The 144,179-nt window shown below is 39.8% G+C and overlaps 2 protein-coding genes and 1 long non-coding RNA gene across 7 annotated transcripts in view; 2 read left to right on the top strand and 1 right to left on the bottom strand.

Annotated features, from left to right (window-relative positions):
• Window positions 1-25,613: 25,613 nt before the first annotated feature.
• On the bottom strand, window positions 25,614-79,465 carry CA8 (carbonic anhydrase 8). The gene is made up of 9 exons (XM_042869385.1): window positions 79,332-79,465; window positions 78,909-79,100; window positions 74,954-75,078; window positions 52,668-52,763; window positions 49,858-49,920; window positions 48,452-48,500; window positions 45,466-45,578; window positions 40,264-40,436; window positions 25,614-26,090 (listed from the first exon to the last, which is right to left on the bottom strand). The coding sequence occupies exons 1-8, from the start codon at window positions 79,408-79,410 to the stop codon at window positions 40,302-40,304; spliced, it is 852 nt and encodes a 283-aa protein (XP_042725319.1). The 5' UTR covers window positions 79,411-79,465; the 3' UTR covers window positions 25,614-26,090; window positions 40,264-40,301.
• A 10,077-nt stretch (window positions 79,466-89,542) lies between these two features.
• LOC122179338 lies at window positions 89,543-115,113 on the top strand. 5 transcript variants are annotated; one of them, XR_006178655.1, is made up of 5 exons: window positions 89,543-89,658; window positions 107,379-107,444; window positions 107,569-107,640; window positions 108,199-108,324; window positions 114,399-115,113. It is a non-coding gene; the product is annotated as an uncharacterized LOC122179338 (long non-coding RNA). The 5 variants fall into 5 exon arrangements; XR_006178654.1 differs by adding an exon at window positions 97,073-97,445 and having other exon boundaries at window positions 107,379-108,324; XR_006178652.1 differs by having other exon boundaries at window positions 107,379-107,640.
• A 28,358-nt stretch (window positions 115,114-143,471) lies between these two features.
• Window positions 143,472-144,179, top strand: part of RAB2A (RAB2A, member RAS oncogene family) — a 38,488-nt gene continuing 37,780 nt past the window's right edge. The window contains exon 1 of the mRNA XM_042869332.1: window positions 143,472-143,585. Within this exon, the coding sequence (XP_042725266.1) occupies window positions 143,540-143,585 (46 nt within the window). The 5' untranslated portion in view covers window positions 143,472-143,539. The remainder of the gene's footprint in view (window positions 143,586-144,179) is intronic.

A 144,179-nucleotide genomic window follows, 5' to 3' on the forward strand; every position in this document is an offset into this window, starting at 1 on the left:
AGATAGATAAATAGATAAATAAATAAATAAATGCGTAGATAAATAAATAAATAAATGGGAATCTGTTCTGTTTATCACATAGCCATTTACATTCTGGCTTTGGTTTTTCAAGAAGATGAAAAGACTGTTTCCATTAGCACTAAAACAAAAGAGAGGCTTTCACCCTAGAAATGTCAGGCACCATTACTTTCTATAGAGTCTGAACGCGCTGCATCTGCTGATGTCAGACATGGACAATATGTCTATCCATAGCAGAGCAATGAGGCCTGTGGAAGACATTTGTAACAAGCAAGGCAAAATTGTTGTCATAGATGGCAAACATCAACATTGGTAAGAAAACTACCAAATTTCCATTCTGTAAGGTGATTCACATGACTAAAATAATCTATTTGAGCTGAGTTCTTTATTTTGGGGGAAAGAAAAGTAAATGTTTTGTATGGCGGTGATGTGATTTCCAAAGTTTGGAACACACTTTCAGATGCAACAGATGAACAGAACATTGATAAGTGATTAACAACTTCAAGCAACACTTCAAAAGGCTAGTGTTGGCTAGATTTTGTTGTATACTCCAAAATCCATCTTTACAGACAGATATTGCACTTAAGAAATGGGTTAAAACTAAGTCTTATTTGAAAGTGTTGAATAAATAAAATACTGGAATTACTAGCACATGAACTCAACTATGAAAATTTTACAGTACAAGTGCTGTTCTGAACATAATGGCTCCTATTCTATGTTGGACCATAAAACCAGAGGCAGATGGTGGTGGTACGGCAGTAGAGGCTGAACCTTCCTGCCAATATTCCATTGCATGTTGCTTTTGTGTGACAGATAGCAGCAGAGGGGCAGTCTGACAAAATGGCATCTGACATGGAAGAGTGTTTGAAGCAATGGGGTGTCACTGAATTCCTCAATGTGGAAAATATCACACCCACTGATATTTTGTGGACGTGTATGGAACGTCTATGGAGAGCGAACAGTGGATGTGAGCACAGCGAGGCAGTGGGGTGGTGCAACAACACTACCATAGCAGCTGTGAAACAGTGGGTAACTTCTGTTGTTGCATATTTTTACAAATGCAGCATGCAGGATCTTGTTCATCGATAGCAAAACTGCGTACCTAATGGTGATGACTATGTGTTGTGCGGCTGAGAATTTGATATATTAAATAGTGCTACTGTGCTTTTGTATTTGTTGTGGTTTCCATGGAAATAAATAGCAGATATTAGTTTCAGAGTGACTCGTGTACATAAAAATTTTTATTCACATAACATTTTCCCTACTTGGCTAGAGGCATTTAAGTAGCTAAGGTTTTGCAAAAACATTCTATATGCGTTGTCAGCATGTATGCAAATAAGTATCTCTGTATGCATCCTTTTATTCTTTTCATCTGGTCTGGATGCTTAAACGGAGCTACTACATATTTCACGTCTTCAGTGAAACCGTATTATTCTCAGTAATCAGGTGCTTCTAGATGCATGAGTATTTATAGATTCTGTAAAGTAAGACAATTTGTTCTAATCAGGTAAAAAATTATGTGGTGCAGTAACATATATTTTCAGGTCTACCCTGCTTCTTAATCACAGTTTTTTAAACCCCGTCTATACCAACAAAATAGCATTTTTAAAATTTTGCTTGAAAACATTAAAAATTCTGCAGATGCACATGGGAAGACTGCAATTTTTCACAGCTATTAATTATTATTATAAATTCATTTTTCAGCAAGCTTAACTGGCAGCAATTTTAGGTATATACCCATATCTGTTGCAAGTACATTTGACAACTGTAATTGCCATTATGCCCATGAGTCATAACAGAAAAGGATTTTTTCCAAAGCTATGAAATTCATTCTCTTCAACTGAATTACAGATACTTCATTTAAATATAGTCTTTGCTTGGAAAATTCTTGTAACACAGCTTCAACCACCCACTCAACAGATATTATTAGTTTTCAGCTTAAAATAAACATGAAGTGGAATTCAGAAATTAGCAAAATGAAAGGGTAATGCTGAAAGACAAGATGTCAACAAGAGTTCAAATAAAAACCCAACTTCATCTTATTTGCAGTCATTCAAGATAGTTTGATATGGGACAGAAGGCCACAGCCCTGCTGATTAGATTCTCGAGACGAAGAATTAAAGTGTTAATATTGAGGGTAGAAAGGACTCCCTCAATTGTGTTGGGAACATTACTCAGTTATCACATAAGATACTAACATGTTGCTTTACAATCTATTGAGAGAATCAGAATATGTAAATATTAGTCCTACAACCTATACAGTAAAAGTTGAATTTACTTCACAAGGCCTTGATTTCACTCACTGCGTTTAAAATCGCCAGTAAAAGCACTTCAGGACCTTGGGTAAACATTGCTTAGAGTTATGGAGTTTCTCAGTAGGCATATTTAAAAAAAATAAACTGTCACAAATTCAGAAGTGTAGTCTATGTTGAATGTATTATGGTAATTGAACTGTCATTATGCTGTTGCCAGTGTGCATCTGTGTCTAATTGAAAATACATTTCAGTGCAGTTTTAGCCATAAACAGAATGAGATAAACTTCTCTTGGTGGATTGGGGACGGGTTCTGTAACTTTTGGTGCCTTCTTTTTCTTTTTGTTCTTTCTTTTCTTTTTGGTGTGAACCGTAACCTGGAGCATCAGAAATAAGTAGAAGAATCAAATGAATAAAATTAAACATACATTTATGAATTTCAAGAAAATTCCAGTCTAGCTGAATCTTAAATTGATTTTCCTGTCACTAATGCTAGCATTGATCGGAGCAGGAAAAATTTATTAACAATTTTCCATTGTAGATCATTTTAAAAAGAGTTATGTACTTTAGGCCTGAATACCACATGCAATAATTCATAGCAGAGCAATCCATATGCTACACATCTCTCTTAATCTGTCAAGAGAAAATGTTAAACCAGGAGCAGATGAGAAGAATAGATTTATTGTGACAACATATTTTGGATTCCTTCTTTACTTTTCTCACCTAAAAATATCTGCATGTTTGATATTATCTTTTGGTAAATACTTATTCATGACTTTATGTCCTTCCTAGCAAGAATTCATTTTCTGACACCAAACTTCTCAGCTGAGGCTGTCCAGATCACCAGTTCAATATTCATTACAGGTCATCCTTTAAGTAATGCAATATTTATTGCTGGCTATGAAGAAATAGCAATTAATTGAGTGGATGGTAAATATAAACATAATTCTGCAGAGGAATAGATCAGAAGGTATTGTGCATATGGCTTTAAATGTTTGCTATGAATTAGTTAAAGAAAGCTGACACACAACAGCAAGCATTTTTTTTTGCTCACTCATACAGGCAAACTTACTTACCTTCTAAATCTGAAAGCAATCTTAAATACTTTTTAATCCAAATAAAATCGTGAATATTAATGAGCTTGCATCAACAGCTTTACCTACAGTCAGAAAAGCACACACAGGTAGGTATCACCACCTAACTTGGGGCCAAGCCAGAACATGGCATAGGTCACTCACAGTTCACATGCCATTGTCTCCAACTTTGCTGACTTAGTAGAACTTAGGACACAGCCTGGGATCATACTCTTCCAGGAGCTCACAAACAGTCCTGGTTTCCCCACGTAGGAACAATGAATATCAGAGCACCAGTCACCACAACGCTTGTCCAGTGGGGACAAAATTCTTCTCTTCTGTAGCCTACTTCTGGTTATAATAAAAAATAAATAAATAAATACTATTATTTTATTAACTGACATCCTCCTTTTCTCATGTAAAGTTCATTCTGCTAAAGCTGACGTGAAATGAAGACAAACATTGAGATTCGTATACAAATCATACAAAGTTCTACTGAGTCAAAAATATGTAGAGATATTGGAATACTGCTGCATTTCTATCCCATCATCTATTTCCTTGATTTTTTTTTTCAGACAGATAAACGTTATTTTCTAACTCTTATCACTAAAGGCATATTTAAAATAAATTTTTATTGGAGAGCATTTTTTGGATAAAATTATGACAACTGAATACTATATTCCATACTTAAGCATTAAGAAAATTCTAAAACTAAGACCATCGCTAGAGGTGTTCAAGGCCAGATTGGATGGGGCCCTGGGCAGCCTGCTCTAGTATTAAATGTGGATGTTGGTGGCACTGCATGTTGCAGGGGGGTTGGAGATTCATGATCTTTGAGGTCCCTTCCAACTTTGGCCATTCTGTGATTCTGTGATTCTAAGACCAGTACTTTTGTAGAGGCCTTAATGTATGTGAATTACAATTTACCACTGAAGTACATAATACTAGATTTTAAAAGATTCTTTTTAACATGTATGTTGAACATCTACTTTATAATCAAAACATCTATTTTTTATCCAAGCGAATTAACAAATTTCCAGTGATTCTGGCATAGAGGACAGCCACATTTTTATAAATAATATAACTTCATTATTTCCACAGATGCTGCAGAATCAAGAGTCTTTCATAAGAATTTTAGAACTTATACTACTTTTTCCATTCATTTTTGTGACATGTACTTGTAAGTACTATAATAGTAGTGAGTAGTAGTAAAAAGTGCAAGAAGAACTTGCAGGTCCTGCTGGATGAAAAGCTGGACATGAATCCAAAAGGCCAACAATATCCTGGGTTCCATCAGAAGACATGCAGCCAGCAGCAACAGGGAGGTGATTGTCCTCTCTTTACTTTGCCCTCGTGAGGCCCCAAATGGACAACTGTGTCCAGGTCTGGGGCCCCTAATACAGGAACGATGTGGAACTGTTGGAGTGGGTCCAGAGGAGGACCACTAAGATGTTCAAAGGGCTGGAGCACCTCCCTTAGGAAGAACCACTGAGGGAGATGGACTTGTTTAGTTTGGAGAAGATAAGGCTCTGCGGTGACCTCATTGCAGCATTCCAGTACTTCAGGGGAGCTTCAAAGCAGGATGGAGACTGACTTTTACACAGGTAGAGAGTGATAGGACAAGGGGGGATGGCTTTTAACTAAAGGAGGGGAGATTTAAGTTAGATGTTAGGTGGAAATTCTTTACTCAGTGTTGTGAGGCAGTGGCACAGACTGCCCAGAGAAGCTATGGACGCCTCATCCCTGGAATTGTTCAATGTCAGGTTGCATTGGTCCTGGGCAGCCTGATCCACTGGGTGGTAGCTCTGCTGATGGCAGAGGGGTTAAAACTAGATGATCTATAAGGCCTCTTCCAACTTAAGCCATTCTATGATTCCATGATTTCCTAACATAGCCTATTCCAAAATATGGGACCTATGCCATTTATAGCAAAGTTGAAATATAGCACTTCTCTGGATAAAAGCCTTATAGACTCATTGCTGCTCTAGCTCAGCTACAGGATACATACTCCAACAAGGCTGCAAAACAAGCAGAATCACTGAATAGCTCAGGAAGCAGTCATGAGCATTGCTGCAGGACCCTCCAGCTAAACAGGGACAATGTGGTAAGAAGGGGCATGGTTTAATGGTCAGTATTGGCGGTAGGTGCATGGTTGGACTAGATCATTTTAGAGGTTTTTCTCCAACCTTCATGATTCTATAACTGTGAATGCCTTTTACTTACTACATTACTGCACAGAAATCTTAACCAGTGTTAAACCACACCATAAAAAAAAACAAAAAGCAAAAAAAAAAAAAACAAAAAAAAAACACACAATTACAGACTGTCTAATCCAGTGCAGAAGAATGCTGAAAACTTAAGAATGCATGAAACTGATACTTAAAGAGTAGATGAACAGGACATATGGCTAATTTTTATTTAATTTCTTGATTCAATATGCAGCAGCTGTAAAGAAAGATGACAGGTTGCCGTCATGTTCTGAAAAGTGTTAGGTGCTTACAAAATACTCATTAGACCTCTTAGAAGCCTTTTTTTTTTTTTTTTTTTTACACTCTAGAGAAATAAGTAGATGAATTGAGAGAAAGAGGATACTAAAAACACAGCTCAGTTTCTTCTGCCTAAGTAGAATGGCTTCAGAGGAGAATGTGGCATTAGGGAAGTATTCATCCCACTATACATTACTGCATAATAAAGCCTGATGCACTACTTCAAAGAACTAGGGGGCTACTATTTAAGTGAAAATTAAGCTCATAATATATAAACTTATTGTGTAACTGTATAGGCCTGATGAATAACCAAATCATCTGCTGTGACACCATTAACATTTATTACTACTGTTAAGTAATCAAGATAAAATTAGGAATATATTTTGTTATCTATTCATCTAAAGGATAGTTGTTAATTAATTCTACTTGGAAGTGGTTTGCTTTAGTTTCTTGGGTCATAATTTAAACCAATCTTTTTTATGAAAGAAACTTTCCTGCCAAATAATCAAGAAAACACAAAAGTACCTCCTTATTTTCTTATTCACATTTACTGTAATATATGTAAGATAATAAATAGGTGAATAAATAGTCTTGTTATATAGCTCGGTATGTAACAAATAAGTGACTGTGAAAGAATGACACACTGTTCAGAAATAATCTTGGTGGAAGAAACAAATCTGAAATCTTCTGTAAGGACTGTACAAATGACAAAGAGAAGCTTCAGTAATTAAAGAAAAAACACCTCTTATATTCAGGTTGGATCTGGTTTTCCTTCTGAGGAGGTGAACAAACGTCCACTGCTTTCAGAGTCCAAGGGAAGGTATTTCCTCTAATGAAGTAGCGGAACTTCTTCTCTCACATGTGTACAAGCAGGCATCCATGTTTTAGTAAATTAAAGATTTGAGAAGGCTTGGTTATTTGTGATCTCATAAAAGTCTCTCAGCATCCTGACAACCCAGTTTGAGGGTGCATCCAAACTGCAGACAGTGGTGTTCATGCTGGTATGCCAGACTCATAAATAACTATGAGGCTCTTAACCATAGTGTAGTGCAGCAGGCCCAAAATACCAGGCTAATATTACTGGTTTCTACTTTTTTACTTTATACGTGACTTGATGGGTAGCAAGACATCAAAGTCAGACTGGTGGAGACAGTCCACACAGCAACTCTAAGATGTGTTGGGTGGCCTGTGCTCCTGTCCTGTAGGAGCATCTGCTAAGGCTGACTCCCTCAGGAGGTCACAGATGCAGGGATCGGTAGGTTGGTGCCTAAAATGAAAAGGCAACAGACTGTCACTAGAAGAAAAACAGATTTACAGATCTAACACATTACTGGTCTTTCTTTTAGTTTTGCATTTTCACTAACAAACAGGTTTGCTTTGTATTTGCCTTCTCCTGGTGACATCCCAAAAAGGATGTCACACATTTATGTTTGCGTTCTGAAATGATTGCCTAAAAAGATGATCACCACTTGTTTGGAAGAATTAGCTGAACAGATCTACATCAGCTCACAGAATCTGGGTCTGCAACAGCAGACAAATGACAGCAGGGTTGACAAACATTTACTAGGAAAGTTTAGGTACAGGTGGTTCTGTGGAGAAACTGATGAACTCTGGCCAATATTTTCAACAGTTTTCTCAGATTCTGAGAAATCTAGTAAAAACATCCATTTGTTGGTCTTTAGAAGGGCAGTATGCAGTGAAAAAATTATCTCTGGTGAATGGTATTCCCACTAAAAATCTGATCTATAACTCCCGAGCTCTTCTTAGTGAAAACTTTTATATAATTTTAGCTACATTTTATTTTAAAAATGCAGTTCACTCACAGTTAAGTAGCTTACATTCTAGGTTTGTAAATAGCTCGTCTAGTATATGGGAGATAGATGCTGGCAGCAAGCACCCACTTTCAATATTTTGATTAGTTCTGCTTGGCTTGTATCATCAGTTGATTGAATGTAAGATTGTGCACATTAAATAGAGTAATGTCTGTATGGTGACTTGGCAATTATTAAGCCACTAGATTGTACCTCAAACTCCATCTTCTCCAGATAAATAAAAAAAATCCATCACTATCCACCCAAAGTGAGAGAATTATTAAGACATACATATAATTCATAGAAAGACATAATCATACACTTTTAATACGCTTCAGGCTGAAGTTGCAAATGCATACCCTGCTGTAGAAAGAATTCCACATAGACAACTTATGTTGGTGGTCAGGTGGTGTTATTGTTCAAAAGCGCTCAAAGCCTGCTGGATCTGTAGGCATTCTTAATCCCTAAGAATCAGACCCCACTTAACCTAGTATCAGCAGAAGAAAGGAGAGGATGAATTCCTCAAGCTTCCCTGCAAAGCTAACCAGTAATCTGTAAATGTAGGGGTTCTTTTCACAAGTAGTGATCAGACTAGTTCCTCAAACTTCTGTAGGGACTGAAGGTCTTGTAATATGTCACAGCAAACACAACACAACTTTCAGTATTCCCTTCAGATAAAATAGTGTTTAAAAAAAAATAAAAATGGAGTGGAAATGTAATATTTTTTGACAAGTCTTAGCCCACTTCTGGTGTACCTTTACAACTCTCCTGAATTCACTTGCACATAAGCCCTGAGCTTGAAGCCTGTAGACATGCCAGTCCTTGGAAACCAGAGGCAGCGGGACAGGACACTGTGACACTTGAAGCACCTGTTTTGTACTCAAGCTGCAGTGCTCATCTCTGCACTCCCTGCTTACTAAGAGGAGAAGGATATCTTTCCAGAAACAAGATATTAATTCAAGTGTCTGAGGAGACAGTCACCTTAAATCTGATGAACAAGTTAGATAGTGCGTTTGATCCTATCTCTGTCTTGCTTTCTTTCATGTTTGCTTGCATTCTTGGGCCATAATTAAAACATTAGCTGAGTTAACCTAGGCATCACAGAGCAAATGATCCAAATGCAGAAAATGTCTTCCATAAGTTGTGTCAATTGTTCGTCAAAAGAACAGAATTTGGAAAGAGCTGTTCTCTATGTAAGTCTGAATGTATCTGGTCCATCTCCCGTCTGCCTACTTAGGGCATTAGTATTTTGTAACAACTAAGAAAGAATTTGAATTTATGGAACCAATTTAGTTAGAATTTGGTGATAGAAGCGTTTAAAACTTCCTTTTTCCCTCCTTTTGAAAAAATTCAATCAAAATTCAAAAGAGCACAACAGAAAAGTCTGTCTTCAATTTCTTAACAAACTGTTAAAACGCCTTTCTTCAAAAAATCTTTGAACAGCTACAGCAGGTACTGCTGTCCAGTAACTTTGTGTCGGCGGGCCCCCAGGCTGTGCCCAGACTTGTTGAAGACAGCAGGCACAGAATCACAGAATCACAGAATTGTAGGGGTTGGAAGGGACCTCCTGAGATCATCGAGTCCAACCCCCCTGCCAAAGCAGGTTCCCTACAGCAGGTCGCACAGGTAGGCATCCAGGCAGGTCTTGAACATCTCCAGAGAAGGAGACTCCACCACCTCCCTGGGCAGCCTGTTCCAGTGCTCCGTCACCTCACTGTAAAGAAGTTCTTGCGCATGTTTGTGCGGAACTTCCTATGCTCCAGTTTCTGGCCATTTCCCCTTGTCCTGTCTCCACTCACCACTGAAAAGAGTCCGGCCTCGCCATTCTGCCCCCCACACCTTAGATATTTATAGACCTGGATCAGGTCCCCTCTCAGTCTCCTTTTCTCAAGGCTGAACAGACCCAGTTCACTCAGCCTTTCCTCATAGGGGAGATGCTCCAGGCCCTTCACCATCTTTGTGGCCCTCCGCTGGACTCTTTCCAAGAGATCCCTGTCTTTTTTGTACTGGGGAGCCCAGAACTGGACGCAGTACTCCAAATGAGGTCTTACCAGGGCAGAGTAGAGGGGGAGGATCACCTCCTTTGACCTGCTGGCCACGCTCTTTTTAATGCACCCCAGTAAGCCATTGGCCTTTTTGGCCACAAGGGCACACTGCTGGCTCATGGCCAACCTGTCATCCACCAGGACACCCAGGTCCCTTTCCGCAGAGCTCCCCTCCAGCAGGTCATCCCCCAACCTGTACTGGTGCATGGAATTATTCCTCCCCAGATGCAAGACTCTACACTTGCTTTTGTTAAACCTCATCCGGTTTTTTTCTGCCCAGCTCTCCAGCCTATCCAGGTCTTGCTGAATGGCAGCACAGCCTTCAGGCGTGTCAGCCAATCCTCCCAACTTCGTATCATCGGCAAACTTGCTGAGGGTGGCCATTATCCCCTCATCAAGGTCATTGATGAAGATGTTGAACAAGACCGGACCCAGCACAGACCCCTGAGGAACACCGCTAGTTACAGGCCTCCAACCGGACTCTGCACCACCAACAACGACCCTCTGTGCTCAGGCAGTACTCCCGCTTTGCAATTCTCCTTGTGTTCATTTGCCTGCTGATGGGGGCTGGGGCTCACGTGTTCAAGAAATGCAATTGCTTCAGAAAAAAAAAAAAAAAAAATAGTGCATTCTTCCAGTTTGTCACTATTGTTTTAAAACATCAGAATATGGCAGCAACATGAAACAAGAAATATGATACTGTTTGTCAGAGTTCACTTGAACGCTTTTCTGGAAATATGGCAGGAACTTGTTACTCAGTGGAGTTGGAAATATTTAATTTCAAAAAAAAGTAGAAGTTTGGGGCTCCTGTGGAGTCCTACAGCCTGAAGGTAATTTATACGCAATGTCTTTGCTTTCACGTATGCCACTGGCAAGATTCCCATTGATTTCAAGTCAAACAAGATTGGCACAATTTTAAAAGAGTATTATTAGGTTTAACATTTCAAACTCACAAACACAAGGAGTAGACTTAACATTATCGTGATTGAGCATTTTATTTTCAAATATATTTGACAGTGTATTCAAATGAAGAAATGTGACTTGTCTTTTAAATTTTCATATGGCTGGGTTGAGCAAAATGGAAGCTGCTTTCAATTAAATAATGCAATGAAAAAAAATGGGACAGATTTGAATTTGGCAGGAGAAAATGCTGTATTTATTTCATTGTAATCCATTCATTGGTTTATGATTTCAGAGTCCTCAAGCAAATAGCATAAATCCACATGATGTCCTTGCATATTCTAGCAGATTTCTCATTTGGGTCATAGAGTTAGCAGAAAGATGTGTTAAAACACATGTAACTGGACAGCTACGTGTCAGCTTCCCTTTCTGAGAAGTCTCAGAAGTGCTGGTGATTACAGTGAGGTTTTGAATGAAGTTGCACAGAAGGAATTGGTTCCAGATATGTCCACTGCAAAAGAGAATAGCATATGAAGTACAACTGGAATCTCCCATAGCAAGCCAATCAAAAATTCCTTGGGGGTTCTGACATCATAGCTGCAAATGAAATAAGGTCTCCAGGGAATATGTGTAAACACTTGTGAGAAAGGGCTGCCATGATGAAAAGCTGTTTTGACCAGCTCTGTCTGCCACTCTTTACCTGAGGGATGGACTTTCTTAGGCATCGCACTATTTCACTCTGCAGGAATTTATCTACCCATTATTTGTACAAGTGACGATAGCTCACTGTGGATAGCATGCTAATGAAAGGGCAAAAGAGATGTGCCCCAAGTGACCCTGAGTACATTAACTGGATTCTTCTTTGGGTGCAGGTTCAGGGAGTAGGACAGAGGAGGGGCCTGCAGGCTACCCCAGCTCTGCTTACTGCTGCACTGGTGGTTGTGGTGCACTGGATGCAGGACCCTCTGAGTTATGGGTCTGTTAGGAGCTCCAGCAGCCATGGACAGATACGTAAAGATGAATATGAGAAGACAAAAGTAGGATAGATAGATACTTTTTGCCATTAGGAAGAAGTAACAAAAATACTCATTTTATAATCGTCTGCTCAATAATTACATTTTCTGCAACATGCAACTTCCTACCACTTGCAGACTGAGTACAAAGTGACAGAATTAGGCCACTAGTGATATTGCCAATAACTGGAAAGATGTATGATTGTTTTAAACTCAACCCTAATATGCTGCCAGTTGAAAGAACCTGACTGTCTTTACAATAATGAAGATGAATCTTTTCATCCTTTACTTTTTACTACAGCAATTCTAGATGCTATGAGCAATGTAATTGGGTAAAAATTATTCTGCTAACATTTATACTGACATGCCCATTCAAATGTACGATAACTGCAATTTCCTATATATCCAGAATAACTCTTCTCTGCAGACTTCAACATAGACTAGCAACTATTTCATCAGTCCATCTAATTTCATGTTTGTTTATCATAATGCAGAGAGAACACGTACTGTGTAAACAAGTTGTTTCAGAAATTTAATAACTCCTTCTAGATGAGACTTTGTGACTAAACAAACACTAAGACATAAACATGAGCTAACTAGTCACAGTCAATTCTAGGAAGGAATCACAACCACATAATTCAGTTTATGCACAGAAGATAAAATGCCTGTTAAAAGTTGTTTTCATTTCAGCAGGCTATGACAAATAATTCATTTGAAAATAAATGTTTAAAGGCTTGATCCTGTTCCATTTGAGAGGGTGGTTTGCCACTGAGCCAGACACTGGATGGTCAGAGTCAGACCATTAATGAAATCTGAAAATAGAACTAGTGCAGCATACCTAAATGTTTCTAAATATTTCGCTATATTGTGCACTTTCAGAATGCACATGCATTTGGAATATTCTTGTGGCTTCCTAGAAATATTTAGTGCCTGTAATATGGAGGAAAAGAAAAGCTGAGAGGAAATCTGCCAGGGGTTGGGGTTTTTTTCAGTTAAAAATGTATACTTTCTTGTTGATAAAGGATGTAACCATTAAGTAGGCTTTGACATTTCTTGCTGAGAAGATTACAGACTTTTCTCTAAAACACCAATTTTAAAAGCTGTCTAGTTATCTACAGTTGATGCTCTTACCATTCCTTTTTACAGCAACCATTTTTCAAATGGCTTCTGAGTCAGTCCCTCAGCCTGGTAACCATTGTCTCTTGAACACTTTTTATACTGCCCTGTTCCTAAATTGCTGACTATCCCAGATCTAGAAGATGAATTACTGCAATGAAAAATATTCAGCCATCAAAATGGCTGCTGTCCTTGCAAGAGACTGCATTAAATACTGGAAGTGGCCTAGCATAGATATTTCTAGTATTAGTGATACACTGAAAAAATCAGAAATATATTTACCATTTAATATGTTAATGAGTCAAGAGCCAGTGGGTAAGTATATCAGAAGAAAACAGCACATAACTTCCTTGTCTCCCTCTGTGCATTTTTTTTTTTTTTTTTTGGCCTGAATTGCTGTTTACACTGTAATTTCTTGTGTCTGTACAGAAGTTACGCTACCGCTGCTGGTACATTCGGCTGTCGGATCTGTTTATATGTTGATCCAGCAAAACATGTGCTTGGTACATCCTCTGCTGGCAAAATTTGGAAACATCAGTTTGGTTTGTGGAGAATTGATTCTCCAGTTTCTGCTTCGGTGTACTGGATTTGCCTCTCTGTTTTGTAGGCACATCTGGCTTTGTGAAGGGGGTTCCCAGGAACCGGCCAGGGGAGACAGGGGATGCACAGCCACCAGGCTGCCAGGCAGGAGATATCAGCCCATGGCTATTTGCTATTTGGCCTCAGAACAGCTGATGGCACTGTCATACCACAGCTCCGAGCCTGCATGTTACCAGGCTGTCTGACCGTCTCAAATCAAGGAGCATAACTCTTTAAAGTTTTTATGGAAAAGAAGACAAGCTGTGTAGTCTTTCTTCTCATTACCCCCAGTCCCCTGGGGAAATCTGCAGCTGTGCTCAGTGAAGAGCTGTCATTCATGGAGGCCCTGTAGGCAAAACGCCACTCTAAAGTGGGAGTTAATGTGGACAAGAAAACATTCCTGGCTCTCTGCATTTAATGTAAACAGGGCAACGTAAGGATTACTGAAGCAGCTTCCCACTAGGATGCACAAGCCAAGTTTAGTAGAAGGGGCCAGCTGGCCATTCGGAAGCAGCAAGGCAAGGTCCCCTCACCCGTCTCCATTTTTCTGGGCAAACCATCTGAGGAATTAGAGAACAGTTAGCAGCACTGGCAGCAGGGCTGGGATCTGGGGAAGGGCAGTGTCCATTACAGATTAATTATGTGAATGAAGAATGAAGAAAGAGCTATGAAATTAGTGTGAAATGATATTAATTTAGGATTGGCTAGTGCACAATTGTCTGAGGAGCATGTTGAAATTGTCCCTTTTCTGATCAGGAGGTTTTCTATTCTATCCAAAATGAAGTTTCCTTCTTTTTTTTTTTCTTTTTTTTTTTTTTTTTTTTTTTCCTTTTTCATTCTCTAACTTTGGGAGATAGACAGGTAATGTGCAAAATGTTCCACTGTATTACTTTTCACTCTAATAGCACAGGGAGATTAGTTACTGCTTAATCAGATGCTGTCTTCCCAAGGCATATTGATGAGGTCTGTGAAATTAAGCCATGCAGATCTCTCTGTCTCAGAGAGATGACTGTGCTGGAGGTGAGCCATGATGGTTATTCTTCAGAGTGAGCCATGTGATGGAGATAGAAAGACAGGGAAAAAAGACCATCAAATCAGCAGGAGATTGGCTGAATCAACAGAGATGCCTGATATTAGGAACTGGGACTGTCCTAGTGCCCAGGGCTCACCTGTTTGTGGTTGGGCAGCTGAACATGAAAGGTCCTGCCCTGCTACCCCAGAGAGCCACAAGTTAATAAATACATGGCAAGGGAAGACATGCACCAGGAGCAGATGCTCCAAATCATGCTTAAAGATGTTCCCACTGGACTTCACCCAAGCAGGGCCCATCACAGGAAGACTGAATCATTATTTTGGCTACTCTTTTACAGCCTCCCTCTGCAATCCAGGAAGGAACAAGCACTTTCATAAGGTCCTTCCATCTCAAAATCTGAGTGTCATGTATTCAAACATGAAACTTCAGATGTACAAAGGCCTGTCAGTGCCACTGGGGTGATTCAGCCTTTCTCTCTCAAAGCAGAAGTGATCTGACTGCAAGTGTCATTGGACCCATCCATTTTCAGCTGTACCTGCAATTCTTCTTTGAAAGAACTGAGTACAATGCTAGGCAGAATTGATACCATTTTACAGTAACTTACTGAGAACAATCAATAAGTAGTGCATGAAATCCCAGTATTTAATTAGTGTTTGAACATTTAAGTGTGTAGAGAAATATTCAGTCGAAATGCATTATTGGGAATGGCAGTGCATGCAACATACTACCATGAGTACTGGAATGTCTTACAACAGCTCTGGCAAGAGGAAAATGCATGCAAGAATAACACAAACATGATAAGCAGACAATGAATAGTTTCCAGGTCATCTGTTATTCACAGGTGGTTTATCTGAAACGTGATGTACAAGATGGGTCCTGAGCAGAGCCAGACTAAAGAGTGACTCGATCGCTTTCTGAGAAAAGTGTTGTGCTTTGGTCAAATCCAACATACATACCATAAGATCAAGGGTTTTTAAAGTGATTTGACAAGGATAAACATTTTCTCAAGAAACACAAAAACACATGCCTTTCATACATCATTAATCCCCTATCTGATCACTTTGTTAAAAGTTTTCAAAAATAAAAAGATCTCTGTCATTCCTGGCACGCTCATAAAAAGATGCTTTTTTCCCAGTCTAAAGTGGTCAGCAACTTTTTTGACTTTTCATTTAACATCAATCTGATCAAACCTGATTACTCTGACAGGAAAGATTCTGGGTTGTTTTTTTTTTTTGTATATTTTTTTAATTATTGTTACTATTATTATTTATTTGTTTCCTGTTTTCCTCCTTATCTTGCCACTCAATTGTCTCTCTAGTATATCTAGTTTGCAAGTGTACAAATGAGAAGGGATAATTTTTTCTCATAAAATTCAGAGTTCAGCATTGCTTGTGCTTCTCCCCTGATGAGACCTGAGGAATTTTTCCTTAGGTTGCTCAGTTTTGCAATATCTGATGATAGCGGCACTCTCCTAGGTTGCATCTCATAGAATCGCACAATTATTTTAGTTGGAAAAGATCTTCAAGTCCAACCACCAACCTTGTGCATGAGATCCATTACTAAACCATGTATATTAGTGCCACATCCATAGGTCTCTTCAGTAACTCCAGGTATGGGGAATTCATCACTTCTCTGGGCAGCGCATTCCAATGCTGAACATCCTCTCCAAGTAGAAATTCTTCCCAATTTGCAAGCTCAATTTCCCCTGGCACAACTTGTGATTATCCCCTCATGCAGCTTGAGATCTCCACATTGTCCTTGGCTGAGACCTGAGCACTGGATATGCTGAGACTGTTAACCCTCTATAAGTGTGGCCTCCCTTTGACAGCCAAACACAGATCACATTTGAGAGGCAACAGGCAATTACCCAGTTATCCAGCATGGAAAACACTAGCCCCAGATGCCTCTTCTCCATGGCTGATGCCTTACCCCAAGCTATAGACAACCAGCCAGATGTGGGATGCCTGCCTCTCATTGATAAGACCAGGGTTTGCCTAAGCTCCTCTTTGTATTCTGCTGGTAGCTGTTTGGCTGCTGGCATAAGGGATTCAGAGCCAAGCCAAGCAGCCTGCTTGCTCCCTGCCCTACGTTGGCAGAAGGCTAAATATCCTCCAGAAGGAGGGGGCTTGGGAAGCACTGAGACTCAGGATGAAGAGTGCTGTGTCTAAGCTAAGAGGTGTTCCAAGGCACAAAGTGAAAGAGTGACACTGAGTGCAAATCCTAGACTCTACATTCACCAAACAACATCGTTTTGCTAGATGCTTTTATTTTATATCAGAGAACTTGCCATTAAAGAATAATGGGAGGTTGTTGAACACAGCGTGGATTAATGAAGGAAATTCTACTGACCAGCTTTTGCGGGGATCAGGTGAAATCCAAGGATACTTTGGAAAGGATACAAGGAAAACCCAAAGGATACTTTCTTGTCTTAATATTAGGAAGTTTATTACTTCGCTGACAATAAGGCTAGAGATATACAAGATGGCAAGCCCGTTTTAAGACACTTATTATAAGATCAAAAACCCCGCGGCCAGATGACACAAAACACTAAAACAACTTCAGTCTGTCAGTTCAAATTTGTTCCAAATATTTTGAATTTTTAGTACAACTTCAATCTGTCTTGACAGATCAGTTTTTAGCTCATCCTGCCCGTTCTGACTTTATGCCGAATACACTTCATCTGTTTACCCATAGTTGGGATAAAACCTGACATGTATCCATACCTTGTATTCTTGCTAATTCATCTGAAATGTGCCCATGCCTCACTTGGGTGAGATTTGTACCACGAATTGATCCAGAGGAAGAGAGGTATTATGCTATGGAAACAGCCTGCATGTGTCTTGTTGATAGAAATGACATCTGACAGAAAGAATTGAGGAAGAAAGCAAAAGGAATAGAAGCTGTAAAAAAGAGCCAATGAGGTAAAAAAAAATAAAAAGATCTGAATTATGAAGATGAAAAAAAAAAAAAAAAAAAAACAAGTGAAAAAGGTGTATAGAGCCATGCATAAAACTGCATGCAATGCCAATGTGGCTATGCATAGTATCAAAACACTGAGAACACAAACTAAACACAACTCACGTCTAGGCAGGAAGTCACTACACATTTCTGGACTAGACAGAATACTGCATAATGAGTGAAGTTCTGTGCTCTGTGCTATGAAGGTTAAAAGCCAGAGTGAACCTCTGTGCTTTAAAGTTGGTTAATTGTAAACAATTGCAAGTCACTTTGGTAAAGCAGTCTGGATTGCACATATGGAGTTCAATATACTTTTACTGTAGCTCTGTACATCTGGAAACAAACAAACAGGAGATGTGTATTAATAAAATTGGATGACTCTATCTGGAAGAGGAGAAGAAAATCTCATCAAAACCTAATGAAAGACGATTTAAGAGACTAAGGGGAATAAAATACCACGCAATCACATTAAATTAGTTACTGAAAAACTCTTGAGAGCAGATTTAGACCTGACAGATTTCTAACTCCTTGCCTTTTTTTCTAAATGATATCCTCTTACAGGTATTCTGACTGCTTCATTTTTGGATGACAGCAGCTCTGCCTCAGGAAGTAGATGTCCATCACAGCTTAAATGCCATCTGGAATCCTTTGGTGCAAAAGAGACTATGCCATGATTTTGTCCTATTCTCTTCTTTTGGCTGCTCAGGAAATGGAGAGAAACTTCCAGCCTGGCCACCAGCATACCACATGTTCAATGAGAAAATGAAGCAAGTGCTGGGGAGAGCAGTGATGAGTAGAGGCAGTGTAGGTGGGATAGTTAGTTCAAGGAGTATGCCAAAAATTGAAGGTATCTGGGTTCTTCCTGCTCAGAAATGCGTGAGAAATCAGCATTGTTCATAAATAAATAAATGTCCGTAAAAGCAAACTAATGAAGGCATAATAGATATCTTTCTACAGAAAAAGATTATCAAAGTAAATAATAGGTTGCCCTTACCTAACTGGATAATTAGTTAGAGGAGGTGTGTATTCAGGATCACAAAGTCTCAGATGTTTATGCACAGTAACGTAACCACACATTATCACTCCCTTCATTTATAACTGCCAAATATAACTTTCTCAAAGAGCACTCCTCCTTTTTTATCTCTCATTGAGAAATAAAAATAAATACTTAAAAAACAAAGGTAGAAAGCGGGTTGCTTTGTTGTTAGGTACCAGCATGGAACAGTTCTGGTGAAACATCTTTAGATATGGGCAGCTTGATTTATTTCTAATAGATGATAGGTATGACTACAAAAGTTGTATTTCTTGTGTACCTTTGAGAGGAAGGAGATTCATTTGGCATTATCTGCAGTCAGATTTTGAATGCTTCTATTACCAAAATAAAAATCCTAAGCCGTAGAATTGCCTCTCCTAAGAAAATTGATTGTGCTCATGAAAGGAACATATACGAAGGTAAAAGAAGAATGTCTATTAAACATCCTGAACCTGCAAGTGCATACACATTTACAAATTCACCTGCATTCAGTGAGTAATCTTTCCAGCTGTTTGTTCATAAATGTAAGCGTCAATTCTTTTTCCTGCTTTGAACAGAAGAGGGAGATACATTTCCTCTCATTACCTACAACTAATGCAAGAAATCACCACAGAGTCTGACCTTCGAAGGTTTGTCATCAGTAACTAAAGTTTTATATTTGATGAGATTTTTCACAGTTTAATGGTTCACATTTTAATCACAGAACAAAAAGGGAGAAGGAAGAGCAAAGGGTTGCATCTTACCCTGCCCCAGAGTGCCACAGCATATTCTTGTGACCACAAGATCAGGCATACAGTTGGCTTTCCTCTCAAGGCAACTCATCTGCCCCCAAATAATTTCAGGATTTCTGTGAATTAAGAAGCAGTGTTGCAGAGCATGAACTCCATAGTTTAGCATTCATGTATATGACAACAGAACTGATGCAGCTCTAATTTGAAAAGAAGCAACAAGCAACCTATCAGTTGTACCTCTACTTAAAAACAGAAAAACATCATCATTGCTCTGTACATAGGCCACAAAGACAGAATTTGACACTTGGTTAAGGACAGTGGAAGAATGTTTCTGCACCTGGTAAATACAAGACCCTGAAAGGGTTTTCCTTCTCTGCATTTATCAAGTGAAAACTGTGTGAAATGAGCTTTGGAGCGCCTGCAAGCCTTTTAGTGATTAAAAGCACAGTCAATTGCAATGCAACACTAAGCACAATTATGGTAATCAACTCTAAAATGCAACTGAATCCTTAATATTAGAGTCAATTTTGTTCATGAGAAACTGGATTTAGGTACTGCTACTTGATTAATTAACCAAGAGCTGTGAGGAAGCAAGGAAAGTCTGAACACAAGACAGGGCTCAAATCTTAGGAAACTGTAAATACTATCACATCAAGTAGAACATGTAGAGCAGTTGTGCTCTGCAACCACCCACTACTAAATGCATTCAAAAAGAAACCCCAGCAGCAGGGGAAGGCATCCAGGAGCAGCAAGAGGAGCTTGTATCTTGGAACAAGGAAAAGAAATGCCATACAGGTGTCCAGAGTCCTTGGAGAAGGAGGCAGAGCTCAAATGCAGGGAGTACAGGACACTGCAAATGATCCATTACTTTCACACTGTACCACTGCAAAGGCTCTGAAAGCTTGTTGGTTTTTTTCTCCACATGATTCTTGGCACTTGGGAAGGGCAGCAGATCATTGTGCCCTGAGGAAATGCTGGGAGAAAGGGCATCCCCATTCACATCACTACCACAGCCAGACTTACACTGTCTGTGCTGTAAGCTGCTGCTGCTGGTGCAGATGAGCAACTCGCTTCACTGGAATCTGTTCCAACTCAGGTGTCACAGTTTTATTTGATTTCCAGAGTTTATATGTGAATTTTATTTTAGAAGATGCAATTTGAAAATGGCTCAATCTAGTGTTTCCTTTCCATTTTTAATAGAAACCATACTCAGTTTTCATATATATGATTTTTCTTGCAGAGTATCTCTTCTCCCTCCTTGAACAAGGGGCATAGTTCAGAAAAAAACAGATGCCAGATTATGATACAAAGTGAGACATCCACAGACACTGCGTTTCCTTTGTCCGCTGGGAACCAAACCTGCCTCAAGCTCTATAGCATGCAGACATCTAGTGGCTGGATGATATAGTGCAATTAAACATCTTTACGGGACACCTGTAAAAATTCTGTCCAGTCACATCAACATCTGAATGCCAGACAGCAAGGATTCTGCTGCAAACAGATTCTTTGGCTCTGCAAGTCCATTTGCCATTCGGAATAGCCCTAGTATGGACGTTTTAGGATGCTCTGGCCTCATGTTTTCTAGGATATTGTTTTGAATTGTGTGGAGCTTGGGTGGACAAAATGTACAATGCCAAGAAATCAGGAAGGTTCAAAACGCTGCGGCAGATCTGCTAAATGGCAGCCTGTAATTTCACACTGAGACTCGTGCACTTGATAATCATTACTGGCTTTGCTGCCAAGAGCACACAGCTCTCAGGGTTTTTTGTGTTTGTTTTTGATTTTCCTCTTGAGTAAACATCTCCTTATCTCTGTGAATTACTGCATGTTTCTAAGCTATGAATAAATCTTTCCGCTACCTTTCGTTTGCATTTTTTCTTTTTGCTCAGCCACACATAAGATTATACATGTAAAGAGATCAAACATTTTTCTAATTGTGACTCAAGATAATGAAATTTCACTTCCAGCTGACCTATAGAGCAGAAATCTGGTATCTTCACAACATGAGGTTAAACATATATTTTCCAGAATTACTTTATACCTGCTATTTACAGTTCGACTGACACAGTGTATCATATGCAGTTCTGTGTTTCTCTGCCTTATCAGAGCTTTCATCTGCTTCATGCTCACCACTGTCAGATGTTTACATGAGAGGCACTTCAGAAAACACTGTTTATAGTGCATGTTTATATTAAAGCCTAAGGGATGCAAGAAGTTTATGTCTATGTAAGATCAAGATGTTTTTCATCTCCATCTCAGACATAACCATCATCTTAAACAATGCTTATATTCTTGAATCGCCAGCTTTCACGAGTGCTCTACTTTTCAAAATAGTGGAGTCTGTGTTTATTTCTTTATTGTTTTCCTGGGGGAACAAAACGTAAACCACAGGGAATGTGGTGAAGAGGTGACATGTGGGATAAGGGTTGCTCTGTGCCATCATTTTCCTGGTGCTGGTAGGAGAGGGACATGAGAACAGCAGACTCTGGGAACAATGCACGCTGCATGTGACTTGTAATCACTGATTTGACAGTTGGTTGTCACCTAAAATGAGCCACTTTCACCCCAAATGGGCAAGTTTCACCTGGAATGAGCCAGATTCAATGAGCTTTAGTGGAGATTGGAATAGAGAAGGAACATTTCCAACCACAACTCTGCTAGATAAAAGTACATTAAAGGAAATTTCTTTATGCTGTCTTTGCTCTCTGCTACCTTTACACTTTATCTTTGTTTTTCATGGCTTAAGTAACTCATTGTATACTTTATAGGGCAAATTCTTTCAATGTTTACCTAATATTTCCTTTCCTCAGATCCCATCTCCTGTTGTTTGCCTGATACCTGGGGAGGTGCAGGGTCTCTTTGAATCAAAATGAGGTCAGGCACTGGATAAGACAAGCAGAAATGAAAAGCTGAGACTGCCTCTGTACACAGCATGATAAGAGCACCAGCAAGAAGGATTTGAAGATACTGGATGGAAGAGCCACAGAAATGACCCAGCACTGAAAAACAAACCTTGCAGTTGAAATCATTACTTCATCGGGAGAAGGCTGAAGAAGTAACCTGACCAGTGAGTCAATGCTGGCTAGATAACTTCACAGATGAAATCACACATGTGTTACAGGGCCTTATGAAGAGTCTCTCTCTCTCTCTCTAAAGTAGCTGACTGCTCTACTTCTTATGCCTGGCATTGTATGGGTAACAGCTCTGTGATCAGAGGAATGTCCCTCAGGTGGGTGATACAGGATTGAAGGCATTTGAAAAATGAGTGAAAAAGTCATTAATACACCTGAAGCATTCAAACAAAGAGAGTAAGCCCCAGGAAAAGATTAATGATTATGTCTTCTTGAACATCACCCAGTGTGAAGGTCCTGTGACTAAATAAAAAATAATGGGGACAAGAGAAGTAAGCAGCACTTGGACATCAGGAAAAGGGGAAAATATCCACTCATACAAACACCAACTGAATATGTACAGTGGTGGTGAACTGATGTTAGGCACATACTCTTCACAGTGGTACTTCTTAGCTTTAATTAGAAACTCTTAACATTCATTTTCGAACAGTTTTTCTATGTCTAGTATTCTGAAGATATGAATAAACACAGAGATGTGTGCTAACATACATAGCTACACAGACAGTTACGGTTTCAAAAATAAATGTGCACCTGAACACTTCCAACACATTCTACAAGGCCCAATCTCAAGGAGATGTGGTGAATCGTTCTCCAGCTGCCTGGCATTTCAGCAGGCAGCGCTGCTGTACGAAGGATGAACAAAGCACACAGACCTGATCTGATTAAGCAGGAGCCCATGGCCACCCCCCACAGTTCAAAGTGCTCTGAACACTTTGAAGAGCTTTAGATCTCCAAATGTTCCTTCAGAGCTTCAGAAAACTACAGAGGAATCCAAAGAGCCTATCAATTGCAGTGCGAAGGTCAACTACAGGGAACGTACTGTCCCACCTCACCTGTCTTCTCCCAAAACCTGTGTTTCTTATTCTCTGTATTATCCTAACATTTACCTGAAGGCTGCAAAGCCAGCTTTTGCCTATGAGGCACTTAGCTTCTTCTAAGTATGATATCATAACTTTCTGGATCAAGTGTGTAACTCCTACCTGTGAATTTCTTCTAGCCTCCACGCCTCCTGGAAACCTCTAATTCACATATCTAATAAGTCTTTAAAATTATACGGTGCACCACTGACACTAATAATTACCTTTAAAAACACTTCCAGTGCGGATAGCAAGCTAATTAGGACAATTTTAGTGGCTGTAGACTTGAAAAGGACATTATTAATTGAGGGCCTTACATTACTCTTAGAACACCTTTATCAATTTTTATGATTTCTTAAAAATGTTAATACAAGGCAGGCATATGGAACTCTAATTGAAGAGTAAGAGAGTCTTGCCACACTTCATAAAGCCTCTCATGGGTGCAGTGTAACCAAAGGAATACACAGAGAGCCCTTTCTGCAAATTCCTCCCTGTGGATTCCTACTGAAACCAGAAAGACTAATTTAATTTTTCCCAACACACCACAAATGTGGGTTGACCGCTCTGTAATTAGGAGTGCCTTTTGCAAATGAATTTGTTATAATTAGATCTGGTTCTAAAGCCAAAATACAGTTGTAAGTATTTTTACCTGCATTTTTTTTTCATTTCTTTTTAAGCCAAGCCTTAAAAATAAATAAATAAATAAATAAATAAATAAATAAATTTCACAAATGTTGAGACAAGTTTACAAGCCTCAGTTCCTCAGTAGTAGGATTTATACGACTCAAGTTTCAAAGTCCACAGCAATGCAGGAAAGAACAGCAAACACAGGAAGGGAGCACAGGAAAAGGAAGTAATGGACTTCAGATTTTCAGTGGAGACATTACATCATTTGTTTTGCAATGTATCTGTATTTCACAGCCAGAATAATATCAGCCAGCTCCAAGATAAGGAACATATTTATTCAGAGAATAAACTATTTCAGATTTCATCATTACGTCAATATTTGCCATATTAACATTAGAGTTCCTTTCAGTTAATACCCAATAGTTAATAATACATCACGTGCAAAGGGAAAAGATCTTCTGAATGAGTTAAGTACACATTCCAAGAAGCACCAGGTTCATAGTCTGGTTAACTCCAGTTTTGGAGGACTTTCCTTACTTGGTGCAAGGAGATAGGAAGATGCCCTCAACTGGCAGGTATTTTTCCTTTTTTATTTTTTTTTTTAGAGATTTCAGAGCAGAACCTGACAACTACAGATTATCACACAATATCTGCAGACAACCTGGCCAAGCCTTTGCAGACTGGATACTACGTATAGCAATCTTTATGCAGAGACTCCACCCTGCCCTACGGCAAAGTATGGAGGATACCAGGCTCTGGAGTTGGGTTATTGTTGCAATTGCCTGAGGAGTTGTAGAATCATTGAATATTCCAAATTGAAAGGGGCACATAAGGACCACTGAGTCCCTGCAGATGGAAGAGGGGCAGCATCCACTGAGGCTGTTACTTTGATGTAAATGCTGGGCTGTTGCAGATAGGAAAATTCTTATACACAACTCTTAAGAAATATGAGTTTTCATAGGCTCAAGGAGCAATTTATTAACGACAACTCCACTAATCCTCATGAACAGATGACTTCATGATGGACTTACATGCTCTTATTGCAACACCAAGGTCAGCTGCGTGTATCTCCACACATTCCTGCAGTACACATAGTTACGACCACATGAACCAGTGAGCAGCATCCACTCCCTCTCACCATGTTCATACGCAGTGTGTGGGTTTCTCCTATTGTTTCTCCTGTCCCTAATACACACATATATGACTCTGAGAATTTGCTACTCATTATTCAGCAGCAGCCCCCCAGAGATGGAGTAAGCATGCCTTGTGACACTACATTTACCACTGCATGGTGATGACTTTGTGATTGATGATTCACCCATCTGCTCCCAGGGAGTAACCTTTGCTTTGTGAACCTCTGTTTGCATCTCCATTGTGCACTGCCTGAAGCTTGCCATCTGTGTCTCTGCATTCTTGCACTCACACAGGTCTCACCATAAACGTGCTAGCAAAATGGACCGTACCGAAAGCCATGGAGACCAAAGCTATTCACACCATGTGACATTGTTTTTCAGTGCTATGTGTTTAGAAGGAACTGTAAGCTAAGAGCTTGTCTTGCAGGCTTGGTCTACTTCTCTCTCTTTTGCTCTGTCAGAGCTGTGTCATGTGTGGCCCAGAATGGCAGTTCCCATGCTGTGCAGCAGCTCAGGACCTGCAGAGAAGGGCCTCAGACCACCATCCTCAGCCATGTGCAGAAACAAATGGAACTGTCATAATTCACAGGAGAACAAAGGCTGATAATTTTCTGCCTAAAATGATAATTTCTTTGTAAAATTCCATGACTCTGTCTGCTGTTATATCAATTAATTTTCCTTATTCCAAAGTTGTTTTTTATTCAAATAAGGTTCCTAATAATGCAAATGTCATTCAGCTTTTTTCTGGTAGGCCATGTTAAGTGCTTGTCAGAGAAGTGTTCATTTCTGCCCAAAAAAGAATTCTGAATTTGTATAATACTTTGTGAACAACCAATGGTTTTATTAGCTTTACAGAACACACCTCCCCCCTACAGAAAAGATGGTTACTGACAGCAAAAGAGATGCTACAAAATAGAATTAAATGTAACATTCAAAACAATGAGTATTTCTCTATATATTAACATTTATACCAAGCTTAAAATTAGTATTATTTGGATCACAGACCACTATTGAATGCTACTGCAAAAAAGGAAATTACATAAGCAATGATTATTACCATTTAAAAATAGCTAACAGTGTAAATTGGAAGATTTAATGCTTTCTTCTTTTAATGTACAGCCCCATTTCCAGAATTTCACTGAACTGTGTGGACAGAACAACTGTCACAGCTGTCTATCAGAGTTGAATTAGATGAAGACAAACAATACAGGCTTTGTGGTTCAACTGAAGCAGCAGCCTCAAAAGTTTCCATTTCTCATCCAAGGGCACTGTGGGAGCATTGTCTTCTCCCTCTCTGAAAAGAGAATGGAACAATTATGTTACTGAAATTCCTCCACAGTGGGTCTGAAAGAATGTTTAGGTCCAGCCAAGGAGACAGGAGAAACTAAAAGTAGGGGTTCCATGGACAGCAGGTGGGGGCAGTTTCCGGGTATATACCTCATGGACATAATGGTCCTGATTCTTCTCCTGTAGGGTAAAGCCAGCACTGGAAGATTTAATAGCAATGGAGGAAATGGCAATATAAAATGCCAAGTGCAGGAGTAAACTTGAAACAAAGCTTTATTGGCTTTCTGAATCTATCAGGTAATTGATTTTAATGTGGAGAGCATAGTTTTAAATAGAAAGTAAAATATACTATTACACAGAAGGTTTTTTTTTCACCATTTACCATCCTAGTGGCCCTACCAAGAAAAGTGCTGAGTACACAGCCTTCATGGGTGTCAGATGGGCTCAGATTTAAAGCAATGGCCCATTTTGTTCCTCCTGATAGCAGCAATATTCATATTCATCAGCAGTAGAGATAAATTAATATTTGGCTTCATGCAAACACATACTTATGTGCTACAGCACAACCTTAAGAAATCAGCTGCTGAGTTGCCTCACTTCAGAAGTGGTAGGTATGAGAATGACAAATCATTTCATCCTGTTGTACTAGCAATCTCATCTTTCCTGAAGTTATTTTAGCACTCAGAATGTATACACAAGGAATCCATAAGTGCTTGGGTGCAATAGATTACCTGGAGCTACAACAACTACTTGCAGGAATAGTCAGCACATTTCTAGAGAGTTTCTACTCTTTTCCTTCAAGACAACAGGAGTGTAAAGGCTGTCAGTCACCTACAACAATGTCAAGGAGTAGGTGTCTGCATGCAGGACAAACTGTGCAATGATTTCTGTATTCTCTCCACATAGACAACACACCCCCCCAAAGCCATGAGATTTGGCAGCAGGATCATTTGATGATCAACATGAAGAATTTTTAGCCACTTCTAGTGGCTACATTCTAAGGGAAACTGTAGGTCCTTCACAGAGCAGCTGATTTTAGCCATAGTTACACTTTATGCAATAGCACAGAGGATTGTCAGTTCTACCTGGGGCTTAGCACAAAGGTGCAACATTAAAAATAAATAAATAAAATAAAATAAAATAAAATAAAATAAAATAAAATAAAATAAAATAAAAAAGCAACCACATAATGACAGCAAGTTATTCTCAGACTCTGACATGTTTTTCAGTAAGCTACTGATAAGATGGTGCAGGGACCAACCCCTGCCTGAAAAGGAAGGTTTCTCTTGTAGACAAAAGATACTTGATCAGATGAACAATCTGAGTAAGCTCAGAAGCTCAAAGAGCTCAGAAGAAACCAAAACTCTGCATTCTTAAGGTTCTACATAGGCAAACTAATGCTTTGACAAAGTGACACTTTCTTAATCTCCATTAGTGCTAAACTAATTAACAAAGCAGTTTTATACACTGCAGTAAGTAGTATCTCCTTTCTTGGAGAATCCCTAGTGTGATATAAGGGTGATTGAGTATCTAATTACTCCATAATTGAATGCACACTTTGTACATTTTTCACTAGTTTAAGCTTAATGCTTTTGGTCCAAAAATCAAAGTCAGTGAAATTAAGTTGAACTGCAATTTCGGCAGCTATTGTATTACTGGATTACTTTTGGAAAGGAGCCTAATTACAAGCCAATCTGAAGATTTCAGTTGTGCTTGTTACAAAAATACCTAATGTATAATCTAACAAAAGACTAATTATATATACTGGTGGTGGTGTTATTCATGTTTACCCTTCATCACATTTAAGACTAATTTTTCTACCATGCTAAATTAATAGCACTGTTCCACGATACATATAATCAAGTAACACACTATTATCTACTATGCAGACATCAAGGTACCTGCTTCTCTTACTCTTTTGAAGTGTTTATAGAAAGGTGTGAGGGTTGCTCTGAAAGTAACGCCTCCTATTTTAAGATGTTAGCCCACAACATCAGGGGTAGTGCTGGTGTTATGATGGTAGAGGTTTAATCTCCCTGCCAATATTCCATTACATTTTATTACTCTGTGTCAGACAGTAGAAGAGTAGTCTGACAAAATGGCGTCTGATATGGAAGAGTTCAGGAAGCAGAGAAAAGTCACTGAAATCCTCCATGTAGAGAGAAAAATGGTTACCCATTGACATTCATCAGCAGACATTTGCTGAACATTTATGGAGACCAAACAGCAGATGTGAGCACAGTGATGTGGTGGGTGGTGCATTTCAGCAGTGACAGCAGCAACGAGTAAGACAAGCCACATTCCAGATGGCCATACGCAGCCGTCCCACTACAAATGAAGAGTGTCTCAATCAACTCATCCACATAAATTAGCAGATTATGACCAGGGAACTGTACACATTCAAATATCGGCTTCACTGCATTAGAAACAGGACAGCAATGTTGCTAAGTTTGTGCCAGGTGCATCCCATGAATGCACCATCCAGGAATAGAAAGAACATTGTTCGCAATTTCATCAGGACCTAGTGAATACAAGCTTGAAGGTGACAGTTTCCAGGATGGCATCATTACCGCTGACGCAGGGTGGTGTTACTACTCCAAGCCAGAGTCAAAACAGCAGTCCATGGAGTGGCAATGTGTGAATTCCTCACCGAAGAAAAAATTCAAGACACAACCCTAATCAGGTAAAGCGATGTGCACTTTTGGAATAGGAAAGGGGTGATGCTTCTGGATTTCCTGAAACCCGGACAAACCATCAACTCTGACCACTACAACATGATGATAACTGAGCTGAAGGCTCAAACTTCCAGAGCTGGGCCAGAGAAGAGGGCAACTTTTCTCTTGCAACATGATAATGCCAACCCCCACACCAGTCTGAAGACTGTGGAACACATCATCAACTCTGCCTTAAGTGTCCTACTCCGTGCACTGCATAGTCCTGTTTGGCACCTTCTGACTTTCATCTGTTCAGGCCAGTGAAAGATGCACTGCATGGGCAATATTTTCCCACAATTATGTCATCATAGCAGCTGTTAAACACTGTGTCACCTCCGCTTATTGACATTTTTACAAGAGCAACACGAAGGCTCTCGTTCATCATTGGTGAAAATGCACAGATAATGATGGTGACTGTGCTGAAAAATAGTTTTTATAACTAGCAATGTGCTCTATTAAATAGTGTTAGTGTGCTTCCTGCATATGTTGCAGCTTCCATGGAAATAAAAAGGAGGCATTATGTTTGGAGCAACCTATGTAATACTCAAAATTGCACAAATGTGCTCGTATATTATAACCAGAAAACTGCCTAGATTATTTACTTGTTTATAGAATGTATTTCTGCCTTTTAAATCTCCTTTGCTTGGATTGAGTACTACATATAAACAGAGCTCCAATGCTTCTGATGGAATCCTCTAACGCATAAACTGTTGGAAAACCTGAGGTCTATCATCAGAATACTCATGATTTAAAGCAAAGAAACATTAACAAGGTAAAAAAAAATCCACAAATCATCCTGAGAATGTAAATATAAATATATGCATGATTCTAAGAATACTTACTTCTAATTTTTGCATTTGTCAATTTTACATACTTAGATTCCTCACAGAGAATGTATTCTCTTGAAGAAAACTGGAATAAATGCAAGACAGCAACTATCTCAAAAACAGGGAGCAGAGGAGGAGCAAAGATCAGGGCCAAGCATAGCATACTTCTAAGAACTGAAGGTCTCAAGGCTCCCATAGTAAGACAACGTATTTTAGGAAAGAGAAAAGATAGAAGAAAACTTCAGCAAAAAAGATTACTTTTCAGTCTTCTGGAAGTGTAGGAAAAGTGCATATAAATGAAATACAAAGAAATGAAATAGGATGGGCATGATAATATGCCTTTTCATCTGATAGGGAGAAATAAGATACCACACTGGAGCAGCCTTAGGCCAAAATCATTATATGAGATCAAAAACTTTCTTCTGCTACTTAAAAGTAGACGATGTACTTTCTGGAGAGCTTTTCATCCTCCTTTATCTTACCATTTTGCTTTCCACTATTGTCTTACACAATATCTCCATGGTGTTTGCTTTTTTCTTAGAAGCATCTTGTCTTCTCCTTCTTAAAAACAGCTAAATTAAAAAGTTCATTAAGAGTTAAAAAAACTTCAATAGACATGAGTAGCACTTTGAACACTGACTACACATTACCATTATTCTACACCTTCCTAAAATCTGAAAGTATTATCAGGCATGGATTCAGAGCATCTCAGAAAAGAAATCGCACTACCTTATAAACTCTTATGTCTCTTCCAACAATTTGTAATTCTTTCCATGAAGTTCAAATTTACTGAGTGTACTTCTAGTTTTGTATCAATATCAAGCTAACAAAAGTACCTTTGCTTCTCTTGAGCTCAGAGGATGGATAAAAATGCTTTAAAAATTAGAGAAAGTTCTGCTTTGTAGCCCTGCTCTGCCACAAGATCTGGAGTTAGTGATAAAATACAGCTAATAACAATCACTTCTGGTACACATTTATCGCTCTCTGAGTGAGAATTATCAATTACAAAAATATTTTCAGTAACCCAAGCAACTTGTTCAGGTTTTGTATTTATTCCAAAATATTGTTGTCTGTTAAGCGTGAGTTTGTATGCAAGTGTTCACTGCAATGTTTTCATCCATATAGGATTAGAATTACAAATTCCAGTAAGAATAAGGATCCGTAAATACCTGCATTGTCAGTTTCAATAAATAAAAATATTCCCATTAAAACTGCCTTTGTGATTTCATTAAGGCAAAACAAAGTGTACTCCCACTTCACAACGTTGTACTACATTGTAGAAGAAAGCATATATGTTGTAGGCTTTCTTCTTTATGTCTGTAGTCATACACATGTACTTGTATGTCCTAATATCCTCAACATTTGAGAGCTGTTACATAATCTAGAATCTCCACACTTTAAAAATGAGGTACAGTTTAAGTAGAAATGATTCATGCTTTTCACCACTTTGCCTCAATACAATCTCCAACATTTTTTCTGTAAGTGAATACAACATGGCAGAGTTTCTCTGTGTGTGTACTTTCAGAGCCAAGCTTTTGTGCTCAAATTGGCAATAATTATTCTGTGAAAAAGTTTTTTTTATGACAGGAGCTCCTGGCTACATTATCAGTTTTCCAAACAGTAGTGAATAAACCATACGAGTTATGGGAAGCAGCTGGAAACTATACTATCAGAATGTTTTTCATAAAAAAGCTGATAACAGAGCATTGTGGATAGCAAAGAATGTGTGGTGTTGATAGAGAACTGCATTCCAAAAATTTTGGGAGCCTCTGTCAGTGTGGAGTATCTTATCTGAAGCATATAGCAGAGGTAGCCTACAGCTAGCCTACCCTATGACTCTGTTTAGATTTGAAAAGGAAGCACAATATCTTGTTTCTTTTTGTGTGTATTAACAGATTTCTACTCTTTTCCATTCCTCCACTAATAATTCTGTATTTCAAAAAAGAGCTCTGAAAGTAACTTAACAAGGACCATTCCAATATGGTACTTGCTCTGGAAATAGGCACATCTCAACATTATTTTATTCCTCGTTTATGGCTTAGTCACTCCCTTTAGTGATGCTCTGGGCTGGAAATGACATATATTTCTACTACAACAATGATCATTGCCATGATGGACTGCTTGTTGCTTCTGAATTGTTTCTCTTGTGTCAAAGGCATGCCACACAGGCAACAAAAACATTATGCTGCTTATGAATTAGAATTCCTAGCAATGGGAAAACAAGTTAGGCTGACATTACAGCTTTCACCTGCAGTGTCAATGTACACCCCATTTCCCTCTATTACAGCGAAGCAGTGGGAAGCCACCTGAAAAAGAAGGTGGCTTTCAGCCACTCCCGAGGCTCTTCATCTCCTGAATGTTCCAAAGTTTTTGGCTTCCAGTAGCTCTCTGATTAAGAAGCCAAAGGTGGTTGGCCCTCGGTCCTGCAGTTATTCACTCCAATGTAAATACATTCTCAAGTACTCTGAAGTGGCAGCAATTTGCTGGACATGTTACCTAAGAACAATAGTTGGTATTGTTGATAGCCATGACTGTGTGTGCTGTGTAACTTTCAAAGACCGAAACTCAACAATTACACCAGTCCTTTCAAGCACCAAATTTAAACTCACGGAGACAAACAAAGACAAATGAAAAATCACTTGCTGAAAGGCAGCATAAATATTTACATATCATCACATCTAGGAAATCAGTATTTGTATTTCTAAAGAACTTGTGTTGATAATTTCTAGACGTTTTGTTTTTGTTTTCTTCTAAATCAGGAAAAAGAAAAGAATGGTCATAAGAGCATAATGATGCATGGCTGCTGAAAGCTCACTCCAGCTCTGGATCAATGCAACAGGAAAGCATAAAACTCCTAAGTGTTGGAACTTCCTCACAGCAACTTGTTCATTAACTTCAGGAACTGCAAAAGCTAATGGTAAGAGAGTGAAGACATACTGATTGGTAATGAGAACCTCCCTTCAAATGTGAAGTTCACTGACATCTGCTTAGGCAAAGAAATATGAACATCAAGCCTCTCACAACTCCATTCTTCAAAGACAAGGCACAGCTCCACAGCTCAATCTCTATTTGAATGCTCATTCACACTGTGTATTCTACTGCCATGATACAGTGTACAATGCTACCATGGGGGGAATGTACCACTACCTTTTTAATAATAGCTCATTCCAAACTGGCCACCCTGATCCCTTGTTCAGCGTTGTGGAAGGGAGGAGTTCATACCATTCACTCATAGAATCCACTGGATGAAGTCACCACACTGTCCTCCCTCCTTAGTCTACACTGTGAACATAATGGTGTGCCAATTTCTGCTTGTCTGCTCGTACCTCACAATATTATACAGTCTCCACAGTATCAGGCATACAGTCTCTGTCCCACCCCAAATAAATCCTTCCTGTACTCCAGACCTATCACAATTTTGGTATTTTAATGACATTTATTTATTTTTTCTTCTAATTTTGAATGTACTACTAGGGAAACAGCAATTATATTAAGAATAGCTTTTCATCCAAAGTCACTTCCACAACCATCGTTTACAAGATGTTGAATAAACTGGCAGCTACTGTCAGTCTGTGGCCTACTACAGGTATATGTGTATGCATGGATGTGTACATGTACACTTGTGTACATAAAATCAGATGCTTTTTCAGGAGTTTCTAAATCAGACGTGCAAAAAAAAAATGTTCAGGAGAACAAAGTAATGTAGATAGGTAGCTGGAATACAATCTTTAATTTATGGATAGAAAATAAAATGAGCTGTGTCTGGGATATGTCAACTCAAGATAGCCAATCTGTCTAAATCTCCAATTTACTTGGAGATTAAATTACTTTGTTTACTGGTTATGCTCTGTTGATAATAAAGTTTATCACTTTCAAGAGAAAATATTATTTCCATATTGTTTTAGCAGATTACTTTTTAGAATGAGATCTTACTACATTCTGTTCAAAGAATCTTCTTGATTTCAATGACTTTGGTACTGGGCACTAATCTGACCTTCTCTTAGTAAATGAGAGCAAAACCAGCTAATTATAATGTGTATGCAATCATGCTTACATAGCCTGGTTTGCAAAGAAGTGATATAGATGAATGGCACAATGAATTCAGTATCACAGTCAACTCAAGCTGATGTTCAGCTATTTGAAAACAGACATGTTGCTCATTCACAGATTAAGCTGTTCTGCTGATGCAATGGAAGCTATTGAATCCATTACATATAAAGCAACAAGGATTATAGAAAGAGTAACAAAACTATTGGAAATCACAAATAATACTTCAATGAAAAAATACATTACAGAAAAGGTATTTATATAATACCCCAAAATACAATAAATTTTGAAAATACTGACAATTCACATATTTTAAACGGTGCATCAGAATCCAAGTTACCTTTAATAAAATGGTAGATTTAGGGTTTTCTTTATTTGATTTCTAGGAGTGGTTGCATTTGTTGTCCCCATTTTTAAGCTTTTGGGTATAATAGTAAGAATGGCAAACCTTTTTCCAACATCACATAATATTATCAAGAAATAGCCTGACACCCATATCAAGGACTACGAGTGAAGTAAAATCTAGTGGTTATACTGAGAGGTCATAGCACTATCCTTTCTCTTTTTTCTTTCAGAAAAGGATCTGCGGGTTCTGCTAGACAGCAAGTTGAACATGAGCCAACAATGCACCCATGCAGCAAAGAAGGGCAACAGCCTCTTGGGATGCACTAGGAAGTACATTTCCGGCAAGTCAAGAGAAGTGATACTTCATGTTTACTCTGCCCTGGTGAGAAATCTGGAGTGCTGGGTCCAGTTCTAGGTGCCCTTAGTTCAAGAGAAATATGGACACACTGGTGACAGTCCAGCAAAAGGCCACAGAGACGATTATGGGATTCCTGTCATAAAAGAGGGTAAGAGGGCTGGTAGTGTTTAGACTCAGGAATAAATATCTCAAGACAGATTTTATCAAGGCAGATCTTATCTTTAGCTTAAGAGATAAAAGTACAAAAGATGGCATCAGGCTCTTCAGTGTTATCCAGTGAATGCATGAGACAATGGACACAAATTTAAACGCAGAAAATTTCATTTAAGCACAGAAAAAATCTTTTTTAGTCAAATAAAAGAACAGGTTTCCCAAAAATGTTGTGAGATTTCTGTCTATAGAAATATTCAAAACCCAACTGGACATGGCCCTGAGCAGTACACTGTAGTTGACACTTTGAGCAGTGGATCAGACTAGTATATCTTCAGAGGCCCTTCCAACCACAACCATTCTGTGTTTCTATACTGTTCTTCAGCCTAAAATTAAAATCAGTTTTTTTCACTTTCCATGCCTGAAAGCAAATCTGCACCAAGCTTTCCCACCAAATTTCTCACCCACCTGACTGGCTTTGTCATTAGTGGATGTGATTAAAATAGGTTATAAACAAGAAAAAAAAAAGTCTTCCTTTTTTTTTTTTTCTCTATGGGAACAGAAATGAATTTTTCAACAACTGAAGTAAAAAAAAGGATGTAAAGCCTATTTTGTAAAGAATGTATTTCAAAAATATCCACAAAACAGATCCCACAGATTCATTAACCCCAGACATTTTCAGTAGAAAAGTAGAGTCAAAAGAGGCAAACTGAACAGCAACAAACTAATTCTAATGTCAACCATGTTAAAAAAAAAAAGTAGTGGAGCTATAAAGTTCAACCTGCAGTGTCCTGCTTCTTAATACCCCCGTTTAAGCCCAAATTTTCCTCCAGAACTAGAGGCAGTTGTTTTGAAATCTGGTCTCTCTTATGATAAAGGAACACTAAACAAACAAACAAACAAAAAAAAAACCTCTTTACCTGAGATTACATGCTGTGATATATGCTTGTGTCATCTCTGCCTTCAATTCAACAAGCTACCACAAATTGCACAAATATCAACACATGCTATTTGATCATAAGCCACAAAATTTTCAATTCTTTCAAGTTTTCAATCTAGACTGAAGATTTATGAGCATGGCATGCATAAAGCCTGCACTCTGATTTAGTCAAAACTAATTAGATCTTTTACACAGCCTTTCTGTACTCTTGTGTATACAGCACCTGTACGGAAACATTTGTCCCTCTCCTTGACGGAGTGAGGAGGTCACAGAAAACAAATGTTTCTCAGGATTCTTCAAGAGGCTGCACCACAGTGATTTGGAATAAAAGAGAAAATACTGAAATCTCTTCAGACAGGTGTTCCAGCAGCCTTGGCAGAGGGGTAACATGTCAGAAAAGAAGTCCACCAGTATGTTTAGTTTTGCTATAACTAAGACATACCACAGCTTTCAAATAAAAGGTAATCTCCTCTTCAAAAATGAGAATCACTCCCTCTTGGATTATCATGAACATCCCACACTGCCAACTATTACTTCCCTATTTGCTACTGGATCTTCATAGGAATATTCAGTCCATGTTAGAAGCTTCAGCTGAAGGATCATTACTCATCCCTAGGAAGGAGGGAGTGTATCTTCTCTGAGAATGTCTGAGGTCCACATGGGGACCTACTGTTCCTCAACACCTTCCCCCTGGAGAGAACAGCATGAGGAAAGTACTAAAAAATAGGTAAAATTATTTCATTTTCTCCCTCTTTCTAGTGGAAGAGAGGTGATAAAGGCCACACTATTTCCTTTTAGACTTCACTTTTCCAGCTTCCACCTTCCTGGAGGCAAAATCAATAGCAGGGATGTATTGCCAGCCTTTAATTAGTTTGCTACTGTTTTCGACTGATGTACCCAAGACTAAAAGGAAGCCCTGGCCAAATTAATTTCTGATTCAACCATTCAATCAGGTGTAGAGAGCCAAGTGGCCATTTATGCTGGGTACACAATGACCAGATTCACAGTTCCTTCTCAGTGCTCAAAAGCCTATAGTTAGCAAAGCCCAACAGCAAATACTACTACCTCACATTAACAATTCCATCATTCGGGAATTAAAACTTCAGATTATTTTGTGAAGCTTAGCCAAGATAAAACTTGTTGTTTAAAACAATCTTTTATAAGTATCAACAAATGTAATAAAATTTCAAACGTGAAAGGAAAAGGGAAATTTTTCACATTTCAGTTCCAACACTGTAAAGGGAAACTATTTCATGCTTAAAATTCAAAGACAGCGTGTCACGTAATTTCACTGTTACAGACTTGAATTACCTGCACTGGCCTGAGGGCATTATTCATTCTCTGAGAAAAATTGTACTTTAATATTGCTATGATTTTCCGAAATAATTTTAATGCAAAAGCCTGCATGAATCTGAATCATCAATTTCAAGATTAAAGTGATGACATTCTCTGACTGTAGAGAACCATTTAATTGAGAATTGAGCTTAGGGATATGCCCAAAATCAAATATGTGAATGAGAAAACAGTATTAATAAAAGGACTAGTATTTTGCTTTCTTTGCTTAACTTCTGGTTTGCTGATACTAAATATTATATTGAATGCTTATGCTGTATCAGAAGATCGTGAAATTGTTGGCCACTGTCGCAGACCATTTAATGATTTGTCACATGCGGGAGGAAAGATAATCTTCCCACTAAGCATTAATGGATCCGATTTTGGAAGTACTGAATTATTAATCTCTTTAAGGGGTTATCTGATGCCTGATCATTTGTTAACTTTATATGAAGCTGGGTGCTGGAACCAGAGCACAGTCTGAGGAGACTTAACTCCACAATAGAGCCTGAAGTGAAGCAGGAACTTCCATCATTGACCAAGGTAGGGCATGAATTTACTGTACAAATAACTGTCTGTACCCTAAGGCTTTTTTAGGTGTGTTGATAGTAAAAGAAGAACTAGGGAGAATGTGAGTCCATTACTGAATGAGGTGAGTGTCCTGGTAACAAGGGATGCTATGACAGTGGAGATACTGAACATCTTCTTTGCTTCACTTTTTACTATTAAGATTGCTTAAGAATTCCAGACCCTGGAAGTAAGAGAGAAAGGCTTGGGAACTGAAGTCTTCTCTGTGGTTGAAGAGAAGATGGTCAGAAGCACCTAGCCAAAATCAACACACACAAATCCATGCACCCCAATGACGTTCACCCATGCGTGCTGACAGATTGCTGAACCACTATCATCTTTGAAAGGTTTTGGCAAATGGGAGAGGTGCTTGAAAACTGGAGGATAGCCAATGTCACTGAAATCTTCAAAAAGGGCAGAAAGGAGGACACAAGAAACTACAGGCCCGTCAGCCTCACCTCTGCCCCTGGAAAACTGATGGAACAACTTGTTCTGGATGTCCAAGCAAATGGAAGAGAAGGTTACCAGTAGCCAACATGGAGACATCATGATCGACCAACCTGGTGTTGTCACTGGTGGGGTAGACAAGTGGAGAGCAGTAGATGTTGTGTGCGTTGACTCAGGCAAGTTGTTTGATGCTCTCTCCTACAGCATCCTTGTAATGAACATTAAGAAAGTGTGAGATAGATAAGCGGACAGTGAGGTGAACTGATGACTGGCTGGCTGAGAGACTCATAGAGTTGTGGTCAATGGTGCAGAGTTGTAGGCAGTGTCTCCCAGGGGCTGGTTTGCCAATGATAAAAAGCTGGGAGGAGTGACTGACATACCAGAAGGCTATGCTGCCATTCAGCAAGACCTGGGCAGACTAGCAAATTAGGCAGAGAGGAACCTGATGAGGTTCAGCAAGATCAAGCGTAGTCTTGCGCTTGGGAAAGAACAGCCTTGTGCATCAGTACAGGTTAGGGGCTGATGTGCAGGAGATGAATTCTATGGAGATTGACCTGGGTGTCCTGGTGAACAAAAGGTTGACCATGAACCAATAGTGTGCCCTTGTGGCCAAGAAGGCCAATGGTATCTTGGGGTGTATTAAAAAGAGTGTAGCTAGCAGGTCGAGGGACCTCTACTCTGCCCTGGTGAGGCCACATCTGAAATACTGTGTCCAGTTCTGGGCTTCTCAGTTCATAAAAGACAGTTATATCCTAGAAAGAATGCAGCAGAGAGCGACAAAGATGATAAAGGGGCCAGGAGCATCTCCTGTACAAGGAAAGTCTGAGAGAGGTGGGACTCTTCAGTCTGGAGAAGAGAAGACTGAGAGGGGATCTCATAACTGTCTACAAACATCTCAACCGCAGGAGTCAAGTTGATGCGGGCAGAGTCTTGGTGGAGAGCAGAACCTGGAACACAGGAAGTTCCACACTAATACAGGGAGGAGTGATTGTCAGAGTGATGGAGCATTGCAGCAGGTTGCCCAAATAGTTTGTGGAGTCTCCTTCTACGGAGATACTCAAGACCCATATGGATGGGTCCTGTTTGGGACCTGTGTGATCTTCTGTAGGAAACTTGCTTTAGCGAAGGAGTTGGACTTGATGATCTCTGCAGGTCCCTTCCATACCTACAGGTCTGTGATTCTGTGACTGTATATTAAGAACTTTTCAGCAGCATGATTCCAGATGAAACTCTGGGTGAATTAGTTCTCTTATGAGCATACGGCAGATACCAAAAATGATGTCATTATATAATTGATTCTACCAATAAAATAGGGTGAGTACCTTATGCATTTTTTTTGTATAGCTTATTGTAGTTTTGTGCTTATATACTGTATTGTAGTTTTTTTAGTATAGTTTATTGTATTTTAATATAGTTTTTAATATGATAAAATGTAGTAGGACTTATTAAAGAAAGTGAAAGAATTCACACTTTTCTTGAACATTTCCTATATAAGCTTTCATGCTATTGGTATCAAGATGGAGCCACATTTATTACAAAATCAACCATAAATGCTGGTCTCTGACTCCCTACTTTCAAGCTAACTAGATGTCTTGATAGCAAAATTTCTTAAATTTAACTCATTATTAGAGTTCTCATTATAGTAAAACATTGATTACCTAAGTGCAATGAGCTTTAGGGGCAACTGTTGAGTACAGAGGGAATTTATGTTGTAATTGCTAGAAGCCAGGGGAGTATCACATGGGCAGTTTTACTAACTGAAGTGTGGATAATTCAGGTTCCCAGGTGCATTAGCTATTCTGCACTGAATTCAAAGGCATCCTTGTTCTCTGAGCCAATGAAGGCTAAAACCACCAAGGACAAGAAGCAGCAACTATGATGAATAAAATAATGTGAAAAATTAGCCATAAGAGAAATTAATTAATTGCATCCGCACTGGTTTTGAAAGATTCACTGTTTGGTTTAGAAGGTACAGCATTCTAAAAAAAGGAGAAGGGATTAAAAAAAAATCAAAAATTAAAAAATAAGGAATTCTTCCAGAACTAGTACCCTGTTTAAATGATAACATTAAAAAATTAACTAGTGCTTTCCACAAATACGGAAATTCATCCCAAAACTTTAGGCATAATGCACTGTTGTCCACTGCAGTATAGAAATTTCAAGCTAGAAGAAGTAACTATGACCTAACTGCCTGAACCACTGTCCACTAAAGATTTAAATTCATAAAATCATATACTCTATTCCAGCCACTAAAGAATCTAATTATTAGCATGTCAGAAAGGCAAATCAACTTTGTTACCATAGGATAAAATAGAACAGTACAGTGTTAAAGTTTACAGTTGTGGCAACATATCGTAACATTATGCTGTAATTAACTCAGTTTTCTCCTTTGGCAAAATTTCCCCTATGAAAATTATTTCAAGATTTTGATTCTTCTCCTAAGTTTTACTTACATTAATAAAGATTTACTTTTGTTGTTTTTCCTCTTCTGCTACTGAAATGCAGCCCTGATGACTCTGTCGCTAAGTGGCTGAGTTGGTCTGAAGTTATCTCCTAGAATTCCATCACAGCCCTCTAGAAGTTCTGCACCCTTAACATGGGTCCTCAGTCTACGAAATTCCTCTATCTGAAAGGCAAAAAAGCAGACATGAAGACAAAGTAATTCTGCATTATGAGACTAATGATCGAAACCAGCATTCCCTGCCACTTGTGCACCACCGAAACTTGGAGTTTTCAGACACCATTTCTAACTTTTAAAAATAGTTGTCAGCACTAACAGAACAGAGAAAAATAAGAACTTTCATATATGTGGTTTGGAAAACATACCCTTTGCATTTTCATAATTTCTTTTGGGATCTTTAACCTTCTCACTCATTGTAGATTACATCCCACAAAATCAATCTCACAATTGTGACATGACAGTAATGATTCTGGTCATCTTCTAAGAAGTGTAGGAATAACTCAGTTAACTGGAAATTGTTTTCTTATTCTTCCAGTGATTTATTACCCAAAATAATGAAGCAACCCAAAATGTTGCTTCATTTAAATCAAAATTATTTGCTAAAGCAGCAGAATATTGAAAAGGCTTTAAGCTTTAGGGAAAGTCTTGACATTTTATACCAAAAATACTTTTTTACAATAAAAATGAGATATTACTTCAAAAGTTCTGCAGATATAAGTGCTTACTTTTTAAAATAAAATCAAAAATCAATACAAAACATTTCAGATCTTCCAAAACAATGTATTTTGGGGGTACAGACTCTTCAGAGTTTTCACTCTAATCTGATGTAGGAAGACTCAGAGCTTCCATCTCCTTCTTTTGTACCAGCATCAAGTTCTACGTGCTAAAAGGCAATGAAAACCAATGCATCTATCAACAACATTATACCTTACTGTTCAACAGCATAGTTACAGTTGCTTGGTTGGTTTTTTTTTTTGGTTGTTTTTGCTTTGGCATATTGTCAAGCTGGATACATCAAACCCACCTGATGGCTGATTTCTTTAGGCTGAGGCTCCATATCTGTACAGTCTCTATTATGCCTCACTATCTAGCTCAGCTATAACTTGAAAATGACACAGAACTTGAAAATTTTACACAGAAAGTAAAATGGAGCCTGAAGTTTAATCTTTTTATTATATAAGACATTATGAAGAATGAATTTCTTCATGAAAAACACTCTATGAAGGATTAAAGGGAGAAGGCAAGTGTGATTCCAGAATTAAAGGAAGTTAGGTACTGAACAGCGGGTAATGACATTTTTGTTCTTATACTGCCCACAGAGAATACTTTCTTACGCAACTTGGAAGACAACTGCCTTCATTGTTTTGTTCCACTCTATTGCAGAAGTGACAGAGACTTATTTAGTTGATTTAGAGGCTAGCTTTGCTCTGTTGCTTTTTCCTGAAAAAACTGTGCTTAGATATCAACTGTTCTGCTTCTGGCAGCTGAGATACAAGTCGATAGCTTAGACTGTAAAATGAAAAGAAGAAGGAACTATAAAGTTCTTTCAAAGTGCTTTTAGAGGCAGATCTCAATTTTGGAAGATTTTTTTATTGTTTATTAAAAGCAAACTGAAAACAAACTCACTGCAGGCTACCGAACTGAAAATGTCCTCAGGAGTCAAGTGCTGATAAATCACTGAATGACTTTTGTAAAGGTAGTGTCTGTCACCATCACTAAACTGAATCAACCCTGAAAAGTCTGAAATAATTGTTGTTTTGGATGGTGCATTTTACAGGAATTTGGCTTTTGTTTGATCTTTCAAAAATAAGAGACTTTAAAGACACATGAAGGGAAGAGCAGATGGCAACGCCAGCATTTGTGAGTTATCTACTACAACTGTGAATGCTCTGCCCCAATTCCTATGGTGAAATCTATTTGCTCACAAAGTATCTTCCAATTTCTCCAGTCAGTAAAGTAGGACTGATCTGACCCCAATGTCTGTTCTTACATCTTCAGAGAAGTCAGGAATTGCAGCCTCACTCTAGATGGATAATTGTTTCTAAGCCCACCATAGTGACTGGTGACCCCTTCATATTAGGGTTGAGATCCCAGTGACAGAGGCCTTCTTACATACATGGTAGTCTACTTCATTCTCAAGAAGTGGTGCTGTCAGAAAAGAACACTTAGATGTGCTGATGCTACTTTTCAGATTTAATTTCCAAGCAAAAAGGCAATATTTGTGGCTTGCTCATAATGCTTCATGTAATATGGAATAACTCACTATACCCTCTTCATCTTCTTATCCCAACCCCCTATATTTCACTGCTATAAAGTACACTCTGAAGAGAAAATACTTTAGAGACATACAGATGAACTTCCTTGGGTATTCACACACCTTCAACAGAAACAGAAGGCTTTCTCACACCCAGTAGACCATAGTCCTGCTCATACTGAAACTTGGGGTCAAAGTGAAAGGGTAATTCCACAATTTTAACATTCCTACTTCTGCTGAGTAAAAACAAAGTTAGATTACATTTTGTAGGTTTTGCAAGAATGTTTTTGCCAATCCCCTGTATTCAGATCCTGAATTTTGTTTTACTCTGTTTTACTTACCCTTCTGTTTGAAAATTTCACATTCCTTCAATACACCTTTCCAGAATAAAATAGCATTTCACAGACTGTTTTATTTCAAAGGCTGTACAAATTTTGCACTACTCCCACTCCATTTCCACATACTAGCTACTGTTTCCATCCTGTAAGAGGACTTGACTTCGAATGAAGTAGATGAAAGGACTAAAGACCTAGCCATTCAATACAAAACCAGTTAACTCTGACAATGACAGCAGAACAACAGCTCATCATTGCATCACTGTGTTAAATCCCTACTCTGCCTGGCTTAGATAATCTAAGGTTCTAGGCTTTGGTGTAACACAAAGCACATAATTCACTATGTCCTATTTAAAAAATATATACAGTGGAGAGAAGCATAAGCAAGTTTTTTTTTTTTTTCAATTTTCCGCCTGTTTTTTCAGGCCTAATAGGAGAGATTTTTCTATTTTCTTTAATTGTATTTCAGTAGTGTATACGCATGAGCAAGGAGTCTTATAAAAGTAGTCAACACAGTTAATCCTGTGCTGCATATTGTAATGTAAGACAAATGAAGATGATAAAAAACACAGAAGGAAGGCAAGAATGCGCAAAAAGAACACTGCAGGATGCAGCTTTTCACACAAGGCTTGATCTCTTTCCAACAGAGTTCAGCAATGAAACTTCTCCAAGAACTGTATTTGCAAAATATTATTCTCCAGTTGTCTGCACACATTTTATTCAAATCTCACAAAACTACTTACCAAAAACTACTCTCTGATGGAAGTGCAGATGCATAGCATAAGAATATCACTTGTACTAAAGAAACAGCAATGAACTCTAGAAATTCATACTCTGATGCGGCAGTCCTGATTTGTTATTTTGCAGTTCATGGCATGAATCTTATCCAATCTCTCTCTGTTCCAGAGCCACCTCTCAGCTGCACACTATGTCGGTGGCAGTGTGAAGTCCTCCAAGCCCCTCCATGACTTGTAAGTTCTTCACCACTGCAAAGCTCTGGACTGAATTTATACCAATCAGTGTACTTCAGCAATACAAATGCATTTATTCCTCAAATAAAGCTGGGTACGGTCCAAAATTCTAATCTTTTCCCTAAAAACTATGTATCTATGTGAAGATATCTATTTAAGAAATATTCAAGATGTGCTCAATAATTAATGCAAAAAAGCAATAACAAATAATGGGTTTTAATAACAATGGCACAATATTTCTCTTCTGGGGATCTATCCCCTTCACATCATATTCACCGTTTTGTCTTGCAGTAAATGAGCACATACAATTAATTAAAGTTGCATTTTTCTGCTTAATTCTTCTCTCATTCACCCTTCACACAATCTCCTAGCATACACAAATACCTTGAACTGTGCCCTCTTTTGTCCATTGACTAGATTAAAAAGGAATAGAGAAAACAAAATGTGTAACTAGCATGAAATCCAATTTTATACAACGACTTAGTCTTATGAGTATGGTTTTCACACTTCCAGTGAAGTCCTCTTATTTGTCCATATCATTTCCAGGCAATTAGCTGCTGTGTTACAAAACAAACTGCCTTTAAAGTTATTCTGAATCTAATATCACCAACAGAGTTATGTTTCCATCTACTCAGTAGTAAGCAGCCATAAAACTTACCCTTTTATAAGCAAAGAAATACCAGATTCAAGACTGATAGGATACGCTTAACTTCTAGCTAACAAAGAAATAAGCTTACTGGGAGCAATCACTTTCACCTGTGATTAGAACCAGAATTCACTTTCTGTGTGAAAATAATCAATGCTAATTCAAAATGATAAGTTGTTAAAACATTGTGCTGGGATGACTAGCAGAATTTTAGATTATTAAAATTGAAATAACATCAACTTATCATCTTTTATATTTTTTTTCCTCCCGTTTGCACATTCTCCAGAACAGGCAGTAAAAATTAATGTACTCAACTTCAAGGATTCTAAATAGTTTCACTTAGGTTATATCCACATTTCTCAGGTTGGGATTCACAGAATGAAGGAGAATAACTGTCAGGAGCTTTCACTGTTTTTACTGGGCTTATTTGCAGACAGGTTTGCAATTTCTTTCATTTGACTGTTAGATATTATAAAGAATATACTTTAAAATACATATAAAATTAAATTTAAATAGGTCATTTCCATTTGACATTTGTCACAAAATAGAACTAAAAAAAAGAGCAAGGTAAGCAATGTATAGTTCAATTCGATACAGCTAGCCTGCACTATATTAACATTTTTATTCTCCAGGATGTAGTATCTCCCTGTGCATTTTTGTTCCTTTAACATCAAAAAACAGTGGTATTTGAAAGCTTACAATTACAAAGAATTGAATTTCTTTTGCCAATTGACTTCTTTCTTTTCTTTCACTTTGACTTAAATACAGAATTATTTTAAATGCAGATGATAAACGATAACAAGGTTTTTCATCTCTGACCTTTGCGTTGCCTTCAGTGACTCAAAAGGTTAACCTTTACTTGAAAAGCCATGTACTGATCTAATGGGATCTTCATGGAGAACAGACATAATGCCCCATATATATATTTGCACACTATAACCTTTAGCTCATAACCATATTCCAAGGTCACTTCAAGCAGAACTGTTACCTGCACTTGGGACACAGTCAAAGGATAGCGAAACAAAATCCAGGTGACACCTTCGCTGCAGGGTGGAATTGTTAGGGAGCCCTCATACACCCAGTAGTCACGAAGTAGAGGATCTGAAATTAAAAGAATTTTAATGACATTAAGGAAGAGGATTGTACCTTTTAATTATGATGGCTTATGACAGCCATGAGCTTTCTCATATGATGAAGTTAGTATGCAGAAATCTAAGGTGTGAATTTATGACCTGCTAAGTACTGTTAACTACTTTCTCAAGTGAACACACATAAACACATACTTACTACATAACAGTAACTTCCTCTTGTAGATTGATTATAGAATCACAGAGTCATAGAATTACTCAGGTTGGAAAAGAGCATCGAATCCAATTGCAACCTAACCATACTACCCTAACTCTAACAACCCTCGCTGAATCATGTCTCTGCGCACCACATCCACACAGTTTTTAAACACATCCAGGGATGGTGACTCAACCACCTCCCTGGGAAGCCTATTCCAGTGCTTAACCACCCCTTCTGTAAAGTTTTTCCTGATATCCAACCTAAACTTACCCTGGTGCAACTTGAGGCCAGAGGTTATTATTTTAAAGATCAAAATGCCACTTTATAGAAATGGCAAATAGCATAAGCCCAATCCCTTAAACTAACAGAATAAATAAATAATATGCTGGGAAAAACTCTCCATATTTCCTGATTCCACATTCTCTACTGCAGTAATTGTTGTTAGACTTGCCCTCACTTGGGCCTAGTTCCACATTTCAAAAATGAACGGAGGAACGAGAGCTCTTCTTGCCACTCTGGTCAAGTAGAACCTCAAGCTTACTACTCCATGGAGCTTAAAGTTCATAGCTGGATTGAAATTTCTTATCTCCAAGACAGGCAGACAACTTTACTGTGAAAAGACATCCCATTTTGAAAGTAGGAAGGCCATGGTGATCTAGCAGTGACTAAATTCTACATCCAAACAAAACTTTTCCATTCATAATTCAGGTGCCATATTTTTCAAGATGCACTACTGTCTCCTAACTCTGGCAAAGTGAGTTGAGCTTCATAGAAAAAGAAAAACCTTAAGAAATCACTCCGTTTCTCATGAAAACATATCACACGGAGCTGTTCTTTGCTGCTCTGTGAGTGTAGGCCACACTCACAAATGACTTCCTAACCCAGCTGAAGAAATAGAATATATTACCTGATCTGAAAAGAGGGTAAAAACAAACAAACCTGGAGAGGAATTGGACACTCATGACATGGAAGACCTGAGGGAAGGTTCTGACTAACTTGACAAGGACAGGATGGGAGGCTGGAAATTGAAATAAACTTGTTTGGTTGACCTAACCTATTACTGCCATTTGGTACCAGAGAAGAGGAATATCACACAGAATAGTGTGATATTAGATAGATATCAGACAGGATGGTGTGATATCTATCTATCAGTAAAATTAAATCTTACTAGTGAAACCTGCGCTCCTCAGTGAATGGATTTTGTTTTGTTGGTCTCATTTTCCTTCTCAGTTACAGGATTTCATAGCAAGAAGTTGCACTGTCAAGCACTCAAAAATTAAGAACTGCAAGAATTAATTCAGCCCACCATGTGCATGCATTGTAGCACTGTCTCATTACATGATCACACACATCATTTACTTGCAAAGATGGATGACTCTATCTTTAAAAGCAACAGCTAACATTTGGCTTTTTAGTAACATATGCGGTCCTAGGTCTATTCAAATCCTGCTTTTTACAAGGATTGTTCTTTTTCATTTTTTTGTATTTCTAGTGCACTCATTTCTTCAGTGTCCAAGTGCTTCACATACATTAGTTCATCCTTCCAGAACCTCAGTGAGGTGAGGAAGGACAGATTACCCCCAATTTTTAAAGCTGGGGAAGTGAGGCACAGAGAGATTAAGTTGAAATGCATCTATTCATTTGAAGTGTTCAATATGAGATGCTTAGAACCTGATTTCTCAGAGTAGTTAACTTTCTATAGCACTTAATGGAGTCAGAGCACTGCTCCCATTGACTTCAGTTGCAGGTATAAGCACTCAGCACTTCTGTAAATCAGACCCCTTGATCTCAAGTCGGGCACCTAGAAAATGAGGAATACAGAGTTAGAGATCACTTATGAAAATTTTGGTTTATGTGACTTAATCAGCATCAAACCAGGAACTGTGAAGCATGGGTTCTGTGAAAATAACTTCTGGTAAAGCATGTTTTATAATACATGTTTATGAAAGGGCACAGGTAGCCTTAGTTCCTGCAATTTCTAAATGCTGAGCACTTGACCTTGCAACCTAAATAATACTCCTTTGATAAAAATTAATATAGGTTAATATATAATGGGGTTCTTTTACAAAATTGTTTAAATATCTTATTACTGTGGCATGGAATTTAATTCAGAAGCATTCCTTGAAGAAATATTTACTTCATAGAATTTTTTTTTAAAGAAGTTTTTTTTCAAGGCAAGGTAGAGTGTTTCTTATTGTTATTCTTGGCTATATGAATTTGAATTTGCCTCCCACTTACACTACCCTTTGTATCCTATACAACTGCAATTGCATTATGGCATTGTCACTGCTTCCAAAACACTAACTTGTTAAGTGGGTAACCTTCTACATTTTGAAGTGAAAGCAGGCCTCTGTTTAAATAAATCATCTCCCTATTTCATGTAACAGTAGAGAAAAGATTACACATCACTATCCATGTAGGTGAGATAATAAATCATCAAGAATGTTGCCAGCAGTGTATAGGCTGCAATATCACATTCCACTCAAGTGAGAAAGGTGTGAATTTATCCCAAGTTTAACAGGAAATTCTACCCCGCTGCTATTAGCACCGTTACGTGGAAAACTGTACTATCATTTGGTGGGAGATATTCTCAACATTGCAGTTAGACTGCTCTTTAGTTCAGGACTGTTTCAGCCTTTGCAATTACCTAGTAATCCACCCACAGAAAAATAAGTAAAGGCACCTACCTGGTAATAAAGAGTTGGGATTAAAACAGGGTATAGTTTTGGACTTTCCCTGAAAAAATGAATACAAATGAATCTCATCTCTAGCTATGATGAATGGAAAGGTAAAATACTGTGTGTTTTCTAAAATGAAACCTTCATTTCCTGTGAAATCACTACCATCATTTAATTATCACTGTGTTTGTCCTTGCAACCACACAATAGTTGTGGTTTTCTCTTTTCGATTTTTTTCTGTATTTTACTTCTACGATTATCACAGAAATTTGCTAACTTACTGCCTTTAGTAGCTGCGCTCTTCTCCAGGCCCCAGCCTTAAAATACTTTCTCTACATGAAATTCAGGACTTCCATACAAAACGAGTTTAAAAAACAAGGGACAAAATGATCATTTCCTTGACTGACAGAAAACACTTATCAAATATCTTATTAAACTTATCATTCCAATAATTTAATGCAATAAAATTTTATGTATGCAGTAGCATGTTTGATGCTGACACTCCAAAAGTCACTAGCATAAAATGCTTGTAATAACAAAGCTATTCACCATCTTACTCTACTTAGCTTTGCCTTTAATGATCAAGCTACAAAGTTCTGTGGACTAATGTTTCCACAGTTGCCTTAACAATGAGTTTGTAATATTACATATAACTACTGTTTATCATATATTATTTGCTTAAAAGATCTTAAACTCTCTTCTAGTAAGTCTCTCATTTTTCTGTACTTCACCGTCCTCTGAAGTGAATGGCTTGTCTCTCCAAGCCAAAATACAACTGCTCATTAATATAGCACAAAATACTTTAAAATCAAAGACAAACATGATTATTTCTGTTTTATAACAGACAGAGGGATGGAAATAACTTTCCCAAGGTAATAGTGTTAGCTTTCTGGAAAGTGCTCAAGGCTTCTAAATACAGCTATGCTTTTTATCTGTTCTTCAGTATCCCCACATATAATCCATACAACAAGGCAGCACTGTGTCTTTGTTGATTTCCCACTGCAAGTTAATAAGGGTATTCAATGCATCTATTTTTTTCCTCTACAAATAAAATCCACACAAGTTTGCAAATGCTATTATTAGTGCTCACTAAGCATTCTGTAACAATGCTTACATTCATACTGACTCCATACTGATAATCACTGGAAATGTGATACTTGAAATCAGTTATCAATCAGACAGATCAAATTTTTGGACATCACAAAAAGGCATTTAACTACAAAGACTATACATTAAATGAAAACACTGTAAAATACTGAGCTTCTGATGTAGGCCACTGAACTACAGCTTTCACACATGGTTTTACTATAAAGGAGTTTGAAAACATTCTTTCAGTTTCAGTGTTTCATACACACTTTTCACACACTTACTTCATCTTGTTTGTGAGGGAAGCATCTCTTCAGATGATGTCTTACCTTGTACTGGATGTCCTGGAGAATTTCAGTTACAGCCTTTAGGCCTACATGCTCTTTTCCTATCTGAAATAAAATAAGCAAAGATGAAATTCAGTCTTTCGCTGTTTTCTGAACCCATAAGGCAAGACAGAAATCAATCAGAACACTAAGTTCTGAAATTGTTTTGAGTTAAGCTACCCAACCTCGTGTTAATCAAATATACTGATACACAGCAATTCCAAACAATGAAATCTCTATACAGGCATCAGCCAAAATTAAACAGGATTTTAAAAACTTCAACATGAAGACAGAAACTGACAGAACAAAAGCCATAGTTAAATCTGGTAAGTTTTGAGTAAGCCTGTTTTGTAGCATATACTGTAAGTAAATTCAAAATCATGCAGCACTGTGACAGACAAATGCCAAGAATACAATTTGTCCTTAACAGTTTTTTGTCAGAAAAGCACATAGAAAGGAACAGAATGAACAAACATGATGGATACTTTTTGAATTTGCTCCCATGGTGCTGCTAATCTGGCTCTGAGGCTCAAGGGAATGTTTCTTCCCTGCCTCCAGAGTGCAGAATGGCAGATCCTCCCCCTCCATGCACCTCCGGCTTCTGCAGGCAAAAGCCTGGCTCTCTGCAGCACTGTCCTTGAAGACTGAATGTCTTCAAGGTGTGGAAGATGGGGTTTTCAAAATAAACCAGTTTCCACGAATGTTGTTCACTCTGTATGCTGATTTCAGTTGCTTCTGATCTACATCACCATCCAAAGACCCCACCTTTTACATTCAGAACAACACTGGCAAAACAGAAACATTCAGAACAGCTTTCTGCTCGACTTCTTTGCCAGTGCATACACATAGGAGGTGAGGAATGAAATGGGCATGAGTAAGAACAGAACAGCTGGATGAAATTTGTTCATTTATTGGGACTTGTTGGAGTACAATCAAAGAATCATTGAAGCACTGACTCATAGAATAATTTGGGTTGGAAGGAACCTTTAAGATCACCTAGTTCCAAACCCCCTGCTTTGGGCAGGGACACCTCCCTCCAGACCAGGTTACTCAAGGTCCTATCCAGCCTGGCTTTGAATGCTTCCGAGGAGAGGGCATCCACAACCTCTCTGGACTGCCCTTACAAATGATATAATCGTTATTGGAAGGAGATAATTGAACATCAATAAAATGTAACTTCTATTGCTAGAAAATTAAGAGAATTCTCTCTTTTCTCAAAAAAAAAAAAAAAAAAAAAAAAAAAGGAATTTCTATTTAAAATCTTCAAATTGATAAAAGATATTAAAATCATTTTGAACATGTCTGGAGCCCCCCAGTACAAGAAAGATGGAGAGCTGTTGGAGAGGGCCCAGAGGAGAGCCACAAAGATGATCAGGGGCATGGAGCATCTGCCCTAGGAAGACAGGCTGAGGGAGCTGGGCTTGTTCAGCCTGGAGAAAAAAAGGCTGTGGGGTGACCTCATTGCAGCCTTTCAGTACCTAAAGGGAGCCTACAAACAGGAGGGGAATCAACTCTTTGAAAGGGTTGATAACAGCAGTGCAAGGGGAAGTGGTTTTAAGTTGAGGGAGGGAAGATTTAGGTTGGATGTCAGGGGGAAGTTCTTTACAGAGAGAGTGGTGAGGTGCTGGAACAGGCTGCCCCGTCCCTAGAAGTTTTCAAGGCCAGATTGGATGGGGCTTCCTGGCAAATGAAAAAGCACTTTGGAATGATTAAAAACTCAGATTAAATGGGAGTCCAGAAATAGAAAATGTATCATTTAAGTTTTACGTTTGTTTAAGAACTTACATATAACTTTCTAACCATCTCCAAGGTTACCTCTGCTGGAATTAGAAGGTGACTTACATAAGCAATTATGACACAGCCCTCCAGGATACAGAACTGAGAGAATAAAAACTTCCTAACTTCCATTTTTAGCAGTTCTATCTCAGTGTTGGAGACTAACCAATGTACCTTTACGTTCCAACAGAGGTAAAGCTCAAAGGCATTCACAAACTTGTAATGAAAAATGACAAATTAATATCACTGTGAAAGAAAAAACATTTGATCTAAGCATGAATTCTAAACTTATTCCTACCAATCCATTTAAATAAAAAAGTTTGCCACTTCTCATGAGAATGATGAGAAACTGATAGTCGTCTTTATAGGGTGAAGCCCTTGAAAAATTTTCAACAGCAATTAGATTATGGGCCTAACTTCCCAGCTTGCACATCTTCTCCCCAGTAAGCCTCAAGTCTCTGTGTCTCTGGCTCTTCTGAGAGTCTGCAGAAGATTCATTACAACACCAGTCTGATGTCTCTGAATAATGTGATCTTATCTCACATTTCTCCCATGTGAAATAATATGCTTGCACCTGTATTTAAAAAGACGCCATTCTACTACTGGCTTTTGGGTCAATGGGTCATTAGGTTTTCTTTTCCTCTTTCCTCCTCTCTTCTGTGCATTTCCCCAATTCCTGCACAGCAGGCTCAGGCTGGAATGGAGAAGATATCAGAGAGATATCGAAGCGCCTCCACCTCCTGACAGGTCCCCTCACAGGCACGGTGAACGGATGCCCAATTACAGTCAGATGGTTTGATTACGTATCAACTCTTCTTTAACTAATGTACATTAAATATACCATTTAAGCAAGATTTACTCATTTAGCTAGCATATGCACAGACAAAAGGACAGAGAACTATCTTTTGAGTAGAATCCCACGAGTTATACAATATTTTATTTTAAGAAATTATTAAAAATGAAAGAAAATGTGAAGGAACCCATTTTCCTCACACAAATGACATTTCATGCTAACACATGCAGCACAGGAAACTTACCTGTACAAATAAAGCAATGATAGCTATGCCGTGCTTCTTCCCTACTGCTTCATCAATGCTGCTGTATAGTGTGGAGTTCCAGTGCATTAGATGAAGCTGAAACAAAGAAGTATAAATAGGTCAGTACAGAAAAGTTTTGCATTTAAAAAAAAAAAAAAAAAAAAAAACACCAGAAATTAATTTCAATTAACAAGGCCTCCACATGCTTGAGCATATACATGCATGTACATGCCTGTGTCTATGCATGTATACATAAATGCATTTCTATTAAAAACACCAGGTATTCCAAGGGAGAAAAAAAAAAAAAGCTGCAGAAGAAATTATTTATGGTCAGTTACCAAATGTCAATAACAAAGGTGTAGATTACAGTAACTCTCTTACTTTGAATGCTGAAATAAACAATGTAGCTAATCCAGACTGCCAGCGCTGCCTCTCAGTCTGCCAGGTATAACCATGATTATGGACATAGGCTGTCCAGATATGTACTTGACTGGCTGACGGCCTATCTCAATGATACTTGTCTCAAACATCATCTTACAAGACGAGTCATTCAAATCTCAGTAGTAAAAGTAGTGAAGTGATATCAGGAGAGGTTAAACAAAGAAGTTAAGCAGAGAAAATGGCTCAAGAAGCACCTTCAGGACAGGAGAGAAAGAGATGCTAAAGAGGAAAATGAGGGCCCTCAACTGCCTTCTTTGACTTATAGGATTGAATGGATACAGGTCAGGCAGGAGACACCAGATTGTAAACATGAAGTCTGTTCTAGTGAGGTGTCAGAGCTGTCTGGCATGATTTGGGAAGTGACGTTTGAGAAAAGTGCTATGAAACTGACTAACAGACAGGAAGGAAGGAAGGAAGGACAGAAGGATGTAAGCAAGGATGGAAGGAAGGGAAAGAGGGGGAGGCTGGGAGAGAGAGATACTACCATCTGCTGTGAGCTAACATGCATTGCAAGCACAAGTTTTTCCAGTACTGATGCTAAAAAGTATTCTCTGCATCTGGATTTGGTAACATTGCAGAGCTTAGGCATCCTAAGCACAGTTGCTTTTAAGTTTATTTGCCAATGACGCCTGCACACTCCAAACAGCTTTAAAAACTGTGCATTCTTAAATTTAACTCCATGTAACATCCATTCTATACAAGTGATCAGTATTTTGATTGGACATGTGTAAGAAGTTAGTGTAATTCTCTTACTTAACATCATTTCCACATTCAGGCACAGCAGTTTTTAAAACAGACAGTGTATCTTTCTATTTGGTGTTTCAGTTTTGTCCAGTAACTGCTTCTGACAGAGCAGGAATTAACTGAGGGACTGCAGGTTTCAGTTCCTCTTCCCTTATTTCACCTCTGAGGCACTACTCCAAATTATTGCAATTTTAAAAGCCTTTCTCAATATGAACTTTTAAATGAATCGCAGAATCACAGAATTGCCAGTGTTGGAAGGGACCTCAGGGATCATGAATCCCCAACCTCCCTGCCACATGCAGGGCCACCAACCTCCACATTTAATACCAGACCAGGCTGCCCAGGGCTCCATCCAGTCTGGCTTTGAACACCTCCAGGGACGGGGCATCCACAACCTCTCTGGGCAGCCTGTTCCAGCACCTCACCACTCTCTCTGCAAAGAACTTCCCCTTGACCAACCTAAATCTTCCCTCCCTCAACTTAAAACCATTTCCCCTTGCCCTGCAGTTACCTACCCTTTCAAAGAGTTGATTCCCCTCCTGTTTGTAGGCTCCCCTCAGGGGCTGAAAGACTGCAATGAGGTCACCCCACAGTCTTTTTTTCCCCAGGCTGAACAAGCGCAGCTTCCTCAACCTGCCTTCCTAGGGCAGGTGCTCCATCCCCCTGATCATCTTCATGGCTCTTCTCTGGACCCTCTCCAACTGCTCCCTGTCTTTCTTGTACTGGAGGTACTCCAGATGGGGCCTTACAAGAGCAGAGTAGAGGGGGACAATCACCTCTCTGTCCCTGCTGGCCACCCCTCTGCTAATGGAGCCCAGGATACCATTTCCTTCTGAGCTGCAAGTGCACAGTTGGTTCATGTTAAGTTTTTCATCCATCAGGACCCCCAGGTCCTTCTCTGCAGGGTTGCTCTCAAGGACCACTCCTTCCAGGCTGTATGGATGCCTGGGATTCCTCCAGCCCAAGTGCAAAACCTTGCACTTTGCTGTGCTGAATCTCATTAGGTTCACCCAAGCCCACCATTCAAATCTGTTGAGGTCCCTCTGAATGGCATCCCTTCCTTCCACCATGTCAACCGCACCACTCAGCTTGGTGTCATCAGCAAACTTGCTGAGGGTGCACTCAATTCCATCATCGATGTCATTGATAAAGATGTTAAAGAGCACCAGTCCCAGCACAGATCCCTGGAGGACGCTGCTCATTAGTGGCCTTCACCTGGACAGAGCCATTGATGACCACCCTCTGTCTGTGTCCTTTCAACCAATTTCTTATCCATTGAGTGGCCCACCTATCATATCCACATCCCTCCAATTTGGAGATAAGGATGTGGTGGGGGACCGTGACAAAGGCCTTGCTCAAGTCCAGGTAAATGACATCGGTCGCCTTTCCCTTGACCACCAATGCTGTCACTCCATCATAGAAGGCCACCAGATTGGTCAAGTGTGTCCTTCCCCTGGTGAAGCCATGCTGGCTGTCTTGGATCACACGCTCATTCCTCATGTGATCAAGCATGTCATCCAGGATGATCTGTTCCATGATCTTCCCAGGCACAGAGGTGAGACTCACCAGCCTGTAGTTTCCCAGGTCCTCCTTGCTCCCTTTCTTGTAAATGGGAGTGATGTGACCCTTCCTCCAGTCATCTGGGACCTCACCTGACAGCCACAACTTTTCAAATATGATGGAGAGCGGCTCGGCAACCACCTTGGCCGGCTCCTTCAGAACCCTGGGATGCACGCCATCCGGCCCCATAGACTTGTATACATTCAGTCTCATGAGGTGGTCTCGGACCTGCTCTGCCCTTACAGTGGTGGGGATTTACCGCCCTGGTCCCCACCTAGAGGTTTAGGGATGCAAGGCTCAGGGACGTGAGAAATATTAGAATCCTGGCCGCCAGTGAAGACCAAGGCAAAGAACTCATTCAGTACCTCAGCCTTCTCTTTGTCCATTGAAGCAAGTTCTCCTTTACATTTACCAAAGGAGGTACACTCGCTTTGGCCTGTCTCTTCTGGCCAATGTACCTGTAGAATGTCTTCCTATTATTTTTCATGTCCCTCGCCAAATTCAGTTCTGCCTACGCCTTGGCTTTCCTGATCCCACACCTGCAAGTTCGGACAGCATCCCTGTATTCTTCCCAGGTGACATGCCCTTGTTTCCAGAGCTTGTACGCACCTTTCTTTGCCCTCAGCTTGTCCAGCAGGCTCTTGCCAAGCCACGCCAGTTTCCTACCTCTTCTGCCCGCTTTCTTATTCAAAAGGATGGAGAGCTCTTGTGCTCTCAAGAAGGCATCCTTGAAGAGAAGCCAGCTCTCCTTAACATCTTTATTTTTAAAGACAGCATCCCAAAGGATCTTGGCCAACAGTCCATTGAACAGCTTAAAGTTTGCTCTTCCGAAGTTCAGGGTCCTGATGCCACTCTTTGCCAGGCCCACATCCCTTGAGATCACGAACTCAACCAGGGCATTGTCACTGCAGCCCAGGCTGCCACCAACCTTAACGCCTTTAATGATCTCCTCCGCATTGGTGAGCAGCAAGTCCAGCAACGCTTCACCTCTGGTTGGTCTGTCCAATACTTGCACCAGAAAGTTATCATCAATGGATTCCAGGAGCCTCCTGGACTTACTGCAGCTCACCGTGTGATCTTTCCAACAGATATCCAGATGGCTGAAGTCCCTGATCAGGACAAGAGCCTGTGAGCACGATGCTTCCCATGTCTGAAGCAAGAAAACCTCATCAACAGTCTCCCCTTGATCAGGTGGCCTGTAGTACGTGCCTATTACCAGCTGGCCTTTGTTAGTCCAGTCCCTAATTCTAATCCACAGGCTTTCAACCTATTGCTGACTGTTTCTCAGTTCTATCCACTCTTTGACATAGAGGGCAACTCCCCCACCCTTCCTACCTCATCTCTCCCTTCTAAAGAGGCGATACTCCTCAATGGTGGTATTCCAGTTATGGGAGTCATTCCACCATGTTTCTGTGATAGCAACAAGGTCATAACTTTCCAAGCACATCATGGTTTCCAACTCGTCCTGCTTATTTCCTAGGCTGTGTTCATTGGTATAAAGACACTTCAGCTGGGCTTTCCCTCTCACCACCTTTATAGAGGATCTAGGATCCCCTGGAACAGCAGCATCCCCAGCATCCCCCTGCCCCAGTCCCTAGTCCAAATGAATCTATCATAAATCAAATTGAATTTCAAACTATCATTGCAAATAATTCTATTTATGTCAATTAAAGGCATTTGTTGTAGTAAGAAAGGAAACTTAAAAAAAAAAAAATTGCACATGAAAACACTAATACAAATGTTCTTGACTACAGAATTTCTAGACACCCAAATACTCCTTGTTAGAACTAATTTATTTTGAATGTACTTGGTGTCATATTTTATTGTACATTAGAAGCTTTTCTATAAATTTAATTTGCCTTTGGCTTTTAAAGGAATAAAAACAAAGGACCAAACAATAAAAACCCAATCCCTCACTTCACCCAACACAGAAGAGCTGCCACTCAAGAAGATAAAGCACTGCATTTTCCGGAGAGAGCCTGGAGTGTGCAGGAGCCATCCGCCAGAGGGGGCTCATGCAGTCCCATCACCCCAACCAAGCCCTGACATTCAGGAGGGAATGTGAGCCAGCTGCGGGCAGGCGGAGCACACACAGGAAAGAAAAAGGTTGCAGTGACTGCAATCCTGATGGAAACGTCCTTGGTGCTGTGGAGAACAATGCTACATGGCAACGCTATTCATTTTGTTTGAAATGTCAAAGCAAGCTTTTCCTTTGGTGACTGGAACAATAGAGCTGAGAGCGATAGCCAAATTTAAAAAGAGCATTACTTGGACTGTGTCAACAGGCAGGTCCTGGCTAGGGCTGCCATGACATTCAGCAGCTTGCTGCGCTCCTTTGGAGGTGAAGTCTGTAATCTGATGTTTCTCCATGTTCTGACAATTGTTTGTTTCTGAAGATTTGAAAGGCAAACAGCCTCAGAGAGAAGAAAACGAACAAGTACTTCACAGTGTACCAGCAATAACCCCAGTGCATCGTCATCCTGTCTCAGACATCAGGCTTTTCAGGGCAGAGACCAGTTTCTATACTAATGATATATACTGGCTAGGTATATAGGTGTATATGTGTGTGTATATATATACACCTCTTCCCACATCTCTTTGGGGACATGAGAAAAGTTAAGTATGAGCTACCCATTATAAGGGTATCTTTAGGCCTTGCCATTTACTTGGGGAAAGAAGATTCTCTGCAGACCCTCAGAGCCTCTTTCCTCCCCACCAACTCAATGGAAGTCAAGATGGTCTACTACAAAGAGAAAATAATGCAAAGAGTTGTGCTTAAGGCTAATGTAGGCACGACTCAACAAAGTCCACATTTAGTAATCCACATTACCAAAGGTACTAAAACGTTCTTCACTTTCTGGTCTGAAGGTTTCTGTAACTTTGAGGTTCTGCTCAAGAATGCTTTAAATAAACGTTAGTCTCCTTGGAACAAGAATTTGGGTACTGGGTTTCTGTAGCTCAGTGTAGAACAAATTTCTGGTCAGTGTTAAAAATGCTTCTGCATTATTGCCTTAGAGGCAGAGATAATTACAGTAGATTAGCACTCTGTTCTTTACACAGTGGGTTGTAAACTTGTTGCCATGAACACTTGTGGAGTCACACAGTACCAGCAGGTTCATAAATGGGTTGGATGAATAATGTCCACAAACAGATAAAAGAACAGGCAGAGATATAGCCTTAGGTCCAACAACTCACAAATGACAGAGTACAACACAGGAAGTGGTAAGGCTGAGGTTCTTCTCAAACAGCATCTCTTACTGCCACAGCTACAGATGGAATACTGGATGGAACACTGGTCTCATTCCGCATGGTATTCATTTGGGTTGGACTCGACAACCTCTGGAGGTCCTTTCCAACCCCTACAATTCTGTGATTCTGTGATTATGTTCCCATGTTTTGAATCTAGATGATGTTTGAAATAGCTCTTCACAGAAAACATTCTGTTATTGGGGATATACGAGATGAAATGAGACAGGAAAACCAATGAAAATTAATAATGCCAAAATACATCCTAACAAGAAGCCATTAGGCCTCACATCTTCTGCTTTCCGATAATCCTGTGCACACACATTTAAATAGATGTTATCATTTGTTTAAATACTTGGAAGCCAAATCAAAATTATTCTTCTACAGAACAGGAAAAATGTAGCTCAGATGAAGGCTGGATAATTCAATGAACAAGGGATTCAGAAAGGGGAATATTAGTAAGAAAGTTGTAAGACCTAAGTATCCTAAGTGTCCTTTGAAAAATGTTCCTTCCAAATTGTGGTTTTTGTGTGTATTTGTATTTGTGTGACTTTCTAGAGCTCTTTTGCCTTCTGTTTATTCAATTTTTTGCAATATGGCATCAGAAAAAACATCAGATAACAGTAAAAGAAAAAATGACAGCAAAAAGACTACAAACATAGAATTTGCCAAAGAGGATAGTGCACAAACAACATGGCCTGCAACTTTTGTAAATATTAATGGGAATCAGATGTGCACAGAGGAAAGACCTTAGTGCTTTTACAAGTCTTCAAACTATCAATGTCAGTGCATACACTGACAACTTCATAGCAGCCAGGGCAACTTACTAGATCAGTGATCTGTGTTTTGGTAAAACCTTCAGTTTTACATTGATTTGACAGCTATATTGATTTGAGACATTGATTTGAGAGTGCCTGCTCAGAAGTGGTGGGTGCCAGCCTCTGATGAGAACACAATTATGCGGGTTTTTTAAATAACCAGCTCAGTGTATTGACAGTGCTCACCAGTGTGAGCTTTGTTTTGGGTACAAACAAACTAAAGCAGGAGAGATGCTGTTCAAGTTGCCAGCTAACACATTGATAATCAGTAATCAGGTTGTTTCTATACAACCAGAATGAGTGAGCTGTGCTGCTGATTGTCACAGCTGACTTGGAATGCTAGACGGTGTATTTTTACAGAAATACCAGAAGAGTGTGAGAAACTCCTTAGCATTCCAAAATACAAAATTATCTGGTGCCTTTTAATATTCCAGCTGTAAATTAAAGAACTATAGCAGTGACGTAAAATCCTTAAAGTTGGATGAACTGAAAATTCATATAAGCAAACAATAACTAAGTACTGATGGAGCTGATTTGTTTCATGAACAGCTGGAGAGATTCTCCCTCCCAGGAAAGATTAAGGAATTATTCCAGGCAGCAAAGTGTACTCCACAGAAGGATTATTTGGTATAGAACAAATTTTGAGGATTGTCTTAATTTTCACCTGGTTCTCTCTCAACCAAAAGACCTTTGATCCTAGTCCTGATGTCCCTGCCCAGGGAAAACAGATGCTGACATTAACTAGTTACCTATCTCAAATCAACACTGCTTCAAAACTGAGTAAGGAGCTGAGTTTGGGGCTTTAAATGCAATAAACAAATGAAAACCTCACACTTCAATGAGTTTCCTATCATGGAAAACACTTCTTGTATAAGCACAAAAAGGCCTTTTACACAGAGTAAGTCACTGGGATGATGAATGCTGGCAAGAATCGAAGTCACTCTATTTGACCTTGTACATTTATTAGTTCTGGAAGCCAGCTTCTATCAATAAAAAAGTATTACAAGAACATGCACATTTTTCTTCTAAGGCACTGGCTGCTCTGTGGATCTTTGCAATGAGCAAAAACAATCTTTTAAGATCTGTTGCTGGCCTTACTGTATTCTTAATTTGCACTTAAAACCATAGAATCACAGAATGATGCAGGCTGGAAGGAGCCTCTAAAGGCCAATTGATGCAAATCCTCCTTCCTCCACACAAAGTAGCAACAACTTCAAAGTCACCTACGAATTCAAAGTTGGACCAGGTTGCTCAGAGCCTTGTCAGCCCAAGTTCTGTGTATCTCCAAGGATGGAGATCCCACAACCTCTTTGGGTAGCCTCTTCTACATTTCATCTCCCTCACAGTGAAGAGCTTTTTCTCCTCCCATCTCTCTTGCTGCACGCTAATTTCCTTTGCTCTTTCACACTTCTCAAAGAGCCTGGCCCATCTTCTCTCTGATCAGGAAACCAGATGTTAATTACCCACAACCACTAAAATGATGACTTTTGATTGACTCTCAAATGGTGACTTTTTCTCAGATCATTAGTAAATGTCACCTAGTGAATAAGTTTCACCTAAGCCTACTTTCACCTGAGATTACCTGACTCTTGCAACGTCAGAAAGTCACTATCATGTCTTTCTCCAATGCATGCTGCATCAAGTATAAACGAATCTTCTGAAAAAGCTTGTTCCCCAGTCAGAACTAGGCTATTGCTTTTTAGCTATGCAACTGACAATTACAAGCTCCAGAAAAGTCTGCTTAGTCCAGTACTGTTACAGACCAAGAATGTAGACCCCCACCCTCCCCTACCCTGACAAAGCTGAATGCCCCCTGTTGGTGCCACAAAGAGCAGAGCTCAGTGCTGCCCCTCAACTCCCTGTGAGCAGCTGCAGCAACCGTGAGGCCTCCCCTCAGCTCCTCTGCTCTGGGCTAAGCAAACCCAGGGAGCTCAGCCTCTTCTCACACACCTTGCCCTTCAGACCCTTCATCATCTTTGTAGTTGTCCCCTGGATGCTCTCAAATAGTTTTTTGTCCTTCTTATATTGTGGCACACAAAACACCCTGTGCTTGAGGTGAGGCTGCACAGCACAGAGCAGAGAGGACAGCCCCTTCCCTCTCCCAGTGGCAGCACTGGGGCTGGTAAACCCTAGGGTACGGTTGGCCCTTTAGGCTGCTGGGGCACACTGCTGACTTAGATTCAACATGCTGTTAACCAGCAACCCCAGATTCTTTTTTGAAGGGCTCTTGTCTCCCAGTCCGTTTGTATATCCAGCGTTGCCCTTTGTCAAGTGCAGAGTCCGGCACTTGTTCCTGTTAGATTTTATATGGTTGATATAAAAACAACTGCTCTGCTAACTATTGTAGAACTTAACAACTGTTCTTCTGGACGTACCCAGTTCTGTTAAAGACCGGTACATTCCCACTTCATCCACAACATGTCATAAAAGCTGAGGAGGGAATGGTACAAATGGAAAACTCTAGATGCCTAACAAGAGCCAACATATAGTCTTTCTCCTGGTTTAAGAAGGTTGAAATAAAGCTGAGGACTTCAGCTAGTAATAATGGATGGCAACACAGCCTAGCCATATGGCAATGATGCATAATTTCAACAAACCAAACATTCCATCAATAATATCACGCAAGGACAAAATGTGGAAAAAAATATGCCTTACTATAATACATGTGCACAAGAATTTATGAGTTGATACTTGACTTGGCGCTGAATTGCTTCAGGAAGCAATTGACTAAGCTGTTGGCAGTGACCATAACATACAGTAATTAAGCTTCAAAGCTTCACAAGGGGACCAAACCAAGGATATGACCAGGGCACACAGGTTCAAGAAAAGCGATTAAAAAAATAGAAAGTTAGTTATTAACAGCCTGAAGGAGAGGTTTAGGAAATTAAAGTTCATGGAATTGATACAGAGGCTGTTAGAAAATGTCTTATGAGAAGCAAGAGTACATGTCCATACTTCATGACATAAGAAAGAAGCAAAAACCCATAAAGTACGAAGCCTGCACGGTTCAGTCAAGAAAAATATACTCTTTTTAAAATGCAAATGCAAGTAAAAACAAATTATTCTATTATGAACTCTGGGTAAAAGTAGTATGAAGAAGAGAAGGAGTCAGTAGCCAAGAGACTTAAGAGTGTTAATCAGTGTACTTGTTTTATGCTTGTAGACCTGAATTTTTCAAAGCTTCTGTTGTAGATAAGTGCCAAAATGCCACAGAATTTCAGTGGGAATTAAATAATCTTTAACATTTCACACATAGATTATTGTCAAAACAAAGGTACGAAGGGAACTCAGTGCCTATCTTTGAGAGCAATGCTGAGATCAATGAAAAGACAGGCTGGAAGCAGTGCCAAGAAACACAGATAACACTTAAGAGTAAAAAATCTCCCAAGTAGTGTAACGTGGGAGAAGGGAGAACACAACTTCTGCTCAACCTCTGCTTGTTATAATTTATTGAAAGTCTAAAGATCTAGACCTAGTCCATCATTTAACTGTCAGACTCTTGAGTATGTAATTAACAAGATGACATTCCTTCAACAAAGTGACCTGTAATCTAAAATCAGTCAAATTAGGTGGAAGCAGAATGGAGTAGAGTACAGAACTGTTTAGACAACTTTGCACCATAGCGTGAGATAAAAAGTGTCCCAGGCCAAAACCTAAATTCACAGCTAAAATGTTCAGAATAAACGCTCATTTGTGATATCAAGATATCATCCAGAAAAATCCTGACTGTCAGCTCTCCTCTCCAAGAACACCTTTCAAAGAGGGTTGAACTGTAATGTGGTTGTAAAGGAAATTATTTTAATTAGGTTGTATAAGGAATTGTTGCAAATATACCTTCCAAAATCTATTCTTTCCACAAAATCAGTCATGAAGTAATTGCCTAAACTGAAAGAATAGACTACAGAAGAAATTCTAGGCGATTGTGCAACATACCTTCAGGCATGTCACTGGAAAGACAAGGAATAGTGGGACTATTGAATTATCTGCTAAATCAACAGAAATGTTCTAGCAGTCTCTGTGGCAAGTTCCTTGTGCTATAGAAGTATTGACCACATTGGTAAACCATAAAAAGAATAACGAAAATATCGCAACATCTAACATTAACCAGGCTTCTGTGTTCCCTCCGAAGAATCTACCTTGCAGTAGTCTCACTTCACGTAAGAAAAAGAACTCCTGGTCCACTGAAAAAAAAACAAATTAATATCAGTAATTACAACTTTTGAGAGAATCAAAAGCCCACAGCTACAAACAGTACGCTAAAAAGAAAAGGAAGCCAAAAATAAATAAACAAACAAACAAACAAACAAATTAATAAATAATCCACCTGAGTGCTCTTCTTTTTGTTTCGGCAAAAGAAGATAAAAGGCTAATAAAAGAAAATGATTTAACCTTGTTAAGAAAAAAAAAAAAAAATAGGTCAAATCTTGCATCCTTCTTCTAACTAAAGATGGGCCAACTTGTCACAGAGAAGCTTCATTTCCAACACTAGGAAACAAGAAAGTAAGTGGCACAAGGAGACTGACACAAAGGCAAGCATCGCTGCAGTCTCTCAGCACTAACAGGGATGCAAGACACAGGCATAAAATGTATGATTAATGCAACCACAATGCCAGTGGTGGAGAAGATTTAAGGAGACCAATCACCAGAAAGCTCTGCAAACCCTACCTAGACCCTTTTCATCCTGGACTTGAACAGAAGGTCAAACCTTCACCTCAGCAGCTCACAGAGGCTACTGACACGTGACATTAGCTTGTTTGCTTCTTAAAAAAAACTACTGGTAAGGCATCAATGGGTATAGGAGAAACGGAGGACACAATAATTTGTAATTCATCTGTATTTATTTTTTCTTCCTGTCTGTAAGCACAAGCAGTGCTTATTTCTACTGGCATGCATAGCAGATAAAAGCAAAACGAGAATTAATAAAAACATACACCTTTCCAACCTCAGTAAAATTATACTGTCTAAATAAAGGAATGAAAAACGCAAAACATCCTTGACTATTTTACTGACTTTCAATATTCACAAAGAAATTCTACATAGTTCTTACAGTCAAATTCTTAAGTAGGGTTCTTCACTGAGCCAAGTTTCTGCACAGAATGTGAAGAAAGGAGCACCACAGAGCAGAATATTGTTCCCTGAATACCACATCTGGCCTCAGAAAACATGCAGAGTGTGGTTCCCTGGGTCTGCATTTACCTGTGCTAAGAGGAGTACATTCACATTCAAGTCTTTATTTTTCCTTCTCCTGAACTCTGAAAGCCAAAAAGGAAAAAACAAGGATTTCAGTGCAGAACTCTCCATCCTGCTGTTACTCCAGATTTTGGCCAGTCTTCATGGTTGTATGTGTATGTCAGCACATGCTTTTTTACCTTCATATCTGCAAAGTGTGAAGCTCTTCTAAAGGGACTGGACCTTGATGAATAGCTGATGACATTACAGGCTAGCAATGCCATCAACACAGAAAACACAAAGTGGTGGAGGTTACATGGTTAACACTGGAAGTGCTATTTATACAACTAGATATTTAATATAAGCATGTCCAGTTCCACAAAGTGTTGCCTGCAACATGCTGCCCTGGACTTAAAGCTGGATTTTTTGTATGTGGAAGGATTTCAATAAACAATTCGCAACAATAGAATCTTTAATGAAGGCAGGAAAAAAAATTAAAAATACCAAACTAAGTCTCTCCTAATTTATTAAGATTTGTTAATAACTTATTTGAATCTCATGGTTTTGTGTGTGCAAGCTAAGGGTCTCTCTAAAAAGATGAGAATCTGCAGTTGCATATTATTTTTTTAAGACATAATCTCAACTACTCTCCAGCAAGCAGTTGTTCATCCATACTATACTCCTGAAGGAAACTGAGACCATTTATTTTCTGTAATGTTGGCTGTGTTTTCATCAGAATAATAAACCTTGCAATGCATATCCAACAGTTGCCCCATGAATTGTGCTTCTGAATATTGCATAATGGCATTATACTTTTCTCCATTCCCCTAGATGCATGGACTTCCAAAATTTTATTTCACTTTAACCGTGCCTCAGTCCAGTTCATTACATGGCTTAATGCTGGCACAATGGGAAGGCAGGAATAAGCAGTGAGACTGCCCTATTGGCAACTGTGTGGCCTGCATAACAAGGCATCAGATAGCCCTATGGTTAAACTGCTGAACTGAGATTTACAACCTAAATTAGCTATTTTGGTATTGCAGTGTCTGAGAATCTTTCTAGAACTTAAGCATATAGGAATTATGAATCAGCTCTCCGTCAGTTCTGAAAAAAGTATCTGTGATAATATATCCCCTTGAACTTGTTTTCTACCAGTTCATTGGCAATACAAGAATTTGTCTCACTTGTGCAGATGGAAGCAAAGATTACATTATTTGTTCTTGTGAGGCACTCAGGCATGATAGTCAATACATGTGGAAGCCTTCAAAGCTCTTCAGCTCTTAGGTAATCTTCAAGTTTTATCCTTCACCTCTTAAGAGCCATATCTCTACCATTAATACAAATAACAAAAAAAAAAAGGGTATTTAGGTTATCATTAAAAAGCTTTTGTTTTTCTCTTTCACTCACATCCTGAGGCTAAACTACAAATTGGTCTTGACACAAGCATTCAGCATGGAAATGCAGTAAATAAGTAATCTTCTTTCCCAACTTCTTTCAGAACTGACAGGTCTTGGGCAGAAAGAGTTAGGCACAGTAGTGAGGGCAAAGTTTCAAGATGCCAGGAAACTGACATAAGATGCAAGCAATGACCATAGCAGAAATTAGAAAATTATATACAACCAAGGCAAAAACAGTCAAGGGCAGACAGCCATGAAAAAAAAACCAACAGGGAATAGACCTGCGTGCTCAAATTAGGGCTTAAATCCTCCTCAGAAGTCTCACCGTCTAATTGACTACACAAGCTCTTCCGTATATAGCACAGTGCAAACATATGTAGCCATCTTGTTAAAGTTCAGAATGGGCTTTGCAATAAGGGATGTCGTAATAGCAGCCTCTACATTCACAACTACAAGTACTGTGACCAAGACTACGACCTTTGATTGAACACTGCACCCAGCACGACAGCAAGAAAATTTGGTGCAAAATGTCTGTTACTGGCAAAATGCAAAGACTCAACTTCTGGCAGCACTAAACCAGTAAGTTGAGTTACAACAGAACAAGGAGCACAGAGAATTTATTTCCTCTCGATTCACCTCTCGCTTTCTTCTCATCATTTCATTGAATCATTGACTTAATAAGATCAGAAAAGATCTCTAAGATCATCTAGTCCAACAATCAACCCATCAGCACCATGTTCACCAAACCACATCCCTAAGCGCCATATCTACATGTATTTTAAAAGCCCCAAGGAAATTTCCTTCAGCAAACTTATTTCACCTGAGATGTTCTCCTTAGAAAAGTTATTCCTATTTCACTCAATCATTTGTAGTTTGGACCATTCATATCTCAGAAGAATACTGAAGTTCTCCATTCTGGCAGAAGTCACAAATCACAGACTAGTGCAACTGCCACCGCAAAAGTTTTCAGATGTGTGCGATCCATGAAGCCTCAAGCACATGACTAACTGGAAGAAAGATAACTCTTAAAAGAGAAAATGAATAATAAACATCAGTACTGACAATTAATGCCACTTTTCTTTGACTGGGTGTCTGGCAGCTTGTATGTTTTTCACAATGCAGTGAATAAATCACAGATTTCGTACAGATGGAGAAATAACACTACTACTGAAGATGTGTGCAGTTCTTCCACAGAGCTTAACATGGATATTTCTCAGATGCTAGTCAAGCTTAATGTATGTTTCTAGCACAACAGCCTATTCCTTCATGGTATCTGAACCATGAATCCACATCACAAAGCTCATAGATCATATTCCATAATAAATGAAAACTACACGAGTGAGCAATACAAGAGCCAATCATGTTGACAAATCACCTAGAAATAAAGTATACTTCAGAGACTGTATGTGCCTATTTAGATTAAATTATCCTTCAACCATGATAAAAACGTAATACTGAAATAACTTAGCAACTAGCAATCCTAAGAGTCTCTGTGCTGCCTCTGTGTGCTTTTACAACGATGGTAATTCTGTTTTTATCTTCTTGCCAGTTTTCATTTAGTATGCTGGGAGGGAACAAAGACCTCCCAGCCTTATACCACTACAGAAAGAAAAAAAAAACAGTAACAACGAAGAGAAGATATATGAATTAGAGGACCAATGAGTGTAAGATGTATAGAACAATACAGAAAAATACTTAAAACACCTGCACGTATGAGGCTAACATCACACGTAATACAATTCACTGACAGCTCTGAAATTAGTCCTAGAACTGATTTTCCCATGAAGTGCTGTGTAATACTAATTATTATTATTCTTCCAAAAGGCAAAATGTGTAGACATAATGCATAGAAGATTCTGTATCTCTATAAACCAGCGCAGATTTGGAAATCAAAACTGAGAATATATGCTTATATATATTGGTCTGTTTTTCCTAAGTTTTTCCACAATTCTGTTCTCAAAAATTAGATAATGTTCAATGGCCTTGTCGACTTTAATTGATCTTTCATTCATAACTTGTCAAAGATTCAGCTCCACAGCTTGCTGCAGCTTCCTGAGAAGTGGAAGTGCAGATGGAAATGCCAGTCTCTTCTCCCTGGATCCAAAGGCTTCAAACTTCTTCTCCAAAGGCGCAAACCTATGCCAGAGGAGGTTCAGATGGAACATTAGGAAATACTTTTTTACCATGAGAGTGGTCAAACACTGGAACAGGCTTCAAAGAGACATAGAGAGGTGGTTGATGTGTCCCATGCCTGTCGATATTCAAGAGGCACTTGGATAATGCCCTCAGTGATATGCTTTAACATTTGTTTAGCCCTGAAGTGGTCAAAAAGTTTGACTTGATCTTTGAAGATCCCTTCCAACTCTCTCCTCTTCACTCCTCTCCTTCCCCCTGAACAGCTTTTTTAGGTCTCAGTTGTGTATATTACAACTTCTAACAAAGGCACTGCAGGATTGCAGCTATTTTTTTTATTTACTTAAACAATTAAACATTTAAATAATTTGTCTGGCCATATCTCTTAGAATGTTGTTTGGTACAGTTATGAGCATCCCATTCGTTATCATAGTAACTACATGAACAAAATCATTTTCTTTTAAGAAGCACTGCTTTAATCATGGCCCACAGTAATATTCTGCAATGATTTCAAAATTTAGAAAATGTTCCAAGCCACTGAGTGACAAACTACTCTTCCATTAGAAAATGTGGAAAATTTCCGAGCAGTGTTCCAAACCTCAGCATGAAGGTATGTAAATCATTCTGGAATCTGCTCTGTTTGCCTCCTCTCAAATTAAGACTGCCTAAGCTAGATGTTCTTCACTCCTAGGTCTTACATTACTCAGGTAATGGGATTTATTCCTCAGTTTAAAACGTTTCCTGTTATAGTTGATGACTAGGATTATAGTCCCATTAAAACCAACATCAAAAATCCACAGGTTTCAAAACTAAGCTCAAGTATCAGAAACTGCTGTCATTACGCATTAAGTTCTGCTTGCCATTCACACCTACCCAATCTAACTGAAATTTATAAATTTCCATGTCAAGAGGAAATGACAGGGAACCCTATGCCTTCTATTTCAGCTACAAATAATGTTTTATCCTTTTAAACAAAATAGTTTGCTAACAAGCTAATCAGTAACTGAACTAAACAGACAGCAAGACTAAAGACAATGGCAAAGAATATCTAAGGTTGGCAAAGAATAAACATCTATGTTGAAAGTACATCACTTCCTCTCAAGAAATGGCAGGAAGGGGATGCATTCTGTGCAAGTTTGTGACTACAGATCTCGACACAGAGAAATCCTCACAGACAGACTGTAAAGATTTGAGAGTTGAGAATTGTAATACTGGCAGCCTAGCCTGACACTTGAAAGCCATAACTCTGATGCAATCCACAGGCAGGCACCATTTCATGTGAACAGGGGGAAACTTAACAACTTAAACTCGACAGAGAATATGCTTAATTATAAATAAGCACATTCTAGCAGACATTTCAGTAACTCTGAAAGAGACTACAGAATGAATTACTCTGCTCTTCATTACACAACAGAAAGGAACACTGATTTTCCTGTGCAGAACTGACTCTGGTCCTCCAGGCAACCAGATTTTCATCTGTTCAAAAATAGATAATAATACAAGTTTTAACCTTCCTGCATATCTCTGAAACGTTTTTAAAATGGTTTTCTGCCAATCCTCTTCTACTGAGAGTTTTCACATGGTTCACAGCTAATACAATCCTACATTTTAAAGAGGTTGGATTACAGGGAATTATGTTCCTGGCCATACACAAGCATTGAAAGGAACCCTTTTATTCCTTAGTTACAGCCTTATTTCAAAACAGCCGCCTGGAAACAACTGTTTCCTTATGTTCAGATTATGGCTTTGGTTACACCAACACGAGTAAATACAAGCAGGAGACACCTTTAAGGAATAATTTTCCCTGCACTTTCCTTCATTTCAGAAGCTGTTAAAACATATTAATTTTTTACATAAAAAGGCACTGATGGCATCCCGTGGTTCATTTTCTCCTGCTCTCCTGTCCTTTCTGAACTATAAATTGGTTAGGCCTGGTGCAGTGTCTGATGCATGGACTCAGATGTGAATGATACAAATCGTTTATTACAAGTTCTCACATCACTTATATACCTTCACAAGTTTTCTTTTTCTAGCTTTCCCATCCATTCCTACAACTTTCCCATCCACCTTTCCATGCCAACAGAGCATTCTACAAAACACTCTTCAGCTGTTCACACAGGCGCTTATCCAATCAGAGCCGTGAGATGTTCTTTCTTCTCCTAGAGGTGTCCTTGGTTCTCATGCTGTCTATGCTGCTCCACAGCTTCTGCTCTGAACAGTTTTTCTTGTATTTCCACAGCCTGGCATATGCCATGTCGATACAAAGATCAGGTACAATGGGAGTCCATTTTTAGGTACCCCTACAGCAATTTTGTTAAAAATAAGAATAAATCCTCATGGCTAACACGAGCCATCAGTTGCTACTCCTGTCTCCATCTGTCTCCCTCTTACACAGTAAAGACAAGGAGGAGAGGCAGAGCCTCATTAGAGTTTGATAATCCATACTCTTGGCATGAAAGAGAGGAAAATATAGAATACTTCCTCTCTTGTTTAAACCTAAATCAGGTTCAGGTAACACACATGAGGGCACAAGCATGGGTTTTACTGCTCTGTGAAAATGTGTATTGCAAAGCATGACCTGACTTTTGGTACCTTGTTCCACTTACTGACAAGAAACAGTCTGTCAGTGTTAAGACATTTACTGAAAACACAACACAACTGGTGGTCAAAGGTCAAGTAACACTATTTATGTGCAGTAAAAGTACTTAGTGAGAACAGTTTCTGGAGAAAGTTGCATATCTCCTTCCAGTTTCTGTCCAAAAAGCAAGAGCAGCCCTTTTGATCTGTTTTTTATGAAACTAAGAGAGGAATATTCCTTTGATTAAAAAATGTGTTACAGTATTTGCCTTTGACAACTATTTATTCTTTTGTCTTATTTTCCTGACTGATTGCAAGCACAGACGTTTTAGTGAAAACAATTACGCTTGTATATTATTGTCAATGTTCTGACTTCTTCAGTCAAGAAAGGTGGAAACACATCTTTGCTGAACTTCAAACAGTAATAAACATAACGATGCACTCAGCCTCCAACTCACATAAATAATGTTCTTCTCCAGTGTGAACAATTTCAAGCTGTTTCAAAAGTTACTTAAGTTTAGGAGCCACACCTACTTCATCATGAACCTATATATCTTAACCATGTGCGAAGGTCCAGCTGTCGAGTAAGAAATAATAGATTGTTGCACAAAGAGACACAGGATATTACCTAACTAATATGAGATATTGCTAAATTTCTATAAAAGCGGAGATTAAAGATTAATGGACTTGAGTGCACCCTCAATGAGCTCGGGTGCACCCTCAGCAAGTTTGCTGATGACACCAAGCTGAGTGGTGCAACTGTCATGTTAGATGGAAGAGATGCCATACAGAGAGACCTCAACAGACTCAAAAGGTGGGTCTATGTGAACTTAATGAGGTTCAACACAGTAAAGTGCAAGGTTTTGCACTTGGGTCACGGCAATCCCAGTTATGTACAGGCTAGGAGAAGAACTACTTGAGCGCAGCCCTGTGGAGAAGGACCTGGGGCTTCTAGTGGATGAAAAACTGAACATAAGCCAGCATTGTGCTCTTGGAGCTTGGAATGCCAATGGTATCCTGGGCTCCATCAGAAGAGGGGTGGCCAGCAGGGACAGGGAGGTAATTATCCCTCTCTACTCTGCCCTCATGAGACCCTATCTGGAGTACTGCTCCAGATCTGGGGTCCCAATACAGGAAAGATGTAAACAGGTTGGAGAGAGTCCAGAGCAGGGCCACAAAGATGACCAGAGAGCTGGAGCACCTCCCTTATGAAAACAGGCTGAGGGAGCTGGGCTTGTTCAGTCTGGAGAAGAGAAGGCTGCGAGGAGACCTCATTACAGTCTTCCAGTATTTAAAAGTGGATTATAAAAAGGAGGTGAATCAACTTTTTACTCGAGTAGACAGTAAGAGGACAAGGAGGAATGGTTTTAGCTCAAGGAGGGAAGGTTTAGATCGGATGTCAGAGGGAAATTCTTCACAGAGAGAGTGGTGAGGTGCTGGAACAGGCTGCCCAGAGATGGTGTGGATGCTCTGTCCCTGGAGATATTCAAGGCCAGGTTGGATGGAACCCTGGGCAACTTGGTCTAGTACCAGATCTGGAGGTTGGTGGCCCTGCCTGCAGCAGAGGGGCTGGAGATCCATGATCCTTGAGGTCCCTTCCAATACAAGCCATTCTATGATTCTATGATTCTATGATTCAGAGATTTAAGAAGTGTTTTCTTCCAGACTTGAAAATAATACTTTTTAAAGTCATCCTTTACAAAGATCATTACACTGATAGTCTGAAGCTTCTGCAACCACCTGGTCCAATAAATAATAAGCCTTACATTCTTCAATCCTAAAAACCAGAGGGCTGTTCCAGATAATAAATAGTTAGTTCAGATAGATCTCTTTAAACTCAAAGTTTCTACACGGTTTTTTATAGAACTGCTCCAATTTGCTAATAGTTTAATGAAGCATGCGATCTGCACCTAGTTTGTTGTGTTGTAAACACACTCAGTTAAATCAAGCTCTTGCATATTAGTGCTTATCTGCTTAGCTTGTCTTCCTCTCGCAAAGGGAGGAGAGTTCAAAATTCATTAAAATGCTTTGTAAATTCATCTCTAGTTTGTTATGAAAAACATCCTGCTAGTTTTGCCCCACTGGCAGCTGAACTTGGTGCTCGATATATTTATATATTTACATTTATAGCCATGTACTTGTGCTCAAAGAAACAAATACCACTTAGTATAGTAAGAAAGCATAAACTCCCCCAGAGTGCTCATGCATCTGAAAAATTGGCATCTATCACCATTTATGTTCAGTAACTAAGAGGCCCAGTGAAATTCAAGCCCACTATGTGTTCAGAGTGTGTTGATTTCCCACAGCTGCATAAAATAATGCTGATGTTAAAAGTTAAGAAAATAAATTTCTCAGTCTCCTAGTCCAAATGTTTGCTGTCCACAAAACCAACTAGGTGGGGGAATCCCTGGGACACAAAAAGAATATAATCCATTCTGGACTCTCATTAATGGTTACAAGCACCTCCAATCCAATATTTAATTTGGACAATTTGAGCTGGATTTAATACAACTGCTCTTCACAGATACACGAAATGAAGTGCATGTAACTCATCTGTCAGACAGACTGCTTTTTTTTTTTTTCAACATGAAACAGAAGATAATGAACTGACTCAAACAATACACCTGTGCACAGCAGATCTTGGATATGATGGTATCAACTACACTGTCACTTTCTGCCGAATTAATCTGCATTGGGATCTGTTTGCAAAATTCAACATTAATGCTATTTATTTAAAGTGTATTGCAAGTCTTGCAGATATTATTAGTCTGTTCCTTCATGCCACCAAGACCATTTGCAGAGTGATCCTTGATAAAGGGGGAGACAGCAAACTGGATTCCCAAGAACAATTCTCGACATAATTTATGTTAACATTTCTTGACCACCACATGCTGAATCTATCCTGAGGAACAGCACCAGGCAGAGCCACTTCACAATGAACAAACTACTTCCTGCATCATAGTAACACTGTAGTAGCATGAAGTTACTGCCCATACAAACTATATGAAGCCAGGTAACCAGGATGCAAAGGTGATTTCTCTGCCTTCCTTTCGGTTGTTGAGTCTTCCCCACTCAATTAATTCTCCTTAATTGCCAGGATCTGCCTGAAATCAACCTATACAGTCCATTGAGTGACTTTATATCTGCCTGGCTTCTGTGGTGGACCAGTGCAAAATCAACACCAGAAACTTACATTTGACCCCAAAGAAAGTATCTAAAAAACCCTAAAAGTTAGATTGATGGTGTAAGCCAACATGCCTTTTACAATGAGTTCTGCTGTAGGTACTCTAATACTTTTTATAGCCTTTACCATAAACCAGTTCTATTCCCACTGTCTGAACTCACGAATAACATTGCCATAAATTTCCTAGCTCTGACAACAGGAAGAAAAAAAAATCTTGGCGTTTTATTTAAAACTAATACAGAGTACAGTAAATGAAATAAAAATTGCAAATCTTAAGTCATTAAACATCAGGTTTGGTATCTGATACTTTAGTGTTGTAGCCCATGGTCTAAGTGATACTCCAAGACATTCCTTGAAAAGTATAGGCAATGGGAAAATGAAGGAAGGTGAATGACGAAAGGCTGCTGGAGGGAGGAAAACATTAGTCCTAGTATCTGGGCAGCCTGGGAATCCAAAACTGGCATCTTGTGAAGAGCTGAATTTTTTCAGACTCCCTTATTACTTTGCTTGTGTATCAAAATTTTGAAATGAACTGAGATATTAAAGAACATCTCTAAGAGTATCATATAACTTTCATATTTCAGATATGTAAAGCTGTTTCATTAACGAATCACTATGTGTTTCCTCCAAATGTTCCTGAATCGTTATTCACCAAGGAAACATTTCCAGTGGCCAGTTCTCCCCATGTATATAGCTATTAGTCAAGGTGACATAGGAAGTGTTGAAACAGCAGATCTTGTTAGAACACTAATATTGTTAAGACAGAAGTTAATAATTCTAAAAGTTAACTTTATGACCAATTAATCATGTGGGGTGAGTGCTGGAGGCATTCTATCCAGATGTATATCCTAATTTACTGTCCCCAATGCATAACTCAGGAAGACAGGTTTGCAGGTGAAATATAAGCACTAAAATGCTGAGCTAAAAGAAAATCTCTTTTGAACTTCCGCAAAGTCAAGCTAAGAATCAAAATCTTTTGGATTTAAATGGTTTTATGCAATGCAGCGTCACTCTTACCTCCATGGGAAAGGCTTTAAAATTAACCGTGTGCTCAGAACCACGCTGGTTTTCTCTCCCCCAGTGAAATCGAACATCGTGTAGTTCAAACTCATGTCCTCGAGGTAACGGCCCACCTATTAACACTGGGAAAGAACACAAATGGTAATGCACTCGGCTTTGCATGAGACAAGCCAATAGATACATTCTGTAAATACAATGAGGACATTGCTGCAAGCTTATTCTCAACCGAGTTAGAAAGGGAAGTTGACAGAGGTGAGATCTTTACTTTAGAACTTCCGTGCAGTACAGAATTTAGGCAGTTATAAACAGTGAAAACACTGTCATGTAAGCCATGCACTCTTAGTTTTATGAGCCAGAACAGCTGGTTCATAACACAAAATAAAAACACTGTACCTTTATCAGAAGAGTGAATAAGTTTATTGCTGTTATCAAGACAGTAACCACATGCTCTAAACAGATGGCAGAGGTTGTGAATTGAACTGGTCACTACCTTCAACTAGTCTAAACGCTTAATTTTCATCACCTGTATTTGCTATGTACCACAGAAGCTGACAGAAAATTTTGGTTGCCAATATTTGCCAAGTGAAAGGAAGTAAATTGAAGGTAGTAAGTCATATGCCACCTGTCAGCCTTTGAGATACAGAATACCTCCATAGCCAAATATAATCATAGAATCATAGAATCACAAGGTTGGAAACAACCTATAAGATCATCTAGTCCAACTGTGTCCAATCAATACATATAATCATACATGTGCTTATTTCCTTAAAAACAGCTTCTAAATAGCCATAGCTTTTTGCTAACTTTTTTTTTTTTTTAACAGAATCCAGAATTTCTTAAAAGTATCTATCCATACATACTGCACAAAGCAACTGCTTCACATAATAGCTTGAGTCTTTTGCATTAATGGAGCCTTCTATCCTAACAGTAAGTACTAAAAGAAAGCAATTTTGCTTGGACCTTTTTGAGTTCCAGCCTACTTCGGAATTAATCAGTGGAAACATTTGGCCCAGGGATTTGCAAATTGGCTTCACACCAATTACTACTCTGCATGTTATAGGTAACTTTATGCTAAGATCATTTGAGTGCTGGCTTCTACATAGGGCTGGGTTTTATTTAAGGTCACTCACAGTCTTTCTCATAATCCATTACCTTCTGGCTTACATTTCATTGACTTTGAAACTTTTACAATCTTTGATAATTGATAAGGATTATTAAACTGAATAATGTACAGCTTTAGAGAACAGCAGTTCCATAATAAAAAAATTATTTTGATGTACAAACTATGTAGCCTTGGAGTAGTTTGGATCATAAGATGTACTGCAGTAGTAAAACAATTCAGCAACTGTATCGTACTACAACTGCACAAAAACAAAAATACTGATAAAAAAAAAAAGAAACCTGATCAGTTACAGTTTTCAGTCACTAGTGCTGAAGAAATATTCAGATTAATTCTCTTTTAGTTATTCGTCATAATTAATCTAAAAGCTATCAGGGTTCCTCAGATGATATGTCCTAAATGTGATTATGAATTCAAACTTGCTTCTAAAACTTTCTTTACCTATATTCTACTCATATCTGTTGGGAAAAATCTGCAAATCTAGTGAATATTTGGGAAAACAACCAATTGAAGTACTTAGGAAAATCTAGAAGAACAAAGATACATGATAATTAGGGTTACTTCTTAGGAAAGTAGAGTATTTCCTGTTTTAAAATATTGTTCCTAAAAAGTGTAACTAGACTAAATGTCTTCTATATGAAGTAGTTCTGTATCTGCAGGAGCTTCTAAGACTTCGTTTTCAAAGCTTAATTTATCCACAGATCCCATGATAAAAGTATTTCAGTGCATAAGGCATGTTTATCTTTCTTCATCTTTCATCAAATTCTGATCCTTGTAAATGCATTAAATGTTTAAGTATACTTTCCAGCATTTTTGATCCTTACTAGAAAACAAATCATCTGATTTGGAAACTACTGATGGCTTAAGAAAAATCTCTCTGTTATATGGATCCTCCAAAGCAATTTTCAATATCCAATTCCATAACACAGTTGGTCATGCTTATTCCACCTAATGTATAACATATGTATGATGATCAAATTGAAAGCAGCCTGTAAAAATGTTTACAATTAAATAATAAAAAGGATTGGAGAATTCCAGATGGAGCGTGTCCTGAGTTGAAGGATAAAATAATTCACCAAAAAGAACAAATTGACTTTTGATATATACTTAATCAGTTTATGTTTTCCACAAAGTTCTTTGTTGACTAACAGCACTACAGTAGGTGCGACTCTCTTGCACATCAACTGGACAAAAGTTTCAAAAGCACTCAGTGCTCAACAGTTCCCATTAAAACAATCTGGCTAAATGGATTTGTCATCAGAGATCCCCTGTGAGGAAGAGAATATGCAGGAGTTTCCGCAATCCCTGAAAATTAGCCAGAATACTAGGTCAAACACAGCTTATTAACTCTTTTCTTCCCTTTGTAGGGGTAAGTAATGTCTCCCTCCAAACGTGGAAAAATTATCCCGTTTAAAAATGGAAAACTAGGTAATACAAAACTAAGAAGAAATTGAAAGTAAATCAGGAATTCCTAAATCCTAATCCCATATCTCACTCATAAACTTTCATTTTATTTCACTTAATTTCTTACATTTCAGCACTCATCAGTCTGACATCAATCTGCATTCCAGTTTAGAAAGTATTTTTCTCTTCCTGGGCCTCGAATAGTTTTGAACACGCATATGGTGTGTTGTTAGTCCCATCTTACTCATTATTGCTACGAAGTTACAAACTGCCTGCAGAAAGGAGGGTTTAACGAGTTGCACTTTGGCATGCAAATGGCAATGTTGTTCTCAGTCAGCCTTACCCCGGAGGAGAATTCAGCGACCTTCCTGATCTAACAGAGAGAACCTTACTTTCTGAGAAAAGAGCCCTGCTTCTGATGAAGGCAATAAAACTGACAGAAAGTACATTTCTGTTCTATTGGAAATCAGCAAAAATCTGTGGAAAGCAATGTTCTATTTAGTAATGCAACATGAGATTTACCACAGAAGGGATATCATAGAGGAAAACATAATTATTAAGAGAACAAACGCTTTTGTTTAAAAAAATTAGTGTAAAACTGAACTAACTGCCTCACCACCAACACAGCTGCAGCTCACAGGACTACTGGGATCTCAGAAGGAAACAAAAGTTGGGCTGTCTTGTGGTTTGACAACCTTCAGCTGTTTAAATGCCCCCAGAAGGCAGCTGCTAGCTAAGACTAGTTATAATAACTTGGACACTCTTCAAAACACACGGCAAGAACTATCACAGGGCTGGAAAGAGCTTTCTTTGCCAACTTCCCTGACAGTTGTCTCCTTTGTAGAGAATAGTTTGTCCACATGAAAGGTCTAAACGAGATACTGTCATTTCACTAAACTTGAAATTGCTTATCAGTTTCTAGTTCTTATTTGATGAATTAACCTGAAAAACCCTTTAAGAAATAAGGACTGCTTTGCTACCTGCTCTTCATCAATATTGTAGGTACGTATAACTGGAGTATCTGTGTTAACTGACTAGTTAGTATTCACAACCCACTCAAATTAATGGGAAAAGTTTAGTTTAACTTACACAGACTTCAGAAAATGGACAGATTTTGCCAGTTCGGCACCACACTGTCCTAGCAATAGCAACAGCAGACAGCTGTCAGCACACTCGATGACAGCATCACAACAGAGTCCAACCCTTGCTCTGAGTGTCCCCGAACGTGCTCTGGAGAAGCCGCACCGCCCATCCAGCTTGGCGCTGACAGCTCCCTTCCCAAAGCCGGTCCCAAGGCAGCAGCACCCACCCCTCCTCCGAGTCGCAGCCGGCGCTGAAGCAGCCCCTCCTACGGGCGCACAGCAACCCGAGAGGCAGCGAGCGCCCAGGGAACGCCGCCGGAGAAGTGTAAGCAGTGTGGAAGCATACCTGACTTGGACTTGAGTGCGATCTGAATGGAATGCCCGTCGTTAATCACTTCGCAGTCGCGACACACGACGTAGTTGGGCGACAGGCGCACTTCCAGGAGCGAGGGGTCGTACTTCGCTTCTCTCGAGTTCAGGTTGATGGGCGACTGGTACTCCCCGTTGGCATCGGGAAAAATCAGTCCCCACTCGACCCCTGAAGCGCCAGGAGAAGTCGTTACGTGGCGATCCACCCCCGGACCCCCCGCCTCGCCCCCGCCAAAGACGTGGCCGTCATCGGTCGCCCCCGGGGCTCCCCGGCTCCCTCGCGATCCCCCTCCCCACCGCGCCGCGATGTAAATCCTCCTCCACCACCACCACCACCTCTTCCTCTGCCCGTAGGGAAAGTTTCCCCCGCCGCAGCCGCTGCCGTGCGCCCGCTCCTCACCTTCTTCGTAGCCCCACTCCGGAGCCTCTTCCCTGCGCGGGAAGGGCTCGGCTCCCTCGATTAGGCTCCGGTCAGCCATGGGGGCTGCTCCCCTCGGGCCGGGGCTGCCTGCGCGGCTGACGGGCGAGGCTGCCTCGCGGCGCTGCGTCGCGCTCGGGCCCTGCCTCCGCCCCGCGGGTGGCTGGCGTTGTGCGGCGACGGGCAGGGGCAAGGGCTGGGGGCGGAGGGAGCCGTGCGCGAGGGCCGAGCGCTGCATCACGCCGCCGCGGGGCCGGGCACGGACGACCGCCCCCGGAGGAGGGTGTGAAGGCGGTCGCGGTTCTGCAGCCCGGCTGGGATTCCTCGTACGACGCCATTCGCCTCGGCTTCCCGCCGCGGTGACTCCGTGTGCCAGCGTTCGCGTTGGCAGCACCCCCGGGGAGAGCCTGATCTACAAGTGCAAAGTCTGCTTGCACCTGCGAAGGAAGCTCCCCAGGCTTCGGATAGGACAGGGGCAAGCAGCTGGAAGGAGGCCTGGTACGAAAGGACCGAGGGGTCCTTGTGAACACCATGTAGAATGAGTCAGCCGTGTGCCCTTGGTGCTGGGATGGCTTCTAGTATTCTTCACTGCGTTAGGAGGCATGTTTCCAGCAGGTCAAGGGGCACGATTCTGAGTCTCTGTGATGCTACTTGAGGCCATCCCCTCCAGTCCTGTCACTAGTTACACAGGAGAAGAAGTTTACCCCGCCTCAGCATAACTTCCTTTCAAGGAGTTACTGAGAGCAATAAGGCATTCCCTGAACCTCTTCCAGCCAAACTATCCCAATTCCCTCAGGCGCTCCTCATAAGACTTGTGCTCCAGACCCCTCACCAGCTTTGTTGCCCTCCTCTGAACATGCTCCAGGGCCTCAGTGTCTTTCTTGTAGTTAGGTGCCCAAAACTGAACACAGTACTCAAGGTGTGGCATCACCAGTGCTGAGTACAGGGGGACAGTTACTTCCCTGCTCCTGCTAGCAATGCTATTTCTGACACAAGCCAGGATGCCATTGGTCTTCTTGGCCACCTGGGCACATGGCTGGGTCATGCTCAGTTGAGTGTCAACCAACACCCCCAGGTCTGTTTCCTCTACACAGTCTTTCAGCCACTCTGCCCCAAGCCTGTAGCGTTGCCCGGAGTTGGTGCATCTAAACTTCAGGACTCAGCACTAGATCTTGTTAAACTTCATCACACTGGCTTCAGCCCAGTGATCCAGCCTGTCCAGATCGCTCTGTAGGGCTTTTCTATCCTCAAGAAGATTGACACTTCCAGCCAACTTGGTGTCATTTGCAAACTTACTGAGGGTGCACTCAACGCCCTCATCCAGGTCATCAATAAAATATTGAACAGGACAGGCCCCAATATCAGCCCTTGGGGAACACCATTTGTGACTGGTCGCCAGCTAGATTTAACTCCATTCACCACTACTCTGGCCTGACTTCCAGCCAGTTCCCTACCCAGCCAACAGTGTACCTGTCTAAGCCACAGGCTGCCAGCTTCTCCAGAACACAGTGGGAGACAGTGTTGAAGGCTTTGCTGAATTCTAGATAGACTACATCAACAGCCTTTTTCTTATCCACCAGATGGCTCACTATATCAAAGAAGGAGATGAGGTTGGTCAAGTAGGACCTGCCTTTCATGAACCCATGCTGTCTGGACCTGGTCCCCTGGTTGTCCCATGCATGCTGTGTGATCTCACTCAAGATGATCTGCTCCATAACCATTCTTGGCATCAAGGTGAGGCTGCTGGGCCTGTACGCAGATCCTCTTTATAACTCTTCTTGTAGATTAGAATCACATTAGCAAGTCTCCAATCCTCTGGGACCTCTTTGGTTGACCAGGAACACTGATAGGTGGTGAATAGTGGCTTGGCATTCACCTGAACCAGCTCCCTCAGCACCGTTGGGTGGATCCCATCCAGCCCCATGGACTTGTCCAGGTGGAGGAGGAGGTTTCTAACTGTTTGTACCTAAATTGTGGGGAGTTTATTCTGGTCCCCATCCCAGATTTCAAATTCAGGAGGTAGAGTACCCTGAGGATAATTAGTCTGACTTTTAAAGACAGATGTAAAATATGCACTGAGAACCTCAGCCTTTTCATTATCCTCGGTGGTCACATTCCTCACGGCATCCAATAAAGGATGGAAATTCTCCTTAGCCCTCTTCTTACTGTTAATATATTTGTAAAAATGTTTTTTGTTCTCTTTTACCACAGTGGCCAAGTTGAGTTCAAGCTGGTCTTTTCCTTTCTAATTTTCTCCCTGCATATCCTAACATATCCTAACAACTTCTTTGTACTCTCCTCGAGTTGCCCATCCCTTCTTCCACGGGAGGCAGATATTTTTTTTCTCCTGGAACATCAGGAAATGTTTCCTTTTCATCCACATCAGTCTTCTCTGCCAACTCATCTTGTGGCGCAAAGGAATAGCCTGCTTCTGTGCTTTGAAGACTTCCTTCTTGAGGAGCAACCAGCCTTCCTGGATCTCTTTACTCTTCAGGACTAAATGACAAAGGACCTCCCTACCAGTGTCCTGCAGTTCCAAGTCCACCCTCTGGAAGTCCAAGGTAGCAGTTTTGTTACCCCGCCTTCTGACATCACCAAGAATCAAGAACTCTACCATTTTGTGGTCACTCTTTCCAAGACAACTCCTGGTGTCCACACCTCCCAGCAGTCCTTCTCTGTTTGTGAACAGCAGGTCTAACAGGGCATATTTCTTAGTAGGCTTGTTTACCAGCTGTGTCAGGAAGTTATCTTCCATATACTCTAGAACCTCCTAGAATGCTTCTTTTGTACTGTACTGGTTTTCCAGCATATATCAAGGTAGCTGAAAACAGGAGCTAGTGATTGCACAACTCCTGCCAGCTCCTCATAGAATGCTTTATCCATCTCTTCATCCTGGTTAGGAGGTCTATCATGATGTCCGCCTTGTTGGCCTTCCCCTCAATTCTTACCCACAGAGATTCAACCTTGTAATTCCCAGCCCTGAGCTCAGTAACTTCAAAACACTAACATAGAGAGCCATGCCACCACCCCTCCTTCCTTGCTTATCCCTTCTGAAGAGTTTATAGCCATTCACTGCAGCACTCTACTCATGAGAGCAATCCCACCATGTTTCAGTAATGGGTTTAGAATTTGGATGGCACTTTGTGGAGACAGGAGTTGGATTTGCTGATCCCTTGTGGGTCCCTTCTAACTCAGAATAGTCTATGATTCTACAAAACTCAATAAAGGCATGCTCCAATTCAAGGATATCAGAGTTCTCTTCCTATACCAACTGATATGTGTGGATCTAGAGAACGTTTGTTCTGTCAAGGGAAAAAAGTCAGACCTCTGCAGTTGGCTCTCCCCTAGTGTGGTGACCCAAAAACTTAAATCAGTTTTTTTGGGGAAGAGGACTGGAAACCCAGCAATGACAGTCTGCACTGCCTGAGAGCAACCAAGAGGTGCAACAGAAACCATCAAATAGAGATGCTACAGTGGTAAGTGGAACTGTCCTTTCCTTACCATCCATGTCTTCCTGACAGAATAATATCCTGACCTTGTGCTGTTGATCCACTCTGTGGACCTATGTTCCTGCAGTACCACTGCTCAGCAGTAGTACCTGTGACTCCTGTTCAGGGCTGACAAGAGAGAAAAAGGAGTGAGCTAGAAATTTTTTAATGAAGCAAGAGAGTACTGGTTCATGAGTTGTGTACAAGGTGGAAAGAAATCAAAACAAAAATATGTATTGGGTTTTCTTGTGTGCTTTTTGTTGTGTATATTTTTTGGGGGGAAAGGGGGAAGAAGTAGGTTGTTTGTATAGCATCAGAACAAAAATACATGTTTCTTTCTTCATGATCTTCACTACTGATGACTTAAAAGGAATACATTCTATCTGAACAAACTACATCAGTATGCAGCTTCTTGTGGGGAAAAAAAAAAGAAAAAGGAAGCAAATTTACCTTTTTCTCTTATGTTGAATACCTGACATCCTTACAAACAGAATGTGCAAGTTTTCTGGCATGAACTTTTTCACACAATAACATGATGAATATACATATTTTTCTCCCGTGCTAAATTGGTTTGTTTGGCAAATTTTATCCTCTAAATCCGTTTTAAACACACACTAGGTATTCTTATTAAAGTCAATGCCTTTGAATTATTGCTGACCCACAGAGGGGAAAAAAACACTGCTCTAAATCATCATTGATTCTGGCCCATCTGACTAGAAATGCCTTTTTCTCTTTAAGCAGTCTCATATTTTGAAGAAAAAACAGGTTTAGGAGGCTGGGTTCATTCCAATGGCCCTTGAAGCACAGTACTTCATTCATGCCCTCTATTAAGTTCTTTCCTGTGGTAGCTTTCCTGTGGGACGTCTGTTCTAGAATTTCACACTTTCGAGTGGCAACATAATCAGACCTGTGATTTCCTGTTTTGTAATAAATACTTTTAATGGCTTTTCATAGTTTTCATGGCTTCCATTCATAACTGAAGTTAAGTGCTAAACTACTTATATTTGTTGCCCTTCCTTTTAACCTTTTCATTCTTTCCATATCCTTCTGAAAAATTAGGCACAGCGGGTAAAGGCTTATTTATTTCTCTTTGTCTGTTCAGTTATTCTCTGTGCAAATACTGTATTTTTCCCATAGTTGTCTGGCATAGATGTCTGGCATAGAATGACCTAATCAGCAGATTAGATTCTTAAGATCGCTATGAATTGGTAAAGTGTGTGAGTAACAAGGGATTTCAAGGTTATATCTCTACAACGTAAGGGTTCACAGGACAGATATTTCTCATTTAATTCCAACCACAATTGACCTGAGCAATCTCTGCACAAACCAACTCATTTGTTTCTGGACCCATCTTCATGTAAAGGCACTGAATCACATAGAATCAGATGGAGATAATGACATGATGAAAGCCTTGCTTGAGATCAGTGGGATTTGCTCTCTTTTAATGATGTAGGCACTCTTGAAATTGTTGGACTCTTTATTGGTCCATGCTGTTAAATTTGCACATATAAGGTTACAGTTGGCTTATCTACAAAGACTTGATTACTAGCTAATATAGTACACTTAAATGCAGTGTTTATTCTGTAAAATTTCACTGCCTGTGGAATTACTCATTGTAGTAACTTTTGCAACATGGGTTCAGCATGCTGAAAAATCCATAGGTAGGCACTGTTACGGCCCTTTAAGCCATAGCAAATATCAAATTGATGGGCAAAACATATGAAAGAATCACAAGCTGCACTTCATACGACAACATACCAACAGAAGCAAGAGGAAGGCACATCCTTCCTCTACCCCAGCTCAGCTGTTGATCCTATGAAGCATTCTGACTTCTTGCTTGACTGGGATTAATGATCAGAGCCTTTGATGATAACAGGAAGAAAAAAGCAGAAAAGAGAAAAAAACGCTTAGGCAGAGATCCACTGTTTTAACAGTTTCTCTTTGAACTTAGAAGACAGCAGTTTAGAAGTGACTCAGTCTCCAGCATTCCCTGTTGTAAAATAGCATTTTGAATTACCTTCAGTATACTGCTTAATCCTAATGAGATTGTGGACAGTTATTCTTGTATTTCCTGTATCAAGATATTATTATTTAATAGATAGTTACTGATTTCTTCTTTCCTATCATTAGCACTGTACTAACTTATATATCAGAAATAGCCACTATACCTCCTCTTAGCACCTTACAATGTATATATACCAAGAAAACCAGGTCTGAACCAAAATTCTGTATCCAAACACTTCGTGAAATTAGTATCCATAAATCAACATTAATGACTACAAACACTTTTTTTTAGAAGTAAAGTTCAACCATTTTTACTTATAGCTTTCACTACACTGAGAGCTCAGTGCAGAGAATAAGGTTACTAAGATTATAAGAAATTGGTAGGAAGACTACAAACAGAATTCCATACAAGTTATATTGAACTGTACAGTCCTACCTGCAGGATTCTTTGCAGGCCTGATCTGATGTGATCTGATCATCTGTAGAGCTGATAGTTATTTCTCCGATGCAAGAATAAGTAATTGAGATTATAAGATGACCGTATTTTCTTCATTAGCCAGTTTTTTCTTCATTATCTTGCTGTGAAGAGTTTTTGAGGGCAAGCAGGACTTAATAATATAAGGATATAATTATTCCATGGGACATTTGAGTGTTCAGTTTGGGGCAATTTAGAATACAGTTATGTTTCTCTAAGCTGGCTCTCAATTCTTGTCAAGTTGTTCTGAAAGAAAAGACTGTATCCATACAGAAGCATAGGCAACTGAAGGACCAGGAGCACCTAGCTTTTTCAGATTGTGCTTCATGTGTTTAACCACAAGGTTGGCCAGCAATTATCGACTCACATGATCTTGTTTCTATCTTTATTCTTGCCAGGTCACTCTTTCAAATAAGTTTGATGCTCTTCCATGCTCAGAAGTGGAAACTGAAAGTTGCCCATTAGAGTACAGACTTATATAAAACAATATTGAAAATTTCTCTGCACTTTTTGAAGGAGCTTATTCACCACAAGGAAGAATATTTCAGCTTTCCTGGCCTGGAATAATATTATTTGCCTACCATTATTTTCTGAAGCTGGAGTGTTAAGTAACAAAAAGGAAAAAGGATGGCTAAGTAGTATAAAAAGTACAAGATGACAAGGTAAAGAGAAACCATTTTCAATAGAGCTCATTTATAGCAAAGAGAAACAATTTAAGGTGAAAGACTCCAAGTGTTTGCAAGTCAGGTTTATACTGGCAAAATCTGTTCTGCAAACATTGCAAAACGTGGCTGCTGGATTCTAGTTTACTTTTAAATCTACACCAAGTGTGGTTTCAGTGGCTGTATACATTTTACGGTGTGCAAGCATAAGTTTGTGCTTCTTGAGTTTACCATGTAATGGAATGGCAGGCTGGTCCTGCAGACACTTCACAAATTTAACTTTACAGTATTCCTGATTTCTTTGGAATATAAGATGAGATGAGATGAAAGTCTGTACTCAAGTACACACTACAGCACAGGTATGAAACCTCTGAGTGTAAAACTGCGTCTGTCGGAATGCACAAGAAGTGAAAGCTAATATGCTAAACTAATGGGCATATTAGCATATGTTTTTCCAGTATCCAAAACCAAGTAAGCCAAGGCTACTGTGGCTGCCAATGAGAATTCACAATACATCCAGAAGGAAATAAATCTACAACAGGATATTTTCCAGTTTCTTAAAGAAAACTCAAGAAATAGGAATGTACTTCTAAGGACTAAAAACAATAATAGAATAGAAATAGAATATCTCTGAAATGCAGTATAAGAAATAATAATTAAAGACCCTGAGATGGCAGAACTCCTATGTAAATAGTTTGTGATTTCTTTAGGAAGGAAGTAGAACTAAAGATATACACAGACAAAATTCAAGGAAGAAGATGAAATGCTCAGAGGGAAAATCTGCAGTAGGAAAATGCTAAATATTTATTTACCTAACTGTAGTCATTTCAGATCTTTATCATTAGGTGAGATTCCTAAAGGATTATGAGTTTCATTTAATACTTATTTGAGTGGCTTTTTGTCAGTGAAACTGGTAGGTGTTGAATTCACTACCTGAAAATTACATGATTAAAAAGGAAGCACAGAACATGAATCAGGGAAATGCATAATACTGTTCTACTCTTCGAAATAAAAGGAGAAAATGAGCTAAATAATGAGCCTGAGCAGTTTGTCACTGTAGGAGCAGAGGCAGATGTTGACTTAAAAGTGTTGGCTCTTCATCTGGGAAGTGCATGAGCATATGGAAGCATTGAGCAGGATCGAGTACAGGGGTACAGCAGTGTATTTGATTCTGTGAAATTACAGCAAAAGGAGAGTCAATTTTTCATTCATTCTACTGACTTTTGCTTATCAGTATGTAAACATCTATAGCTGACAAAATGCTCACGTGCCCAGTTCTGGTAAAGCTATGAAATCATGCACTGAGAGTGTAATCTGGCTTCCTATATCACACACGATTGCATTTCACAGTTACTTGTGTATCAAGTTAATTATTTGGCTATAAATAAATAACAACTTGTGTTCCACTTGAGCACATTTTCCAGAAATGCATGACCTCAAGATACCAAGAAAAGAAGAATTCATTACTTTCCTTTGACAGTTTGTTCCAGCAGTTAATCCCCATCACTCTTAACTAATAGGTACTCTGTTCTAATTTGAGTTTATCTGGCTTTAACCTCTAGCCACTGGTTCATGTCATGCTTGTTTGCCTTGACTGAAGAGCCTTCATTGTACTGTTTTCTCTGTAATGCACTCACTCATTTTGGCCACCTCCTTGTAGTCTGAACAAGAGGAGCTCATTAGCACTTACTGGAGAAATAAGACCAGAATATCTTTTTAAGCTTTTTTTTTTTACTTTTTCCTGTTTTCTGTGTTAAGAATTCAGATATCAGATTTCTCCTATGTAGCTGTTGGTTGTTTTTTTTTGTTTGGTTGGTTTTTTTTCCACAGTGTACCCTTTCATTTCTTCTTTATGCACACAGTGACCACACACATTAGATTGGTTTTTATTTCTATTTTTTATTTACATTTTTAATTTTTTGCTGGATTGGACATCAGGCCTCTTGTTTTGCTGCTGTGTGGTATAAATGTTAGATCCTCTTTTTGAGTCACAGAATCCAGGAGTCAATCTACAGAACATCAACACAGCCTGCATTATCTGAAACTCTTTAAGCCTTGTGATTTTCCTGAATTTGTTAAAAATTGACATAAGAGACCAAAGATCTGTTCAGAGAATTGTAGCAGAACTCTAGGGTGCAAGAACATAAGTTTAAATCAGATTTTAACATTCCAGGTTTCAGAGCATTGTGCAACACCACCTAACCATTAACAAACTGAAAAATTCTTTACTCACAAGATCTGAGCAGATCAGACTCCTTCTCTCCAAATATTTAACCTCCAAAATACTTATGAATCTATTTAATTTTTCTTTATCTTCATAAACAATTCCTTAATCTCCTTTAGTAATTGACTTTGGGTTTCTTTTCCTAATAATGTGTTTAGAAAATTGTTACTTATTTTTCTTCTGCCTAGCTATGGATTTTTCCCTAAATTGTTCATCAATATAGTTATTGCTCACAATTTCTACTCCACATCAATATTTGTTTAATCCTTTTTCCACTTTATTATTGTTCTGATTTCTGATTATTTTTCCATTTCCTCGTCAGATAGTTTTTCATTTCACCACTGGATTCACTGCACTAGATTTTAAGTACAGCAGCTCTTTCTTTTCAGTTCAAGAGTTGTGATACTTTTCCACGTTTTATTGCAGCTAAAGAGCTCCCTGTTTTCATTCAGCTTTGTCCACCCTTTTCTTTGGCATGCCACTTGTAATAGCAATACAAAACAAGCTGTGTGATTTCAAAGTGTAGATAGGTGGAAGCGAAAAGATATGGAAAGCACTTTACAGTTTCAAAGTCCAGTGGCCAACTGCAGATAATAGTTATGGAGGAGAAAGTATTTAAAGGAAGACCTGGCAGGAAAAGATAGAGGACAGCGTGAGACAACACAGTAATGCTACCAGAAGTCCTCCTGACACGTATCCTTAGCTGTTCAGAACAGTTCAGCTGGAACATAGGAGCAGGAGACATTTCCATGCAGATTTAGCTGTTATTGTTCACGAATCATGTTTCTATGCAGATAATCTGGGAGAAGCAACTGGTTTTGTTCTAATTTTAATGCTTTGGATAGGAACTTCAGATGTCTTGACCTCTGGTTTCTTGAAATAGTATTCCTCCAGGGTGATCGTATCATTCAAAATCACTGAGCAGCTCCAAACAGCTGCCATCTTAAAAAAAAAATCAGAAAGACATCTCACACACTAAATATGAAACCTTTGCCCAAACCTCACCAGATTACTCAATGGCTCTAGTATTTTATCAGTGTCCTGCAATGCATCAATATACAGCACTTTTATATATATCCATCAAGTTACAGCAGTTTTATATACATTTTAAAAGAGGCAACAGAGAAGCCTTCCTCACTAAACAGTCTGCTTGTTTGAATTTTTCCTTTGAGATTTTGTATTTCATGGTCTCCACCCTCCTCCAGAATCTGAAAGCAGGCATTTTCTGTTTTATGCTGAAACTCAGGAGTCTTAAATATCTCTTCAGCTGCTTCCTAATATTTGTTCCACAGGAAGGGTGTTAGTTCACAACACAGTGTGCTTTGTTATATCTGCATCAGCAAAGCAGATAATCTCAGCCTCTCTTCATCTGGAAAAGGTGCAGAGGAAGAGCACTAGCAGACAGTTTGTGGTTAAGGATTACTGTGAAGTTCTCAGGGTACGAGACAACAGTCAGGTAAGCAGAAAAGGTCCTATACTATTCTATGTTCCTGTGCTGTCACTTTCTTCACAAAATGCTTGACTGTGTGTAAGCACTTTCTCTGAAGGTGTTGGCTCCCAGTGAGTCAATATTTCTCATAGAGAATGCAAGTCCTCTTAAATTCCATTATTATTCTTTTTTAGCACTTAGCATCTCATTGAAATGCATCTTTTGGGTATGTTAACATGCATTCAAGCAGCTGATAGCCCCTTCTCACAGAAGGAATGGCCCATCCCAGTTGTTTTGCCTGACATGCTTGGGCAGGCATTGTGTTGAAGGACACAGTGGGGCTTTTTGCTGAAAGTCGGATGCTCTTTGAAATTTGGCTACCTATATATTTTGCTTAAATTTCAATTTGATCGAAAGAGATCTTCTCCTTGCAGAGGGCATGCTTCTCTGAGTCTCTGTGCACTTTTGGATTTGGTAGATGCCACCTTGGGGTTCAGAGAAGCAGAAGGCATTTCCCAAATTGAAAGACATCATTTATAGTTCCTTGGGACTCTTTCTGGACTGTCCTACATTAGCAATAAATACAATGCATGTAGTAATAAAAATGATGGCAGTGGATCAAAAGTATCTGCGAAGCTTCTTCTGTGAGCATCCCATGAGCGCTCTCTCCTCTGCACTCACACTTCTTTTAGCAACTTTGTTCAGAACTGAGCTTTTGGCACAGTCATTGATACACAGCTTTGTCAAGTTGTAAATTATCAACTAAAAGTGTGGCAATACAAAATTAAAAGCTTGTTCATCACAGATCTTCTTTGTTAGTGTATGGCACTGAAGCAAACTGTGCTCTGACAGGAGCGCTTGTGCTTTTTCCGTGTCACGGGGGAAGTGAAATCCGTGCCAGGCAATGCCATGTATCAAGCCCAGGAAGTTGCAGGAATTAACAAGAATAACTTCTTTCATAGTTCAGATCCCAGAGACTTTACAAAATCCCTGCAGCATGGTGTTTAAATGAGGTACTGCAAGAGTGCCAAATAGAAGTGGGCCTGCTCCACTAATGAGGGCGCGTTGTGCCAGCTCTTTACAAAGAATTGTGTGTTTCCATCCACATCGAACCAGCTCTACGGATAGATGTGGAAGGAGAAGGCAGACAGACTTTGGCACAGTTCATTCGTTTCTACTCACCTTCATCTCATAGAGACTGTGGATCATGTTAGGTCTAATCCTGAAAAATACAAATGTTTTATGTGAGAATTGGATTGCCCCGGGGGGAAAAAACTACTATTCAGATTCTAACCACAGGCCCAAAACATAACATAATCTCAGATTACACTGTTGTTTAACAGCAATAATATTATTGACAGGAAAACTGTGACCTTCAGTAGGTTTGGAAGTTAAACAACTGATTGTGATAGTGATATTTTAGGACTACTGAAGTACTACTTCAGGGTATTTGTATGCAGATTCAGACTGCTGCAGTGTACTGAGAGCATCCATTTGGGGGTTTCCTGCTTATAAGACAGGAAATTTTTTTACCTCTAATAGCATTTTATTTTTCCTACTATTAGTCCTTTTCATAAGTGCTTTATCTGGTAATTTAATGAATCATTACATACATCTCTGTGTTTAAATTACATTCCCATACAACCAGCATCCATCAGTGTTGATGAGAATTCGACAGTGCGTGCTGTACCTTAGGAAGAGCTGGCATCTCGCATTCTCATTAGGAAAAATGTATCTAGAAATTATAAGTGCTTTTCTACAGCACATCTCCATATGACTTATTTGCTTCCTGGTTGTCTTCAAAAGCAGCTGAAAGCCTCTATGCACCTGTTTTTCCCTGGTACTTACATCAACTTCTGTATGAGAAAGGAGGGAATAAATGTTAAATTGAAGATATTTATTTTATTTATGATTGCAAGTATTCTTTGCTTGAAAAAGTTCCAGAGTCTTTCATCTTCCGTGCTAAGTGGAGAGACAAAGAAAGCATTCATAGACAGGGCACATGTCACATGGGGCAGTCTAATGGCATTAGAACAGTTCAGTGAAGCATTAATGAATTTACAGTGATGACAGCTCAACAGTGCTAGGGTTTAATCTACTCTGTGGTAAGTGGTTTTCAGAAGTACCCTCAAATACAAATAACCAGTCAGGACTTTTGTTCTTTTGTTTTCTGATAAACATAATCAGGTATTTTTCTTTTGAAGTAGTCAATTTCTTGCTTGCTGTGTACCTGATCTTTCCACAGCTCATGTCATACCTCAAACTGTTCTCAGCATGTTCAGATGAGACTTGAGCTATTCCAAGCGCCTACTATTTAAAATATTTCTTCTGTTCTGCCAATAGTTTACTGTACTCCATACCACTAGCCTCAGCAGCTTCTTGGAATTAAGATTCCTCACAAAAAAACCCTTGCACAGAAAAATGTGTTGTATGATCTTGTCTATAATGCCATACTTTTATTCCAGCTCTGTATTCACACAACTTTCTTTTCACCATCATACTTCCTTTCTGTCTCATATCCACGTGCCTATTCTTGTATTTGGATGAGGTGGACATGTAAGGTGTTAAATCAGATAACAGTGGTTTTCAGCAAGTTCAACAAGACCAAGTGTGAGGTCCTGCACTTTGGCCACAACAGCCCTATGCAATTGTACAGGCTTGGGGCAGAGCGGCTGGAAGACTTTGTAGAGGGAAAGGACCTAGGGGTGCTGGTCAGTTCTCAGCTAAACATGAGCCAGCAGTGTGCCCAGGTGACCAAGAAGGCCAACAGCATCCTGGCTTGTATCAGGAATAGCTTTGCCAGCAGGAGCAGGGAAGTAATTGTCCCCCTGTACTCAGTTCTGGCAAGACTGCACCCTGAGTACTGTTTTTTTGGGGCCCCTCACTGCAAGAAAGACACTGAGGCCCTGGAGCACTTCCAGAGAAGGGTAAAGAAGCTGTGAAGGGTCTGGAGCACAAGTCTGATGGGGAGCGGCAGAGGGAACTGGGATTGTTTAGTCTGGAGAAGAGGAGGCTCAGGGGAGACCTTATCACTCTCTACAACCCCCTGAAAGGAGGTTGTGATGAGGTGGGGATTGGTCTCTTCTCCCACATAACTAGTGATAGAGCAAGAGCTAATGGCCTCAAGCTGCAACAGAGGGGGTTCAGTTTGGATACTGTGAACCATTTATTCTCAGTAAGAGTGGTGAGGCACTGGAACGGGCAGCACAGGGATGTGGTGGAGTCACCATCCATGGAGGTGTTCAAAAAACATGGATTTGGTACCAACAGACATAGTTTAGTGGCGGGTGGATGGTTGGACTAGATAATCTTAGAGGTCTTTTCCAACCTTGATGATTCTATCATTCTATAATTCATGAGTCCAGGACAAGATGTGAGTGCTGGCTGTTTACAAGAGATCTTATCCTGCCTCACTGTCATTGCAAAGGCTGTCATTGATTTAAATGAGCATGGTGACACAGCAATTTCTGCTGTACATTTCCAAAATATGAGAAAGGAATGTGTTGGCCTAGAGAACAGAAATCTGTGTGGAAGCCTCTCCCCCAAGAATGGTCATTCATTAGTATCTACAGATCTATCCAGAAATTAGTAATTTCGTGTAGAGGCTCCCTCATAAGGAGCACTGTGAGTTCTGCTCTTGAAGCAAAGCATAGTACTTCCAGTATTTCATAAATGCCTGTGTTCTTCAATACATCCCATGACATTTCTGCGAAGAAATAGGTGTTCTTCCAAATGCTGTAAAGATAAATACTCTAAATCACATTCTCCCTTCTAAGAAAGACAAGTAACTATATTGGAAACAGGCAAGGAACATAAAGGAGAGAAAAACTGTCTGTCTCTGTAAGTTTTCTGGGATCTGCCAAATCTCACTGAAGCTGGACTTCAATTATTGAGATGAAGGCGTGCTGGAGTGGAAAAGATGACAATCAGAAGCGGAGATTTACTGCAGTCTGTGTCGTTCTTGCAGTGTGGGTAAATACAATTAAGCTAGCCTTGCATTAGTTTTCTCCAGTACTAATACCAGAGAAAATAAGCAGTGCAGGGTACAGTGCAGACTAGCTAATTGCATAAATACTCAGAGATTTGGAGAGATTGGTGCACAGAGCACAGCAAAAGCCTTTGCGATCAGTACCCAAGTCAGCAAGATCAAAGTAACATTCATAGCAGCAAGAGTTCGTTAACACATCAGTAAGATCTATAATTGCACTCCAAATGCACTTATAGCAGCTTTGTTACTCAAAGAAAATGTGCTCTTGGGACACTGGCATGAGACAAACCACAAAAGCAAGGCAGAAGTGCATCCACATCCATGTGCTCCCCAGACTGCTTGCCGATTGATTTCAGTGGGACTTCTCATGTCAGCAGAGATTGTGGGGAGAAGACAAATCTTTCCTTTTTCCATCAGAAATGCTTTGAAAATCAACAATAGAAAGAAAAAAAATCATATAGGATTGATTGCCTTCATTAGCTTCATTTCTTCATTTCAGTAATATTATTAGCTATAAATCACAGAAGCACAGTTTCATATATTCTTATTAATATCACAACTTCCTCATCCCCTTATTGCTTATCAGATTCATTCATTGTATGCTGGAAATCCCAATAAAATTACCTAACTGGAGACCTTATGGCACAGCTGTATCTTTCCATATTCCCTGCTTCTGTTTGTTTGTTTTTATCTTACTGTCTTTTGCTAATTCTTTTGTTGTCAAATTGCATTGCAGAGTATGGAATGCTTTTCTGCTCCTTACCATGTCTCATACATTAAAAATGCATTAGGGAGGATATCAACTACCTCAATTTCCTTTAAAATGTTTTCTTTCCCTCATAGCCACTGAAAATAAAACTCATGAATGCATTAATTCTAAACAGAGTAGGTAATGTTTTCTCATTTAATAAAAATGCAGGCCAAAACTTACTATTGAAGTATGATGTAAAAATTAAAAGAATAGTTTGCTTTGTGCGCTTGATATTCAAAATAATTCACTGATGATAATAATCATAATAATAATAGGCAGCTGAAGTAAAAATGAAATGACCTTGCCTATTTCAAACCTGGGAAGAAAATGAGTTTTCCTGGACAACCGAAAACAGCTTTCAGAAACAGTTTGTCTCTGTGGAATTGGTGCAGATGTCATGCTGTTACATATTCCTTCTGTTCAGTACCTAGCACACTGGGGGAGATAATTTTTTCACATGTATTCCCAGCCCTGCTTTATTCCCTTCGAGCTTTGCAGGATCAGCACAAAAGGTCTAGAAAGTAGGCTGGAAAAATCAGCATCAGGTTCTCCTTGAGAGAAGGGCTCCTGAACTGCTGCAGTGCCAGCAAAACCAGCTGCCTGCCACTAGCAGCTCATTTCTCCTCTCCAGTGCTCTGGACCAAGGTTATGGTCTCGCCTGTGTACCTCACAGTAGGGCAGCCTAGCCCTTCAGGTGTGCAGCTTGTGAGAAGTGTCAAAACATCTGCTATCTGCCTCAGAATCAGGTGATAAAAGACCTTTGATATCTTTCTGTTTGGATATCAGGAGCCTGTGTGCACCTGCAACCTGAAGACTTGCATGGGAATTCTTGATAACTTATTAACAATAGGAGACTGTGATTAGGTATATTACTATAACATGGGGCTTTATTCAGAGGCAGCTCTTTATAAAAATTACATAAGCAATGATTCCACAGAATGGTTGATGTTGGAAAGGACCTCTGGAAGTCACCTGGTCCAATTCCTCCTGAAGCAAGGACACCCAGAGCAGGGTGCCCAGGCCCATGTCCAGGCAGCTTATGAAGATTTCCGAGGAGGAAACTATAACGTCTCTGGGTAAACTGTGCCAGTGCTCCATCACCCACACAACAGAGAAGTGCTACCTTGTATTCAGAGGTAAACTCCCATGTTTCAGTTTGTCCCCATTGCCTCTTGTCCTGGTGCTGTGCACCACCAAAAACAGCGTGGCTCCATCATCTTCACACCCTGCCTTCAGGCATTTATAGGTATTGCTGATTTCCCATGGATCTTCCTCTGGAGCAGGCCGAGCAGTACCAGCTCTCAGCCACTCCTCACAGCAGAGGCTCTCCAGTTCTTTCATCACCTTCATGGCCCTTCACTAGACACTGTCCAGATCTCTCATGTACTGGCGACCCCAGAAGTGGACACAGTGCTCCACATGCTCACTAGTACTGAGGGGAAGGATAATTTCCCTCAGCCTTCTAGAAATACTCCTCTTAGTGTAACCAGGAGGCTGTTGGCCTTCTCTGTTGCATATGTGTATTTGTGGGTCATGTTCAACTTTTTGGTGTAGTAGCATTTTGTCTTTCACAAGGTCCATGTGAGTAATTGAGATGTTAAACAACATCATCCTCACTGTTCATACCAGTGCATATCTGTGGTGAGTGGCCACTTTGTTATGTGGTCAGAATCCTTTCAAACCAGCAATTAGGCTAATTTTCAGTCCAAGTCTGTATTTAATCAATTTGACAGTGTCAAAAACCTTACTAAAGATAAACATTCACTGCTTTCCCCTCATGCACCAGACTAGCCCTTTCTTCATAGGCAGCTACCGGCTTTGTCAAGAATGATTTTTCCTTCCCAGACCTGTGCTGACTACTCCTACTCTTTGCTTTTCATTATTTTTGCAAATGATACCCAGGATTTTTTCCTCTATTCCCTCTCAGAGACTGAGATGAGGCTGACTGGCCTTCCAACTTGAAGAAAGGAGCAACATTTGCTTTTTTCAGTCCTCAGGAACCTTCATACTGTATTGATGTTTCAGGGATTGTTGAGTGGCCTCGTGGTGACTACAACCAGATCTCTCAGTACTTACGGTTGCATTCCATAATGTCACACAGACGTCACTGTGTGTGCAGGTTTTTAAAGTCTTCCCTGACCTGATCCTCCAACAATGCTAACTTTTCCTTGTTTCAGATGTTTCTGTGAGTCAGAAACCTGGGATTCCTGAAAGTTGGTCTTACCATTAAAAGACAAAGAGAAAAGGGTACTGAGTAGACTGGCCTTTGCCATATTCTCTGTCACCAGGTGCCCTGCACCGTTCAGCAGCAACTAGAAACAGCAGTTTCTAGTCTCTCCTTTGTTGCTGACATGTCCTTAGAAATCTCTAACTGCCTTTCACATCTTCTCCAGATTATACTCTGGATGGGCTTTGGCTTTCCTCACCTACTCCCTGCATGATTAGGCAGTGTCTATTCCCATATCACCTGACCCTATCTCCACCTCATGAATATTTATGTCATTGAGTTTTGCCAGGAGCTTCTTGCTTATTCATGCAGGCCTCCTGCCTCGTCTCCTTGACTTCTTACACGTGGGAATGGACCAGTCTTGAGTTTGGAGGAGGCAGTCCTTGAAAATCAGCCAGCTCTCCTGGACTCCTCCTCTCTCCAAGATGATATCCCATGGGATTGCAACTGCCCTTCTGTGTTGTCCCTCCTGCAGATATCAGCATTGTCAGAGTCTTCCATGAGGACCAGGGCCAGTAAACAAGACATTTTTTCCAGTCGTCCAGAAGAGGCCTGATAATCTGCTGCTTCTTTTTTATCACACAGTCCTCAGCAGATACCCACACCAATATCACCCGCGGTGGTCTGCCAGCCAGCCCAGACCCATACGCTCTCATCTGGGTCATGGCAGAGCTCCATGCATCCCTGCTTCTCTCTAATACAGGACAACTGTCCCTGCTCGTCATCCCAGCCTATCCTTCCCAAAAAGCCTGTACAAAGCCACTGCAGCACTCTAGTCATGTGAGTGTGATTTGCCATTACTTTGAGATTTCTAAAAATCCACGCTTCATCCACTGAAGAATTCGAAGGTGAGTGGTTTTCTTTTTTCATTTCCCTTTCAAACTGCACTGGCAATGAACAGAAAATCCATTTCTCAGTACCATTGCAAAATGCATGTGTTATGGTCAAATATGTCCTGTGGTGCTGTTAGTTTTGCAACAAAGAAATGTTTCTATCAGGTGGTTCTTATCAACAAAATTAAATAGAAATGATAAATGGATTACTAATATTTTTCTGTGAGCCAGTTTTTAAATGGGTCACATTGTTCTTCTCTTTACTAGCAACCTAGAATAGAAATTATTATATCAACAGTGGTTTTCACATAACAGAACACTATCTGAAATTGAGTTTATGTAATGTTTTTTCCTTGAAAATTCAGGCTATAGTAGTATAGTTATTGAAAATTATCATCATTTACTTTTTATTTGCTATTTAAGAGCAATATTCTTTACAGTAAAAATTGCAGTTGGAGTTCTGACTAAAGAAAACGATCCCTTGGTACAGACAATAAGGAAAATGAATGCTTATGTTGACAGCACAGCATTATCAAGGTTTCTTTTCCCTCTGTGGGCCAAATTTTCTGCTAGCATATTTGATATAATTCTATAGGCTTCAGTGGGACTGCACCAATTTATGTAATGGAGAATACAGGACCCTTTTTTTATTATTATTTAGATTGAACTAAGTAAAAAATAAGGATGGAATCTAAGTAAAAGCCTGGCCAGCATTTTCTTTTATAAATCTTAGATTTATGAGGCTATTTCTGAAAATCAAACTATGGTTCATTTCTCCCTGGAGTATCCTGCAGATGTGCAGCTGCTCTTCAGCATCAAGGAAAATATGAGCCTCACGCAGCCAGGCACAGATGGCCCACCCAATGCACGCAGGGCCAGCCAAGTGCCACCAGCACCTCAGAAGGGGTGGAATGCTGAAGAAAATGGAAATTCAGATTGCAGTCGTTCAGTACAGCTCAGATTTGTGTGTCACCCCAGTACTGGTAAAGACAGTCTCACAGTGCCGCGTGCAGCTGCAGAGGACTGCTGTTCTGAAAACAGATTTCCTTAGTCTTATGAAGCCAGCTTCCACTCCTGCTTAGCTCTCTGTTCAGGATCAGGGGGCATTCAAGGGTTCTGCTTCAGTGGCTTGCATTAAAATAGGGTTAGGATGGTCAAAATCATTTGCAACCTTTAAGTACACAGTAAAGGAAAATAAAGAGGTTTTTCCACCACCTGCTGATTGGAAACTAAGTGCAGGAGAGAACAGAGTATAATACAAGGTACCAAATATGCCTCGTGCTGTGCACTGAACTCTTCAGGGATTTCCTCAGAGAGGTGAACTTGCACAGAGATCAGTGAAAACCTGCACCTTCAATCTGTTTCCTATTAAAAAAAATACCTCTGAGTCTCTCCAGTGTGCAAGTCAGAGCTATCTGAACGTCACGGGGAAATGAAGAGCTGAAAGGCTAAGAGTCTCATGCTTCTTTTTCTTTTTATATACTTTGTATTCCCAGAGATCCTATGGGAAGCAGAGGGCTTCAGCACAGGGACAGCTGGAAAGATTCAGGGCTTTTAAATTAGTAGCTTGTTTAAATCCCAAGGCAAAGCAGTTGTGCTAAATTAATCTCTGAAGCCTCACGTGAAATCTAGAGCCCCTGAGTGGTGCAGATATTTTGAGGTGATCTAATTGTGCTTGGAGAGAAGGGAGAGATGGGCACAAGCAATGCTGTGCTCTGCGCTGCAGTTGGCTCAGCACACAACTCATTGCAAAAAGCTGGCATGGGCAACACAGGGATCAAATATATCCATGCAGCTATGGAAATTAGTTGCTGCACTCTCCATAGGATAGCAGGCTTGAAAAGCATACTAGGAAACTGAGGACAATGTGCACAGCAATTTCAAGAGCTCCTGGAAGTGTCGTAGGGATGGAAAAGAGCAGGAAAGGTTGCTGCTGCCAATGAATAGCTTGTCTTGTATGGCAGCTGCCTCTCATGGAAGTTTTTTCAGTTTTTAAGTGGGAATCTGAGGCACTCTAAATAGTTTCATTTTATGACAGTCAGGGTCCATTCACAGGGAAGAAGGGCAAGAGCCCTTTCGCAGGCTAAGGCTGGGCAGCAGCAAGCACAAGCATCATTGGGGTAATACAGCATCGCTTCATGCATCTGATGCTGAAGAACAATGTAGGGGAGGAGTACTGCATCTGTCTTCATCCCCTGCCAACCTAATGCAAGCACTAAGAGTGTGAATTCTCAGGGTATTGTCAATTTAATGACTGTAAGAAAACAAGAAAGGAGTAGAGTAGACTTCCAACTTGCTGCTGGCAAATGTGAGTATTGCAATATGTTGGTATATTCACCTTCACCGGGTGAATGGCACTGATACACCAGGGAGGACTTATTCCTAAGATTACACTTCTGTTTTTATCTATTTGCATAAATGAAGGAAACATTTTTAAGCACCATGCTTAATCCAGAAAAGTAAATGAATAAGCATTTTGTTTGAGACTCCTTCAAGATGAGATTGATCATTGTCCCATTGCCACAGGTCAACTTTGGCCATGGAAAAGTCCAGATAATCTTCAGCTGCATTTCCTAAACAATTAACAGGATGGACAAAGCAAAGATAACAATGCACACTTTATTTTCCAAAAGCAGTTGTCAGAAGGAAATGAATACCAAGTGAGTTAACTCATTAGAGCATGAGAGCACAAGAGCACACTTGGAAATGCAAAACAGATTGTCTGGAATGATTTCAATCTAGCACAAGGTTGATACCCTTGTTGAGGCATGCCAGTATTGTAGTGCTTCAGTTTCAGAAGTGTTCATGGGTGCACATTCTGGGTTTTGAGCCTTGAAGTAATTAATTACATGACTAAAACACCACATATAAGAGCTACATACATGTGTATTAACCGCAAGGGCTACGTCCACATGCATGTACACACATACAAACACCACACACGTTGACATAACAGCACTTTACAATACGAAAAGAAAATGCAATTTCCTTGCTGATGTTAACTGACAAAAGCAACAGGCATGTTGTATTCAAGTTAGATACATTCTGTCTTTAAGAAGCTGCGTCTGTATCCAGTGTAAAAACACGGCAGTCATCTGAAGGCAACAAGGTTCCTCTCGTGCCTTGTTTGTAGAATCATAGAATGGTTTGGGTTGGAAGAGACCTTTAAGATCACCTAGTTCCAGCCACCTGCTATAGGAAGGAACACCTCCTCTAGACCACGTTGCTCACAGCTCCATCCAGCCTGGCCTTGAATACTTCCAGGAAGGGGGCATCCACAACCTCAACTGGGCAACCCGCTCTTGTGTCTCACCACCCTTGCTGTAAAGAATTTCTTCTTGATATCTAGTCTAAATCTACTTTCTTCCAGTTTAAAGCCATTTCCCTTTGTCCTGTTGCCATGTGCCCAAGTCCCTCCCCAGCCTTCCAGTAGGCTCCTTTCAGGTACTGAAAAGCTGCTAAAAGGTCCCCCAGGAGCCTTCTCTTCTCCAGGCTGAAGAGCCACAACTCTCTGTCTATCATATGACCAAGAGCAGACTTCTCAGAAATTGGATTTTAACATTTGTCAACCGCAAGCTCTCATCAAAGCCTACTTTCCCCTAGTAAACTTCCACCTATCTCTCTTTCAAAGTTAAAGAATTGTACTTCTGTGAAGACTGTGGAACTTTATTTAGCATACCAGATACCACTGCAGCACTGCTAAAGTAATACAGATATTTATAGGTGTCATTAATAGGGTATACTTAAGAGCTTTGCTTCTTTTTTATCCATAATGGGGCAATAAGCTACAATTAAAGGACTAAGGGTCTATACTACAGAAACATTTCCCGTCACATGTGTAACACAACATATACTATGCAGAGACAGCAGGCAGCCAAAGCAGTTCAGGGTATTTCTTCACACAGATGGCAAAGGTGCAATAATACTTCTCATAAACATACTAAACATAAGCAATTCAAGCAGCACTATGTAACATATGCTTGTCTGAGAGGAAGATGAAAAAGGCAGGAGGAAAGCTTAATTCATCCTCTGTACTGCCCATCATTTTTACCTCATTTACCTCATAGATAACACAACATGCATAGCAGGGGCTATGAAGCTTGCATATGTTGAGAAAGGGTGGTCTTCATCAGCACTATTTGCTGCACAGTGTGTGCTCTCAGATGGCTGAGGTGGAAGGTTGCTGCCACAGACTTCACAGCATCTCTGCCTGCATTCAGGCTATGCTCACTCTCAGTTGGCCGGAGTTATGAGGAGAAGTTAAATGTTTTCATGTGAAGCCTGTATTTATCCTGGTGGCACAAAAAGAAGAATCCAGTTAAAATCAAATTAGGTAGCTTCCTTCTTCAGGAGGAAATTGTTACTGCGCAATATGGACTAAAATAAAAGTCCATGAATCAGTGATCTAATTTCATTTCGCAAAGACATTTTACAGTATGTAGTGCCCAACACTATATAATGATGGTCATAATGAGAGCATGTGAAAATTTACAATGTATAACAATGGACAGTGTCTTTATCGAAATCTTGTTCATTTTCATGAGAACTGTGGTTATATGAACTGGCTAAGCACAAAGCAGACTTTTCTCATCTCAGAAATATCAGCTGTACTGGAAGGAGGTAAAAGAGCAGATCAGTTCAAGAGACTATGTCTGCACTTGTCCTGTCTGCAATATTCCGTATCTATCTTACATTGTGGGAGTTATGCAGATGACACTGCCATCTTAATCCTAAATTCACATATTTTACACATGTATTTTTTCATTGGAACATAATTATTTTATGAAATCAAGAAACATCAAATAAACACGGTAACAATTATCGGTGCTTTATTCCTGCTTTTGTTGGATCTCTGAGAGTCACTTGACAACCCAGATGAGGGCTACTCCTGCAATGTTTGAAGAACCAGTTCAGCCATGGGTTGATGTCAGCCATGGGTTGATGTCAGCCACGCTAATCAAAGCTCTTTCACTTGATAACTGCGTTCATATGTTGCACTGCACCACTGAGACATGTGTGGGCAAGCTCCACAGGACACATAGCCCATTTGACATCAGCTTTATTTTCTAGACAATTCATTTGAAGGTATTAACTCAAGCTCTGATGTCACTCTGACTTCTCAAAATCAGATTCACTCATTCATAAACCCAGATTTCCCCCTTCCTCATAAGAGGCACAGCACACTGCTTTGCCCATTTTGGAGCAGACAACTTGAAGCAAGTTTTCATCATGCTGTTCAGTTTCACATCACTGTAGCCTCACAAAGGAGAGCACAGAAGCAGGATGAACACACCTAGAGATCCTGCTTCATTTAACAAGAGCCTGAACCGTCCTGAACCCCAGCCCTCTGAGCAGCAGGCTGCGCACCGTGATCTGTGCAAGCGTGCATGCACAAGGAGGGAAGGAGAAGGTGTTGAAATCTGCTCTGAGCCAAAGCCAGGAATCCAGGATTCATGGGGCCAGGCAGACACTTACCCAAATTGGTTGTGTAATCTGCTGGGTAATCCACAGCCCTGTGAAGCAGAGGGCACTGAAATGAATTCCCCATCTTCTCCTCAGCTTTGTGTTTTAAATGGAGCTGAAGCTGCCATGCTCCATACTGGGTTTCTTACTGCCTAAGAATCAGGCAGCTCGGGCACCACAAACTGTTAATTTGTGTAAAAGCGGTACAGCCTTCTGGGATCATGACTTCAAAATATCCAGCTGCAGCAAAATGTGCCTTAAATCACATGCTGTAGCAGAACCTTATACACTTGAAGCTTTTACTAGCATATTTAAGGCCCCATAACAGTCTGGGTTATTACTCTTGGACATAGATGTTGCATATCTGTTGTGTTGTGGACGGCTTCGTGTTATTTTGGATCTCATCTTAGGCACCTATAACTAATCAAACCTCTGCTGTTAACTCCTGCAGTACCCTGGCCCTTCAGGTTTTCTACTGAGTTGTGCAGAGAGTTGCAGCTGTGATGTCATGTGGTCACAACTCTTCTTTTCCTTCAGTATTTGGCTTTATTGTGATAATGACCGTTCACCACAGGAGGTGTTGAAAATCACTTTTTTTAAGCTGTACTGGCCACTCCCCTATAACAGGATTTGCCACATCCACACTCACATACGCATGCAAACACAAATACACTTAAGCTTTTTTATTGCTCATTAAAAGGCTTTAGGCAAGCCCCCAGGCCACAGCATTTTGAAAATCAAAGATATAGGTGTTTGGTGGAGGCCATCTTGCAAATTCTTGTAGAAGAGATGTGCTATCCCAGTTCAAGGTGAGCTCCTTGCAACTTGCCAGCTCTGCTTACAGAGTCCAAATCATGCACATCCTCCTCCTTTCTTTTGTTCTCGCCTAAAGCAGCTCTCTGAGATCAACCTCATTCATGCAAACATCCCAAAGAGAAATGCTGGGTTTAGCTGACAGATGCATAAAGTCTCTGTTGTCATAGAACTCCGCAGTGTCTGTTCTGCACCAGATGTCAAAGAATGCAAATCTGCAGCTGGCTCTGGTGTTCTCCAAATTTCCTCCTTCACAGCTGTTGTTTTCCACATCCACGTACATGGAGCCAAATTTTCAGAAGCAGGAGCAGACCCCAGATCCTTATATTGATGTGAATACACGTTTGTTTATTTGCTTGGAAAGCGTCTGTTTGAGTTAAACAGCAGTGTGCTGGTGAGTGTATATTTGAGCATGCTCAGCCTCCAGTGTTGGAAGCTGCCTTGCTCTTCTTTCAAATGTAATCTCTTTCAAACAGGTGCTCTGGAACTGCTGTCTCTGAATTTCTCTTTGCAGTTAAATAGGACTCCCACTGTGCTGAGCCCTCTTGGGCACTGTGGAAATAAGAATCATAACCATAGTAATAAAAAACAAAAGATGTGTAATCGTGAGGAAGTATGGAGCAGCACTTCTTCAGTTTACTGTGGGGCCTTTGCTGGCCACCCCAGAAACCCCTCAGGAAGGGAAGCTGTAGCCTGGAGCTGTAATTACGGCTAAAATTTTATTCTTCCTTGTGTAAATATTACCTGCACAGCTTTTTAAATGTAGTCAGTGAGAGTCACTAAAGTTATATATCTGCAAGAACTGAACCGAGGTGAAATTTTTCTTTCTATTTAAACAGGGGAAAATACCTAAAATGGGGAGGTAAGGATGATAGCAGCACCCACATTTGTTCTCCTGGGCTTCCTTTAAATGAGTTTCGCCTCCAATGGCCTGAAGTGTTATTTAGATTTCATTTCCTTAAATAAAGACAGTATGCCTATAGAGGCCTTTCCTCCCCCCCACCTATGTAATGAGCTTCAAACCACTGAGTCCTCAGTTGGGGAAATAATGATTATATTATTATATATTTTTGTTTACGTGAACTTTGAATTTTCAGCCCAGTCACTAACCTATACTTGAACAAGTTTGTCCATCCTAGCATTGAGACACCCGACTGTGTTCAAAAGGGATGAGGTTTCACAGAATCACAGAATCACGGAGAGGCTGCAGCTGGCAGGGACCTCTGGGTCCATCCAGCCCAACGCCAAGAGCAGGGTGTGCAGGGCCATATCCAGACAGCTTGTAAAGGTCTCCAAGGAGGACACTCCACACCCTCTCTGGGCAGCCTGTGCCCATATAGAAGAAGCATTTACTGATGTTCAGAGAGAACCTCCTCTGTTCTATTTGGTGCCCGTTGCCTGTGGTACCCCATGAACAGAACCTGGCTCCATCACTTTTGGATCCTCTCTTTTTATGTGATGAGAGGAGAAGTACTCAAATCACAGGTATGAGTTTGAATGAAGTCCAGTTAGGACATTGAATATAAATACCTGATTTTTAAGGAAAGTATAGCACATACTCTCTGTACCAGTGCAGCAATGGTAATGAAAATGTTAAATGTTAAATGCATTTTTGGGCAGTCTAGTAGTATTTATTTGCTATTGTTATTACATGCATATCCATACTATCCAGTTTTCAACATAGACAATAGTATCAACTTAGAAAAGCAGTGATTTAAGATAAAGGAATAAGCGATATCTGCTGATTTTACAATAAGCAATGGCAGAATATTCACCTATCAGACGAGATGAAAGGAGGGAGAAGAGTTTAAAAAACTTTCTTTGAAGTGATGTGACCCGGCACAAATAGCCTTGGTGACATTGTAAGAGCAAACAGCTCCACCATTAACTACAGCTACTTCATGTCATTGAAGAAACCTGTCACAGGTTCAGCTCCATCTGCCCAAGCAAATGAGCTGGCACCTGGGGTGGTGGAGCTTGCATTTACTTCTGAGCTCCTGAAGTTAATCCTGGGTATTTTTGTAAGTATCACCAGGTTGTATGTACTTATATATTTGACTTCAAATGACATTCCTGTGATAATATCCTAATGAAGTGTTTTGTACAGTAATTAGAAATGTTTCTACTGAGTTACATTTTCAGGCTAGCAACTCTTTTCCTGAAAGAACAGAAGGGAATTACTGCTAAGGCAAATATAAATATTTCTGAAATTGATAAAGAAATACAAGTTCAGAGGTTTAAAAAGCTATCAAGGGATGACATTTAGAAATGAGATCTTGTAAAAGGAACGTTAAAAATATTGAACAAATATTGAAAAAATGATCAGTGCTGAAAAAGGTACAGAAGCCAGGCAGATTTTCAGATTGTCTGCACCACCAAAAACACACTGAATATGAGACTACAGGAAGTTGAGTCCCACGGTGTGAAAAGTCAGCAGGAAACAAAGTGCTAATTGTGCCCAAAGTAAAGCACAAGAGGTAATTTAAAGACCGACCTCTGGTTGTGTTTGGATTTTTTGGGGGGAAAGAGTCCTTCTAAACAAGCAGGGAGATAGTTATTCCATCTAAACTAACAGCAATGTCACCCATAAAAATCACTGGAAAGCAGTACTGGAAGTAAAGCAAAGCCTTTAATGCATAGGAAACAAATTAAGGACATCTGTGCAGAAAAAGCCTTCTGTCAAAGCCTGCCCCCTGCCACTCACACAGCGAACACTGCATCTGTGGGAAGGGAAATGCCTGTTTTCCTTCAGTGTTGCTCTCCAGGAGTAAACACATTGCTGGAGATCATCACCTCTGCTGACTCCCATGAGCCCCATACAGATGGATGACTTAGCCCCGCAGTGCTGCTCTGGGGAACAGGGCCACTGGGAACAGCCATCATTCATTCAATACATGCTGTATACAATTCCTTTGGATTAATTATGTGGTATGTCTGCTTTATGTTCATTATCACAGAGATTTATCTTAGAAGCAACGCCCTCTGCTTGGAAAAATAAATGCTTCTTCTTTGCTTCATTACCTAATAGCTGGAGGAGTGCATTATCCTGGGAAAACATTTTTTTCCACTTACTCGGCTTAAATATTTTATGACCATTTTCCTTTCTAGCTTTCACAATAAATACAACAAATACATGACAGACACAAGATGTGAAGTCGTCACCTATATGTATAATTTAGCATATACAATGAGTTCTCACCTATTTTCATTTCGATATTTTATAAATTGCACTATACTGCTTCCATTGGTTATTTTCATTTACTTTACCCTGTCAGTGCTTAGTCTGACTACAGTCAGCCTCTATCTCATATGGATTCCAGAGCAGATTTTGGGTGGTACAGCTTTTATAACTGTACTTTCTGCAAAGAGATTCCAGTGTTTGAAGAGGCTTTCAGTTACTACTCTTCTGTGAGGATTGCTGCAGTGACATCTCAACATAGTACCTCTGCTGCTAATAGCAGAAGATGGTAGAAGACTTTTTTTTTTACTATTAAATGGTACACACTGTGTAATTCTGCACATAAGAGTACAAACAGCTTGCACAGTCCAGGTACTCTAGCTACATCAGCTGAAAGCAAAGCGAGTCTAAAAGGCATCTTAGGAATGCACCAATTGAACATAACCCTGAAAACTCATTCCCACTGTCTTGTTTTGTTTTGCCTCTGTTTTCAGGAACACTGATGGAGGAATGATGGCAATGGGATCACCTGCGTGCATCAGCTGCACAGAAACACCCAGGTGTGTACAGGGAGATCAAACCAAGTCCTATGCACGTTTGATCTAATGCATGAGCAGGTTTTGCTCCCAATCCTGAACCACTTTGAACAGTGACCATACACTTTCTTTTTCACCTAATCTCTAGAAGAAGATCCCTGCTCAGCCAAGCTGGCCTTCTACCCCAGCTGCATGACTTTGGATATTATGGAATTGCTTGGTAAGAGGTGGTACAAAAAAGTGACCAGCACTGCTGGATCCTTATGCCTTCAGAAGCAGTTTTCATAGAAAACTTGCCAAATAGTTCCCTGAGCAGCATGAAGTCTGCTTTCCCCATATCCAGTGTTAATGTGGCACTTTTTCTCCTCTCACCAAAGATTGTATGTTCACCAATCTCATGGTCACTATGGCCAAAACAGCCTCCAGTCACCATTTCACCCGTGAGACCTTCTCTGCTTACAAGCAACAAATCTAGGAGGGCACCTTTCCTAGTTGACTCCCTTGGTATCTGTAACGAGAAGTACTACCAAAGACATAAAAATATTTGTATCTCTGAAAGATCTCAGTCTTATCCATGAAATCTCCCTCTTTTTTATACTGGTCTGAAGCACAGACTGATACTGAACATTTCAGGAACTCCTCCAACCTTTGTGAAACAGTTAAATTTACTTTGTGCAGAATATAAATGACATCAATTTTGAAAGGTCAAGGTATGAAATATTATGTTATTGCAATACATTTACTGTACCCACTAACTCTCACCATCTGTACATCACAGACATCACTGAACTACCACATTTTCTCTGAAAAAAAAAAGAAGAAAGGTCTTCAGAAAGCAGTATTCTCTCAGAATCTTGCAATCCTTAGAAGTTTGTTCTCTTTCCAAGGAACAGTTATAAAAGAGGTAAGGTTTAAGGCCCCATCAGAGCTGGGTAAATAACTTTTTGTGTAAAGTAAATGAATTCTGGGGGCACTGAAACTTGGGAACTTGGGGTACTATCCATACATAAATATCCACTCCAGAAACAGAGAGTGGTGCAAATTTAAAAAAGCCACAATATTTAAGTTCCCTGTTTCCATTTTCAATGAAATTTCTCAATTTGAAAGCACTGGATATTCTGCTATGGTATCTTTTAAACAAAATATTTGAAATCACGTTTTTAAATACCACTCCCTTTGTTTATTGCAATAAAATAATCAAAAGGTCTTTGGAAAGTTCCAATATGTACTTCCCCAAATCCTCAGACTATATATGTTTTTTCTCCTCTAAACAAAACTGATTGTTCTTCAGATGACTTTCTCATGGTGTGTAATATGCTGGGCTGCTGCTTGCACTACAATTGAATTTACTTTTTAGAACATTTTCTGAAATATGCTTTAAAGATAATTCATTTGACCTAAATATTATCTAAATCCCTGAGCCTGTTGCCTCCTATTGGCCAGCCCAAGGCCCTCAGAGACATCAAAATCTTAACTGGAGATTAACTTGTTTGAAGGTGGTCCTAGATTTATTTCAATTCATTACATTGACCTTTAGAGTATATATAGCAACTAATGCAGTGCTTGTCATGTGTTTTTTCTTGGTTCATTTGCATCTTTGCTAAGTGAATAGGAATATTTAGAGGAATATTTTCTGAGACTGCTTATTGAACCATGATACAGGTGAATTTTTTATCATGAGCACACATTTCTTATGTCATACAGAGAGGTATGACAATGATGCTGTTATAAAGAGGAAGGGAACAGATCCAAGTTATATATTCAGAAAATATTGCAGAATGCCTGTTTGTTTTGTTTTTGTGGTGTTGTGTTGTGCTTGTTTGCAAGCTTGGACAGATCAGTAGCTCTGTGAGAACGTTTCTTTCTATCAAAGAGTGACTTCTTGCTTATGACTTCTTGCAAGCTAAGGGATAGTAAAGCGTGGCCTCTGTGCCAGCTGCACCACTTTTCTTCCACAACATCCAGAGAAAATATGCCTGTATTACCACAGGCTGCCATCAGTCAAGTTTTAGTTGCTGTAGTTCCTTTAGCTAACATGTAGAATATGTTCTCACAATGTAATTACCAAGCTCTGTCTTGCTAAGGTAGAGAAATGTCAATGTTTTTTGTGTAATGTTGGAAAGATCTGTGAAGAGATATTCTTCTTCCTGTTGAGCTTCTACATCAAAAACATCACCACACTGTAATTCAGGGTGATGCAATGCAATGTGCCATAACTTCACCAAAAAGTTAGTCAAGGAAGTAAGCTCAAAGTGACATAATTCACTTTCAAATATTTATTTCAGTGTATAACTTCTGTTCTTATTTGTAGAAATGAATATGAGCTCCATATCTAACTTCAGGTATCCAAAGCGACATGTTCCTTAACATTCCTTCCAAGCCCATACCCAGTAATCCTCACACAAAGACTGACCCATACTTCATTCTTGGTTTCCTCTCCTATGAGGATAAGCTGAGGGAGCTGGAGCTGTTCAGCCTGGAGAAGTGAAGGCTCCAGGTAGAGCTGAGGGCTGCCCGTCAAGTATCTAAAGGGGGTCTACAAGAAGAAAGGGGACAGACTCTTTACCAGGGTTTGTTGTGATAGGACAAGAGGAACTGTCTTCTAACTAAAAGAGGAGTTATTTAGACAGGATATAAGGAAAAGGTTTTTTACAATATGGGTGGTGAGGCACTGGCACAGGTTGCCCCAAAAGGTGGTGGATTCCCCACTCCTTGAGACAGTCAAGGTCAGGTTGGATGGGGTTCTGAGCACCCTGATGTATCTGTAGGTGTCTCTGTTCACTGCAGGGAGTTGGACCAGGTGACCTTTAAGGATCCCTTCCAACTCAAATGATTCTATGATTCTATCACCAGCCCATTTTCCTTTCTCCTTACATCATTCTCATGGCTGGAATCTTAGCTTAGTTAGGTAGATAGAGTTGTCAGGGATTTACAGAAATGTGTGAACAGTTCATGGCAGCACCTACCCTATATCAATATTCACTGCAGATCAGCTGGTAGGAATCCCACCTGGAAGTTTGCAATGACTAAACTGTAAGAGTTGAACTTATTTATTTTTCTACCCACATTATGCAGCTGACAAATCTGCATTTTATGAATACAAAAACCTATAAAGTAAAGAATGAGTGTTTGATCTTGACTTTATTTTCTGTGACTATGTTTCACTGTAAATTTAGGATCTAAATGTTCCATTTGAATCCAGGCAAACACAGATTTTTTTATTATTACAGAAATTCTTTTCCTACACCTTGATCTACTTACTAGTCCTGGAAAGACTTTTTATCTGAAAGGTATTCATTTTTAAGTGAAAATGTATTCATTTAGTACATAGAAAGACTCCTAATAAATGTTTTGTTTATGAATCTGAAAGTAGGTCACCTTGTAGGAACACTTTCAGATGGTAAAACATCCCAAATGTCCAGATATCACAAATTCTTGATCTATCTGGTAGTTCTCATTGTTATTTCTTGTCCATTCCTCTCTAATTCTGGCTAGAAAACAACTCTTCTTCTTTGAATACCTCTCCAAACATGGCACTATTCCTCATCTAATCTACTGTGAACATGGCAATGGCACAAAAAGTGTAGCATGGCTGGGAGCATCTTGCAGCACCATTCATGATTCTTTTATCTCAAGATTCTCATTTCCTAATTTTGTTCCCCCATTTCCTGCACCCATATTGTGACAACCAGCTTCAAAGAAAACTTGAGGCTACAGATTTGTCTCTCCCCGATACTTACATGAAGATCTGAGGATAAGAGGAACTTCTCTAAGAGAACAGACAGGAGATTCTGTAGTAACAGAAGTGTGTGAACAGTGAAACTCTCCTGGTAAAGCTTCGATAGGACTCATTATGCAGACAGTATAAACTATTACAGGAAAAAAGGAAAAAAAAAAGAGAAAAAATATATCTGCCTGAGCCAAAACAAGAAGTGCATCGCTGAAGCTGTGTATTATGCATGAGGTATACAATGCTGTTGAAAATTGATTTTTTTTAATGGTGCAAAGAGAACTAGCATAGAGTGAGATGTGATTTTAAATTCTTAGCCTAATATCATTGCTAATTTTAATTGCTATTAGAAGAACCTTGTTTTCCTCTAAGGCATTATGTAAAAAATCATTCCAGCCCAAATATGCATGGGAAATGTTCAAAAGCCATTAGAAAACAAACAATGAACATGAAAACAGCAGCAGTAAATTAGCCAATATCCCTGGCTATGAAGCCAAGATGTGGCTGTTCAGCTATCAAGCAGGCGTTAACAGATGACAGATAAGTAATTATTCAACAAAGTTGGACGAAAAACACTTAAAAGCATCCAAAAAATCATGCAAAATAACATCTGAAATTTGATGAACGAGAAAAATTACACATAGCATAACAGCATAATTTCTGTGTAATATTCTTAATTATGAAATATTAACATTTCAGCATCTGAGGTGTTAATGGCTGTTTGGAATCCCATTTCTGACACTGAGTACCGCACATTTACATATAGCTGGATCTGTACACAAGTCTCCAGCCTGTGCTGAGACTCAACTTTGGCACAGTGCCTTGTGGGAAAAGCAGCACAAAGGCAGTTGCTTTCTGTACCTTGCCTGGACACCTCTCTGCACAGTCAGGGCTGCCCTGTATAAGAATAGTGTCAGCCAGGTGCTCTTACCACCTTGCAGGAGATGACCATCACATAAAGGGTTTTTGATGGCACATCCTTCTACTTCCCTGACCTGAGGAAAGCCTTGTTCACTGCTGAAGGGAGAAAAATGATAGATTCTGTGGGTGCTCCCATCCCTGGAAGTGTTCAAGGCCAGTAGGATGGGGCCCTGGGCAGCCTGATCTAGCTGGGGGCAGCCCTGCCCATGGCAGTGGGATGGCAGTGAATGGGCATTAAGGTCCCTTCCAACCCAAGCCTTTCTCTAATTCTCTGATTCTCTGATTCTGAGATTTTCTGACACTACTGAAGGACAACAAATGGGATTCTGAAAGCGGTGCCTGCAAGAAGATAGTGGCACACAGATGAAAGGCAGCATTTTGTAATGGCTGGGAATTTAAACACATCCAACCAAAATATGCGAAGCTTTAAGCAAAAAGGAAAAATTCTAGTTTAAATAATATAGAAGTAATTGGGATTCAACAGTGAAAAAAATACTACACAGCTAAACTAGAACTGGCTAAACATGCAAGTAGAGCTGGTGTAGCTCTTTCGTAAGGCTTACAGACTGAAATGCCTTCTTCATAAGTATGCACTGCAAAGTGTCTTACCAAGAGAGGGTGTAAAGAAGTGGGAGAAAAAGTGTACAATACAGAGTAGGACTCAATAGCCAAGGTATTCTCTAATAAAGGACTGTCCTATATTAAATACTCATAGAGAACCATCCAAAATAGACAGATTTCATGGCAATTTGTAAATCAATTACTTACTTGTTAACGCTGCTGTGAGGACCGCTTTGGACATTACACAGATGCCCAAAACAATCAAATTGAGTTCAGTAGTAGAGAAGTGCCCACAGCCAAGCAAACACATGTGCCATGTGTAGAACAATTTCACAAAACAAGTAACTATATAGAATCAATTTAAAATCAGTTAATTTGAAGTAAAAGTGCAGCTTAAAATATCCCAGGAGATAGGCAGGTGCTAGAACAGTTGCCATATATGCTGTGTTTTGAGTGGCAGGAACAATTTGGTTACAACAATTGCATTTTAATTAGTAACAAATCAAAGATCTGTAATAACTTATGTGAAAGACGTAACTACAGACAAGAAGAACAAATCCTGGCCTTACAGCTTGAGCAGAAGTAAGTGAAAAGCAGAAAGTATTAGTCATAGCACTTACAACACTTACTTTGAAATATTTGATGGTGTGAGAACAAAACTGAATATTGGCAGAAACATTTCTTTTTGGTCTTATTGAGCAACACAATTATTTTGTGTGTGTTTAAAAGGATGGAAAAATGTTTGAACTGAGATACAATATTCTTAAGTCATGAAAAAAAATCTGATTTATGCCTTTTATCATTAAAACATTATGTGGATATAAATAAGGACCGTGATTGGCAGTGGCTCGAAAATAAGTCTGCTGTTAACTCATTAATTAACTGCATCAAGTACTCGTTTGGAATTGTAGCTAAGTATTTCAGAATGGATCTAATGACATTACTTTCATTGTTTGATGCAGATATACATATTTTACCCCATGCCTCATCGCTCAGATTTTTGCATATTTTATAGGAATATAAGATTGGAAGTCCTCCTCCCCTTTAGTCACTAAATACATTCCCTGCTAACTGAGACGACCACGTGTATAGTTTGCTACCATTCTGTTATTATTAGATACATCAGACAGCTTCCTTTTTCTTTTCTGGTTTTTTTTTCTTTTTAAACAAACTTGTCCCAAGAAGCTCTGTAAATCTCATTATGTTAAGTGCACTGCCAACACTCATCAACAAAGGGGAAAGACATACGATAAAAACAAAAACAGCTATCTTTTAACCACATGTAAATTCCTGACATGACTGAAGTCGATGGGTACTCTGCCATTTGTTTGAGATTTCACCCTGCAATTATAGAAAGAAGGTGTTCCCACTCATTCAGGCTTTCCTCATGGAGCCATAGAAGCATAAAAGGAAGGATGGGATTATAAAGCTAGGTTCATACAAAGGGTTCGGGATTTACACACTGAGTCTGAAACTCACCTACCTGATGCCTTCACTTAGCAGCTCTTCACTCCAGAAAGCCCACAGTTTCCAGGCTCCTAATTTGTGCCTGTTCTGGGATGCACCAAGAATTACTTACACACTCAAAGGGAATTCCCAAACCATGAGACTACCACTGTATTTTCTTCCTTGTGAGACCTTATAAGACTGATGTTCTTAGACCAACAACAACAACAAAAAAAGCTGTTTCTTCTACAAAATTAAGGAAAAAAAGTATCTTTTGTCCTTACCTTTTAATGTCCTCATCTTTTATGCAAAATTTGCAGGTTGAATTTCTCATCCAGGATATACGAGATTCAAGGTTAAATCTCAAGAAGGTTTGATCAACCTCACCCCCTTACCAAGGGAATTTATTATCACCATGTCTCAAACAAGTCAGAGTGAACCTCAATTAGCCGTCTTAACTGTCTTCACTTTGCATATCGTAATTCAGGAGGAGTTCAAAGCCTGGAAAGATCTGAACAGTCCTAAGTCCATTCAGCTGTTTCATACAGTATGCAAAAATGTGAAGAAGAAACTACAAAACCTGGACTCAACTCTCCCAGCACCGCCACCTCTGAAGATGAAAGAAACGAGTTTGAATGCAACAGTGTCCACATCATTAACTCCACATCATTAAGTTGCACTGGCTCTTCTTCTTACCTTCATTAGGGATTTGTGAGAAAGGGAGACTCCAGTTTCAGGAGAGAGATACTGACATTGGAGAACCTTAATGAGTGAGATTCGTGCTTACTTGGGATTTCTTACCACCACTGTGTGTTGATAGGTGGGTCCCATGGACCCCACTCTTGCATACCTCACTCTCCATATACATAGCACAACTGCCTAACTGTTGAAGTCTCTGCGTTGAAAAAATGGTCCCTGAAAATTCTTCAGTTGATGGTGGACTCCCAGAGCATAGTGATGCACTGGAACGGGCTGCCCAAGGAAGTTGTGGATGCCTCATCCCTGGAGGCATTCAAGGCCAGGCTGGATGTGGCTCTGGGCAGCCTGGTCTGGTGGTTGGTGACCCTGCACATCGCAGGGGGGTTAAACTTGATGATCATTGTTTTCAACCCAGGCCATTCTATGATATGATTCTATGACTCCGGTACAGAGAATAAAAGAAAACAGAAAATAAAAAAAAAATAGATTTCCTTCCTTGCCTCTAAAATTATCAATCTTACTGATCTAATGGGATATAATAATGCCAGTGTGAAACTGGACAGTTCAAGTATTTTTCTGGGAAAGTTATACTTCTGGGACTTGCATAAATGTTTTTGCATTCAAAAAAACATGGAGCTGAGGAAGTATTTTGGACTGAAAACCAGTATTTCCCATACACAGAATAAGTCATAGAGACTCTCTTAGCCAGATGCAAAACAAGCAAAATATATCAGCTGGGAAACTTGTTTGAACTGACAAGTTAAGGTAAAAGATGCTTGTGTTTGTTGTCTTCTGAACACAATAAAAGTCTTTCAGTTTCATGTGAGCAGATACTGGTTTTCTCATTTCACTGTGTTATGCATTTGTAGTGCTGAGATCACTTTCGCACAGCTGTCTCATGGGCAGAAGAAGGAGCGCACAGTCTTCCTCTTCATGAGTTTTTGTTTGTTCTACAGATGTAACACTTTAAACTGAAAATCTCCTTCATTACACCTGAACTTTGTGTCCCATGATTTTATCTCTGGCCGTGGACATCTTGGCTCTTGATCTTCTCTTTGTATCTTAATTAAATGGAAAACAATTACTCAGAGGAGCTGGTTATCTGGAAGGTTTCCATACAGAGATCTGAAAACAGAAGTTTCTTCTTCAGCCTGGCTCTCGTTTCTATTACTTCAAGGCACAACTGAGATGAATTATTTTCTGTTCTCTGCCCATCAAACCGAACTCAGGGGTACAACAGCCTCATGTAGTGTTACCTGCACTGGCACACACGGACTGCTACAGTGGTTACAAAAGTCAGCAGAGCAAAACTTGCAGTGAAAAACTGACAAGAGCACTCTTACACACAAAGCACTGTTCCAGGGACCAAGGAGTTCTCAGCATAGCAAAGAAATTTGACAAACTACCTATCTGTGCTTAATTAGCAGGTCATTTGTTTTCCTCATCAATCAATCCTTCCCAAGCTGTACTTCAAACAAAAAAAAACAAACAAGTTTCTGTTACTGTTTTATTAAATGATAGCTCTTGAATGACTATTTCTTCAAGACAACTATTGAGGCAGAGGTGATTTATATGATACAAATGTGAGGGCATTCCCTAAGCGTGTTGCATTTATTTGGTACAGACATATGCCTCATTTGAACACTTCTGAATGCTCTTAAGCACTTACAGAAACAAGGAGGGGTATGTTTTCTCAAAAAGTAAAAAAAAAAGAAAAGCTGTAAGCCTGTATTTCCTTATTGATGAACCAGAAGTTGCAAAACTGGTTCAGTGCAGAAGACTAAAAGTTATTTGCCTTCCATTCTGTACAGAAGGTCCTCCTTATAACCAGGCGCAGTGACAGCTGGCTTTCTGGACTGAAGAAAACTGCTCGGTCTCCTACGGATCCCAAGAAATGTTTGTTTTCCTACCCGTGGATGTTCCCTGCCCCTCTTGACTGTCTCTGCCTGAGATTCCCTGCTCCTCTCCCCCGTGCTCCAGTTGCTGGAACTGTTGCTCTCCAGCTGTGCCCAGATGTTTCCACAGGAAGGATCCATCTTCCTCCTCCTCCAGGAAATCACTCTGACTCCAGTGCCCTTTTACCTTTAACCCAACATGCAAGCAGCAAGCAAACAAAACAGGCAGACAGTCCATAATGGTCCACTGCTCTCTGTCAATATTTTTCAACTTGTACCGGAAGAAGAGAGAAAAGCGTGACAGGAAATAAAACAAATAATTAAAGGATGTTACAAACTGAAAAGGAAGCTGAGCATTAAATGTCCAGAGAAACCCGTTCATTCGTCTGGCAAAGGACAGAAATGTCAGCCATCCCCAGATTTGCAGCATCTCTTATGCCGTGAGTGTTACAGGTCAAGTGAAATAAAGGTTGCCATATCCCGGTACAGCAGATGCATTCATGTTCCCACTCTTCCTGTATCTCTCAAGGCGAAACAGAGGCCAGCAATAAACTGGGCTCAGAAGGCCATCAAATCCTCACTCTACCTCTGACTTTAATTACTGGCAGGAGCTCCCTTTCATCCACGGGAAGGAAGACAGTGTGTTGCCCAGAAAAGATGAATTACCCCTTTCTGCTTCAGTGGGCCCTATGAGCACCACACCCAATTGGCTCTTGATATACCGACTTTCCAAGTTAAACTCCTAAACTCAATCTTAATTATGCTCAGTTGGATCTGGCCTGTAATTATCATCATGTCTTTTTAAAATCGTTCTTTCCACACCACGGTAGACCTTCCTAATAAACTACTTTTTAAGCTTTAGATTTCTAGCCCTAAATTTGCTACCAACTCTGAACGTAAGCTTAATTATTAGTAGGAGCACATTTTAGTAGAACAGAGAATATGAAAAATTTTCCCTTATATTATTTAATAATTTTAAAGTCATTCTTTTATAGCAATTACTAATATTAAAAAATTACATATTACTTATTGCCTATTGCTGTCTTTGTAAGTCATACAAAGTGTGCATCCTAATGCAAAATCTAATTATATGAATGAACTGAAGGAAATACAGAAGTAAATGAAAATATATAACACTGACCAATCCAATTGTCTTCCCTATTTGTAATTAGATCTTTATCTAATTTGCAATTAGATAAAGATGGTTCCTTTAAAAATTAAACCCAAAACTTTAACACCAGCTCCAAACCTAACGTTAACATTAATGCCAGCAGTGGATACAGCAAGGAAAAACTAAACAAAAGTTTATTTCCATAGAGAAACATGTCATCCCCACATTTCCCTAGTCCCTGGAGAATCCAACAATAAGTTGGAGTCAATAAACTTCAGGTTCCCAATTCCTAATACTACCCTTAGCCAGCACACCTGTATGAATTGAGGTAGACTGTGTAGAGCCTTGATCTTTCCAAAAAACTACCCACTTCCAAGTCTTTAGGAATAATGAAATACAACCATGGCCTGGGCTCTCAGCATGCCTCTTAACCCAAAACCTAATTTTGGTGCTAAACTCAAAGCAAGGCAGAGCTTTAACCTAATCTATAGACCACCACTAGACCTAAACTTAATAATACACGCATACATATTTTAACATATAAACTATAACATATTTCCCTTTATCATCCCCTGTTGTCCCATCTTCTAAGCTCTGCAAGACACGGATAATACATTAAAAGCTGCAGTCATGAAAATGAAAATGTGGTTCCAAACCCTATCTCTGGCTGTAATTATTTTCAGAGTTAATCACATAATGATAGAAATATCCAGTTTCTTCCCTATCATTACTTGTCCTGTTCCTAACTTAGGCCAACAGAATAAAGAATTCAGCAAATGTCCTTAACACACGAGTTCCCAAACCCCAGCTCCAACACTTGCACTAATTGAACAAGCAGATAGTAGATGTGGATATAGAGCATTCACTCCTTTCAGATGCTGCCCTCTTCCTGATGCTCCACTCCCCCGAGGAAACCAAAAAAACACCTCTTCTTTTCCAGAGTTTCTCTTACATTCCCAAACTGCAGCTCAAAATGCATCTTGATGTTTAGTGTTAGCTAGTACACCCCACCAAGCACTGCCCTTTGTGGATTGTTCCCCTCTGGAGCTGTGGGCCTCAGAACCTTTATGCTCAGACTCTTACAAAACCTTATCCCACCCTCCAATTATTTCCAGTAGACAAATGCGCAGACCGCAGATTTGTTTCCACAGATTAATCCCAGCAAATCAAGAAAAAACGGCCCCATTAATGAAGATTAATGAGATCTTCATTCTCCTCCCACCTATATGGGACCTACAGAATATTGCAACATGCCTGGCTCCTGGATCTGCAGAAACTCTGCAGTTAATCCCAGCACTGATTCTACACAGTGGCTGAGATCTGTATCCAGGGTAAAAAGACCCTTTCAAACGTTCCCTTTAGTCAGCATTTGTCCTCTTCCCAGTTTTGAGGAACTTAATAGTTTTGTACTGGCCATGTTTACAGAAACATTGAAAATAATAAAGTATTGCTTTTCCCAAGTTTAACTGGGATTTAGATAAGAGTGATTTAATCTTTTTTGGCAAACATTGTTTTCCCTGATCATTCCTCTGGAGAGTCTGTGCAGTGAACACCCCATCAGAATCAGCCGGATGGGGAAGAAAAATATTTTCAACGAGTGAATTTCACAGAAAATTTGATAACAACCAAAATCGACTTCTCCAACTACAATTCCAAGAAACATATTTTCAAACATAAATTAAGACAGTGCTCTAAAAGCACACCGTTTCTATGCCGTAAATTTGAAAACCCTCTTTCAGTGAATCATCGAATCATTAAGGTTGGAAAAGACCTCTGAAGTCATCCAGTTCAGTTGTCAGCCCACCCCCAGCATGCCCAGTGCCCACGTCCCTCAGTGCCACATCTACATGGTTCTTTAACACCTCCAGGGACGGTGACTCCACCACCCCCCTGGGCAGCCTGTTCCAATGCCTCAGCACTTTTTCTGAGAAAAGAAGTTTTCCTAACATCCAACCTGAACCTCCCCTGGTGCGACCTAAGGCCATTCCGTTTGTCAAAACTGATAAAAAGAAAGTATTACACAAAATCTACTCCACTGTTTGCAGGTTGATTTCCGCAGCAGCAGCAGCAGCAGCTGAGGTTTCAGCGCTGCCATTTCAGTTCCATACTTGATGCAAGTTCCCCACCTAGTGGAGTAATTCCTAACGCTTCTCGAAATGATTGCACTTCCTCACATGTCATTTTTATTTCTGATTCACTTCAGGGGTAATAGCAACAGTTTCCTTACACAGTGTTTCATAAATATTTAAGCTAGATAGTAAGTTCTTCCAAAATTAAAATTCGTTTCACACAGCAACTGAAATATTTATAATACCTTTGGAAAACAGAAGGGCCAAGGGAGCTATAACAGAAAACCTCGTTGCCCAGAGCAAGCCGGTAATTTGAAAGCACAGCCTCAGTTGTTTTTCACTTTGATTTGGACAAAATTCTATTCTTCAGAAATCCTATGTGCTCCACAAATGTTAACAACAATCTCATTTTACAGAGCATTTTACAGCAGGCAAAATACTGTTCATAGCTCTAACAGCATACCTACGTACATCAAACAGAGATTCTACTGGAAAGGAGGGATCATCAGAATGCCAAAAGTCAGACTAAGCAATCAGAATCCTCCACCCTACTTAAATGTATGCATCATCACAACATCCCTCCTTCCAAACTACAGCATCTTGGAGAAACACACAAAGGTAAGGGCAGCTTATGCCAAACACACAGGTCACATCTCACATCTGCTTAAAATTAAGCTGGCACGTCACTCCTTGGCTTAACCCTGCTCCTGCACTTATAACCACACGTGTAGCACAGAGCACAGAGAAAACAATGTCCCCTCACTAGATTTGGCCTTGGGCCACTCAGGGTGACAAAAGCCAGGCCAGAGGACATGAGTTCCCCAAGGCTTTCACTCAAGCAGTTGCTGCTAAGGCAGTGGATGCAATGAAGGGTGTTCTGGGCTTTGTCACCTCGTAGCTGTGCTGTGACTCAACAGAGAGCACAGAGTTACAGTATTCCTACACTGGAATTAATGAATGTATAGATTATGGTAGAGTGCCTGCATCAGGTGAAGGTCTTTTGTCCTCACTTGATACAAATGAGCATATAAATGTGGTATCATTTAGCATGAGCTTTGGAAAGATACCTTGACTCATTTTGCCAAGATTGGAGATCATATTGCTCCCAGTTGATGGAAGTTGCCACTAAACCTTCGGCTTCATTCTGGCTGACTCTGGCAGGGCTGAAGTCTTGCAGATGCAAAGAGCCACGGAGCTCCCACTTGTGCAGTCACAGAACCACAGAACTGCTGGAGTTGGGTGGGTCCTGTGGAGATGGAGCTGGAAGGAACCTCTGGAGGTAAGCTCACCAACACACTCAGCATCTCACCCTATCCTGAAGCCTGTCAGGAGCACAAGTGTATAGTGAAGTCTCAGGGCTGGAGTTAACAGGACCCAAGTGATCCATCTAAGGCCCTCATCTCCCCAAAGAACTTTTGCTGTAACCTCTGTCTTTGTGGTCAGTGTGTGTGTATGGGGTGAGTGCTGTAAGCCATCTTACTACAGAGGGCTGCCCAACTGCACGCAGTTGAGTAAACTGGCTGCTGCAGGCACCCTCAGACAACCTTACTGCTCTTGTTGTGGTACAGTAGGCATCTGCAGGGCTTAACAAATCTGCCACATTACCAGAGTGCCAATGCCTCAGCAAAAAAAAAACAAGGATCAGACACAGTTACTAAGTCAGACAGTCCAAGCAGCCCATTTCCTGGCCATCCAGTCAGAAACAAGAGGGCAAAATTCACAGCATCTCCTCACTGTTCTGTCTGGAAACGTGTCCTGTGGTCTTTAGCTGGAACTACGCTGGCCTTTTGCCAACATACTGCTTTCCACTTTTTCTTTGTCACTATCAATAATAGTCTACTGATTTTGTCTGCTGCTCCTGATTATAATTTCCCTTCATTTCTTCTTGTGAATCAATAAATATTACTGTCCTCCATAGACAGAAAGATAGACTGGGTAATAATGTTTCCTGTTTGCTAGGTTCCTTCCACTACAGCAGCAAGGCATCTGGTGAAGGGCTGGAGAAGCTCAGCAAGCTTCTTCCATCCTGCCAGCCACAACAGGGCAGAACCTGTTCTAACAGCATATATTCAATTAGGTGCTAAATTTTTATAGTCTAACTGATATTAGCTTATTACCTGAATGAGAACAGACATTCTGTTCCTTGAAAAAACACCAATGACCAGAAGGGGGAAAAGATTTCCACAGATATTTGAGTAAATGCTCATACTGTGGAGTTTTCTTTGATTTCCCTTACGGAATTGGATGAAGCTTTCAGTAGTTCAGCACTGCAAACTGAAGAAATCAAAATAAATTTGGGGAGCACACGTCAGAGTTACCACCCAGCCAAATTTCACTTCATCTGCCACCTACTGTGTCAGTGCCAGCATTGTAACAAATTTTAAAATAAATTATTATGGAAAAATGTATTTTTCACTCGGCATGACAAAAGGGCCGGGAAACAGTGATGAAGTCCTCTGCGAAATTTGTGTGAGAAAAACCTGACTGTGAATTGGAAAATGTAACTGGAAGCTACATTTATTTACATATGCAAATGAGACTGCATGGAAGTTTCTAGAAGAGATGAATACATAGAAATACTGGTTAACGAAGGCAGTGTTCACAGACTGTTGGTCAGATTGCAAGTATGGCACTGGAATATGTAAGCTTCCTAAGTACTCTAAGTAAGTTTTGGAATAAGGTCACAGCCTTCTCTGAATCACACTACAATCAATGCTGGTGTTCTTTCAGGGTTTGGGGAAGTGGGTTTTTGAGTTATATTACATTAAGCTGGCATCTGATTACGACTTTGGGCTCTTTGGTGCTTTCCTATAGCATGGTAGATTCTTCTTTCTTAATCACAGTTCCTGAAAGAATCCCTTAAAAAGTGTGGGCTATTGTGAGAACACAGCTCACTGTTCAAGAACGTATATTCGTTTATCTACAGCAGAAGGCAATTTTCTGCACATTGCCACATTGTACAGCTACAGGAAAAGAGGGAACTTTTCTTCATTACATATCATTATAATTTGAGTCACATTGGACACTGAGTAATGATCCCTTGGGATTGGGTAGCAATACCAAATTCTTTTTTATTTCCTAAAGATGATAAATGCAAAACATTTTAAGCAGCAGTTGTCCCTTTTTTCTGTAGAGTACAAGGACAAAATCTGCCACATTGTTCTTTTTATGAATTGACCATTTACTTCAGAAATTCCTTTAACAGTCGGACATTGTTTGTTGGCAGGGGTTATATTCAGAGTTATGATTGTGGATATTGTGGGAGACATGGAGGCTATTTATGTATATATGACTTGTCTTTTCCCTCTGATCTATACCAATCTTTGACTGAAGATTTACAAAAAGAACTTTCAGAAAACTGAAAATTTCCACTTTTGGCCTATAGCACAAATTCATCACTTCCTTATTACCTACTACAATAAAGCCCAGAACATAAAGAGGACAAGTTCATACTGCCCGCAGTAATAGCCATGGCTCTGTATATAGTTCATGGAGCAGGCCAAACGTACCTGAAGGAGCTCTTTGAATTGCCTTCTGGAGGTGTCTCTCTTTATTTGCTGACTAGGGAAGGAATAGCTGATGGCTAAACCTAGACAAGGAAAAGTCTTAGATGTTGGGGTGAAGACTTTGGTGTAAATTACAATAGCCTCAAAAGAAGTAACTATGTTAAGCTATGTTACTGGGGCAAGAACAGATTAACATTTCTATTTGCAAGGCTGATAGCATCTTTCTAAAGAAAACACCAATGCAAGGCTTCATTTGGCAAGAAGGTGGTTGCTGTTGTCATCATATAACAATTGTGACATGAAGAGTTTGGAGTATTCTTCCCATTCACAGGCTCTGTCTTACAAAATTGATTGCCACCTTGCTCTTTGAATTGGCCCTTCAAATCCTTGTGTTTGCCTGCCTGCCAAAGATAGGAAGAGATTAAGAGTGACTGACAGAAGAAAAAAGATTATGCAGCTGCGTATGTGTTAATCTTGCCATCTTTTCTGCAGGGTTTGGAATGAGAAGTATATTTATAACTGCTCCTTTGTCTTGCTTTTGGACTAGCCACTCACTTCCCAGCTCCCTGGAAAACAATGCTAAAGGTCTGTCACAGAAAAAAAATAATTATTTCAAGACAACTAATCTCTCCATTCATGCCACTCATATGAAAGTACTTCTGCATCCTTAATATTGACCAGAATGTTTGGTCCCGAGTCTTGGGCCAGAAAAAGACTGGGAGAATGATAAACATTTCCTTTATTACAGTCTAAACTAACCCAATGCAATATGACATTTGAAATCAAATCAGTATACTTTTGCTTGTTGGCAAACTTGGGCCCGCAGCCTGTTTCTGGTCACAGGCTGAAGAGACATTTTTGACCTCAATAACAGTTAAGGTCTTATCTGAAGGTTGTCTTAACATCAAGGGCTCAGGATGTTGGTTTGCATAACATGGCTACATAACCTTTATTAATTTATCCTCAGAACATAGTCACCAGTAAGACTGAAACAGATTTTTGTCTTTTTTTCTTCTCAAGGCAGCTTCGGGTACCACACTGGAAAAGTAATCTGCTACGTATCCCTAACCCCCATCATTTGTTATTACTACTTTTTTTGGCCATATTGGATGCTACGACAACATGTTATAGACAGCCGATGTCTGAAAGACAGGACTTACAAGGAACATAAATGAATGCACTTTTTTCTCTTACAACCAAGTACAATTATTCCAATTTTTCATTTTATTAATATTTTACACACATAAAGATCCTTTTGTCCTAATGGTTTCCAAAGCAAACCATTAAAAAAGAAATCAGTGACATAGATATTACTTCCCATAATTGGATTATATGTTCCTTGCCTCTGTGCTAAATTACTGTAGCAGTTCAGCCTACAGATGACTAAAGTCTCTGATTTCTCAGTTGAGAAACAGCCTTCTCTTTGAGCAACAGACTTGTAATTGTAAGACAGAATTTGTCAAAAGATCCATTCTATCCTCAGCTGAATTAAACACATAAAAGATGCAAGAACACATTTGTGCTGCTGATAGTGACAGTACCAGCTCTGCAGATGTCACTGTTGCTGTCACTTTGCCCCACATAACTCAGGCAATCTTGGGTATCTTTCCAGAAAATAACACAAAGCCTGATTCAGTCCTCCCCTTTTATGCTTGGCTTTTATAGTTAAGGGAATATAGCAAGCAGGAAAAGGAAGACGCCATTTGGATAGCAACTTCTAATTAATTTATATTTTTAGGGTCTGAACTACAATTTCAGCAAACTATTGGTCACTAAACTGACTCTTTGGGGTTAAGTCCCTCTAGGTTTCTGGTTTTGGAACTTGTTTCTAAACCTGTCAGTTGGGTGTAAAGGTCCAATTGGTGCAGAACAAGATCTTCTGAAATACTAACATTCACTTGTATTTTAGAAGTTCTAACCGTCAGAGTTTAGTGAGATACCCAAAGGACATCAAAGGGTAAGACAAAGTACATTTGTAAATGTTCTGTTTCTTTCAGGATTTAAGGTTTTCAAAAACTCAACAGACAAGACAGGCTCCCATGCAAGCTATACCTAAGTTTAATAGACCTCTCATGTTAAAATTGCCTCATGAAACATTTAACTAGCCTGGCAAGAGAAGTTTAGCTTTAAGAGTCTCACTTGCTTGATTCAGATTGCTTTAGCAGAAGACTTCTGCAGAAGATACTGCAGAAGTGTCATCTAATGAATAGTTGAAAGATGTCTGTATTGGGATAGGAGGGGTTTTACTCCAGCAGAAGAAGGAATACCTAAGAGAAGTCTCTGAGTATTATTTTGGGGGAAAATAGCATAGAATTACATCAAAAATCCATTCTAACTGAATCAAATATTAAATTACTTAGAGGAGAGTTAGAAGAATAGAAATGAATTACAACAAGGAAAAAAAAAAAAAAAAAGAGGAGGAAGAATTCAGGAATATAATGAAAAATTAAAATTGACATACTGTTCCAAGAAAGCATGAAGGATGTGCTAGTGGAAAATCTGTTAACTGTCAGCAGCTAAAGCCAGAACATGTAAAAGAAAAGAGTTTAAAGTCACAGCTCCCTGAATATGGATAGATAAGTCAGCTTTACCCATTTTGGTTTATCATAATGAAAGTGGGATTTGATCAGAGTGTCCTGGACAGCTGAAAAATGGATGCGTTAATTCTGTCAATAGTATTTTTTGGGACCAGTAGCTGAGATTCAGGATTGCTGAGTGGTGTCATTCCAGAGCATTGTGCAGAAGAATAACAAGTGAAAAGAGACAAAGCAAGAAATACTGACACCTAAAATACTGTGAATAAATTAGAGTTACTAATTTAGTTGGAAAGAGAAGATGAGGTTTTGTGGAACACTGAAGCCCATGAGCAGATATCTGAGGATATGCCTTCGTTTGAAGGGTAAGGAAACTGTGTCAGGCTGTCAGTGAACAAAAATTTATTAGAAAGGATGAAAAGAAATCTTTTTTAATTAAGCAAAAAGAGTTGTTCATTGATGGTTCTCAACTGAACTGGGTATTTGATCACTGGCAACAGTGTTCCTGAAATTATAAACAGAGCAGTAAAGTGATATGGCTGCAGTTCAGTGGTGTGCTATCAAACCTGACTCGCTAAGAGCGTGGAGTATCTTCTTTGTCAGGCCAATTTGTGGGCATCATTACATTCCTATAATTTGGGAAGACTGAAAAGAAAAGAGAATTAATTCTCACCCATAGAAAGGCCTTAATGTAGCATGTTGTACTCGTGTATCCAGCTATTGAAAATTTAACAGCACTACTTTGGAGGGAGAATCCTGCTCAGGAACTCAAAAGGAGAATATACAAATACTAACCTGAGTGTTATAAAGGATCATTGGCATTATTTTATAAAGGCAAGACAAGTGGTAAGTTTACAGATAAGACACTGTATTGGATACTTCTCACGTATTGGTGGAACATATCTGGAAAAGAAAGGGTTCGTGTCTTGGATTAGCCATCAGATAGAACAGCTGTTTTGAGTCAGCAGGAAACAGCTTATCAGAGATGTACAGGAAAATAACCTATAAAATACTCAAAGAAAATATGCAGACATTTTTGAAGACTTAGTCTGGATCCTTAGTCTATATGCATATGTTGAGTAATGCAAGAAGTAACCTGTAGACAAGACTTACCGATGTCTCATCTAACATATAAAATGATCCAGTAAAACAAACAAACAAAAAAAACCAGTAACAAAATCTAGAGAAAATCAGGCTCTGAGAAAAGGAAGAAAAACATACTGGTATACAACAGATCCATGAAACTCAGGCCTGTCAGCATGTGAATCTCACTAACTCATTTTTAGAACAAGAAAAACTGGACCATTAATGGTTAGCTGTTGAACAAAGCACAGTCTTGTGCAGGCACAAAAATCCTACTTGGTTGATACATGAAACTTGTAACAGAGGAGAGACGTATTGTGTATAACTTCAAGGTGAAGCATGTACTCCAAATGTGGAACAGCCTTACTGCCATCACATCACCACTGAAGTGTAAGAAAAATGCTGTAGCTATCACAAGAACATCTGGAAGATGGTAAGCCCTCGAAGAAACCTCACTGCTTGATTAAAACTGGGCTGAAATTAACCCTCCTGAAAGGAATCTGAGGTTTACTGATGCAAGTTGCTAAGCATTCTTATCTGCTTTCAGAAGTATTTTTGCAAGCCTTTTCAAGTACCAATACATACATAAGCACTAAATGAAAGAAGAGAGAAAAAAGATCTATATTATCAAAAGTTGCCTTCTTTTGTTGCTATTGTTCTGTTGTTGTTTTGTTTTTGTTTTGTTTTTTGCCCTTTTGTCCTTAGGAACCAAGTAAAGGAACCAAGTGCTGATTTATACCAAATTTTAGAGGGCAAACTCAGTAAATGATAGTGGACCACTGACTATAGTTGAAAGCAATTATTACTTGTCAAAAATACTTAGAGTGGCAAACTCTACAGTTGTTGAGTTGATTATGGCTCAGTATGCCCTTAAAAGGTTTAGATTCTATATAAGCATAATTAAGTGGCTTTTTTCCTAAGCTACCTAACATTTTTGTAAATCTTGGCTCCACTACATGTTAATAAAAAATGTATAACTCCAAATAGCTTGCTTTGGAAGCAAATAATTCTTGATTTTTTTCTTTTTTTCCTTTTCTGATGATAGTTATTAATCTTAGTAATGCTCAGTTACGGAGAAAAGAAAAACAGCCACTAGTTCAGGAAATTCAAGTTGGTCAAACTCATCTCTGTGCTGGGTAAGCACAGATCACGTCATAAAGCAGATCTTGCTGGACACTATGCTAAGGCTCTTAGAGAACAGAGAGGTGACTGGTGACAGCCAATACAGCTTCATTAATAGCAAATCATGCCTAATAAATCTGGTGACCTTCTATGATGGGGTTACGACACTGGTGGATAAAGAAAGAGCAAAAGGTATCATCTACCCGGCTTGTGGAAAATGTGTGACACTGTCCCACATTACATCCTTGCTTCCAAATTGTAAATACTTGGATTTGATGGATGGATCACTCAGTGGATAAGAAAGTGGCTGAATGATTGCACTCAAGGAACTTCAGTTAATGGCTTGATGTCCAGGTAGAGACCAGTGACAAATGGTCTCTCTCAAATGCTGGTGTTAGGATCAGTATTATTTGTTGGTGACATGGACAGTGGGATTGAGTAAACCCTCAGCAAGTTTGCCAATGACACTGAGATGTGTGCCGTGATCAACACACTGAAGGGAAAGAGGGACCATCCAGAGGGACCCTGATAGATTTGAGATGTGGGCCTTTGCAAGCCTCATGAAATTCAACACAGCCAAGTGCTGCACCTAGGTCAGGGCAAACTTAAGCACAAATGCATGTTGGGTGATGAGTGGATGGAGAGTAGCCCTGAGAAGAATGACTTCAGGGTACTGATGGATGAAAAGCTTGACAGTATGCAACTGTGGCCCAGAAAGCCAAGCATACCTTGGGCTGCATCAAAAGTGTAACTAGACAGTGAAGGGTAAATAGACTGTCCCCATCTACTCTGCTCCTATGAAGTCTTACCTGAAGTGTTCGGCTATGTGTCACCCAGCATAAGAAAGACATGGACCTGTTGGAGTGGGTCCAGAGGAAGGCCTTGAGGATGATCAGAAAGACTAAGGGAGCTGGGGTTTGTTAGCTGAGAGAAGTCTCACTAGGGGACTTTATAGTGGCCTTCCAGTATTTAAAGGGGGCCTACAGTAATGATAAGGAGAGACTTTTTATCAGGGATTGTAGTAACAGGAGAGGAATAACGATATCAAACTAAAAGAAGGAAGGTTTCGATTAGTAGAAGAAAGAAATTCTTGATTATTAGGGTGATGAGGCACTGAAATAGGTTGCCCTAAGAAACTGTGGATGCCCCATCCCTGGAGGTGTTCAAGGCCAGGTTGGATGGCCTTGGGAGGTCCCCATGTCCATGGCAGAGTGGTTGGAACTAAATGATCTGTAAGGTCCCTTCAAACCTCAATCATTGATATGATTCCTTAAAATTGATTCCTTTGAAAATTCCCCTGTTATTGGTTACCTCAAGAATGACTTCATACAGAGGATCTTTCTAGATAAGAGGCTGGCACAGTGCTCTAAATTTCTTGAGGAAAACACTTTCAGTGATTAACTCAAAATAATTAGTAATTACTTCAATGTTGATAGGAATTCATTATTTATTACAAGAGTGATAAAAGATTAGAAAGGAATTACTCAGTTATAAATCAAAGAATGAATTCAGTGCCATTGCAGAGTTTCTAGTTACATTTCATAGTAAATTCAGAAAAGAATCGCTAAAATAGCTGTATCCAAAACATATGTAGAAGGTATTTATACAGACAGTCCCAAACCCTGAAAATGTTTGTATAAACACATAACATCCATTCTCTGATGTAATATTCTACAACAGTCCAGCAAGATATCTTACTGGAAATCTAAATGATCTTAAGTAATCTAATTATGATCACAACATCATCTCTGACCCAGCCCAAATGTAAACAGGTATTTCAGGTCTTTTCAGCTATGGAATCATAGTAGATGATGGTGGCTTTTTCCTTCTCTATTCATAGTTACAGAGGTACATCCTTTCTGATGCATGTCTATTTTCAGCTGACTGCATATCCAATATGCTTGCATTGCCATTATTACTGAGATATCTGAGCTCTTCAGTCTTTCTTGATCTTCATCTTTTGTAATGTTAGAAACCAGAATTTTTACCAGGGCAACGGTAGATCTGTGGCAGACCAATAAATTCAAGCCACAAGATGATGTCCCAGTTCTTAAACCAACTTCCTATGATATTGCCAAAGTAAATTTAAACTTTCCATCTTAAAAATATCCTGCTTCCACTTTGAAGTAAAGTTTTGGAGAGATAATAATAACAGCAATAACCTTCTTGGCTGTTTCTACATTATTTAACCAAGAATTGTGACCAGAGGAATGGTAAAAGTGACTCTGAAAGTTCTTTGTGTATGGTAAAAGTAAATATTATAATGCAGCCCTCTAAACTAACAGAATATTGCAAAAGAAAGTCTGACTCCACTAACCTGTGCTAGCCTAAATTGTTTATTTTGACAGTGACTGAAGAAAGTGATGTTTCAGCTATGACTGCTGACCTTCCTCAAGGTTTCTTCCAAATGAGTCGAAGCAAATTCTCCAAATACCTGGAAGAAAAGCAATGTCAAATCACTGTACTTCAAAATAACTGTCAACATGTATGACTAAATTAAATTAACCTGGAGATTAGATGTCGTTGTTCTGAAATGCTTATCAATCTTTATATTCATTGAAGCAACTGCACTAAGATAACCTTGATAATTTCCGTGAATTTGGGGAGGAGGACACAAACACAAGGCTGATTAAATTCGGTGGTCAGCCGTGAGCACTGGCCCAAGTAAACAATGAAAAGTTGTGTTACACTAAACACTAACAGTTCCAGTTTTAATATTTAGTACCTGAGATATTGACGGTGTTGGATGTAATTGTTAGCCATAAATCACACTCTGGGGAGAGCAGCTCTATGTTCTAACATATCACATCACTACAGTTATTTAACAGTAGTAGTGCTATGGAGGTTTTTAATGGTTATGTCACAGTTTCCTTCTGCAGCGAGTGAGAGCATCCAAACACTGAAATGTTAGTGCATAGGAAACAACAGTAGTTCATTTACATTCTAAAATCCAATCCTGTTATTCATATAAATTTCTTTGATAATTAAACAATTATGGTAAAGCACAGAATGAGTTCCACCAAAGATTAAACTACAGGGGTTACTACAGTTGTTGTTTGCAGAAGCAGAACCTGAAAAGATTGTATGTAGCTATTATTCATACGTATGATCATCTGAAACGTGTAGGCTACCTCAAGAGAGCTGGAGTTGCACTGCTTAGCCCTCAACTGGTTATATAAATCTAAGCTGTCATTTTCTCTTCTCTTTTAATTTAAATTCCTGCCAGGATAACTGTGAGAGTATATGCATGCAATTTTTAATAATTATTTAACTGAATATAGAAACCTTTGCAAATTAGGGGGAAAAAACACCAACCCTCAACCAGTCTGTTAGTGCAAGACAGTCATCACTGCTTAGTTTGTGCCAGGCCAAGGCTGGTTTTATTCTCTTGATATTCAGAGATATGTTTCTAGTTATTTAAAACCTCAGCAGCTCCTCATCTAAAGCTCCTGTATCCTGTTACACACCAGGAAAAGTACATGAGCCAAAATGCATCTTCTGGGATGTTTTATGCTGCTCTGCATGATTTGCTGTTCACACATGTAGAGTCTGCACTTGTGTCATTCGATTCTAGATGACATTTAAATCTTCTGCATCTGCAATGTTTTGAGGGTAAGTTTAATCCAGTTAAGAAAGACATTATTAGCACATTTCAAATAGTTCCTTTCCTTCATTTCTCAGTGGTGTCTGCTATCATATAAACTACTCCTCAGCCTATTCTTAGCCTTCCCAGAGTAATTGCAGCTCTAGGAAACGCTTACATACTACAACAATCCATGCAGCTAAAGGAGATAAATTATTCAGTGAAGTATCGTTTCCAACCTCCAAATCTTGGCAAAGCCTTTTATTTTGATGGAGGCTTACTAGAATGGACCATCACACTCTGATTATAGTACCTTCTTTTTTCTACTGTTACTGGCAACCCAAAAGAAAAAAGTTGCTTATTAGTTTTGCAATTATTAACGGACTTCAGTGATTTTTAAAGTCTTCCTCCTTTCTTATTCTATGCATCTGGAACACAACAAGAATACTGTGCCACACTTCCATTTCCTTTCCACAACTCAGTCTTGGTGGAAAAAGGACTGAGAAACTCTGCTGGCCTTGTTCCACCATTAGAAGACTACTCTGCAGTGCCCTTTTCCTCTTCCATTAGCTTCCCTAAGGGATTATGTTTGTTCTTGCTCTGCCTTTCCACAGGGGCTCCCTAATCATGGTTGGATACAAACAATCACGTTTGACAGACAATTTAACCCATACATTTCAAATGAAGTCTAAAATCTGGTCTTGTTTCAATACCTGAAGAAAAGAGCCAGGAGCTACCTTATTTACTTTCAAGATTCAGCTTCTTACCCAATGGTCTAAGTTCAAGGCCTGCTAAATGCAGTTTTAGCCGAGTTGTAATTACAATTTGAAGCCCTCCTGCTGATGCTTCCTGGCTACTTTTTAAGGCTCTTCCTTCAGAATGTGTTTTCTGTAAAGTATTCTCTTTGATGTTCCATTTATTTTGTTGCATCATCCACTATCAATTCCATGGAAAGGTAACAGTTTGTGAGAAATACTGAAGTAATACTAAAAAAGCTGCTTCTTGTATAGGATTGAAAGTTAAAGCAGTATAAAAAGAAATACAAGATACAGTTAAATGAGTATTTCTAAAAGAGCAATATAAAGAATGTATATATATATTTTTTACATAAGATTTTTTCAAATATAAAAAATATAATGCATGTGACAAAATTATGTTAAGGACCTTTCACTGCAGCCATCTGTGTTTATTTTCCGAAAAGCACGACTGCTCTTTTAACAGTAACACCTGGTGTTTCGTGCCCATAATTGGAAGTTATGGGGAATAAATAAAATATCTCTCTTTGTATCAGTTTAAAGTGTACCAAACTTGTGGAATAATGTTGTTTATTCCCATCTATTCCTAATGCATGCATTTCAAAAGTGCTTTTAATGCCACTTTTTCTTTCTCTTCTACACTGTGGCTGTCAAAAGAGCTATGAAACCTCGCAAGCAAATCATTTTGCACCACATTTCCCCTAAATAGAAGCCAGTATATATACACTGTGTCACATCTTCCGCTAGATTGCAATAACTTATCCTTATCAAATGAGATACTAAACATACTGTTAGAAATAATATATAACACGTATGTGTTTTATGTCTTACAAAACTGTAATTTGTAATTTCATTTTCATTCAATAGAGGGGTTTAGATGGAACTTCAATTCTGATCAGGATAATTACTTTAAAATAAAGCTCAGCAAAGTACTAATTCTTACTGTCTGGTTTCAGCTCAAGTCTGCATTACTCAAGCTCAGTTAGGTCACATGCATTACTAAGCATCAGTTAGACCTTCGATTCTCATTGGTGAAAAAGTCAAGGACTATGCATACAAAAATGCACGGAATTTACTCACCTCAGGACATAAGGTCAAACATCTGCTTCCTCTAAGAATGGTATTTAAACCTATTTGATCTTTATCTGAGGTGTAAAATAAAATGTTTGCATGGCATAAGTAACTTTTGTCTTTTAAGAGACACTCATAAACTTAGAATTCATAAAGATGAACTACTGAATGATGGGACAATTCCAAGTGCCAAAATGACCAGATAAATAGGCCTGTTGTCATTACAGCAACATTTTCTTTTAAAAACAGTATAATGAAATCATCATGGTGGTTTTGTGGGTTTTTTTTTTATAATTTAAATGTTGATTATTGTCAGAAATTTCAGCTTGCTGAGGTGAAATCTAAAGGACTGAGCCACCAACTGGAAGAAATCTGCCACAGACACAATTTGTGCCCCACCACAAGGTCCCAATTACATTTTTTACTTTCCATTAAAAGTAAGGGGTGGGAGGGAGGGGAAACAGGCTTAATTCAGACAAATTAGGAACTATGGAACTACTTTACTGAGACATGTTAACCAGCACACAAATCTGGGTATGGTTCCCTGGTTATGGATATCAGTCCACCTGTACATTTGGTCTGTATCTGTCTTTTCTTTTTCTTCTTTTTCTTTTTTTCTTTTCAGTGTCTACAGCACTCAACACACTTTTCCAAAAATACTTGTTTTATTCCATTTCATACAAGATGCTGTAGTATATAAACCAGATATTGCACTGTTGCCTCCATTTTGGTTGGACATAAACATTACTATCAGCATAAGCTGTTCTTTGTGCTCTCTTTATCTCAACTGACATGAAAACCAGTTGAACCAGAAAATTTCATTGCTTTCACTTGCGGGAACATTTTTAATATCTTTCTCCGAGTCATCAAGATACAAAATATGTTGATCTCTATTTGCCTAACTCAGATGATTTCACTAAGTGCCACCACACCTTTCTGGGTACGTTGCTTGCTTAGTTTCTCTCTATGCCAAGACAAGTCACACACCTAACACCCTGCAGAATTTTATTGTGTACTGCATACGAAGTCAGATGCACCATGCAAGTACCCTATTCATGAATAGCTATAGCCTGATTAATTCTGTTACACAGAGTATAAGCAGAGAGGATGGCTACAGTGAGACTGCAAATGCAGAAAGAATTTCTGCAGTTTGCTTCTGGTCACTCTTATTGTCTGGGACAGCTCTGCTTTTCTCCATCACACAGCTGTTTCATGTGCACGGCAAGAAGAGCTACAGAAAATTTTCACATTGTTGTTCCTGGAAAAGTTCATTCTGTCTCCTCCCCATTTTGCTGCTGTCAAAGAAAAGTGGTACTAGGAGAAGCCTCCTACTTCCTACAGGGCGAAAGTTAACCTGCCTGACTTGCTGGCCATGGCCAGGCGTTCCAAGGCTGACCATTTCCTTGAAGAAGCAAGCTGAGTGCTGATTTTCTAAAATTAGCAACTTTGGGGTTTGTTTTTGAAATACAAAATTCATTTGCACAGTTTGCAGGTCATTCTGAGTTCATACTGGGGATTATTACATACTTTTTTCTACCTCTACAGCACCAAGGAGATCCTCAAACAGACTATTCCTCTTACCATTTGAAAACGTGAGAAAAAAATACCCATTTTGTCAATTATCTTTTTTTATTATTATTTTTTTTTTTTACCATATCATGAAAAGAAAGTCACTCTGAAGAAAACATAAAATACATATAAATATAAAATACATACAGGAGTGAGAAACGCACCAGGAAAAAACTGCTACATATTAGAGCTGTGTTTGGAAAGGAAGACGGCCAACATACCACAGAGCAAGTGATAAGGGCTTACATTGCCAGAATCTGCAAGTATTGTCTACACAAGTTAATTATGATGAGACAAAGGCTGTAAAAACAAAACAAGTCTTAAAAGATATAATTACAGTGGCTAGCTATGTCATCTGAACTTATTTTTATCAAGTGAGCTTCATTAAGACAAGATGTGACACAATTCTTCATGTTTTTGGACTAGAAATGAAGACTTGAAGAATCTCTTTTTAAAGTGGTATGGAAGTATATCACAGAGTGATAAAGGAGGAAATTCATCATCAAAGAAAAATCTGATGGAAAATAAACTGGACCTTGATGCTGGGAGAATTACTTTCCTTCTACAGTTACAACCATGAAACATAATGCAGAATCCTAGACAAATTTTTGTACTATTTGGCATCTCATGATCACAGAAACAAGATAAATGTGCAAATATTTGTCACAGAGAGAAGTCATGCATTTACTAATCCAAAATTATATATTTAACACCTAATAATTAGCCATCTGAAATGAATGCAAGGTAAAGTGTTTAGGGTTTTTTGTCCCACTAAAATTGATTCTACTGGGTTGTTGGTTTTGCTTTCTTGTTTTGTTTTGTTATTGTTTTGTAAATCTAGGATATACTGTTTACCTCTCTCATACACATACCAGTGTATGAATGTCAGTAGATAGTGCTACAGGAACAAATGCAAAAAAAATTGATATTTGACTATTGTCTGCTCTGTGAAATTAAAGACTCCCTAGCTCACAACACAGGGTTACAATCACAGAACACATGTGGTCAATAACAGCTTTGGTGTGACCTTCACAACCTGAGACAAGGAAGGGAAGCTGCGCTAAAATGGCCTTAAAACAGCTTGAATTCTAAAACATAGAGTCAATCCGAGAAAGGAAAATACGTGCAGAAGCACGTGCTGCCACCCACACCAATAAGTGTTGAATGCAAAAAGAATCTGCGTACGTATTTGTTAAAGGAAAATATCTCCTGGTTTAAAATACTTAAGATTAACGCCTACTTGGAGAAATACACAGCAAAGAAGGCCTTACCACAGAAACAATTCTATTTGCTATTCATATTATTCTGGTTTGAAAAGTTTTAAACAATTTCAGCAGGAACTTGCAGCCTTTTAACATCATCATCATAGCTATGATTTGGCTACAAGCATTTTAGTTAGAATTAACAGACTTTTCTACTATACCTCTCAGACAAAAACGCAGGGTAGGCTATCCCTAATATCTGGATGGAAAACAATCATTTCTGTCACTCTGGTCCTAAGACTTCCTCACCTCAAATCCTTCAGCAACTTTACTGGCTTCCAAAATCTCAGATAGTTCCTTACTTTCTACAGGCACAAAAGAAAATGTCAGTAGAGGTATTAGAAAAAGAAAATTATTGATATTTTGAGGGGAAAAAAAAAAAAAACCAAAAAAAAAAAACACAAAAGCAAAAGCAGAGAACAATACAAAACAGAAAGAAAAAAAAAACAAGAAAACCCTTCGTTTTAAGGGTTTAAGACCAAAATGGTGTTTTCAGTTTGAAAAACAAAATATGACTGAACTCGCTCAGTCCTACTCCTTTTTAATGAAACCAATTTCCTTTCCTTCAAGTTTTCTTACTTCTTACTATTAGTACACAGGAAGGTTTTGTGATTTTCACTTCCTGTGAGCCTGTGCAACATCTCTTTAATACCTTCTGCTTTCTTTGGATTTAACCACTGTCAAAACAATTGTTTAAAGAGATCTAAAGGAAATTAAGAAAAAAATATGTCTCTGAAGTCAGAAAATCTTCAAAGATGTCCGTTCAAGTAGACTTCCGCATCGATCTGATATTGCCTGGATAGCGCTGACACTCGATGCCCTTGTGAATTTTGTTATGAGCACGCATTTGCTAAAGCTTTTGAGAACAACAACAAAAAAATCAGCATATTTTCTCAGTTCGTCTGTTAGCCATTCAAGGTTACTTCAAGGATCCTTTTGTTTTCCTACTTTTTATGAGAAAAGCGCTGTTTTATCAAAGTGTTTGTATCAAGGCAGCAGAAAACAAGGTTATTCGCAAGGAAAAGCAGGGTACAATGATAACAGTGGCAAAGGCCATTAGTAAATAAACAGGGATAAAGCAGAGTTCATGTAAATATTTCTATACATAGGTTCAAAAACCCAAAATGTGAATGCAGCTGCAAAAGTGAAGTACCCTTCCCTTTTGTTGTATTATCTAAAGATAATAGTTAAACACTATACGATTCTAAATAAACATGTAGTTAAAAAGTTAAAACCATTTCCAAACTTTTTTTTTACCAGATCAAAAGCAACAATTTAACTTAGCTTGTTTGTGTGTTTATATGTTTGTTTAAACTATACAAATTGGCCTGCAGTAGAACTGCTGTATTTCTAAAAGCAAACCAGTGGCTGCAAAAGCAGATGGTGAAACTTCTGTGCAGATGCTGCAGCCATTATCTGAAATCCTGGCATGAGTGTTCTGGAATAGGACCCTCAGAGGCTGATGTGTCCACATCCCTCATAGGCACATATTTCTGGGTTCTCTGCTTGGAAATCCACTCTCCATTTTCTTTCACTTTCTAAAAAAAGGCCTCTAAAAACACTGTCCTTCCAGGCCTTTTATCTTATTGTAGGTGTTTTTTCTCATATTGCACCAAATCCTCTTTCATTCCAAACCCCAAATTCAGGGAGGTGATGGAGTCGCTGTCCCTGGAGGTGATATGTGAACATGGAATGGAGAGACATCGTTTAGTGGGCATGGTGGTGGTGAGTTGCCCGTTCGATTAGGTGATCTTAATGGTCTTTTCCAACCTTAATGATTCTATGATTCTCAGCAAAAATATCTCTGCTCTTTCTAATCCCTGCATTTACCTTCCTCATATCTAAATAAGAATGTCAAAACAATCCATTTATTTGCACCAGATCACCTGTCCCAGAGCGCAGCAGATGCCTGCTGCTCTGCCCCTCCTCTACCTGCTGCAATCTGTGTAAAGTCTCTGCTGCCTCCTGTGCTCCACATCTAAATGGTGTAAAAATTAGAGATTCTAGTGTTGTGATTGCTATAAGTTACATGCCTAGCAAGCCAGTCACAGTGCAGATTTGCATCTTTTAACTGTTAATCCATGCTTACTTTCTCAAAAGCAAAAATCAGAAAAGCAGTAAAAGATAATGTTATATTCCAGTTCCAGAAGTGAGGATCATACTGTGAAACCTGAGGGATGGAGGGCTGGACATTAAGAGACTACTTTGCTTAATTCTTTCTGTGCATACAAGAAGTTTGAATAAAACTGCATATTCAAGACATACAACAACCTGTCAGACTGACCTAACAAGGGGAACACAGAGTTCTATCTGCAGGACTTGAAGAGTGTGAGTACATGTGAGCCCTTGCTGAAGCTGCTGAGACCCTCTCATTGAATGAAACCAAATGCAAACAACAAATGAGAAGCTCCCTCTACCAAAATCCAGTATTTCATGCCTCGCAACAGGAGGGAAAAATGAAATTTGATTACAGGACTCAGCTATTTGAATTCAAGGATGTAGCTTGACTTCTACATGATTTCTGTGAATTGCTACAGGTGAAGAACACTCAATCAGCAGCAAATGGATCAAAAATCGAAAGGCGACTTCAGAAAGATAACATCTTTCTCCAAAAGATTTCAATGTTAAAGAAAAAATAAAAATGAAAATTACTAAGCAACTGCAGCAACTTTCAGGCTGGAAGTGAGAACTGATCCCACATCTCAGGAACATACAAAATGCTTGTATTAGCAAACCTAGCTAAAGTTACTAAAGAGAAACACATTCAAAAAATCTAACCTGTTGCTGTTATTGGGAAAATCATAGTTGGTCTGGAAATTGGGAAATTGGGGAAAAAAACTAGATATTAGGAAGAAATTCTTTACTGTGAGGGTGGTGAGACACTGCAACAGATTGACCAGTGAGGTTGTGGATGTTCCCCTCCATGGAAGCATTCAGGGCCAGGCTGGAAGTGGTTTTGAGCAGCCTGGTCTAGTGGGAGGTGTCCCTGCCTACAGCAGGGAGTTGGAACTATGTTGATCTTAAAGGTCCCTTCCAACCCAAATCATTCTATGATTCTATGATCCTTACAAGTCCCTACCAAACATTGATCCCATGAGTACAACACCAGCAGCACTGCAAGTGCCTCAAAACATTTTGTGAATGTGCACATCTGAAAATTTTAAAGCATTTCAGGTGACTGGACAACTATAAGTGGTCCATTTGTCTGTCTAGCTGCTGTGCAGACACTGGACAGAGCCAAGCAGCAATTAGGCCCTATGGGCTGCATGCAGGATGGGTACCTCTCTGGCTTACCAGCTGTCAAAGCAAAAACAGGAAGGAAGGCCTCTCTCCAAAATGTCTAAGCAAAAGTGTTAAGGATACACTGTAGTCTCTGCATTTTCTCCCCATCAGCAATCTGCAGTTCTACAGAATGGTAATTCCATTTCCTGATGAGATTTTATTTAGTCGGTTCAGGTCAATTTTGCTTGCGTCAAAACAGAAGATTACAGAAACAGGAAACTAAGACCACTTTCAATGGGTGAAATAAATGTCCTTAAATATTACAACACAGGGATGTTGAGGTGATTGCTGAGGCTTGATCAGCCCTCTGAGTAATAAATACTTCTTGTGGTCCAGCAACACAGAAATCCCTAATGCTAAAGGAGGCTTGGAGCTGTCATGAGTGGACGAGACTCCGAAGGAGATGGTGAAGGTGACACAACACACACAGGTCTCCTTAAACCTGTCAGCCAAGGGAGAGGCTCCAGCAGAAAAGGGCTGACGTTAAGACTCAAAACCCATCCACATGGCTGATGTCTAGAAGGGGCCTTCCAACCAGAGGGCTCTACAAGAAGTGACGACTGCTGGGGACAGTTGGGTTCCATGTGACAAAGTTGCCAATACATTACAGATCCCCAGCTGACCAAACAGTTTAAACAGCAGGGGTCAAAGGGTGTCCCTCTGCAGCAGACACAGATCATAGAATCATAGAATGGCCTGGGTTGAAAAGGACCACAATGATCATCTACTTTCAACCCCCCTGATATGTGCAGGGTCACCAAGCAACAGATCAGGCTGCCCAGAGCCACATCCAGCCTGGCCTTGAATGCCTCCAGGGATGGGGCATCCACAGCCTCCTTTGGCAGCCTGTTCCAGTGTGTCACCACAGATGCACCAGCTCTATCAGCAGCAGCCTTTAGTTACACCAGATGAGATGGCATCTTATCTGCTCTTTTCCTGCAGCTTTGCAGGCTGTCATATCAACCAGTGAGAAGAGCATGAACACCAGCTGGAGTTCTTTCTTCAGAGGTTGAGGGAGCACTTAGGAGTACTTGTTCCAGTCTGAATTCTGTATTGGATGCAATAAGTGATCCCAGCTGCAATTCTTCCTTCAGCTAAGGCCTCTATCATAGAAATTATTAGGAAAGAGAACAGATCCTTTACACACAAAATACTGAAAACAGAGCCTAATTTTCATACACTACGGGCAAAACTTTTTTTTTTTTCCCCTGAGAAAACTAATTCTGGATAGGAATTAATGAAACTAGTTATTAAATTAATTTGAAAAATATCAAAATTTCACTTCTTGTACATAAGATAATGGGGAAGTGGCTTTTAGGAAGATCCTCCAAAAGAAAGAGCCATTTTTCCATGGTGTTGTGTTTTCAGGAGAAGACAAGGTGCTTGGAAATCCAAGAAACCAAATGCTTTGGATTTGCTCAAATATGACTTACTGGTTGAAGAAAGCTGATTTACGTGGTATAACTGGTTTCATTAATAAATAATAAAAATTTAACAAATAACAACAAACAAATAAAGTTCAAGAAGTAAAAAGCAGTAAATGGATAAGTTGGATTTCTCAAGAATAAACTCTGATTGAACTAACTTTATTTCCTTCACTGACAAGCCACAGGAATGAAAGAAAAGTGAATGCACAATACTTTAGGTTCAGGAAGGCTTCTGACATTTTTTTTCCATTACAATTGTAAAGTCAAGAAAAAATGACTATGCCAAGCACATTTGGCTAAAAAAGTACAGTTGTAGAAGGTTTTTAAACTAAGGAAAAGCTTTGCATGTGGCCTTCTAATGCTCTGTTTAGACCAGGCAAACCTATTCAATATTTTCATGGACAGCCTGTGTAATAAGATGGCTGAGATGGAATTAAAAAAAAGGAAGTACATTTGACAAAATGAGTGAGTGGCCTTGATCAAAACTACTGAAGTGAAAGCAAAAACAGTGTTTCCTAAGATATCAAATATATAGTTGTATTTGTGTAGTAACTGGATTGAAGAGATCTAGGATGAAAAATTAAATTTAGATGCTGCTGCTGTAAAATCAAACCAAACCACATTTGGAGAGGAGAAAGACACGAGACAACACTTAGAGGTGAGGAGGCTGGTGTTACCGACAAGTGAGAATTGCTATTTGGGACTCCATGCTTTGCCAATAGTATTGGGAAAAGAAATTAAGTATATGGGAAGGAGGGAAAAAAGACTGGTAAAGGAACATGTTGTTTATCTTTCAAAAAGAAGTTTAATTGTGGGAAAAATCAGTGCTGGTAAAGTCACTCAATATGGAAATGGGATTTGGGACACTGCACAATCAGCTTTATTGAGTATTTTTAAGAGTAAGTTAGTCACACAGCTCTTAGAAGTGACAAAACTTCCTGACCTGACATATCACAAATTAAAATCTTTATAAAATTAAAAGCTACCAGACTGGTACAGCCAGGAAGGCATATCCGTGAGTTTCACGTGAAGAAAATGTCAGTGGCTCTTCAACAGTTCCACCAATTCATAGCAATTAACCAACCCAAGTCTCATCAACCATACCTACAGAGAGCAGCCCTTCTCTCAGCACCTGATGCAGCCATGGGGCATGGAGCCAGCCCAGGTGCCAAGCCGCTGTGCCAGTTCAGGGGCCGAAGTTCTGGGTTCACAGATTGCTCCACAGAGCAGCACTGAATTAGAAAGACCTTGAAGTTTCTTCCAACTTATTGGGCCTTTGTAATACCAAGTCAGCGGCTCACAACTTGGATACCTTGCTGGCTGACTGCTTACAGTTTGATGAAGAAAGACAGAAAAAGGAAAAAAACATCTCCCAAGCCAGAACTGAATCACAATATGTTCCATTAGTGTTCCAGTTTGCATGGAACTACAGAATGGCTTAGGTTGGAAGGGATCTCAAAGATCACGTAGTTCCAATCTCGCACCACAGGCAGTGTTGTCAAATAAATCAGGCACCAGCTCAGCTGTCCAAGGCCCCATCCAACCCAGCCTCAAGCACCTCCAGGGATGGGGCACCCACAGCTTCTTTGGGCAGCTGTGCCACTGCCTCATGGTCCTCTGAGAGAAAAATTCCCCTGACATCTAATCTAAATCATAGAATCACAGAATCATAGAATTGCTCAGGTTGGAAAAGACCTCAAAAATCATCGAGTCCAACCACAACCTAACCATACTACCCTAACTAACAGCCCTCTGCTACATCATGTCCCTGAGCACCACATCCAAATGGTTTCTAAACACATCCAGGGATGGTGACTCAACCACCTCCCTGGGGAGCCTATTCCAGTGCTTAACAACCCTTTCTGGAAAGAAGTTTTTCCTGATATCCAACCTAAACTTACCCTGCGCAACTCCAGGATAATTTCCCCTCGTCCTGTCACCTAGACTTTTTTTACTTTCAACTCCAACCCGTTACCACTCCCTGCCCCTGACCACAAACACGAAACTCAGCAGCACCTACTCCCTTTCTCCCGCTCTCCTGCCGAGAGACAGCCGCACCGCCGCAGCTCCATCCCGTAGGGGGCGGGGCGTGCCGCGGAGCTCCGCCCCCCCAAGCCGGCGGGAGGCGGCCGCGCGCGCGCGCGCCCCGCGGCTACCTCAGCACTTCCGGGTCGGGGGCGGGGCCAGGCGAGGAGGTTGGTGCGTGACGTTGCCGGAGGGCTCCGGGCCGCTCGGCGCCTGTTATTGTTCTCGCCTCGCGCTCCGACCGCCGCCGCGTCCTTCCGCGGGCGCCTCGGGGAGCGGCGGGAGAAGAGCGGCGAGCGAGAGAGAGATAAAGAGAGCGGCCGATAGGGGCGGGAGGCGGCGGGGCGGAGGTCGGAGGGAGCGGCCGTTAACCGTTTCGAACTCTCCGCAGCGCGAGCCCGGCCAGCGGGGGCGGGGGGAGAGCGCGCGCATCACGAAGGAGCGAGCGAGAGGCGGCGGCGGGCGGCCATGGCCTACGCGTATCTCTTCAAGTACATCATCATCGGGGACACGGGTAAGCGGGGGCGGCCGGGGGCGGGCGGAGCGAGCGCGGGGCCCGGCTCCCCGTTCCCATTTCCGCAGTGCTGGCGTCGCCGACGTGGTGGCTTTGCGCGCTGGGAGGCGGCTCCCCGCCCCTGCGCCCGGCCCCGCCCGGGGCCTCCGCCCGCCGCTCGGCCTCGGGGCCCGCCGCCGTCTCGCCGCTCCTCTCGCGGCGCTGCCTGCGGCGTCCGGCGGGCCGAGCGGCGGCTGTCACTGCAGGGCCCGAGCCTGGACGCCGCCCCGCCCGCGGGCGGCTATCGGGGGCCGCCGTGCCGTGGCTGCGAGCAGCCCGCTAAGTTGTCCGGAGGAATGCGGAAAAAAAGCCTCGTCTCCTCCTCGATTTCTTTATTTTTTTCCCCGCTGATGCTGTCATCCCCTCTCTCATCCTTCGTAGAAACTCGCGGTGCACTGGTTCTCACCGCCACGTAGCAAATAACCCTGCTTACTGCGTTCATACCACTGTTGCTGTGGGCATCATCACACGCTGATAGAAACTGCTGTCTGAAGGTTCTTAGCCAGTGTATTCCGTGTGCCCTTGGCACAGGATGGATTTGGTAGCGTGTTTCCA

Source organism: Lagopus leucura, unplaced genomic scaffold (genome assembly GCF_019238085.1).
Source record: "Lagopus leucura isolate 7727_CA_CO unplaced genomic scaffold, USGS_WTPT01 Super-Scaffold_100002, whole genome shotgun sequence".
NCBI classification, from domain to species: domain Eukaryota; kingdom Metazoa; phylum Chordata; class Aves; order Galliformes; family Phasianidae; genus Lagopus; species Lagopus leucura.

Excerpts from the sequence above, each read along its gene's own strand:
- CA8 (XM_042869385.1), bottom strand. The coding sequence starts at position 79,410 with ATGGCTGACCGGAGCCTAATCGAGGGAGCCGAGCCCTTCCCGCGCAGG. Across the intron at positions 48,501-49,857 it reads TCCAGGACATCCAGTACAAG|GGAAAGTCCAAAACTATACC; the intron begins GTAAGACATCAT and ends TCATTTTTTCAG. Across the intron at positions 40,437-45,465 it reads TGACTGTGTCCCAAGTGCAG|ATAGAGGAATTTCGTAGACT; the intron begins GTAACAGTTCTG and ends TTTGCCTTTCAG.